We start from the raw sequence: 142,945 nt of genomic DNA on the forward strand, positions 1-142,945 counted from the left end.
TCACATTTTCATGGTTAGTAATACAGAGTAGTGGACATCAGAGAGAAAAATGTAAAATTTAAAGTCGTGCTTCTCCTCTTCACCATTCACCATTCATGCACAACTATTTTTAAGAAACCCACAAATTTGCCCAGTGGTGTGGAGAACTTCTGACCACATCCACTGGAAGCAGATCATGTCTGAGGACACTTCTGTCAATAATTCCAGGCCCCGCCTCTCGGAAGAAATTTTTGGCTTTTTAAGGTCAGGCCATTTTGTGCCAACACAATTCACATTATCTTTCCCAGTCCACAAGTAAAAACCAAGTCAATGAGGGTAGAAGACTGTTCAAAAAGTGTGGTAGCAGCAAGCAGATGATTTTCATTCTTTTACCACAACAAAAGATTTAAAAATCTGTGTAATTTAAATATATTTTGCACACATTATTAAAATCTCGATCCCTACTCAAGCCACATAATATGAAGAAATATCATCCAGAAAGATAATTCTGAGGGGGAGAATATGAATTTTTTGAGGAGGAATGCCTTTCTAATGAAGTCTACCTTTAATTAGAGCTGAGAAAAGATAAGCGGTTAAAGAACCTAGCGTGTGCATTTTAAATTATTTTCCTGAATTTAGATACTCTGTGACGTATCTAAATCTAAAGGATGTCAGAAACAAAAATCTGTGTTATTCAACAGGCTCATGCCTCGTATTTCAGCCGCTGTCACTCACCGGCTGAGGGCTCAGCTGAGTGAAGCCTGACAAATCATGCCGTGCCTTGGTTCAGGACACACACGTGTGTGGCCCTCAAATGTGGCCCCTGAAATTAGCCGGGGCCCTATCTGGTGCCCCCACAGGCTTGCAGATGACTTTAAGCATGTCACTTAACTCTGTGCCCTCAACTGCAAAATGGGGATAATTCTTAACTTTGTAAAATTGTGTAGATTAAATGAGACATACATAACACTCAGAATGGGAAGCATGTAAAAAGCATTCGGGAAAGGATAAATGTCATAGTTTTTATTGTTATTAAGTTTCAACTAGCTGCTGTAGTCAGGTGGTATATCATGTGCTGGTTTTCAGTAAGGTAGAAAATGGATGTGTTACTTCACGGAGCCTAAGAACAATCCCTAAATTTCTGGCCTATGACACTGGGCTGACTGCTGTTGATGTTGCTGTGTTCTTGTTCATTGTCACAAAAAAGTTAGGAACGCAACGGAAACATAACTCCTAGCCAGCCTATCCAAGCCCCAGGTGGATAAGCTGTGTAATCACGCATAGATCCCCATAAGATTCCCCCAGGAACACTGAAGACTGGACCAACTGTAAAGTCTCCTCCATTTACTCAACAGACATCAGTGAGTAGCAAGCAGGTGCCTGATGCTGTTTGGAGCTGGCTGTTATTCATGAACCAGTTACAGTCCCCACCTTCAAGAGGCTTATGGTGCACAGGGCAAGATACAAAATTAAATATAGATTAGGGTTCCTGGGACAAGTGTTGTGATAGAGATGCAGGAGGTTCTGTGTGAACAGATGGGGCATCTAGCACATGGAGGGGTGCAGATAGGCGAGAAAAATCTCCCAGACACGATGCCTAATGTGGGTGTTGAGGAAAAACCGTGGCATTGATCCAGGCGAGGAATATGAGAGCCAAGCTGAGAATGGACTGTGGATGGAGAGAAGGGATTTGGTTCCAAAGGAAGAAGAAGCAAAGGCTGGCTACCAACTGGATGTGAGGAATAAGGGAGAGGAGAGAGTGAAGGAAGATCCCAGGTTTCCATATGGTGGAGCCATTGACTGAGAGCGAATCATGGAGAAAAGGCAGATTTGGGGAGGAAGGGTCTTATTTGATCTCAGATACAAGAGTTTGAGATATTCAGGGAATGTGCAAATGGACATGTCCAGTCTACAGATGGTTATAAGGGTCAGAGGATGGGAGGTATGCGGGAGTGGCCATAACAGGTTATGCGGAGTGCTGAGAGCGCATCCCTGTGGCCATAGGAATGAGGGGCAATGTTTCCAAAGAAGAAATGGTCAGAAGACAGGCTAATGGGTGTCCCTCGTCACAAGCAATTCCCAGCTCTAGAAGGTACAATGTTTAATCCAAAGGAAAACAAGAATTTGAGAAATCAACCAATCTCCTGGATGAAATCCCTATGATCTACGAAGAGAGAACATGGAACAGTAGGAGAATGGGGTGAATGAAGATGTGATACCTGACTTGGAAACATGAAAGTCGGCTACAAGATATTCTGGAGTGTTCTATATGATCATTGCTATACTCTTAATCCTTTTAGGTTGGGATAATTTCCTGTAAAAAATAGACTTACAGTTTTCCATGGGAAAATAGCATTCACTCTGCAGAAAGTCATTTTATGACTAAATTGAACTCATATTCCATTCCTAAAATAAAGGATGTACAGCATTATAGTTAGTTCCTTTATTTAGCTTAAAATGTTTAGCTATTATAAAATTTCTCAAGGAGTCTTAAGAATCATCAAAATGGATTATAATAAGTTCATTTCACTCCTGCCAATTCCTTTGTTTATTCTTCTTGGCACACTATTAACCAAAATATGAACATAATGCTATGAACAAAGAAATCACTCTCGCTGACTCAATTGGCCTAATTGGAGTGGATGTTGAGGGAGAGACTAATTCATAGCTTCCAAGAGGTAGTGTGGCAAGGCCTGGACATTAAGGTGACAGGGGGAATTTTAATCCTGCCAGGCTTTCCCTCTTGCTACCTGGTTGACTTTGGCAAGGTCATACCTCCAACTGGATACCACACTAGTACTTTTCCTACTTGTTATGAAGATTCAATCAGGTAACTTATGCAATGTCCTTTGCATAGGACCTGCAAAGTAACAGTCTCAATACATTTAGCTATTACTTAATTCTTTCGGGCCAAGGTTTTTTTTTAGAGTAAGTTGGTATGTCTTGGGTTACTTTACTTCTCAAGGTCAAGTTCTTCCAACAAGCCATCACAGAATATGCTATTGTCCAGAGAATTATCCCTGCATTTAAAATGATTGATAGCAGAAGGAATGGCCCTTATTTCAGGAACCATAATTTTGCATCAATAAAAACCAGTATAAAGTTTTGGGTGTTGTTTGTTAGGTAAAATTGAGACCTGCATCTATGTTTCTCCTGACCTATAATGGCGGCAGCAACAAAAGGCATTCTTCCTCCATAATGAAGGCAACACTTTCTGACTTGTGGTTTCGTTGACTTTTCCATCAGGGTGAACATGAGACCAGCCTCATGTCAATGACTTGCTCTAACTTCATGAGCTTAGTTAAACCCAAGGGTAAACTCTGCTTCTTGGAAACTAGCACAGTAAAACTCCACTGCAAGAGGGAACATAATTTTAAATTTTGTTTCTGACAAAGGGCCACTTTTAATTTGTCAGAAAGTTACTTTTGGCCAACATCCCTTCCAGCTCTTGATCCAGCCGAGAAGAGGTCTGGGATCAAAGGCTGGTGGGCGGTTGTGCCTTGTGGGAAAGCTGCTAGTCTGCGTTGAGAGCCAGAGCCTTTCCAGCACGGGGTGAGCTCAGGAGAGCTCTTTGGGGGTGCAGGAGATTCAAGGAGAGTGTTGCATTCTGTTCTCAAGCTTGTTGGCATCAATACATCCTACAGGCCTGTGAGGGTGAAGCAGACAACCTTCCCCTCCTGCTCACTCATGAGGCCATCACTGTGACTTCTACCATTTCCAAAACTTCTGATGCACTCAGCATGTGTATTTTATAGTTGCCGGGTTTTGTTTTTTTTTTTCCCCTTGAGCTAAGAAAGGACTCCAGACCGAATCAAGGGCTATGGGGTTAGGAAGTGAAGGACCCCAAAATCTGGAATCACATCCATGGCTATTTTTTAGGCAGAAGAGTAAATACTGATGAAATATTTGTTGAATGCTGAATCACAGCACAGACACATGTCTGTATGCCTACGCAGTTACTTTAGTGATGCTTCATTCCCCTTTCTGATGAGGAACACTCCTATATTATCCCATTTTTGACAAGTTAAAGTGAGCCACACCCAATTAAACAATTTCTTAACGGCAGCAAAGAAGTCAGTTAGCGAAACTGGAATTTCAGATCCCTTCATTTTGAGCTGCACCAATACACAACCTTCCAGTACTAAAAATACCATTTATAGAATCTTGACAAAAATGCAGAAAATAGGGATGAGTGGCATATATGTTAAGTGTGGCATATATGTTAAATTGTTTCCTACATTTTTATATTAAGCAAAAAGGGCAGAGCACATTACCAGAATTCCAATTTTATGATATTAGTGCTTGCTTAGGATTATTTCTGTTTCTCAGGAAACAGCTTGAACTGCATTAACTATATGGTTGCACTCTCAAGAAATTCATTTTCCTTCTAATTCCAGCACACGTCATAGGAGATACTTCTAGTATCTGTTGTCACCTGGAATAAAATACAGAAAGAAGCACAAGCTTGTGTAAGAAGGACAAATATCAAGCCAATGCACAAGTTTAATATTGTTAATAGCTAATTGTGTACAGTAATTATATTTTATAACCCAAAATCTGGCATCTGATCTGGAAAATACATGTGGGAACAATATGGCAAATATTTAAAACCAGAACAGTCTCAGAAAATTTGGATGATCTTCTTACTGTATTACTAAATATGAGGAAAATATTTTGGGATAACTTGGAAATACATGAACATTCGATTAATGTTTTTAATTGTACCTTTTCAGTTCTTGTTCTGCATATTTGCCTACCTCTTACAAACCTAGAATAACTAAAATGACAATTCAACTTAAGAATCTTAAATATTAATATATTAAATGTTAAACCAGATAATATGCTGTTACTTTTCCCTACAACAAACTCCAAAGACCAACTATGTCTGTAAAGGCACTAGAAAATGGTACATTGAATAAAGTCCATGTGGGCAGATCAAGTAGAAAATCAAACAAGAACATCTTTCCCCTTGATTTAAAGATCTGTATTTTCTCTGAATTACAGAGCTGCTTTTATTTATTCTGAATTTTAGTAACTGCAGGAGACATCATTATTTTCTTGATTGAAAGAAAAATAAAAAGAACTCAGAGAATTACAATAGCTGGAAAAACTTACTTACTGAGTACTTACTTACTTACTGAGTCCAGTAGTGTCAATGCTGAACAAACAACCAAATCAACATATGGCCGATTGTCTCCTGGCCTCAAGGAGCCTCTAAGGAAACAGACCAATACAGGGATAATTGGAATACTATGTGGCAAGGTTTTGCTGGGGCAAGAGTTCACACCAGGAGCTAAAGAACAGCTACTTTCCCCCCGTCACAAAGCCAATGAGTGGTGGGATAACATTATCCAACACGGTGGGTACCTCATGGCACTGCCTCTTGGATAGTTTCTTGGATAAATATTGAGGATAAGTCTCAAATCACCTAGTATGCTGCTTATAGTGATCTGTTTCTGCTCAAGAAGGTTTTAAAATCCAGTCTTAAGAGTAGGTGCAAAAATGCAAAGCAGGCACTGCTTCATAGACTGCAGGTTGTAAACTTGATACACAGTCATTTCAGTGGTCAGACGAGCCCTGATTAGGAACTGACAACAACATATTTGCTCATTTACACATTCTAAGAGTTAGATAATGGCCAAGTTACTAACTTCACTGTGCTTATCTTCTTCATCTGTAAAATAGGTAATACTAGTATCTACCTCTCAGAGTTGTTGTTACGATTAAATGAGATAATTCATGTAAAGTACTTAGAATTTTGCCTGCTACATAGTTCTATTATATGTATATATTTTTAAAGATGTATTTATTCATTTAATATAGAGGGTGTGCGTGAGCATGCACAGGGAGAAAGAACAGGAGGGACAGACAGAGAAACAGACTCCCCCTGAGTGGGAAGCCCTATGCAGGGCTCAATCCCAGGACCCTGAGATTATGACCTGAGCCAAAATCAGAAGTCCACTGCTGAACCGACTGAGCTACCCAGGTTCCCCCATAGTTCTATTATATTTCAAGCCAAAATGTAAATAATGTCTGAGGTAGAGATATTAATGAAAGGGCATAGATACAGTTTAAATAATTTGGTTTGGGAGAAAGGCAAAATTTATATTCTGAAATTTTCCTTTGTTCTTTTGTTTATTATTCATGTGAGGATCATTTGGTAAAAATAGCATCCTTGTCTTTTAGAGATTATACTGAAATATTTGTGGATGAAATTATATGGTAGCTGGGGTTTATGTAAAAATAATACAGTGGGTGGGGGCTGGAGAAGGAGGGAGTACAGAAATGAAACACCATTAGCCATATGCTGATCATTACTAAAGCTGGCAGTAGGCACATGAGGCTTATTTACCTGTCTTTATTTGTGTGTATGTCTGAACTCATACAAAAAAGTTAGAAAATAATAGTAAGGTCAGGATTCATAGCTACTGTCTCTTTCTATGTATAAATTCTCTGGTAGAGATTGAACATCCAATTTTTCTTTTCAAACCAGGCAAGCATGAATTTATGTCAACCTGATGGAGAAATCAGGTTGCTACGGCAACTCTTCACCACAGTAAATTACTGTAGAGTCAGAATGGCAGCAGGTTTTCTTCAGGAAATGATCTGAGTGTCAGAGAGAGAGAAACCACCCCAAAAGCCCCTCCTAGCCATCCCACATACTCAAAGAGCCTCCATCCCCTGCTTACCATAAGGGACTGAAGGGGGTAGATGCCAACCAAGTTTGGAGCCCAGAAGATTAGGGGATGGGGAGCCTCTGGTACAGACTTCTGGAAGAAGTCACCTACATTGAAAGCTCTCTCTCTCCGTGACTGGACTTTACGTGTAGTCAGCACAGCTTGGGGGAGGGTCCCTGGTTATCAAGCAGTGAGATCTCCCTAGGAAGACAGACCCCTAGCGAACATCTGTGACTTTTCTTTTATGCCCTTTCCCAATATTTGGGAATGACAATTGGTCAAGGACAAGAAACAGAGCCCTCCTAACTTTCTGCACAGGGCACTATTTCCAGAAAGACTCGCTATGCGTTTTAGAATCAGAAGTGAAGCATGATGTGGTCAGGGATCTCTGGGCATCATTAAGTCCATGCCTCCGCCTTCGGAAAGATCTTCTCTAAACATCCCCTATGGGGTCTTGAACAGCAACATGAGAGGGGAGGGACCCGAGGCAGGAAGCATGTGGGTCCATTCCGCGATACACAGCAGGCCCTCTTGGCTCTGATCATTAGAGGGATTGGCTGCCGTCCCCACTCCTCCACCTGTTTGCCAGATCACCCTGGGCAAGTCATTCAACCTCTGTGTGTTCATTTCCTTGTTTACAAAAAAAAAAAAAAAAAAAAATGATCCCAAGGTCCTGATAAGGATGAAACAAGATAAAATCTGAGGAATGTATGGGTGATTTCTATTTGCAAGAAGGGGAAAGGTAGGGATTGCAAAGCCACTTACTTACATCATTGCTTTTCCCTGTTTTCCTCCCTCCTTCCGTCTCTTCTTTCCTCTTCCTTCTGCCCCTTTCCCTCTTTCCCTCTCTCCCTTCTTCCCTCCTTTCTTCTTTTTAAAAAATTCTACAAACCAGTCTGACATTTTTTTTTTTTTAGCATGTCCCCTGGATACAGTCTTCTCACATTTTCAGCAATTAGTTTAATTTTAAGCGTCTGCGCATGGCCGGTAAGCACCTAGTCCATGGCAGCCTAGTCCTTGGGTTTAACTGCCCATCACATTCCCTGAGAGCGCCTGTTACACCAACCCCTCGTTGCTGTCTTTCTCCTTCAACCTCCCTCCAGCCCACTGAATTCAATACTTTATTATGCTCACGACTGTGAGGTGTCTCCAAAAATTGCCTACGCTAGCTACCTGGGATTTCATCTACTCAATCAAGAACTTGCCTTTATTATGGGAGTAATGAAATGTTTATTTTGGCTGAGTCAACACAGAGAGGTTTTTTTGTTTTTTGTTTTTTTATGTTTTCCCAACACTTGGTGCTGGCTGCAAGAAGTCCCCAGCATCCCGCTTGGCATCAGGGATTCAAAACATTTTTAAAGTGACAGAACGTCTGTGCTGGTGTGTATTTTAATATATCTCGGTGGTTTAGAACAGGCTGTTTTTCATGAGGCTGCTTCTGTTCCGTTCTCTTCTGTCAGGTAGAAATGCTGACACATGTGAACAGTCCTTATTGAAAGCTTTTTTTTTTTCCTTTTCACCCTTGAAACCGGTCATTCCAATTCCTGTCTTTGGTTTTCAGAATGCCTGATGCCCGTCAGGCCATTGAATGGTATGTTAATTACAAATCGATCGAACATGTCTGCGTTTAGTTGCCACGGCGTGCTGGCTATGGGAAGTGAAGCACATTTCTCCTTGTAAGCTCCCCACCGTGTGAGGCAGACAGGGTCTGGAGTCATGAAATGCAGTACACATAGGGAGGAGCCTGCGTAAAGGAGAGGAATAAAAGTGTAGGCCAAAGTCTCAGTGAACCCAAAGGGCGATGGGGAGCCACGGTAAGCCCTAGAGCAGCGACAAAATGAAACCCGTTAAGAACCATCTGGCTTGCAGTCTCCCCTGGTTACTCTGGTAGTCTATAACAATCAGATCAGATCGTAAAGCAATCTACTTGATGGCCAAGCAGTCAAATGACAGATAATGGCCTAGATAGGGTTCAAACCCACTAAATCAAAGACGTGTCAGTATTAGACAAAGGCATTAAAACGCTGGGAACATACTCAACCCAAAGATTTAAAAATAGCAGTGGAACATCTTCCTCATTTCTAAGAAAAACATGCCAAGGATTTGTTAAGAAGAGGAATTAAAGGGCTTTGTGAAGGAGATCCGTGTCTCATAGTGATATTTGCATGATCATAAAAAACAGACGTTGACGTTCACCTGACACATTGCAAAATCCTACATGAATAAACAGGTGAAGTCTTCCCATGATAGAAGCTTGAACTCCAACCCAGAAAATACCTACATAAAAGATGCAAGACCTATCCACCAAACACACAGACTATTTATCTACTGTAAATGTCAGTCACATTCCCAGGCCCACCAGCTTAGAAATAAAAACAGTGTCCAATCAATAGTTAGCCTCTCATATTTCTCAGGACACAGTGTTCCTCGCTCTGCAAGAACTCCAGCCCTCTCCTCAGATTCCCAGATTCCTCCCAGACACTTCCAGGATTTGGGAGGAAGGGATGTATGGAGAGAGTGCAAGCTGTCTTGGCTTCCATGTCCGTTGTGCATGGTTCCTCCTCTTCTGGCCCAGCTGTCCGCAGGCTGTCATGGATGGCAGGGAGTGGGAGAAGCAGGATCTGCCTCAGTCCCTACGGGGCTAACTGAGGCTCCACGTTACGTCTGAGTGTGCCTCCACCTCCATGGCCACTGGGACTGCCTTTTTAGTTCTCTGTGTTCCATGGAAATTTTAGTGAAGGCAGCTCTTCATTTTTTCCCCTTCCCATTTATCCAGTCTAATTATTAGAAGCAAGAGCTCCGAAGTCAGACCCACTTAGGATTCAGATACTCTTCTCTCTAGCTTTGTAGCCTAGGGCAACTTACTGAGTCTCCGTTTTCCCAGCTATAAAATGGGAATGGTCATAATAGTACCTCTGTAAATGGGATGTCCTCGAGACTGAACTAATTGATTCCTGTAAAAGGCTAATCCTGGTGCCTAATCTTGGTGGGGCACTCAGTACGTGTGACATGTTTCCATCAATGTTGCTACACTTGTCACTGTTGCTGTTCTGCCTACAGTCCCCTTCATCCTGGCATTCAGCCATAAGTCGGTGGGGACAAGGCAAGAGAGCAATCTGCGTGATCCCCACTATGCTATCGTAAAAAAAAACCTGGCCCCATAAAGGAACTAACACAGTCTGGCACATAGTACCTTCTCAATAATGTGGCTTTCTTCTGTTGAAATAGTCCTTCCCTTCTTTAAGCACATGTCTGTCACTTGTACCCTGAAGGGCACACTTCTGTCCTCGGGGTTTTCTTTTTATCATTCTTAAGCTTTTTGGAAAGATTGGAAATATATATCTTAGTGTTGTTGCTGTTAACCTTTGTGTCCCCTGGAGTGCCTAGCTGGTTTCCCTTTCCACCTAGCTGGAAAACTCCTCCCAACCCAGACGCAGACCTGCTCAGCACCAGGAGAGTCCCCACCTTTCCCCTCCACCACTGTCACAGAAAGTGCATAGAGCCCTCGGGCCCCCACAGCATGGACATCAGCTGCTCCAGCCTCTCCTCCTGCCCAGATTCGGTTCTGCTCAACACAACAAGCCTTGGTTTGTCAAGAGTCTTCCCGACAGTGAAGGAGTCCTGAGATTATTTTAAGTAAACACTATACCCAACATGGGGCTCGAACTCACGATCCTGAGATCAAGGGTCACACATTCTACTGTCCAGGTGCCCCTAGACTATTTTAAATATCTCATAAAGTCCAACAAGAGTCACATCTGGGCCTGCTGCTGAAGTCCCCATGCCTGATTAAAATGCATTGAGCCATGGCAGTAGACAAGAAACACATCAGCAATGTGGGGCAGTACAGGTCCCTCCTGCTGATCAGATGCTCTGCACTTAAAAAGCAGAAAACCAATAAATGATAACTTCTTTTTTCCATGATGGCAGGTAATACAGTTCTTGGTGGTAAAATTCTGGATGCCTCTGCCCTATCAATTCCATTTTACCAATAACAAAATTTTCATGGAAATTCAACCAAAGGGTGGCAAAACAGGTTATACAAGAATGTAAGGATATTATGAGCCTTTAAAGGCCTGGTTTCCCTGAAACCTAGAAGTCTGGCTTTTTTTTTTCACTGGAGGCACCTAGCCAGCCACGCTAAGCTTCATGAGGGAAATGCACTGTTGTTTTTCAAGAGCACCATACCCGAAAACCCTTTTAATTTTTCAAGCTCCTACTAGGTAAAAGGACAGAGATAGCTGGAGGAATATCCAGCCCTTTTCCACTACCCTTCCTGCCTAGGTCCACTTCTGCCTCAGTCCTGTCCACAGGCTTCCCTGTGCTTGGCCAGTTATGGCGAATGAGTGGAAATCCCCTCGTGCTCCAGAGCCCTTTGACTATCAGGTGGGGACTAGGCTCCTCAGCCCTCCCTAAACCATAGAGTAAATCGTAGAAAAAGCTATTCTGATCATACTTTTAAGGAACTTTCCTTCTATCTTTGTATTTTTCCTGTGATGACTCTGACCACATCGCTTAGAGACTTCCGGAATCCATATCACTTTAAACCCACAGAAGAGAGGGGTCGCCTGGAGGGACTATTTCACAGTTTGGGCAAAGTGATGAGTATTTCCAGTTTGCGCTCTTCGGCCTCATTAACACTCATTCTTACAGTTTATTGTTCTCTGAATTGATCGTATTAATAAATAAAGCACGTGTAGGGAGGAATTTCTCCTAAAAAAGGAGCTCACTCATCCTTGAAAGGTTTTTTTTTTTTTTCCTTTAAGTGTCTGCTTGGGGGAAAATGCTGTGGTAGCATTAATAGGCAACAGCATTTTAATTATGAATCTAATATATTTGTATTACAAAACCTGGCATTTTCAGTGATAAGTACTATGATTACATGAAGCATTTTTAGAAATAATAAAACCTCTGCTGAATATGATCATGAACCACATTAAGATTCAATTTCAGCTCTCGTTAGTAATATCAGCTAATATGGGTGGGTTGATTATTTTAAAATGTATTAAATGTAAATTGATTTTGTATCGTCAGAAATAATATTGAGGGACATTCTGTAGTCACTGTCATGCCTCCTACCCCAGCTCCCGACCTTTATGTTTCTAATCACAAAAGATTCAGACAGCATTTTTATTTTCATTGTGTTATCTTGACCGCCTGAAAGATACTTGCCATCCATTTTTTCCCACTAACCTGGGGTTTGTCTATTTGATGTGAACCAGGGTCCAGTCTGGGGATAAACGCAAGGCCCCAAGCCCAGGGCAGAGGCTGGGGAGCCTTGTGGGTTGTGGGGGAGCCAGTGTCCCAAGCGCAGGTTCACAAGGCAGCTACTTCATTTCCAGATTTTTCTTCTCACAAGACAGAAGTAATAGCAGAGACTGTGACCTCACATCTAAGTCACAGGCATTAATTTTGTTATACAACATGAGTTAAGACTTCTTGAATATGATTTTTTTTTTTTTAAGATTTTACTTATTTGAGAGAAAGAAGAAGAGAGAAAGAGCCTGGTGGGGAGAGGGTCAGAGGGAGAAGCATCCTCCCCACTGAGCAGGGAGCCTGAAGCAGGCCTGGATCCCAGGACTCCAGGATCATGACCTGATCTGAAAGTAGTCGCTTAAGCACCTGAGCCACCCAGGTGCCCCTGAATACAACTTTATTCCACTTTTGGAATGAAGCACTGATTGCAAGTTTTCCTGGGACCTGCAGCTAGGGAGCTGGGCACCCATAACTCTTTGGTTTGTTCATGAAATCCATTTCAGAGTATGTTTCGTAAACATGCTAAAATAATCATATGCCTCCTACGTTCATCTTCTGTCCTGGATAAGTATGAAGAAAAATGAAAGACCAAAAAAAACTAGAGCAGAATGCAAGACCTTAACTGATTAGCTATGTAGTACAGAAAACACTCGTCAAGCAGGACTTAGGGGCGCACCAAGATGGGGAAGGGAAGAAGCATTTTCTGGGCAAAGAGAGCAAAGAAGTGCAAAGGCCTGGAGGCAGGATGCACTGGAGAGCAGGCTGGTCTGACAATGGTGAACGGTGTGCATGTGCAGCTGGAGGGGACGCTGGGCCTAGCTGGGAATTGTTTTAAATTTCAGGCTTTTGTCTAAGGAGGGTAGTGGGGATTATCTCCCATAAACATATTTTATACTTACGTTGTTTCGTTTTAAGAAAAAATGAAAACAGGGTGCCCAAGTGGCTCAGTGGGTTAAGCCTCTGCCTTCGGCTCAGGTCGTGATCTCAGGGTCCTGGGATCGAGTCCCGCATCGGGCTCCCTGCTTGGCGGGGAGCCTGCTTCCTCCTCTCTCTCTGCCTGACTCTCTGCCTACTTGTGATCACTATCTGTCAAATAAATAAATTAAATCTTTAAAAAAGAAAAAAAAATAAACAAACATGGGAGTGGGTGTCCATACCCAGGTATAGCTTTTTCACTTATCTGTATATCAACATATTTTCAATGTTTTTCATTAGAGCCATTTTAAAATGCAAGATGGCCATTCAACCATTCCCTTACAATTAGTTAATTTTTTTCAACATTTTTTTATTAATATAAATTGGAGTTGCGCTGAGTAACTTCGTGCACTAAGCCTTTCCTCCTATTTAAAAGTAATTCTGTGTCAGGATATGGTCCTAGATGTCACACCAGCAGTATGTGGCAATATTAATTTCCTTGCTAATGTGACAATTTATTTGATGGGTGAAAAGTCACAATCTTCTAGTTTAAGCTTACATTCCTTTGATGACTAGGGAAACTTAATATGTCTCCATGGTTTTCAACAAATATTCTTAGAGCAATAGGTAAAGTCATAAAGTAATTTACTGAGTAGATAAAGAAAACATCAGTTCAGTATCTTACTTCCCAATAAATCTGTGGAATGCACAGACCAGCAAAACAATTTTAGGCTAGACTAAAGTTCTTTTTAAAGCTATATTATTGTTTAAAAAGCAATGTGTTTTTTTAAAAGCTAAATTCTTCTTTGAAAGAAATGTATTAAGACAGGCTAATAAATTCTATCTATAGACATTCACAGACAGTGAACGCAAGTACCCATATGGCTTAGATACTAGAGGAATCTGCATATGTGGTTTAGGCATGAATCTAAGCCTAAACCAGTGTCCAGGTATCTAAGAACTTTTCTTTTCTATTAATAGAAACATTTTTTTGGATGCTGGTTGTGTCTGAAAAGATCTCATTGGAAGGGCGCTCTGTGGGAAACTCCAATGGTTTTATTTATTATTACTATTACTGTTTTACTACTATCTTTTACTATTTTAACCATTTTTAAAAATTGAGACATAACTGGCATATAAACCAATGATTTTAAAATAGTGGCTTCATCAAGCCACCCCATACAGGAAAGTTGTATTTTCCAGCCCATTAGGACAAACTCCCAAATCAGTTTATAGCTGTATTCACGACAAGCTCGGAGTGAGATATCTGGCAGAATCCACTTCAAAGCTCAAGTTCTAAGAGGGAATTTCTCCCCCTCCAGCTGCCTCCAGGATAAGACCCTGCTTTTAAAAGATTTGTTTGAAATGTATATAAAATTGGACTGGTTCTCCATGAAATAATTATTACCACAGAGCCAAAGCCAGGCCTCAGATGGCGTAGATGCCTGAGGTCTGGCGGTCCCATGGAAAGCCTGTGGGCTGAGAATGGTTCTGGTGGTGAGTAGGACCACCCTCTTCCTGGGGTTGTTTCCCACCATTAAGTGGACACACCCCAGAGGCCAGCCCCAGAGCCCCAGCCCTGAAAGCCCCAACAGACCAGGGCAGAGCTGGCCCCTGGTGGCACACCCCGGAAAGTGCCAGACCAGGTCTCTCAAGCGAGAGGCGGGGGGGCTCTTTGCTGACAGCCCTGATTGAGTCGTGGACAGGGAAAGCCTTTGGAGTCCACAAATGGCATAGCACGAAGTACCCCTCAGCCCTTAGGTGAGCCCAGGCCAAGGAGAAATGCGTGTGGAGAAATATGAGTGGGCTCTTGTCCATTGCTGCCATTCCTTTGGGGGTTGGGAACATGATGCAGGGGACACAGCCCCCACCATAAATGTGTGTGCCCTGCCATCCTAAGCCCAGTGTCTATTTAATACCTTCTGGAAGCCACTTCTTTAAAAATGGCGTTAGAAAAGGGTGTCAAGACTCCATATGGTACCCCAAACTAAAACACTGAAGAGAATGACTCTTTTACGTCTTGTCAGCATAAAGTCACTGGGAATAAGGTTTAGCCCCTTGGCCAGGGTAGTTTTTCTTATCTTGGAGCCTCTGACATGCTCTTCTGGGCCACCTCCCTGTGTGTGCATCAGATTAAAGAAGCAAGAGCGTTTTCGCCAAAACCCTTCTTGAGCAAAGCCAGTGTGACTAGACAAACACTCCTTGATTGTTATTGTCTTCGGTCTAATCAATAAGTGGGGCAAAGGATCTGAGGAAGTATGAAAGGTCACTCTAATGTATTTTATGCCTCAGGACATAGGGACTGTTCATTGAGGAGACTTGTTCTTTTCCATGCTCCTGAAACTGGACACCACTCTGCAGAGGGAAGAGTATGGAGAGCCGGGGCCGCACAAAGAAGAGGATAATTAATCAGGTCGTTACTTGGCATACGGCCATAGCTTCCTTGGCAACATGGATCCTTCAGCTGTCAGCAATCAGACTACAGGCAACTTTCAATTATCAACGCTATTGGAGGGGGCAGTGATGTGGATAATCCAAAACAGCAGATAATCCCACCAAATCATTTAATTTATCTTTTGAATGGTTTTCACATGTACACATATGCAAACACACGTGATTCTTTCCTTCCTCATTATGTTCTGCGTGGGCCAAAAATAAAATTGGTGTGCTTTCCTTGGGCATACAGCAATTGATAAGAAGGTTGACTGAAGGAAGCTAGTCCTCGGATTAAACATTTTCCGTGGATCATCCACTCATGGATAATCAAGGGTTTAATATATTGATTTCATAGACTCATAGCACTGGAAGGAACCAGGAAATCATTCAGTTTGAAACCTTTGCTTTGCAGAGGAAAAAAGTAAGTCCTGATGCATTTGCCTGAAACCCTGTGGCTAGCTAAATGCCCAGGGGTAGTCATTATTTCATTCACAAGACTTCTCCTTCCACTGACTGTCCCTTTAACCAGTTTGTTGCCCAGGAGGGAAAGTCATAGGGACTTCTCATGAACCGCATAGTATGATGCTAAGATGCTAGGCCCCAGACCAGAGGACCCAACCCTGGCAGCTCTTTAGAATTTGCCCAAAGAATACTTTAAAAACCTCAGACCAGGGTGCCTGCGTGGCTCAGTGGGTTAAGCCTGTGCCTCCAGCTCAGGTCATGATCTTAGGGTCCTGGGGTTGAGCCCCACATCGGGCTCTCTGCTCAGCAGGGAGCTGCTTCCCCATCTCTCTCTGCCTGCATCTCTGCCTACTTGTGATCTCTCTCTCTCTCTCTGCCAAATAAATAAATAAATAAAATCTAAAAAAAGAAAGAAAGAACAGCTCTGACCAATGAAAGTGGAATCTGGAATTCAGGCAAGGGGTGGGGAGGGGCGCACTTCAGGTGAAGAACAAGCATTAGAGTTTTAAAAGCTCTCCAGGTGAATCCAAAGTATAATGGAGGTTGAGGATATAATGAGGTATAATGAGGTCCACAGCCTCCTGACTCTCTCCCTTACTAGCTACATAACCTCAGAAAAATCTTCTCACCAATCTGTGCCTCCATTTTCTCCCCTATAAAATGAAATAATGAGGATGATAGTTTAATTGTTGCCTGAGTTACTGGTAGGATTAAATGGTTTACTAGATAGAAAATACCTACTACAGTTCTGTTATGGACATGAATGCTTGTATCTCCCCAAAGTTCATATGTTGAAATTCTAACCTCTGATAGGATAGTATTTGGAGGTGGGGCTTTGGGGAGATAATTAATTAGGTCATGAGGATGGAGCCCACATGCATGGGATTAGTGCCCTTACAAGAAACACCTAAGAGAACTTGTTTTCTCTCTCTGCTCTTTGTTGGGTGAAAATACAATGAGAAGTCAGCCATCTGCATACTGGAAGGGACCTCACCAGACACCAGATCTGTCAGCACCTGGATCTTGACTTGCCAGACTCCAGAACTGTGAGAAATGTTAGCTCTTAAAGCTGTCCAGGCTATGGTACTTATTCAGTTAGAGCAGCCCAAACTGACTAAATCAAGTTCATAATTAAGCACATTAAAAAAAAAATCATGTGACTATTAGCTGTTATTTTTATTGTTGTGGTGGTTACTATCCCTACTAGTATTATTTTATAAGGCCCAAAGAAAGAACATACTAAGGGTTCTGTAAACATGGAGCTAAAAGGAAACCCCTTTTACAAAGTTGACTCGGAATCTTGGGATTGAAGTTGATTTCTTTAGTCCACAAAACATCCAAGGAGGAGACTGTAAGTGCAGGGAAGAAAGAAATCTGCTTCTGAAAACAGATTTACCATTCAACTGGGTGGGAAAGAAAGAACATTGAAATGGGCTGAATTTCAGTGCTCTATGTTTCAGTTACTAGAGTTTTCATCTATATCTTTCATCTATACCTAGCAGGTCTAGAAAACTATAGGTATAGTTTTCATCTATACCTAGCATACTGATCTGCACTCTGCATGCAACAGTGTATGGCCAGAGTCAGAATTTAAAGCGTTACTGATCCTGTTGCATTACAGCATTACAGTCACAAGTCCCTTCGAGCACCTGGAATGCACCTTATATACTGATATGAATGTCAAAATGTGTGTTTGCTTCCTGAGGCCTACAGAGTCAGGGGACACTTTTGGTATCAGTTTACTTGTGGTTTTAAGAAGTTGTGTGTTATAATATCACTCTGATGTCAGGAATTCTTCAACTTCCCATGTTTTATTAGGAAACTGAAAGATGAAAAGTTATCAGTTATTTGCCTTTAGAAACTGGCCCATTTACTATTTCTTTCTTTTTATTTAACAGAGAGACAGCGAGAGAGGGAACACAAGCAGGGGGAGTGGGAGAGAGAGAAACAGGCTTCCCGCTGAGTGGAGAGCCCAATGCAGGACTCGATCCCAGGAGCCTGGGATCATGATCTGAGCTGAAGACAGACACATAACAACTGAGCCACTCAGGCGCTCCTGTTACTGTTTCTTAACAAAGTGGCAATCAGTTTTATTCTAAGGAAGTAAAACCTTAAAAGTAGTTTCAGGCTGATGAGACTCTCATGCTTTTCACTAAATGCGGCCTACAAAAATGCTAGCCAATAGGTTCCTTTCTGAACCATAAACTACTGTTCTACAGAAAAACTTTGAGACTGATCATTTCCAATAACACAGAAAAGCATCATGATATTTGCATATTATAAGTGCTACAAGATTTCGGAATTTAGTTCTCTTCTTCTGGTAAAGAAACAATGTTAGGGTTAACTCGTGCTTTTAAAGACTTTAAGAGAAGTTTCACTCTCTGCATTTTTTTGGTAAATTGTATTCATCTGTAACATACATACAGAAGAGGAGACTGATCGTTAAGTGCACAGCCTGATGAATTTCCACCAAGAATACAAACCTGTGTAATGAACAGCTTTATCAAGAAGCAGAACGTTACCAATACCACAGGGCCCCACCACGCCCAGTCCTGTCCTCGCTTAACTCCAGTCCTGATTTTTAATACAGCAGGCTAGCCTACCTTTAGAGAATGTTCTTGTATTTTATTTATTTTTTTAAAGATTTTATTTATTCATTTGACAGACAGAGATCACAAGTCGGCAGAGAGGTAAGGGAAGAAAGAGGAAGGGAAGCAGGCTCCCCACCTAGCAGAGAGCCTGATACGGGGCTCGATCCCAGGACCCTGAGAACATGACCTGAGCTGAAGGCAGAGGCTTTAACCCACTGAGCCACTCAGGTGCCCCTGTTCTTGTATTTTAATAGAAGCATCTACTTTGATACAAATGGAATCATATGGTGTGGCCTCTCTTGTGCCTCACTTCTTCGCCCACCCCGTGACGTCACGTTCATGTATCATGTTGCACACAGCTAAGGTTTCCTGTCGCTGCTGTGTAGTATCCCCTTGTATCAATTTGCCACGAGTTCTTATCCATTCTGCTGTAGATAGACGAGTTCTTATCCATTCTGCTGTAGATAGACGTTGTGACTGCTTCTAGTCTGGGACTAATAGAGCATACTGCTGTGAGGATTCTAGTACACATCCACACTTTCATGTAGGCTATACACCTAGGGGGGGAATTGCTGGGTATAGAGCTTTCTGTGTTTGGCTTTAAGTAGATGTTCCCAGGAGTGCCTGCATGGCTCAGTGGGTTAAAGCCTCTGCCTTTGGCTCAGGTCATGATCCCAAGGTCCTGGGATTGAGCCCTGCATCGGGCTCTGTTTGGCAGGGAACCTGCTTCCTCCTCTCTCTCTCTCTGCCTGCCTCTCTGCCTACTTGTGATCAATGTTTGTCAAATAAATAAAGTAAAAATCTTCAAAAAAAAAAAAAAGTAGATGTTCCCAAAGTGGTTGCACTACTTTACCCTCCTACCAGAGTATGTAAAGTATGATCATTCCAGTTGCTCCACATCCTCACCAACCCTTGATATTATACACCTTTCTCATTCTAGCCATTCTCCCACAGAACATTTTAAGAAAAGTAAAAATAAAGAATCTTATGAATGATGACACTGGGGAAGGCTAAGCCTCTCCTTGTACCTGGCCTCGTAGGCCAGGTCGGTCTGTCTGCAGGAGAAGTGCGGAAGGGACTAGCATGACATCATAGCCACCACAGTCCCCACGCATTCCTGGCTGAGCTCCTTTGGCAAGAGGAGAAAGAGGAGATTCTGGAAACAGCCCTAGTTCTCACTGAGAATGCTCCCGTAGCATCATGCACTCTAATCCCTGGGACAGTTCACAAATATTTGCTTAGCGGCTCCCACATTGGAGCCTTGTCAGGAATCCTGGACCTGCCCTCACACAGTTTACAATAAGAAACCCTGATGCCTTGGGAGGGGGTCTCTGGCAGCCAACCATGCTGGGCACAGCCAACTGGATCAGGGAGGAAGTGAAACAGGGAGGTGCTCTGTGTCTAGGCGTAGAAGAGCAGGTGCCAGAAACAGTGAGGCAAAATTTCCAATGGTTTCACCTACTCACTTTCCACCTCCTTAAAAGTGAGTTTCCTTTCTCTGAAAATTCAGACTCTCAATTAAAGTGAGTTTACTTTTTGGCTTTGTGTTTTGAATGTTAAATACTAGGTTTCTGCTGAAGATTCCCTTGGGCGTCTTGGGCCAGCCCTGCATTGCTGGGCCCCTCTGTGGCTTTCATGGTTCTCTCTACATTTCTAGGATACTGCTCCTCGGTAACTCTGAATACTTACAGACTTTTGCCACAAGAAGTCATTAAACACAAATCTACTTTCCTGACACTCCTGGCCATCCTTTCCTGGCATAACATCTCTGAGAACACAACAGAGGTTCAGAGTTCAACAGACGAGTTTTTGAAACTTGTATCTGCAAAATCATAGCTTCCTGAGCCTTAGTGTCTTCAGTTGGTTCTCAGAGGATTAAATTAGATAACTTGTGTGAAATATTTAATACTGCCTCTAGCAAACATTGAACATACACATAAGTGATAGATAATATTATTAGCTGTTATTTAACATCTCACCTGGCGTATTAGTCTGGGTTCTCCAAAAAATAGAACCAATAGAATATATAAAGAAAGAGACAGAGACAGAGATGGTGAGATGGTGGGGGGCGGGGGTTGAGATTCGTCATAACTAATTTGCTCACAAAATTATGCAGGTTGAAAAGCCCCAAGATCCACAGTCTGCAAGTGGGGCACCCAGGAAAGCCAAGGGTGTAGTTCCGGTCTGATTCCAAATCTGAAGGCAAGAAGAAAAGACCAATGTCACAGCTCAAAGACAGAGAATTCTTTCTTCCCCTGCCTTTTTGTTCTATTCAGGCCGTCAGTGGATTGGATGAGGCGCACTCATACTGGGGAAGGCCATTTGCTTTATCCAGTCTATAGATTCAAATGCTAATCTAAAACACCCTCACAGACACATCCAAAATGTTTAACCAAATATCCGGGCACCCTATGGCCTAGTCAAGTTGACACATAAAATTAACTATCATGCTTGTCAAATCATAAGGCAGTTTGAATTAGATGGGTCATTTCTTTTTTTTTTTTTTTTTTTAAGATTTTATTTATTTATATAGAGAGAGACAGCGAAAGGGGGAACACAGCAGGGGGAATGGGAGAAGGAGAGGGAGAAGCAGACTTCCTGCCAAGGAGCCTGATGTGGGGCCCAATCTCAGAACTCTGGGATCATGACCAGAGCTGAAGGCAGACGCTTAATGACTAAGCCACCCAGGGGCCCCTAGATGCCTCACTTCTGGTGAGGTTGCACTGATACTGGATGAGGTCACATCAGGGAAATACTCCTTTATGGCCAGAAAAAGTCAGGCAGACAGCTGTGGGTTGAGGGAAGGGAGTTCAATGAATGATCTGGTTGTGTTTTTATCTCTGAAAATTCAGTCTTCCAGAACCTCAGGTGTTTTGACGTAGTCTCGGTGTTCTAGAAATTTTCTTCTGTGGGTTGTTAATTTCTCTACTTGTTCTGAAGCAGGAATGAATGAATAGTGAAGCCCAAGCTGCCTCAACCTTTCTGGTTGGTTTGTCATTTTCCGAATTTAGATCACTTTTTCTCAAGCTTGAACTTGGCCTCTGGCATTATTCCTTTCCCCACTTTTTCTTCATATAGCTTTATGCCTTCAGCTGTGTTCTCAAATATTTTTCCTAAGTGGTTATTGGATAATTGTACATAGCCAAGCCCAAAAGTAGGCTTGGGAAATATGGGCAAATCACCTTAAACTCCAGGCCTCAGAAGGTTACGGCTGTACGACTCTGACACTTGAATGATTTGCTGAGATTATCTAAGAAATATTTATTAAACATCCACTTGCATCAAGAAACCATGAAGTCCCAAAGATTAATGAAATACTGTTCTTGAGAGGCTCACAATCTTGAGGTGAAAATAAATAAACAGAGTGTAGGGGAAAAGAGTATAAACCAAGGTAAGTAATATTCCCCTCCCTGCTCCACTGCTTACAAGTTCTGTGACCTTGGCCAAGTTCCTTATCTTTTCTGAGCTTTACCTTCCTCCTCTTCAAGTGGAAATAGTAAAATTCTTCTTGACTGTCAATTGGGAGGAGTAAATGAAACCATATCTGAAAAGCACTTAGCGTGTTAGCTGGCATCGTAGACTTTCAATAAAGGTTGGTTCTTAACCTCCATCCCTACTTCCAGTTATACAGCAACACTCACACACACACCTTTAAAAAAAATCTCAAGATACATTTAAAAGAAATATTTTTCATTAAACATAAATATTTTAATTAAATTTCTACATATAACATTGCTATATCAATTAAATGCACACATTCAATGGCAACCATCAGTTCCAAGGACCAACTGATTCAGTGTCCACATGTCACAGGATGAGAGTTCTGGGTTGGGGGTGGTTCAGGATAATGAGCCCCCTCATCCTCAGATTACGCTGGGCAAGACTAACAAAAGAAAATACAAGTTTTGATACATACTCTTTAAACTTTAGAAGGTATTTATCATATGGGGCACCTGGGTGGCTCAGTGGGTTAAGCCTCTGCCTTCCCCTCAGGTTATGATCCCAGGATCCTGGGATCGAGAACTGCAGCAGGCTCTCTGCTCAGCAGGGAGCCTGCTTCCTCCTCTCTCTCTAACTGCCTCTCTGCCTATTTGTGATCTCTCTCTTTGTCGAATAAATAAATAAAATCTTAAAAAAAAAAAAAGAAGAAGATATTTATCATAAAAATCATCTAGGGCAATGTTAAGTTGAAGATACAGATAATAAAAGATTCTAAGTAACCAATATTGTACAAACTGATTAAATGAAGTTTATGTTTTCTCAAAAGCACGGCTCTCAAGGGTATCACCACGCCTTGTTTAACCACAGTGATAAGCACCCTTGGAAACTCACTGTTTAAATCATGGAACTTTGGACTTTGTGGAAGTGAACAAACTTCAAAATCTACTTATTGTTAATGTTGTTGGTGACTCTGCTTAGAAAACTTTTTCCCAAATTTGCTTGGCAACTAAAAGCTGTCTGCAAATGGTAATAATACTAAAAATGCTTCAGCTTACTAGTTGGTAGATTAAGCTAGTTACCACTACAGATAGCCCTTTGAAGAAATGTGTGTGCCTACAAATTGGCTAAAAGAGTGAATGTCTAAATATAAAGTTTCTATTTTCTAACTGGTTTTACTTAATTTTTAATTTTTTAAAGATTTATTTATTTATTTGAAAGGGGTAGGGAAGGGAAAGAGGAAGAGAAGTGAGAATCATAATGAGACTCCGCTGAGCAGAGAGCCTCATGTGAGGCACAATCTTACAACCCATGAGATCAAGACCTGAGCCAAAACCAAGGGTCAGATGCTTAACCAACGGAGCCGCCCAGGTGCCCCTTATTTTTTTTTTTTAAATAAAGATGTTCCTTTGGAAAATGTTCTAGCACAGATAAATAATAAAACCACACATATGCACACACTACGTTTGAAAACTTTTCACACTGAGATGAGAAGTAATCATTTTAATTCTGTTATTAAAATAGTTATTGTACCATATGAGACACCTGCATGGCTCCGCTGGTTAAGCATCGTACTCTTGATTTCACCTCAGGTTAGGGGCTCCTCACTCCATGATCAGTGCCCCATCTGCTTGAGATTCTCTCTGCCCCTCCCCTGGCTCTCTAAATAAATAAATAAGTAAATAAGTAAGTAAGTAAATAAATAAAATACTTACTATACCATAAAATGTGAACGTGAAACATAAGGTTTTTTTTTAAAAAAAACTTTCTATTTTTTGTAAACAATGCTATAAACATTTCAAGCTTACACTAAAATATGTATATGGTGATTCTTTCTGTGCCCATTGCTCAGCCTCTGCAACCACCAACCCCAAGGCCAACCCTGCCCCATTCAAACTCCCATCCACTTCCTCCCACCTATAATATTTTGAAGCAAATTCTAGACATTATATAATCTCATCTATAAATATTTCAGTACTTATTTCTAAAGTACAGTCTACTCTGTTTCCAAATAAACACAACACTATTCTCCCATCTAAAACAATAACCAGCCCTTAAAGTCACCAAATATCTAGTCAATGATCAAATTTCCAAAGTCTCATCCATGTCATAATTTAATATTTTTAAAAATCAAGATCCAAATAAAGTCCTTGCTTCGCAGTTGGCTGATAGATCTTCTAAGTCTCTTTTAAATTCTCGGTCCTCCTCCATCCTTCTTTTACACCCTTGCAATTTATTTTTCAATAAACTATGTTGTTTGTCCTAAAGTTTCCTCTCTCAAGGTTTTTCTGACTGTATCCTTGGTGGCATTTAGCATTTTTTCTGTACTGTTTTCCGTAAATTGGTAGTCGGAAGCTTGATCCATATGTATAGTTTTTTAAGTGTTTTCTTTGGCTTTCATCCCTTTTCATTCATTCAAGTGTTCCTGAATACCTACTATGTGTCTGCCATGGAGGGCTGCTATGGAAACAAAGATGCCTCAGGAATTTAGATAAGAGTGAAGAAAATGCATGCACACAGAATTTTAATCAATGTGTTCAGTGTTTTTAAGATAACTGCTAAAGAAGCCCCAAAGAGGTAGAAATTAACTTACCAAGGGAGGCTTCTCTGAGGAGGTGACTTTCGAACTAGGTTTTGAAAGACGGTTAGGAGTTTTCCAGATAAGAACATAGGAAGATAGAGAGAGGAGAAGGGATTTGGGGCGAAATCGGAAGGGGAGGTGAACCATGAGAGACTATGGACTCTGAAAAACAATCTGAGGGTTTTGAAGGGGCAGGGGGGTGGGAGGTTGGGGTACCAGGTGGTGGGTATTATAGAGGGCACGGATTGCATGGAGCACTGGGTGTGGTGAAAAAATAATGAATACTGTTATGCCGAAAATAAATAAAAAATAAATTAAAAAAAAAAAGAACATAGGAAGAGAGGAAGAAGAAGCCATGTCTAATCTAAGAGATCAGCACAGGTTAAGGCAGAAAATTATATAAGAAAATAAGTACAGCTCAAAGATCTACCTAAGGTAGGAAAACTGATGGCACTGTTCCCAATCTACATAACATATCTTTAGCTCACTCTCCCCTATTTCTACGTCAGGAAAACCAGTTGCTAGTTCCTTCCTTCTCAGTGTCTAGAGAAGTTTGTGGCTTCTATAGAGTTGATGGTCTTGCCCAAGGGGAGCAGAAGCAGTGTATGGAGACGATTCAAGAACCACAGAGAAGGAGTAAGAGGAGATAAAAGGTCAGGGGATCTGAGCACTCGTGATGAACTCTGGCTAGAGCCCTAGCTAGCCTTGGCCTGTGGCTGCGGCCTTTGGCAGGTTCAGGGACGCATAAGATTCTACACATGTGTTCTGAGACAGCCTTTGGGAAGAAGGTCAAGTGAGTAAAGTTTATTCTTGTCATTTCCTCAGCCCCCTTAGCACTCCGTTCTCATCTCCTCTCATCTCTCATCTCCCCCTCCTTCTTCCTTCCCCCCCGCCTGCATTAATAGAAGGACAGAGTCTGATTCTGCCAATATGAGAAGATGCCTGGAGTAGAAAGAACTGGAGGCAAATGTAGGAGGTAGGGGTAAGAGAAGCAGAAATGTCCGAGGGCAGCCTTCCTGGCACAAATTTCCTGATTATCCCAGGGTGCCCTCTCTGACACGGTGTCAATCCCCATCTCAAATCCTGAGCTAACCACATAGGATCCCCTATCTCCAACCCCTGCTGGACTACCTGACACTTTATTTTTTTTCCATTATTTTCTTATCTTTCATTTTTTTTTTAATTTTTAAAGATTTTATCTACATTCAAGTTATTTAACATATAGTGTAGTATTAGTTTCAGGAGTAGAATTTAGTGATCGATCACTTACGTGTAACACCCAATGTTCATGACGAGTGCCCTCCTTAATGCCCGTCACCCATTTAGCCCATTGCCCCCACCCTCCTCCCCTCCAGCAGCCCTCAGTCTTTGTTCTCTGCAGTTAAGAGTCTCTTATGGTTTGCCTCCTTCTCTGTTTTTATCTTATTTTATTTTGACCCATTGTGATCACTTTCACCTTTGGTTATGCTGATCGTTCCCATCTCTCCCCTCTCTGACTGGCCAACTCCTACTTATCCTTTAAGGCCAGGTAAGGGGCCACGGCCCCTTGTCCTTATGGAGCCTTCCACTGTGTCCAGGCTGGAAGAACTGCTCCCATCCCAGTGCTCGCACAGCATGTGTACAGATCTTTGTTTCTCTGTCCACCACTCTTCACTGTGACTATCTGCTTAGAACCTCCATTTCTGTTCCATTTGCCTCTTTCAGTATCGGGACCACGTTCCATTCACCTGTTAGTCTCCATGCCTAGCCTAGGCACACAAAGATATTCAGTAAACATTTGCTATGTGACTAATTGAAAGTATTAACTAGAAAGGTGTGGCCTGCATCCTTTGCCTCACTCTTTTTTTTTCTCCTGGTTATCAGAGGGTATTACAGATAGTGATCTAGAAATAATGTCCTGACTTTACTATTGTGGTTTAAGGTTTAAAAGTAAGGCCCACTCTTATTTATGTCTTGACATCTAGGGAAAACTGGGATATTGTGAATGGCCTACAAGCAAGTTCTCCTCCCCACTCCGCTCCAGAGGATAAGGTGCCCTGGCCAAAGAACCCTCCCTATCAAACAGATCAGGTGCCACTCCTGTTTATCCCTGTCTACTGGGTTTCAGTTCCCTCCGAGCCCTCGAAATTCAAACTAGTCGAAAACCTCCTCCCATGGGAGCCAGGGGCACCCCACCCTCTTGAGACTACAAGTAAGTCTGTCCCCAACAGCTCCTGGTTGTTCATTCTGTTCCCCAGGGAAGACCGGCCCTGAATGTGGTGCCCTCCTCTCCCTGGCTGTCAGTATAGATGATGAACAAATTGCTGTCAAACTCATCTCTCCAGTGTCAGATGGGTGTTTGGCGTTCCCCAAAACTCTAGGGTGGTAAATCCTTCCCTCACCAATGGTATGAATAGGAGGTAATTAAAACAACCATCAGTTCCAGAAGGACAGCAGTGATAGTGGAAAGTGAGAGCCGAGTTGGCAGGGATCTCGACCTGAGTGAGAGTCCTGATCCATCCCCCTTGTGAGTTTCATGTCATGTTGGGTTTCTGAGTTCCTGAGGTAGGATTGGAGATCTGTTTGGGCTTCCCAATGCTGCTGATAAAAACTTTAGAAAATGGGCACCACATATCTGAGTAAAGGTTACAAAGGATATGAATGATAAACACTACATGTTACATAGTCCAGCTATTTCAAAACATGGCAGCCATGGAGTGGAAATGTAAGTTTTTTATAAGATTTTATATATTTATTTGAGAAAGAGGTTTAACTTTTTAAAAAAGATTTATTTACTTGAGAAAGAGACAGAGAGAGCACAAGCAGGGGAGAGGGTCACAGAGAGAGGAAAGGAGCAGGCTCCCTGCAACAGGGAGCCCAACACATGGCTGGATCCCAGGACCCCAGGATCATGACCTGAGCCAAAGGCAGATACTTAACTGACTGAGCCACCCAGGTGCTTCTGGAATTGTAATTCTTTGTGAAAGAACAGGATCCTTCTAATAAGCAGCTTTGAGACAGAAACCACAACTTCAAGACACAAAGCAGTGTCCCTTCATTTAATAAGTTATTTACCATATAGTAATTTTTAAGACATAGGTATTATAAAACATTGTTGAAAGAAATTGAAGAAGATGCAAAGAAATGGGAAGGCATTGCCTGCTCAGGGACTATGCACACACACACACATACATATACACAATGGAATATTATTTAGTCATTAAAAAAAGAATGAATTCTTGCCATTTGCAACAACATGGCTGGCACTAGAGATGGCTGGAGCTAGAAAATATAATGCTAAGCAAAATACACCAGTTAGAGAAAGACAAATATCATATGATTTCACTCATACATGAATTTAAGAAACAAAACAGAGAACAAAGGGGGAAAAAAGGGAGACAAACCAAAAAGCAGATTCTTAACTACAAAAAATAAACAGATGGTTACCAGAGGGGAGGTGAGTGGGGGGGACCGGGTAAAATAGGTGAAGGGGATTAAAAGTAAACTTATCTTGGTGAGCACAGGGTAATGTATGATGAATTACTATACTGTACACTTGAAACTAATATAACACTATATGTGAATTACACTGGAATTAAAAGAAAATAAATAAATAAAACACCTTTTTAAAAAAGATACAAGTATCAGAAAATTGGGGAGATAATAACCATCTAAAGCTAAAATGAAGAAAAACCCAAGATTCAGGGGCGCCTGGGTGGTCAGTGGGTTAAAAAGCCTCTGCTTTCGGCTCAGGTCATGATCCCAGGGTCGTGGGATTGAGGCCCGCATCGGGCTCCCTGCTCAGCAGGGAGCCTGCTTTCCTTCCTTTCTCTGCCTGCCTCTCTGCCTACTTGTGATCTCTGTCTGTCAAATAAATTAAAAAACACACACACACACACAAAAAACCCCCATGATTCAGAAATCTATCAGAGCGATGTTCTTTTGAAAAAAAATAAATAAATAAACTTGTTGTTGAATCATTCTTTTTTTTTTTTTTTTTTTTTTTTTTAGTGTTTTGGTAACTATTTTCAAAGGTGATTTTGTGGGTGCCTAGGTGGCTTAGTCGGTTGGGTCACTGCCTTTGGCTCAGGTCATGATCCCTGAGTCCGGGTTGCAGTCCCACATCGGGCTCCCAGCTCTGTGGGGACTCTGCTTCTCCCTCTGACCTTCTCCCCTCTCATGCTCTCTCTTTCTCAAGTAAATAAATAAAATCTTTAAAATAAAAAAATAAGGTGACTTTATGTTAGCAAAAAGTCCAGATTCCATCCATAGTTGAAGTCCATAGTTCTCTGCGTAATTGCCCAAGATCAGAAGGGTATTACTTAGTAACACAGGGCATTGTCAGATGAACACATCTGATAAATGTCTGGGACACTTTTTGGACAAGGTTCGAATTCATTTTTTTTTCTGGGGAAAGACAGTATACTAAACATAGAGAACTGACAGTGTCCACTTTCCAAATTTTCTAAATGCATTTTGGTGTTTCCCTATTACTATAGGTTGCAAAACTATGTATTATTATTTCAACTCTATCTTACTCTATGGAGCACTTTATGAAAGCTATCAATAATTATTACCTCAGCCTAAAAGGTGGGCTTGTTAACTTGGAAAAACCTAAGTAAATAATGTTTCAATAGTTCCATAGCTCCTTGTCCTTTCCCACCAGTAACCTCTTAGATAACCCAAAGATAGCATGGCAGACAACAGGTGCTGTGACACAGTCCAAATCCTCCCCCACACATGCAGTGTTCAGTTCTATTTATAAATATTGCTCCATCCACCTTTATTTTAGACAGCGACTTATGGAATAGTTACAGGAACTTGTCCATAGTCTCTCAAAACTAGAAACAGAGCACAGAACCCTTGCTCTTGACTTTTCATGCTGACTACTGGACCCTAGAAACTTCTAGAGTACTAAGGGATGTGACAGCTCTCGTAGTCCAGTCCTCATTTCCATATATACCCACATATAAGTGAATCTCAGGAAAACACAGGCTCAGGGCATCCTTTTCTCCAACCTTCTAAGAAGCTGTGGGAGGGGAGGAGAGACAGGAAGCCTGTGGTCAGGAGTCTGGGTTCCAGTTCTGTTTTTTTTTTACTAACTAGCAAGTTCCTCTTTCTTGACCTCACTTTCCTTTATCTGTAAAGTGAAGATACTGAACCAAATAATCTTCAAATATTCTTTCAGATCGAAGTTTCTATGTACAGTAGATTATTTCTGAGAATAATCACAACAGTCCCTCCTACTTCCTATTTCCTATTCTTTAAAAAAACTTTATCTAGTAATCATAATAAAGTGCACACATTTTGACAAATGTATACACCTATGTATACATCACCACAATCAAGGTACGGGACATATCTATCACCCCAACAGGTTCTCTCACGCCCTTTCGCTGCCAACCTCCACCCTCCAGCCCCAGGCAACCAGTGATGTGCTGCTTTCTGTCACTCTAGATTAGTTTGCCTTTTCTAGAATTTCATATACATAGAATCACACAGAATGTACTCTTTTGTGCCAGTCTTCTTTAACTCAGCATAACCACATCTGTTTTGCAATGTGATCCTGCTCCCATCAAGAGCAGGATCTATTTCTCAATCTCTTGAATCCATGCTGGCCCTATGCCTTGCTTTGACCAATAGAATATAGGCAGAATAGAGGCGCCTCCGGCTCAGGTCGTGTTCCCAGGGTCCTGGGATCGAGCCCCACATCAGGCTCTGTGCTCCACAGGGAGCCTGCTTCCTCCTCTCTCTCTCTCTCTGCCTGCTATTCTGCCTACTTGTGATTTCTGTCAAATAAATAAATAAAATAAAATAAAATAAAAAAGAATATAGGCGGAATAATGTTTGTGTGATCCCTTCTACCCCCCTGGAGGACAGCCACCATGTAAATATGTTTGAGCTAGGCTACTAAATTATGTAATACCACACGGAGAGGGAGAGGGAAGGAGAGACACGTGGAGGGGAACAAGACATGTGGATAAGGCCACCTTGGATCTCTTGCACCAGTTGAGGTACCCCAGTCAAGAATGGAGCAGAGAAGAGCCATTCTCACTGAGCCCTGCCTGAATTCCCAACCCAAAGACTTGTGAGCAAATAAAATGGTCTTTGTTTAAGTCACGGAATTTGGGGGTGGCTTGTAACTTCAGTAACTTAGTTAATTGAAACAATGAGTCATCTGCCCTGTTTTCTTTAAAGGTCAATCAGATTTCTTTCAGACCCCTGGACTATTTGCTAACTATGCAAATGTTTTACCTTAAATCGCTTGCATTTCTCTTACTCCCTTTTCTTATTTGAAATTGAGGTATAATTGACACACATTGTTTCAGACATAGATTCAAAATTGATATACTATGAAATAAAATAAAATGACCACCATAATAAGCCTAGCTAACATCCATCATCGCACACAGTTACAGAATTGTGTGTGTGATGAAAACTTCTAAAATTTCCTCTCTTAGCAAGTTTCAAATACACAATATAGTATGATTAACTATAGTTGTCATGCTGTATATTACATCCCCAGGACTTATTTATTTTAATAGCTGGAAGTTTGTACCCTTTGACCCCCTTCATCTATTTGGGCCCCCACCCCCTCAGCAACTACCACTTTGTTCTCTATGAGCTTGGGTTTTTTTCTCTTTTTGTTTTCAGATTCCATATATAGGTGAGATCTCATAATATTTGTCTTTCTCTGCATGACCTATCTCATTAAGCATAATGCCCTTGAGGTCTGTCCTTGCTGTCTTGCTACCTTTTCATATTATTCTTCCCTCAAGTTTCATAAATTGCACTACATGCTAACTAAACGATAACCCTGTTACTTACGTGGGCTTGAAAATTGTAAGGTGTTTTGGTTTTGTTGTTGTTGTTTTGAGTTTTTCTTAGATTTCACTTCTGCAGGGTTAAAAAAAAATCTCAAATTCTTTCCCTCTTCCCTTCAGATTCACTGTCTGGCATTTGATTTACAGCATGTTCTAGAGAAAAGAATGCCGAGTTTGAGAGCCAAGAGCACTCACTTAATACCTAACGAGATGTATGGTTCAGGGCAAGTTTAAAATCTTCCTGCACCTGATTTTCTCCATATAAGCTATCTCATGGGTTGGTAGAGGGAAGATAAACTGCGAAAACAGATGGGAAAGTTATTTGAAAGCAAAAGTATTTTTCATTTCCATAACTCTGACAGTCCTTCTGCAATGATATTTGTATGCCCTCCATGTGTCAAGTTCTCTGTCATAGAATTAAACGCACAAGATACATTCACCATTGCCTAGAAGACAAGATAAACACTATTTCTGTCTTAATGAGAAATGAGAGATGTGCCTGTGTGTATGGATGTGTGTGTGTGTGTGTTTTACCTTACTTTTCTTTATATAATGTTTTGTTGTGGGCCATTATGACTTGTGATGCTCAGGTAAAATCTGGTGAAGAAAATGTTCTCGTGGAAGGATGAAAGCTGAGGTTTACAGGAAGGGATGCATTAGTTCGTGGGAGACTTAAGGCTTAAGATTTTTAGAAGCCACACCCAGCAGTGGAAAAATTATGGGAGTCACACCTCTCTCCCTAAATACAATCCTAAATCAAAAATCTTATAAACCATAAAATAAAGGTAAAGAAGCCCAAGAGTTTCTGATCTGCACCATGATAGTTAACTTTGAAGCTTTGTTTAAAATAGTAAATACAATCTTTCTGATTTCTTTTTCTTTGTTTTATGGTGTCCCTGTTTGGGGAGCTATATCATGATAGCAGCAGTAGCATCACCTGTAAACTTGTTAGAAGTGAAGTGCTAATTCTTGGCCCCAACCCCTAATCTACTGAATCAGAAACTCTGGGTATAAGGACCTAACAATCTGTGTGGTTTGTTTTTGTTTTTTTTTAAGATTTTGTTTATTTATTTGACAGGCAGAGATCACAAGTAAGCAGAGAGGAGGAAGCAGGGTCCCTGCCAAGAGCCAGATGTGGGGCTCGATCTTGGGACCCTAGGATCATGACCTGAGCCGAAGACAGAGGCTTTAACCCACTGAGCCACCCAGGCACCCCAACAATCTGTATTTTAACAAGCCTTTTCAGTTGAGTCTGAAGTACTGAAATTTGAGAAACACTGCCTTAGATACTTGAGCTGCCCACTGCACTGTTTCTCAGATTGGCTTTCATCTACATTTTTTTTTAAAGATTTATTTATTTATTTATTTATTTGACAGAGATCACAAGTAGGCAGAGAGGCAGGCAGAGAGAGAGAGAGGGAAGCAGGCTCCCTGCTGAGCAGAGAGGCCGATGTGGGACTCGATCCCATGAACCCTGAGATCATGACCTGAGCTGAAGGCAGCAGCTTAATCCACTGAGCCACCTAGGCACCCTCATTCACATTTCTTGAGAGCTTTATAAAAATGCAAGTGTTGAGACTCTACCTCTACTGATTCTAATTCATTGATCAGGGGCAGGCCCCAGAAGCCAGTATTTTTTTTAATCTCCCAGGTGACTCTAACATGCTAACCAGGGTCGAGAAAAACAAGCACACTGGGGAATACAGCTGTAATTCCTAGGCTTGAGCAACCGGTGGGGAGGAAGATGAAGAAAGGGAGGACAGAGAAGAGGTCTGCTTTCTCAGTTCAGGCTGAAGAGAAAGAGCAGGAACATAGGATAGTTCAGAAGAACGTTTAAGCAAATTTGAACTATAACACATTTAAATGTGAAGGCCATAGTTAGTAGTTAAGCCATACTCCTATGTGTGAGGATTTTAGACTGAATGAAAAGAAGAAAATTTAAGGAAAATTGGTGATGAAGAGCAGAGTTAGTACAACTATGATAATACAGGCTTGAAATTCTTACCAGTATTATGTTGTGCACTAAAACCCTGTTCTTGGGGCGCCTGGGTAACATTATGCGTCTGCCTTCAGCTCAGGTCATGATCCCAGGGTCCTGGGATGGAGACCCGCATCGGGCTCCCTGCTCAACAGGAAGACTGATTCTCCCTCTCCCACTCCCCCCCTGCTTGTGTTCCCTTTCTCGCTGTTTCTCTGTCAAATAAATTAAAAAAAAAATAAAACCTTGTTCTTCATTTTATTTTCTGAGTCTCTACAACAGCGTTTAGTTTACACCCTAAAAAAAATAAAAATCTGAGAAAGGAACACCTCTGTTTTAAAAAATTTAATATTGTTATTCTCCATATTATGTTCTATTGTATGCTACTATAAGATCGGTATGGTCAGATAAAGTGTAGGTGAAGGAAACATTCTCATGGAAGGGTGAAAGCTGATTGGGGAGTAATTATCTTCACTTGTATCATAGCTAACTGGAGGAATCCAGGAAAATCACTTTTAAACTTTAAAAAATTATATCCATAAAAAGAAAATTTGAGAAATGATTTTTTTGGCCAAAAGTTAGGGTTTTAAAGGGACTTGATGTTTAAAAGATGCAGTGAAAAGATGGAAAGAAGGGATCTGGAAGTTGAACAATATAAAACAGGGAGAGATTTTTGTTGGGGTTTTGTTTTGTTTTTCTGCTATATCTACAGCATCTGGAACAATGCCTGACAATAGTCAATAAACATAGTATATTTGTTGAATGAATGAATGCTTTCCCAAGGTACCTCTGGTTTTGCATACCAGGATGCCATGATTACTGGATGACTGAGGCATTGATATAAAATCTTAAATTTATATTTTATGAAGAAACTTTCCAACCTAATAGGTATACTCTGCCAGGCATTATAAACTTTCCCACCCAAGGCATGATTGTGGTCCTTTCCTAACCAAAGTTCCAAAGAAAAGGAGGTTGAGACAGGGATAATTCCTCAAAGGAGCTAGCTATTCTGATTCTCTTCACTGTCAAACACTGCACTTTCACTTCCTTCAAAACTGAGCCTGAGAGGCTCAGCGGTTAAATACTGGACTCTTGATTTTGGCTCCGGTCATGATCTCAAGGTAATGAGGTCCAGCCTTGCACCAGCTCCCTGTCAGCACAGAGTGTTTTTTCCTCTTACCCACCTAGCAAACACCCCTCCCTCATGTGAACGCATGCACACTCTCGCTCTGAAATAAATATATTTTTTTTTAAAAAAACCTAACCCATCCTTTATTAATCATCATCCTTCGGGGCCATTTTTGAAAGGGTGTTCAGGTAGTAAAAAGGATTTAGCCAGCTAATTCTCCTGTGAAACACACTCCCCAGATGTGTACTATATATGACATAAAGACTGAAGAACAGAAAAATATTTATGGAACGTTGACAAAAAAACCTTGTGCTCGGAATGTCTGGAAGCCCCATGTCTTGCTCATCAGACTCCCAGACAGAGGTGAGCATGTGCAGAGGGTTACACAGGAATAGTAAGAAAGGACCTCATTTTCCTCACAGACTTTTGGTAGGCTCACCTCAGAAAATCAATCCCTAGAATGAAGGAAAAGCGACCTGGAAGTGCAAACTCTTTTATTTTCCTATTCTTCTTTGGAAAATGGAATGGTGGTGTGACCTTCTTTTGGCTCTTCCTTAACAATTGTTGCTCCACAATGAAAAGAGCAGGTTTGAAGAGATCGGTTTTCCTTGTGTCATGTGGCTTTCGGGTTTGTTTCTCTCCCGATGCCTTTAAATCACGTGTCATGTCTGTTTGGTAATCACTGATTTCAGTAAATATTTACAAAGCCCCAAGTACTTTGCCAGGTACCATACTAGGCTCCAGGGAACAACAGTAAACAGTAAACTCCCAGCTCCCAATAGGTTTCTATCCAGTGGGGAGAGACGCCAATAAACGCGTAAAATACACATTATCAGGTCGTTATGTGTAAATGCTCTGAAGAGAAATAAAAGAGGGAGTATGGGAGATAAGCGGGAACGAGTCGAAAATCCAAACTTTGGTGCTCTCAGAACAGACTCTGCTCCCCTCTCTAGTCATGGCGGGTTGTTGTGTGATCACACAATAGAGGCTTCTCAGCTGACCGCAAGCCCCTTTCTTACGTCCAGTTGCCCCTCACCTCCCACCAGGCACTTTCGTTGCATATTCATAAAAAAAGCCACACAATTTTGGGATCCCCAAATAACCTGAACCTTCAACAGCCCTGCCCCCACTTCCCGCCCCTCCCCCCCCCCGTTCCCTCCCGCCCCTCCCCCCATCCCCTCGCTCCTCAGCCTCAGCCCCGCAGATTCTGTCAGGGCCTGCGTCGGAGGCCCCCGGGTGGGTTCAACAAAACAAACGCGGGCTCTCCCTGTGTGTGAGCGTCGCCCACCTCCGCAGTTTTCCAATTATTTCTGCGCGAGCAAAGACTGTTCTAAGGGTCCCCAAACCACTCGGTTACATGAAAAATTTTAGAGTAGCTGAAGACTAAAATATTAAAGGAGATTAAGGCGGATGGTAGCTCTTTACGGGCGGCAGACACTAGGGCTCAAATCTGAATGAAAACGTGCGGAGGAAAATGCAGATTTTTCCTTTCTTTAATTGATATGGAAAAAATTGCCAGCGGTGCCCCGCGCGGTCCCCGCGGAAGGCGGCCCGGCGGCCATTCAGGAGAGGCCGTTTCGCAACAGCTCTTTTACTGCAGACAAAGCCTCCTTGTAAGTCCCTCCGCTGCCCCCGAATAACCACGTTCCGAGTAAGAAAAATAGCGCTGCTGCTCCCGTCAGGCAGCCAGACAATAGCGGCGGGCGGGCCGCTCCACGCCACAGGGCAAAACACCATCATCTTTGTTTCCACTGCATCCCTAAAATGAAGTCTCCAGATATTATCGCAGCGAGGAGGACGTGGGGGCGGAGAGAACGACTCCGGCCCACCGTCCTTTCTGGGGGCAGGGACGTGGCGGCCAGCCCTGGAAGTGGCGGACGCGGCGTGCCACCCGCGCGCTTCGCCCTCTCTCCTCGGCCGGAGGAGGCAGCGCGGCGGCGACGGTTGACGCCGCGCTCACGCCGACGACTCGGCACCCGCCTCTCATCTCCCAGGCCGGGAGGCCGTGGCGGGAAGTAGCGCCGTCCGCGCGCGCGGAGGGAAACGTCCGGGCGGCGCGGGGTGAAACGCCCAGGCACGCGGTCGGATCGGGAGCCCTCGCCGTGACGCGTCCGCACAAACGCGGCCGCGCGGCCCTCAGCTCAGTCCCGCCGCGGTGGCTCCGGAACTCCGCGGGGGCCCCGCTTCCGCTCCTGGAAGTGGTCCCAGGCTGGCAGCTCGGCTGGAGCACGCCGCCCCGGGGACGGCCGAAGGGGCGGTGGCTGGGACATCGGAGGGTCTCCGCGGGGCCTAAGTCCCGAGCTGTCTGGCCCAGCCTGTGCAAGGCCAGGCCCCATTTGCCCGCTGGAGCTGGACAGCAGGTGTCACCGGCCGGGCTCCGGAGCAGGCTGTGCAGAGCCGCCAGGCTGAGTGACCTTTGGGCGTAGGCCTGGGGCCCCTTCTCAAACTCCACCTGGGCTCCCTGAGCCTTGGGTCCCTCCACTGGGAAGCAGGATGGTGGTGAGGATCCCAGGTGAGATAAATGCCCCATGTTTAGCATTCAGAGTGAGTTCTCCAAAATAGGAATTAAAGGGACACAGTCTTCATGCATGGAGCCCCATGGAGGATCTGAAAAACGTTGTGCTATGGGGGAGAAGTAAACACAAAAAGGCCTTAGTCTGTATGATTCCAGGTATATGAAATTCTGCAAGAGGCAAAACTGGGGTGACGGAAGGCAGTGGGCTTGGGATGGAATGCAAAGGAGCAGAAGGCAACTCTTGGGGCGTGATGGAACAATTTCCGCATCTTGATAGGAGTGCTGGTTACAAGACAAGTTAGTTGACAAAATTTATCTCACCGTTGTCCCTGAATGGATGAATTGTGGTATATCTAAATTACATGTCAAAAAAAGGAGGGTGGGGAACAGTTAAGGTAGTTGCTAGAGGTAGTTGAGGATTAAGGAAGTGTTGGTTTACAAGATCTAGGACCTCAATGGGTGCTCTTTCTGGATTAAAGGGCTCCTCCTCCCGTAAGAATCAGTGACCACTACCACTAGGACTAGCTCAAGTCCTAGAAGGATACACTATACCGGGCCCAGTTTATGCACCTCCTTAGATTTGCTCAGTCCCACCTCACCCCTCCCCCCCCCCCCCCCCCCCCCCCCCCCCAACTTAACTTCTTGCTCAGTGCAGTGGCCTGGCCTCTGCTTCTGTGGCTTCCTCTTAGCTTCGCCTCCCCCAGGTTGAGGGTCCGGCTTCAGCGCTGCCTCCCATAACACGGTTCTGAGGTAGGAGCCTCTGGCTTCTCCCATCAGTCCCAGACTCAGGAGAAAAAGCTTGAGGTTCCACCGGCTCTTGCGTCCCAGGCAATAGCCTGGAGAGGTCCTGTCGCATGCGCAGAAGAGTGGTGCATTAGAGCCTCAGGGGGGAAATGTGAGCCAAAAAGGACAGAAAGCAAGAAGTAGCCAGCATATAAATTCTTCCCCCTTTTTCTCCGTAGGTCTCAAGATCGTTTTGTATGGTTTGGAAGCTTTCCTTTGGGATTGAGCAATCAGCTCTACTTTCTTGTGAAGTTGTTTTCAGCTCAGTGATGTACTGCCTTGTATTTGCTTCCTTTGCATTTCCCCTTACCCTTGCTGCCCTGGGATTGTACCTCCTAATAAAATCTTAGCACTTAAACTTGGCCTCAGGCTCTACTTTCTAGGTAATCCTTTAGCAGCATTTGGGCTTTAGGTCTGTGCTTTACTGAAAATTTCACAGCCATAACAACAAACAAAATTAGGGTTATTTTCGGCTCTGGCTTACTGTCTTGTTAACCCTACACTGCTACTTTAAAAGGCAACCAGTTAAGACCAATACTGAATACATAAATTTATATATACATGCCTCTGTTTAAAGTTGGTAGAGATAAAAGTTTGCTTTTCCATTTATTGGTTCCTAATGTCTCAAAGTAAATTCCTAGAGCACAGACACATGTTTTAAACATTTGGAAACTAAAAACTTAAAAAACTTGAAATGCATGTAGGTGCAAAAGAAAGATATGTGTATTTCAAATATATATATTTAAAAATGTTTTCCATCATAATCATGAAGTTACTAGATTGGGGAGGTGTCTAGTTAGTTTTTGGTTTATTCCTAAAGCCATGTTCTGTCTTCTCTAAAATTTTATGTAAAACCTCTTGAAGCAACTTTTTCTGGAATGCTTTACAAAACAATTTGTCTTTGCATTATTTTAAATATTGAAAACTTCAGTAAGTTTGTATTTTTAATGATAATAGCCACTTGCTTTGTGGCCTGTGTTTTGCAACTTTGTCAGATCTTTCTCTTCCCTCCCACCTGGCTTGCCAACCATCTGTAACTTGATCAATAGTTACTTGAGATGGGACTGGCCAGGGTCATATGTTAAAAAAAGACATTTCCACTTTCTTGACCACAAAATTCTTCCTTTCCTGATCACTTAAATACTGTTACATAGTCTACAAACACGTGGATCTGATGGTCTTTTGCTACATGTGTTGGCAAAGGTCACACTTGCAAATCTGCCTTTCTCTTGGCACAGTATTTTTTTATTACTTCTTTTTATTGCTTATAATGTGGCCTATCAGAGTGTTAAAAAATTATTTTAGAAAATATGTTCTGCCATCATCTACATCATCATAGTAAATTGATTTTTGTAAAGAAAATTTTGTCATCATGTGAACAATTTTTAATCTTTGTATTTGAAAAATCTGCATTTCTATTTGGGATTAGTTTCAATTACAAGCAAATATGGAGCCAGGCTATACACAGAAGGGATGTAAACACATTTTCACAAAACAGAAAATCATTTAAACATATCTTCAGTTACAGTATGCCATATCAGACAACATCCCATTAAGCAAATGCGAGCTACTCTAAGTCTTAGCACTTAATTCTTTTCAAATATATAAAGGCAGATGATGTTCTAGCAAATGCACAGGATTTGGTTTTATATATACAACTAGGCATTGGGCCCTTCAGAATAGGTCATAAGCTTGCTGCAATTGTATTTCCATTACTCAAACATTTTAAAAAAGTCTTTAGAAATTTGCTACAAGAGACTGAGTCACAGTTCTTTAAATGACATCATTCCATCAGAGATAGAAAAATCTTCCTCTTCTGAGATTATATTTAACTTTTAGAAATACCCAAAAGTCATTTGAAACCAGACCAACCTTAGTAACATTGTTTAGCAGGAGAAAATTCAACAAGAAACAACAAAAACAAGTAATGCTTAAATTAACTTTGAGAAAAGGAGAATTAAGGAAACATTGAAGCAGAAATCAGTGAATTAGAAAACAAACAAAAAACACAATTATTGACCAATTCCAAAAGTATTTTTTTTTATAAAAAATAGGAAGAAAGCAGGGAAATATCTGTCAAACCTATTTTTTAAAAAGAAGGTATAAATTAGAAAGGAGACATAATAGCTATGGAAAGGTGTTTTTTTTTTTTTAATTATATGAGAATACTATGTGTAGTTAGCTATATGCTGTTTTTTTTTTCTAGAAAAACATAAATCACCCACACTGAATCAAGAAATAGAAAAAAATAAGTAGATCAAAACCAGAGAAGAAATCAAAAAAGGCTCAGCCCCATGGGCAAATCTTTGCAAATTTTTATTTTAACTACATAAATACAACAATTTAACCCATTTATGAAGTAAATATAATTATGTAAAGCCTGTCAAAAATATTACAAAAAGTACACTCAAAATACAAATTCATAAGAAATTTTAATGCCAAAATTCCCCTTGAAAATATGACAAAACCAGGGACATTTGACTGGCTCCATTGATAGAGTATGTGACTCTTGATCTGGGGGTTGTGAGCTGGAGCCCCACACTGGGTGTAGAGATTACTTTAAAAAAATAATAAAATCTTGGGGCACCTGGGTGGCTCAATGGGTTAAAGCCTCTGCCTCTCAGCCTACTTGTGATCTTTGTCTGTCAAATAAATAAATAAAATCTTTAAAAATCTTTAAAAAGATAATAATAATAGTAACAAAATCTTGACAGTGCCTGGGTGGCTCAGTTGGTTAAGTGTCCAACTCTTGCTTTTAGCTCGGGTCATGATCTCAAGGTCGCGGAATTGAACCCTGTATTGGGTTCCACACTCAGCAGAGTATTTGCTTGAGGATTCTCTTTCCTTTTTGTCTGCCCCTCCCAACATGCTCTCTCTGTCTCTCTCAAATCTTTAAAAATAAATAAAATCTTTAAAAAAAAGAAAATATTAACAAATTATATTCAATGAAGCTTAGTAATTTTTAACATGATCGGGTAGATTTTGTCCTTGAAATGTCAGGTATTTTAATAATACCATAATTAAAGTAAGAAATCATACATTGGGGCCACATATGAAAACCCCTGTCATCTTAATAGGTGATAAAAAACCAACACTCCTGATAATAACAATAAATTTTAAAAACTTCCTGGCAAATACTAAACCGATAGCTAACATCATATCCTTTAATAAAGTTTTATAAAAATAATAATTCTAAGGGTAAGACTTTCAAATTGTACGGAAGAAGAGAAAGAAAATTAATTCCTCAACCTCCCATTACCACCACTCCTTATTCTCTTTTCCAGAGGTGACTTCTATTAACAGTTTCTTACATATCCTTCCAGAAATTTCCTTGCACATACAAGCATATGACCATCCCCTTTGAAAAAAAACAGAATCACATTCTACATATTGTTACGTGCTTGCTATTTTCATCGTATAAAATACCCTGGACATCTTTCCACATTAGCCTATATGTCTACCAAAATTTTACATAATGCTGAGTTAGTGAATATACCATAATTTTTCACTTACTTACTGGGAGCATTTTGTCTAGTTTTTCACAATTATATACAGTTACAGTGAGCCTTCTTGAATACCTCTGCATGTTGGTGCTGGTGTAGGATTAATGCCTAGCAATGGAATTGGTGGACCCATTTTTGGATAGATATTTGCAAATTAGCATCTAGGAAGGCTAGATTAATTTATAAGATTATATGATATACATAAGAGTATATGCAAAAACACTGATAATTATTGAGGCTAGGTGACAGGAACATGAGAGTTTATTTTACTATTCAGTCTACTTTTATGTGTGTTTTAAAATTTCAGTGCTTAATGATATGATGAGAGGCATTTTCATTAAAATCAGGTAAAAAGATGCCTGCTATCGACACTGTCCTTTAAAATTATGCTGAAATAATTCTGTAATAAGGCAAGAAACAAATAATAAGTAAAATATTGAAAAGCAGGAGAAACTTACCTTTATTTGTAGATGATAGTTTTGCCTTGAAAACTCAAGAAACTCGATTGAAAAGCTGTCATAACAACAAGTATTAAAAATCAGTAAATTTTTCAGTGATCCAGCAATAACCTATTGGTATATGTGTATTTTTTAAAGATCTATTTACATATAAATCACATTGGCAAGAACTAGAAAGGGTCTCTACAAAAACAAACAAACACAACACAAAAGCAAGAAGATTTGAATAGATTGAGAAATCTATTATGGTCCTAGAGAAACGTATCTTTTCCTTTATTTGCTACTTTAATCAAAATCCCAATAGGATTTTTTTTTTAAGATGAAAAAAAAAATTTCCATTTGGTGGAAAAAAATAGGAGTAGCCAGACTACTTAGAAAAGGAAGAGTAGTAACAGGAGATTCATTGCACCAGATGTTAATACATGCTATAAAACTGCGATAATTACAATGATTTTGAACTACTGAGAAAAGATTGACAAATAGATTAATATTTCAGAAAAGAGAGCCATGAAAGAAAATTCAACATACCAATAAATGACACATCAAGCAATGAGGAGAACATAGATTATTCAATAACTGGTACTAGCAAAACTGGCCAGTCATCTGGGAGAAAAAAAAAATCAATTAGATGCTCATTTCATGCTATGTACTGAAATATATCCCAGATAGAGTAAGGAGACAAATGCAAAAATGAAGCTGTTAATGTACTTAAAAAAAAGAAAAAGCGAATAAGTGATTTTGGATGGGAAGAAACTAACCACAAAACAATGGAATATGGGGCGCCTGGGTGGCTCAGTGGGTTGAAGCCTCTGCCTTCGGTTCTGGTCATGATCTCGGCTGGGATGGAGCCTCGAATCTGGCTCTCTGCTCAGCGGGGAGCCTGCTTCCCTTCCTCTTTCTCTGCCTGCCTCTCTGCCTACTTGTGATCTCTGTCCGTCAAATAAATAAATTTAAAAAAATTTTTTAAAAAACAATGGAAGACATCATATAGTTATATTTGCTTAAGCATTGAGAACATCTATTATATCAAAACTTACATGTAATAAGTTGAGAAGTAGAAAGATATTTGTCATAATTATCATAAAATGGCAGAGTTCGTTTTTGTACCAAGACCCTTAAAAACCTTTTCAAAAAAGAAATCCTATCAGCTTTTAGGTGATGGCAACATTCTTATACTGTGAATTATGTGTTTATGTATTACGGTTTCAGATGGAACCACTTTGGAGAAGAAAGTTCATTTGGAAGAATCATTTATCCCATTTTTAGAAAGCTAGGTTTTTGTTGCTTATATGTTTTGTTTTGTTTGTTTCCATGTCGTTTCATGTAATGATAATTGGATTACAAGTGCTTTTTGCCCACTTTCTTTTTCAAAAGCGCCCCTAGAATACTGTGCTTCCTGACTCCTCTGAAAGAGGTCCACTTGATTTATCTCTACAAACAGGCAGCAAACTGAAATATCGAGGTAAACAAATCATTCGAAACAGTCATTGGAGAAGCCAAGGCAAGTGAACAATATTAAAGAAAGAGGCAGCTGTTAAAAATACCTGCCAGTTTATATGTATCCTCGGCCAGGATTCTTTTTTTTTTTTTTAAGATATTTGTTTATTTATTTATTTGATAGAGAGAGAGATCACAAGTAGGCAGAGAGGCAGGCAGAGAGAGGGGGGAAGCAGGCTCCCTGCTGAGCAGAGAGCCCGATGGGGCCCTCGATCCCAGGACCCTGAGACCATGACCTGAGCTGAAGGCAGAGGCTTAACCCGCTGAACCACCCAGGTGCCCCTCAGCCTGGATTCTTACATCCTGCTGCAACCTTAGCTGTCACAGACCATCCCCAAGAGATATAGCCTAGCAGGTCCGTGAAGGCCCAGGAAGAGATGTCTGCATTTGTGCTAATACTTACAGGGGGCTTAAAACAAGGACTGTTCCAGGTATGTTCTGACCTCGTGATATGCATGAATTGTCTCATGTAACCACCACCAAACAACCCCAGGATTTAGGTACTTTTATAATGTCCATTTCCCACGTTAGGAAACTGAAGTCCAAAAAAGTTAAGTAGCTTGCTAATGTTCTCCCAGCTGGAAAATCGTATTTGAGCCCAAGCTCTGCAGCCACATGTAACCACGGATAAAGTCCTTAAAGTCCTTTCATCCACAGAAGTTCATTTGACCCTCACTACTTTGTGAAGTCAGGAAAAACTCTCCATAGTTTACACTAAGGCAGTGGGAAGTCAGAAATAAATGGGTTATTGGAATTAGTAATCTTTTTTTTTTTTTAAATGATCTTAGGGAAGCTGACAGCAGAACAAGGATGAGCATGTGATAAGAAATGACTGCAGGGAAAACTAGCCTTAGAAGGCTTGGATCAGAGAAAGAAGTGCCCTAAACTTTAAGTAAACAAAGTACCAGCTGCATCAATGGGAAGGGGGCTGGGAACAGGCAAGGGGAGGTTATCCTGAGCACAGCCAGCTCAGGACCCATCAGGCTTATAACGATGCTAGATGATAAATAGCGAAAGAAATCACATCCATCATGTTGAACTTGTCTACCTTCCTGAAATACTAGCTCCTACTCCATGTCACTGCTGGTCTAAGAATCCTGTTGTTAATTTATGTCTCTGTTTATGTACCTGGCCTTTGCTAGTTCAGATAACAAGGCTAGAAGTTGTGTAAACCATTCAAACAAAGCTACCATTGCACAATAGGATTTTCACCTGGTTTTTAAATACGATCATGATAATAAAGTTTAGATAAATACTTTTAGAATTTCTTTACCTATAACCAAAATGGTATTAGTTAACTTCTGAACTTGTTCATTATTTTTTATTTTGCCATGTTGCAAATACAAAGGAACTTCACAAGAAGCATGCATGTTCTGAGAAACTTTTATAAAATAATTCATGTTAAATACACTGGAACTGCATTTGAAAGTAGGAAAATAAAGAATTCTTTTGCTATATGATTCTCATCTTATCTGATTTTGTTCAAGTTTGAATTGATAGGTATCAAAAAAGATCAATATATCCTAAACTCATTTCAAAATATTCTTAAAGTCAATAGGTACCGTCGGCTACAGGGGAAATTCTTTTACCAATTCTAAAGTACAGTATTAACCTCAAGTTTTATATGATGTTATATTGGTATCATAAAATTTGTCTCAAGAGGGGCGCCTGGGTGGCTCAGTGGGTTAAGCCGCTGCCTTCGGCTCAGGTCATGATCTCAGGGTCCTGGGATCGAGTCCCGCATCGGGCTCTCCGCTCAGCAGGGAGCCTGCTTCCCTCTCTCTCTCTCTGCCTGCCTCTCCAACTACTTGTGATTTCTCTCTGTCAAATAAATAAATTAAATCTTTAAAAAAAAAATTTGTCTTAAGAACATTATCTCTTTATATTTTCATAAATAAATTTCCATCTAAATCATCTCTCAAAAGTGAGTAAATCCCATGTAATAAGTCCTTCCTAACTTCCCTTTCCTGCTCCAAACACACATTCATCTATAATTTTTGGCCAAAATATTTCAGTCAGTGACCTGTAGCAACCAAACAGGTTTCCAGTATTTCATCTCAAATAATTAAAAAAAAAAAAAATGCGGGGATTGTTCAACTAAAATATTTGGCTATGCCTCAAGGGAAAAAAATAAAAGGCTCTCTTAATCCATGGTTTTAACAACATTGTTCTGATTTTTTTTTTTTTTAAATTGCGGGTGCTGGCATGAATGAAATGTAGGATGATTCATCTCGTGAGAATTTGAACGCTGGTGGAAAACTGTGCAGAAAATCCAGGTGAGTTGAAGGAGAAAGAGATCAGGGATTTGTGAGAAAATTCAGTCAGAAACGGAAGAGAGGCTCTGTGAATGGAGGAAAACAAACATAGCCGGCTGGAACTCTAATATTTGAAGCCCACTAAAGGCCAGTGACATAGGACACCAGGATGGCAGAAAAGCCGAGGGTGAAAAGTTTCCGAGCTGGCTATTAAATAGATGTAACTTACGGACGAGTGTGCCCATGTGGGATTTTAATTACTCAGACATCTGTTTAGCGAAGTGTACTACTAAATAGGGATCAAATACAGAGATCAAATTACGTGGGGAGGAGAGTGGAGATGACATTCATGACTCAGAAAGGAGAGCTATCGGCCAGGGGAAAATCAATCCCGGCTTTACATCTCACCAACAGAGAAGCAATTATTTTAGATGTGGGGCTGGTTAGCATCCTGGGTCATGAATTTAATTAAATAACCCTCGAGTGGCAGAAAACAGAACAAACCACTGTATTTAACTGTCAGTAAGATATGCTGCAAATAAATGGTCCAAATTCCTCCTCTCTTCCTTCCCTCCTCCCACACAGATTTGGTGTAGTTTTCTCTTAAATTCACAGCTCTCTTCCCTTTCCTAATTCAGCCCGCGCTTCCTGCCAGGGCCAGTAAAAATCATCTAAGGTAATGGCTTGAGCCAGAGGCAGGATTCAACTTCCACATTTTCACAATGAGATGCTTGGGAAGACGGAGAGAAGGGAAGGGGCAGGGATCCTGTCACTGTTGCAGGTCCTTCCTCGGGCTCAATGAAAACGGCCCGTCGGAGAAATAATCCTGGAAATCAAAAGAATTCTGTGGCCCGTTTATTGGCAGTTAGTTAACACCTTGGAAAGAAACAAAGCTGAGGGAGGGAGACTGAAAACAAGGAGCTGGACCGAGAACTGTCCGAGACGCCTAGGCAGAGACAGGAGAGGAAGAGAAGACACGCAGCTTTTAGGACGAATATTTAAAATCCACCCTTCCTGGGCACTGCCCTTTGCAGGCCTTGCTGAGCTGGTCCGTCCATCCGCAGTCCACGTGCAGCCTGTAGCTGAAGAAAGGGGATTCTTTCTAGAGCCTTCACCCCAGCTCTCCACTCAGCTCTCCTGCCCGCACCCCGCCGCGTCCTTCGGTGACACCAGCATTTAAGCTGGACACTGGTTTCCCCTACAGCGCTTTTCTTCTGTTCTTCTGTTCAGAAACTAACCAGAAAGAACCTAAGTCCAAGTGTAAGTTTACTGGAAGGATGCTCAGGACCTCGGGGAGTCCAGAGAAGACCCACCAAGCCTTCCTCTGGGAGGCCACGGGTTCCTCCGAAGCCCAGCATCAGCCACTCAGCCACCAGCTCCCACTCAGTGTTTCTCTGTGTCAAACCCAAAATTCCCCGTAGAGTTTGACTCACACGCATGGAGTATGTATTCGAGCTCACACGGTTTAATAAACTCTGAGAATTATTCTGAGTATGGGTTCAGTCCTTTCCGCTCTCATCTTGAAGTCCTGAGACGAGCTACTCCAGGCCGCACTAGCCTGGGCTGAGTGGCCGTGGCCAACAGAGCCAGATGCCATCGCCCAGTGTAAACAGCGCGACAGAGCGCAGCTTGGAGAGAGCCTGTTCCCGCTCGGCCAGGCTGCTTCCCGAGTGTCCTGGCCAAAGTCCCAGCAAGGCTCGAAGGAGCTCTGCCCCGCTATGTACTGATCTACTGAGCACCAGCCAGCCGTGCTGAGTGATAGGTCGGATACAGAGATGAATGGTTCCTGACCTCATGCCTGTATCTCTCCTGCAAGCAGCAGTCTGAAGACTTCTAAGAATAAATTTCCACGTGAATACTGTTTAACTACCCCCCTACTCTATCCCCACCCCTTCCCCTGGATGAGAAACCCAAAGATTTTTGCCTGAGCTGTGAGGCAATCACATCATAAACGAGGTTACGATTTCACCCCTTATATTCAGAGCCTTTGTTAGGCTAACTCGAGAACCGAGATGACTTTACAATTAGCCACAGCCAAGGGTCACTTACTTGTAGGATGTGACTGGGGGTGGGGCAGGGGAGTGGGTATAATGTTGCGTGGGTGTGGAATTACTTTTGGAAATACAACTAATGTTTTCTTCCCCATCTGAGTAAGTTAGGAGCTTCTCATTACCAAGAGCTACTAAGGCCCAAGAGGCTAGCCAGTGTTAAATGTGCAAAGTGTCTGAAACTGTGGTTTGGGTTTAGATCTGAGAAAATTTGATGTTCTGGTTTGGTTTGATTCCAATTTAAACTAGCTGCCTAAGTGTTCTTAAATTTGGGGAGGTTGACTTAAGGTGTTAATTTTAAGAGCTAGCAAATTATTAAGGCTCATTCCGGTTGTGGGTTGAGTATTTAATTCAATTCATATTTGTGGTAAGGATAGAAAAGATCTGCCTAGGGAAGAGCTGCAGCTGGGGAATGGGTGCGTTGGCCCTTGGCCTTGAAGAGGAGCATCCATTACCATCCATCCCTTGTGCTGCTTAGATCCAACTGCTGCTTCTTTTCTTGTTTTACTCAAGTGTAGTTGACACTTTGTGTTATATTAGTTTCAGGTGTACAACCCCGTGATTCAGCACTGCTCTACCTTAGGCTGTGCTCACCACAGGTGTACTACCATCTGTCCCCATCCATGCTATTAAGTACCACTGACTATACTCCTGTGCTCTACCTTTCCTCCCTGTGACTTGTTCATTCCATAACTGGAAGCCTGGACCTTCCATTCACCTTCACCCATTTTGCCCAGACCTTCACCCTTCTACTTTTTGGCAACTATCAGTTTGTTCTCTGCATTTATGGGTCTGTTTCTGTTTTTTGTGTGTTTCTTTGTTCATTGGTTTTGTTCTTTAGATTCTCTGTATAAGTGAAATCATGTGGTATTTGTCTTTTTCTATCTTATTTCTCTTAGCGTAATACTCTCTAGGTCTATCCATGTTGTCACAATTGGCAAGATTTTATTCTTTTTTATACCTGAGTAATATTCCAGCGTGTGTGTTTATATATGTGTGTGTATATATATAATATATATTATAAATATATATTATATATTTATATATTATATAAATAATTATAAAATATAAATATATTTATATTATATTTTGCTTACAGTAAATTACATATATAATATATAAATATATTTATATTATTTATATATAATATATAATATATATTTATATATATAAATATATAATATATATATACACACACACTCCACATATTCTTTATTGATTTACATATTGATGAACATATGGTTTCCATATCTTGGCTTTTGTAAACAATGTTGCAGTAAACATAGGGGTACATATATCTTTTCAAATTAATATTTTCATTTTTGGAAGGTAACTACCCAGTAGTGGAATTATTGGATCCTATGGTATTTCTACTTTTAATTTTTTGAAGAACCTCCATACCGTCTTGCACAGTGATTGCACCAGTTTATACTTCCCACCAACCATGCACAAAAGTTATTTTTTTCTCCACATCCTCACCAACACTTGCTATTTCTTGTCCTTTTGTTTCTAGTCATTCTGACAGGTGTAAGGTGATAGCTCATTGTGGTTTTGATTTGCATTTCCCTGATGATGAGTGATGTTGAGCATCTTTTTGTGTGCCACCAACTGTTTCTCATAGTAAGTTAATCCATCTAATGACCCGGAACTCTAGGATTCTGGTTGGCCTTACTGGTGAAACTTACAAGCAGGTCCGTGGGAAAACTACAGTTGTTACAGCTGCAGTGGGTCTCAAGCTTTCAGTAGCGATACTTTATTTCCTTCCCCATGACCCATTCTAGATTTGCCTCAGCTAGCTCCCATGTCAGTCTAGGCATATTGCCTGGTAGAGTCTTGGAGACCCTCATCTCCAAGAGTTTTAAGACCTGGTCATCATTCCCATCTTAGATCATGTCTTCTGTTCTTGTCTGTTTACTGTTAAAACTAGGTGTGATAGCATCAGGAGATTCCCCTGGATCATTTGTATGCCAAACATGGTTCCCTCTCTGCATTCTGTAATGGATCTCTACCTTCTCCTGAGGATCAGGATCAATGATCTGATCAATGATCTAGTGTAGTCACTCTTTTCCTTCCTGCTGGTCTCTTGGTGTAGGGAGACTGAAGTGACTTGAGTTGCAGCTATAGTATAAAGCACAGTGGGACTCTGTGTCCACTGATGAAACATTACTCCTCTAAGAAGAAAACCTCTTGACCCTCAGAGTCTAAAGTTTTGGGGACAGGAAGTACAAACTTTCCAAATATACCACCAGGAATGCCACCTACTTTCCCCCATAGTTCCTGGACCCATATATTCTACCACTTGGGGATGCAGTACCATTTAATGGTTACTGATTTAGGTGGCATCTCAATGTCAAGATAGATAATCTCCTGGCTGGAGCCTCAACTGTGTCTTTAAGAGGCCATTCTACCAGTGTACTCCTGGGTCCAAACAGTGTTGTGTGGGATCTTGCATCAATAGATCAAACATTCTTACTTCTCAGATGGTGATGTTGGCTGGATCCTGTGGATAGGAAAGGGAAACTCTTTCTTAGATAAGATGAATACCTGCTTCTTCCAGAGTAAAAGAGGTTCCACTGGAGTCGGTTTACCTCCAGTTGGTTGGTTGATTGCTGTGAGGGATGTGCTGGAACTGGGAGGTCAGCATCCATTTCTCTGAATGACGGGATGGATATTTGGTAGCACCAGTGGCTGGATCAGGCTTGGTGAGTTGAAGCCCCATTCATGGCCACCGTGGCTACTCAAGTACTCATTGAGCCAGCACTACAGTAGCTGGTGGGAGAGTGGGTGATGTCCCTGGCTGGGTCATGAACACTGTTTAGTGCCTTTCTGATAATGGCACTTTGATATGCATGAACTTGGGACACAGTATTCTTCACACTTTGTGTCCACACCTTATCCATGATATTCCAGTATTTCTCCTTCCAAGACAAAATTGCCATTGCCACCCATTTACCACTGTCCATGAGCCCGTGTATATTCTTACCTTGAACTATTCTTGTTTCCACACAAAGCAGACCACGAGGTGCATTGCCAGAAACTTGCCCTCACTACTCTCTTGCCGGGTCCCCCAAGTAGGCTATAGCCTCTCTCTTTGGCTTTCACTCTTGTGCTGAGCCAACCCATCTGTAAGCAAATGTTGGCCTTTCTCCCCTTGGGTCAGTTAGCGATAAGAAACATCCCCATGTAGCTCACAGTTGTGAGCTATTTGTGAACCCATAGTTGTGAATGCCAGTAGAGTAGTGGTAGAAGACACGGAGATCTGGGCCACCACCCGGAACAACTGACTTTGCCCTCTGGCCCTCCTGCCCATGCCTGGTCCTGGATTTTATACTCCTATTTTATGACGGATTGCTGCTGGGCCCACCCAAATTATGACCTGCTGGGTCTGATAGAACCTAGCCTATGATTACCTCTGGTTGCAAAGTTACTTGATATTCCATGGTCAGTTGCTCTGTCTCAATCAGGGCCATCAGTCTATAAGAACTTCTTTTCAAATGGTGTAAAGTTCTTTATATAGATGGCATGACCTCGCTCCCAATTCCCAGAAGCCTACGCTGTGGTTCCCCTATTGGGATTAGCAGTAACTCTGCACAGAATCTTTTCCCACCACAGATCCCTCTAATATCACAAGGCCTGCTGAGTGGTCTGGCAGGGCTTCTTGCCCTGGGGCCTAGCCCTGCTGCAATGTCCTGTCACCCAGTAAAAGGTTGTGGGCAGTATTGTGACGTGTGTGGGAAAAAGCCACTGAATACACTTAGTGAGTCCTTCCAGTCTCCCTCCTCATTGTGACCAGCCTGTCCTTCAGTCAGTTGGTTCCAGATCTGAGAACTGACTCAGGTCTGGAAACTGGGCAAGTGATGGTGACTAAGCTGTCTTTAGCCTACTGACCATCCATTTTTCATTTATTTTTATTTTATAACATGATACCCTTACTACCTCCAGAAACACTGAGTTCCTTTAAATGTCTTCATGGCTGTCTGAGGATTGGATCCCTGGTTGCCACTCCAGTTTTGCAGCTCATTGCAATAATCACACATACCTTGCTTCTGATAGCGAAGTATTCCCCCGGCCTCTATTCCTTCAAGACCCCATTATCCCCATTAAGGAGCTCAGTTTTATAACGTTGTCGCCAACGTTCCTATGTCAACCCTGGCATAGGAAGAGCATTACCACTGAGATTCTCGATGGTTGTTATCCCCTTAAGAGTGCATTTCTTACCATCTTGGTAAATGATGTGTTCTCTTAGAACAGAGTCTGCTGAGGGATGAGGGTTGCAGCCCTATCTAGGGATTACGCAGCAGCACATCTATCCTCCTAGTCATCTGATATCTTCTTCCTGTTGTCAATGGCAGTTGCACCATTTCCACTTCACTTATGGGAAGTCACTTATTATGGAAAGTCGCTTCCTCCAAGCTTCCAAGAGCCATCCCAGCACTTAGGTCCTTGCCAAGGAGATAAACCCTGTATCTTGGGAGTGTGTTCCCATTATCAATAAACCTTTCCTTACTGAAGTCAATCTTCATGACTATACTGCTAGGTATGAAAATGAGCCAAGTTTTTGCCTTTCGTGTACAAAGATGCCCCACAATGATCCCTTTAATGAAGGCTATTTGACTAGAAGAGAGAGTCATATATCATATATCCCAGCCCAGGTTCTGGGATGAAGAAAAGTGAACAGAGCCCCAGCAGAGCTGCTTTCGAGAGATCCACCATCTTACAGTAACGATGTCATATTCTGGAACCAATTTTTAAAATCAAGGTTAAAATGCAATATAGATTATTCCAGAACATATTTTGACTTTGCATATATACAACCCCTATTTGGTCTTTTGGTTTTTATAAGTACCAGAATAATGGCTTAATTAGTAGCTCTGCTAACTTAAATTGCAGATTTTACTGTAGAACATACTTTTCTGTGTGGGAAGTAGGAAGCAAGAGAAGTAGTAAGCTCAAATGTTTCCAGGTTTTGTAACAAAATAGAGAGGAAATATCCATAGAGATTGACTTTGACTTCTTGATTTCTTTTAAATAAATTGCTTCATACAATAGCACTGTTTATCTGGAATTCTCTTCCAAACCCCATCTACAAAAGTGAAAAGAAGAGTAGCAAGTGTGACCTACTGAGCACTTATGTGCACAGTTGTGCAGGTTGTGTACTGCACAAGGGCACCTGCACATTTAAGGGATGTGGTTCACATCATAGAAATCATGGATTTGCATATTTACTAAGAGAATTTTCCAGCAGATGGCAGTAAAGTGTCTTAGTCCAAAAATTAGAATATTACAACAATTTCTGCTAGATGAAAGTGAAGTGTCTTGAGGACAGTGCATCTTTTTCTAATTACACAAAGATACCATATAGTTAGTGCTGTCACTTCTTACTACATGCCAAGTCCTGTGCTCATTCACCCTGTTTAATCCTCAGGATCCTATGGGTACTACTGGTAACTTGCTGAAGGCCGCTGAGTCAGGGTAGAGCAGTTTTGAGATTCTAAAATGAGTCTCTAACTCTAGAGCTTGTGCTCTTCTGCACTAAATGATGGTCTGTCAAAGGCACCTAAGTGGCTCAGTCGGTTAAGCATCTGCCTTTGGCTCAGGTCACAATCCTGGGGTCTTCCCATGTTGGGCTTCCTGCTCAGCAGAGAGCCTGCTTCTCCTGCTCCTCTCCCTCTGTCTGTTGCTTCCCCTGCTTATGCTCTCTCTCTGTCAAATAAATTAAATAAATAAATGTCAGAAAAGTAAGGTATAGGGACATGAAGAGACATGGCCAACAGAGAGCTGCACAGCCCTGAGGCTCAGCCCAGCCGCCCACCAGTGCTACCGCAGGCTCAGCACGGTGCGGGGTGCCTCTGGGACAGAAGAGCACAGGGCACACTTCAGCCAAGAAAAAGGTCATACTTGAGTTCATGAAGAGAAAATAATGGGAGAATGATGACATTCTCTTTGGGATTTTAATTACATTTGTGTGATTTAAATTATACGTGCTACAGAAATTCGAAAAGCAGAGAAGTCAATATAGTTTACGGTAGTTCTCAAAGGACTGGACTTCTTTATGTCCAAAAATACTTTGAGTAAATACCATCGATAATGTGTACATTTTATACTTTAATATAAATTTTAGCAGGAGTGCATTACCACCAATTCTGTATACATGGGAAAAATTATAAGTTTTAATATATGAATATGTACACCAACCCACCTTGCAAAATGATATATTTTCAGTGTAATATTCTTGATCCCGTGTTGTAAAACTGGTAAGCCATAAATAGCACTCAATTTAAAATCTCTGTAGCATTTAGGGGTGCCTGAATGGCTCAGTCAGTTAAATGTCCAAGTCTTGATTTCAGCTGAGGTTATGATCTTAGGGTCATGAGATCAAGCCTCACGTTGCACTCCGTTTAAGATTATCGGTCTCTCTCTCCAAAGTTATAGCTTCAAGTATGAAAAGAAAAGACTTTAAACTTCATGGTCTGTTTCATAGAATCACTTATGAAATTATGAAATAAAATGTCTGCTAAAAATATAAAAGATAAAAATCTCTTATCACAAATACTAATCAATCATTAATAAAGGGAGCTCATTTATAAATATTTTACATTGACCCTTAATTTACCACTGAGGAGACCTTTCCCCTATTAGACCCAATGAATAAAAAAAGTGAAAAACCTTCATTTTCTGTGAAACAAGGTATTATATCTTTTGCTTTTTATTTTAAAATAGCATGGATAACATGAATACACTTTCCTTTTTCTTTTTTTAAGATTTATTTATTTGATAGAGAGAGAGATCACAAGTAGGCAGAGAGAGAGAGGGAAGCAGGCTCCCCGCTGAGCAGAGAGCCCCATGCGGGGCTCGATCCCAGAACCCCATGCGGGGCTCGATCCCAGAACCCCAGGATCATGACCTGAGCCGACGGTAGAGGCTTTAACCCACGGAGCCACCCAGGCGCCCCATGAATACACTTTCCTCAAAAAGTTTTTTTTAGCAATAAAGGCTCAGGGAGGTATCTAGGATAATGTCAGCTTGTTAATGACAATTATTTTCTGGGTTATGAGATTTGGAGTGATGTTTTTGCTTCTTTATTCTTTCCTATATTGCCTAAGTTTTTAAAAAGACTACTTACTCAAATACAATGAAACTTACCATTCTTTAAAGCAGTATCACTGAATACTATCTAATTTTATGCCCTAGGAAGTCCTCTTAAAAACAAAAAATAAGTGGGGCACCTCACCAAGTGGTGCAGTTGATTAAGCATCACCTCATTTTGGCTCAGGTCGTTATCTGGGGCATGGTGAGATTGAGCCCTGTGTGGGTCTCTGTGCTCGGTGTGGAGACTGCTTAAAAAATTGCTTCTCCATCTCCCTCTGCCTTTCCCTTCCCACTCTTGCTCTTTCTCTCTCTCTTTCAAATAAGTCTTTAAAAAAAAAAAACAACCCTAAATATTCATAATTCTAGAAAGATAATTGCATAAACAAATCATATTTTAGAAGTTCAAAGTCCCTTAATGGACTAGTAAATAGAATAGTTATAGTTATGACTGTCATTTAATCCTTTTAATCCCTGAAACAGAATAGCCACGTCAATATTCTCTAGACAGTGAATTTGTGGCAAAATAAGCTACAGTATACACCAGCCTCAACATTCACTAGCAACTAACTTAATCAAAGAGTTGGCAATTTGAAAACAGACAAATCATTCTTTCAAGGTCAGCTCTTGATAACTCGGAATGGGGATGGCCTCACCCAGGAGTTTAAGGTCAGGGTTTATGAGCAGGACCTCAAATAAAGATTAGAAATGAGCAAATCTTTTATCCTTTAAGGGGGTAGTTTGAGAGGAAAAGATTAGAAACAGGTCAAAAGCAACTAAAATTAAAAACTTGAACAGTGAGTCTTGGAACACTACATCAAAAACTAATGATGTATTGTACAGTAACTAACAAAACACAATAAAAAATGCAAAAAAAAAAACCACCCCAAAAACAACAACAACAAAAAAACTTGAAAAGAAAAACAGGACAACCTCCTTCCTGTAAATATGAAAATGTCATTTGCTTTTATAAGAAATATGCCTGTTTTGTGTTCAGCGTCTCATGCCTATTTTACTCCTTGGGTCTGGACAAATGTGTTTATATTAGAAAACTCCATGAGGGCAGACAATGTAGCTTTTCTTTATCATAATCATCTGGTATCAACTCCACTTACCTAAAAGGATGTGGCCTGGTGTGCCCAATTGCCGGCTGAAATGTGTGATCTGTTATTGACTGTCAGGATTTCCCTTAGATCATGGACCAATTTGCACAGAATGGTGCAGTTTACAAAACTGTTACCTGTATCATTGGAGGTTAATTCATAAGCATCTTATGAGTAAGCTGAACAAGTATTATCACCTCTTACTATGTAATAGACTAGAACCTAGATTTTAAACACCACTGATATGCACCTGTTTTCATAACAAGTGAACTGTATGAATAATAAGTTTCAACCAATAATAAGATTCAAACATCCTATTCCTGATCTGAAGTCCTAAAAATAAAGTGCTGTTATTATAAGCTAAATGAGATATCCTAATGATAGTTGAATTTTATATCAACTGCAGGGGGAGAGAGAGAAGTGAGACAGGGTTGGTCTGCCTGGAGAATAAGAATCATCAAAAACTCAAACCAGGAGTGATATCAAAAGAGAACACCATCAATGAGAGACACTGTTTTGTTCTAGCACAGTAGAAAATTTTTTTAGTTTTTTTTTAAAAAGTCTCACAGTAGACTTTTCTAAAAATAAAGCAAGCTTTATTTTGCTTTAAGTATTTTAAATTAAGAAACATTTCATAGCATATATTTTCCAAATTTCATGATAAAATTATAGCACTCATCTAAACACTATTAAACATTTTATTTGTCAATTTAATACTATTTGATAGGTATGAAATGATGTATGAAGTGAAAAACTTCAACTACATCAACATACAATGATAAGAAATCGTAATTAGGAAAGTCACCATTCCCAAAAGAGCTGGCCAGGTTTCATTCCAGATAGACTAGTTTTTGTCATCACCAGCATGGCCATAGAAGAAAAACTGCACTAAGGAAGAAACATGAAAACTATCTTTATTTTCTCATATTGTTAAAAGATTTGGAAGAGAAGTTGGGCTGGCGTGAAGAGAATGGAAAGCTACACAACTGAGAATAAAAGTTATTTTCTTATGCAATACATCCAAGAAATTACTGCAAAGAAATAAAGTAGGGTCCAGAAGGTATTAAAAAGTCATATTGCAAGTAATCCTAGGCTGATATAAGGCAAAAAGAAATGGGACGATCTTGGGTATGATGAAGTTTAATTTAAAAAGATGCAACGAAGTTAGGCACTGTTAGGAAACAATGACAGAGATGAATCCAGAAAATACCAAAAATAGATGGGTAGGTTCTTTTTGGGGGTAGGGGGGAAAGAATCCAAGAAGGAAACCTGAAAGCTGGCCGGGTTGGGAGCACTGTGGCCTAGGGGCTCTCTGGTTATCAGTCACCTCCTCTCTAGGCCTCCAGGGAAGATCACTGTAAGGAATGTCCTTGTAAATCAAAAGACACACACACATACACACAGACACATCAACTAACCATGTAATCCCCAAGGTCAGAAGTACACCACAAGAAAAAAATGCAAAGAAGATTCGAATGTTGTTTTTATTTAAAATTTTACTGAAACTCCCTCTCACCCCCTTTCAGCTCTCTAAGTGAAAATGCATGCAAAGTCTAAGTCTGGCTGTATTCTTTTTAAATTATTTCTTAAATCCCTGAAAATGTGGCTTTTGAAACTTGGGGAAGTGAAGCAAAGACAAGGAATACTAAGGACCCATTTCATTTGCCTGCCCCTTGTTTATTCATGAGCAGGGCTAGACTCGGAAACCTTTCAATGAAATGGGAAGCATGTCTGTAGTGGAATAATGCTTAATATTGATTTCCTCTCTCTTCAGCCCCATGAAAGATAAAGAACAGTTTCAGGGAGGTGAGAAAAGAGCTTAGAAAATTTGGCATGACAAGGAGAGCTTCCTAAGTTACTAGGAGAACCCGGCAGGTTATCCGTAGATTCTGGTGTTTGGATAATGCATTGATGTAAAGAGCATCAGAATCTCTTCAGGTGCCCTGGACTTCTGTCATTAGTTTCCTCTTTTGGCTATTTCCCTTCTATGTCCTGCTGAGGAATTTGCAAGGCCAGTTTTCCTTGTCTATGTCTAGGAGGAACTGGTCAAAATAACTGAAAGTTTCATCTATATGTAGTTGGAGGTGTGAGTGTTTGGGGGCTGTAGAGAGGGGTTTAATAGAACAATAACAAATGCCTTAACACCCTTTAGTGTCTTCTAAAAATTTACCCTGCGAGCAAATCCTAAGCAAATGACCAGTAGTTTTTCATCTATTCAGGCCACTAATTTCTTAAAGTATTACATAAATTTAGAAAATATTATCCAAAGGTATTTCACACTGAATAAATCTAGAATGTACTGAGTTCAAATATTTAGAAAGAGCTTTAACAACTGCCATTCATAAATACTCCATTGTGAATCAGAGAATAAAGATGGAACTTCGCTTAGTTAGTAAGAGGTTGATAGCTGTCCACTCTCTGCAGAAGTGTATCTGAATATCCAGGGGAATAATACCTGAAAGAGAAAATTTTTCTGTTAGATACTTGTGAAAAGATTCAACATGGTAGGCACAAAAGATTCAATACACAGTATTATTTAGATAAATTTATCTAAATTAATTCTATCAGTGAAACCTCAAATACACTCAGAATAGTTATGCTCCAGTAATGCTCTCTGCATAGGGTTAGAGACTCTCGAGGAAAAGAATGCCAACAAACGAGACTGTGCTAGATAAAGAGCAAAACACTGAAGGGCTATTAATGCAGTGGCACAGAAGAGGTCTTTTCAAAGCAAGATACTTGGATCCAGTGACAGTATTTTATTACAGAGACTTTTTATTATGTCATATGACTGATGTTGTTTTAGTGATCATAGCTTATAGGCTTTTTAAATAAATTAGACATTACTAATCAATGACTGCATTCTGAATGCCTTATAGGTTATTCTCACTATATATCTCAATCAGATCAGGTCATCAATAAAAACAAAAATTTCTGGGAGTATAATTCACATTAAAGAACTATTTAATAAATGGTTACAAATATCCCATCATACAAACTTAGGAAATTAGTCATTTGCATTGATTTGGGGCATCTGTAGTACTAAAATGTATTATTTATAAATTGAATATTTTATAAAATAGATAGTATAAAAGTATTAAATATATTGATTAATGCACTGTGGAATGCTTCATACTTATGGGAAGAATTTATATGCACATAAAAGTATGTCAAATAAAATTTGGCAGGCATTCTAGAATAAACAAAAAAATCTAAGTATAATTTAAAATTTTCCAAAACACTCAAAACAATTAAACTTCCTAAGGTGTTCTTTCCAGATAAAATCTAATGATTTGCTTTGTCCTTGTTAATAATCTTTACTTATTCTCAGATTTTGACTTAAAAACTCACAATTTATATTACACTAATTTTTCCTACTATTTGTCAAGTGGAGGTGAACAAAACAGAACAGTATTTTCTCAATAGTGTATTTATAGGCAGGCATAGTTAAAAAGACACATGCATACATACATAAAACCTACCCTAAAAAAGTTTCTCCTCTAAGGGCATCCTACCCTTGAAAAAACTGTCCTTCAAGAGTGGGTCTCTTTGAAGTACTCTTCCATTGAGGACGTCACAACTGTTTCTCTTAGTCACAAATTTTAAAACAGGCCTCACCCGACTAGGCCTGATAAATGTGGCAGATATGAGATAGATATTTTTATATAAATGGTAAGAAGTAGATTTAGAAAAATAAAAACTTAAAAAATTGTGCTGTTTCATGTGGTAGCCACATGTGATTATCGAGCATTAGAAATATGGCTAGTGTGACTAAAGAACTGAATTTTGTATTTAATTGTAGATATTCAGGGGCACCTGGGTGGCTCAGTGGGTTAAAGCCTCTGCCTTCAGCTCAGGTCATGATCCCAGAGTCCTGGGATCGAGCCCCACATCGGGCTCTCTGCTCAGCAGGGAGCCTGCTTCCTCCTCTCTCTGACTGCCTCTCTGCCTACTTGTAATCTCTGTCTGTCAAATAAATAAATAAATAAATAAACTGATATTCAATTCAGTTATTTTCGGTGAAACTTTTTAAAAGAGAGAGCGCACATGCAAGTGTGCATGTGTGAGTGGGGGGAGGGGCAGAGGAAGAGGGAGAAAGAGAATTTTAAGCAGGCCCACACCCAGCCCACGTGGGACTCAGTCTGACAACCCTGAGATTGTAACCTGAGCCAAAAATCAAGAGTCAGGCACTTAACCCACTGAGCCACACAGGTGCCCCTAGATGAAACTTTCAGGTATCTTTGGAACAACTTAAAAATCTACCTTTTCAACTGTAAAATTTATATAGTCCAAATACAGGTAAGTATTTCTAATAAAATTTAGCATCTGAATTGAAAGGAACTGGAAGTGATAAAATAACCTATTAGACAAATATGGATAAATATGGCCTTTAATTCTGAATGTTTTACTGGCATTTTTTAAGATTCAGTTGTTTAAATCATTCTATCTTTTCTTGGTAAATTTGCTTTTATTTATTTTGGGTTTAGTGGTATAGTTTTTCTTTAGACTTATAAGGACTGAGGCTTAGGTTTAATGCTCTGCAAATCAACCTTATTAAAAAAACTACATTTTGAAAAGAACTTCCTATTACTTTATTATGAGGCACCTGCATAACACAAACATTATTTTTTCTTCAAATATAGTAACTTTCTTTTTGCCACTCAGCATCTCTTTCCTATTTGCAATACTCCTGTTTATATAAATGTGAGCATAAGGCTGAAAAATAATATGCACGTAACTATGAAAATCAGAATCTACAGGCCCTTTCTAAATTATGGTCACATTAAAAATTGCTAATTTAACTTGCACTCTGTATGCAGGCACACTTTGGTAAAGTGTGTATTGGATTAGTATAGATATGTCTCAAACAATATTCCAGCTTGATTTGGAGAGGTGTGTGTCCATCTGAACATTATTAAATTTGTGGGGGAAAAGAGATCACAGGAGAAATAAATGTATACATTGGTCTTATGGAGTATTTCAAGGCCGCACTTTGACACAGTGGATATAAAATCTAGATTTAAAGACAGAAAAACTACATTATAATTTTGAACTACTCAAAGTCCATTTTTCCCACCTTACTATTTCCTCTGGGTAACAGTTGTTAATACTGTTGATGTATTCTTGAAGGAGAGATCCAGGCTCTGCTTTTATCTCTTGAACCTTTTTAAGTCCACCACTTGTTACAAAAAGTCGTCGAGCTTTGCTGTCATGTGGTAGTACCTTGAAAAGTCAAGCACACAAAAATGTCAGCTTTTCTTTTCTAAGTGGGATTATAGTTGGTGAAAACAAATAATCTACCTGAGGAAGTGTAAAGTGTAAAGAATTTATGTACACTCTATCTATAACAAAATGAGCCTAAATTTGCTGATGATTAGAAGTAAAATGTAGTCTCTTTAGAAATGTATTAGCTTTTTATGTTGTGGAAATGGAATAAAGGCCTTGAACATGAGCAAAGGTAATGGGGATCCACTCATATATGTAAAAGCAAAGCAGTGTCCCTCATTTGCTTACACCCATTCAGGGTCTCTCTACCCACAAAATTAAAAGCAACATTCTTCAGCAGGCACAGACAGAGAGCCTTTTGTGACTCAGGTCCTAAGAACCTCTCCAGCTTCCTTCCCTACCAATCGCTATCCTAAATTTCATTTCAGTAAGCTCAGCAGGTGCATGTTGGGCCATTTCTTGCCTTTGCCTATGCTATTTCCTCTTCCCAGAATGCCCTTCCCCTCCATGCTTCTCCCCACATTTGTTTGGCTCTTACTCATCTTTTAAGATTCAGCTCAGGCATCCTCTCCTTTAAGAAACTTTCTCTGGGACATTCCTACCTACCCTCATATCCCTGGATGAGGTAGATAACTTTTCTTCTCTTACAGCGTTCTGTTGAACCACTGTCAGTGCACCTGCTGCATAATATTTTAACTGTCAGCTTCTATGTCTGTCACACATAAATGTCATTGGAGACAGAAATTATACATTCATTCATTCCTCTAGTGCCTGGTGCCTAACAGATGCTCAATAAATGTTTAACAAATGAAAGAACATACTAAGCAGGGAAAGGAAATTGAGGAGATGTTAAAAAGGCAAGAAAAATCAGAAAAGTAAGGAATCCAAATATCCAAGAGAAGATTTTTAAAAAATATTTTATTTATTTATTTGACAGAGCAAGAGAGCACAAGCAGGGGGAGGAGCAGAGAGAGAGGGGAAGCAGGCTTCCCGCTGAGCAGGGAGCCCAGTGTGGGACTTGATCCCAGGACCCTGGGATCATGACCTGAGCTGAAGGCAGATGCTTAATCATCTAAGCCACCCAGGCACTCTCCAAGAGAAGATTTTAAGAAGCAACCAATGAGAACTTTAAAAAGTCACTAAATTTGACAGTGGATGTTCTTGTGTTGAGGGGAAACAGCCAGTGGAGATGAAGAAATAAATTATGCAAGACAGCAATCACTGACCAGATGAGAAAGGTCCTGGAGAGGGGGTGGTTTTGCATTATGGGAATCCCTGCTCCCTTCTTTGGTCATTGCTACTATGCTCTCTGACAGAAACACCCTTTCTTTCCCCGTCCATTCTTTCTCTTTCTTCAAAGACCAGCTTTATTTCCTTGCAGTTCCTCCGTTGAAGGCCTCTCTGAATACTTCAGATTGCATTGATTTATTCCTTTTTAAATTAAAAAAAAAAGTTTATCATGAAATCTAGCACATTGAAGTGCTTTCTAATTGCTTTGTCTGGTCTTCCAGCTAGATTATAAAAGTTCTTCGAAGAAGATCTTTTTTTTATTTTTTTTGGTCTATCCCCCAGTGTTTAACAGAGTGTTGGGTACATGTAGGCATTTAGCAAATACTTAAAATTGCAAAAGGATCTTGCTAAGAGAATGATAATACACATCAACTGGACAATAAAAGATGACACTAGTGGGGCGCCTAGGTGGCTCAGTTAAGTGTCTGACTCTTGATTTCAGCTCAGGTCATGATCTCAGGGTTGTGAGACAGAGCCTTGCATGGGACTCTGTATTCTCAGCATGGAGCCTGGTTAAGATTCTCTCTCTCCCTCTGCACTTCCCCACCCCCCTGAGCTCACACACACACTTGCATTCTCGTTCTTAAAAATAAAAAGATACTAGAATATATTTCTAAAAAGTGAAATAAGCCTACAGATACATATTTTCTAAATACTTTGTTTGGCCTGGAGAGTTTTCATTACCCCTTATCTCTGACCCCAGCCACACTAAACTAATGTCTTTTTACCTACTGCCTTGCTTTCTCATCTCCTTCTAGTGCTCTGGTATCCTTAAATTAAAAAAACACAAAATTCTGCCTGAAGCAAAACAAAGGCACATTTGTTAGAGTCTATCATCTGTGGTACTATATTTTATCTCGGCTGTCTAACATCCACAAATCCCTCTGGTTTACTCTAGTGATTTATTTTGAACTCAGTTCAGGTTAGTATTTTCACAGTGAGTTCAATAAACTAGAATACCTCACTCAGTAGTATAAAAGATCAGACCATAAAATAAAGCTTTCAGAAATAAGGTCAGCTACTTATTTTCAAGAGCTGATGACTTGTAGATGAACCCCTCAACAATTCCCTCCCTCTCCCTTTTAGTTGACCAAACTGGCTGCTCGATTTCTTATCTAGTACCCAAAGAGGGAAAAAAGGTTTGATTATTTTCCTAGAAGGGGAGGACAGAACCCAAGTGTTGATACCCAGAACTATATCCCAAGGCAGCCTCAGCCATGTAAAACCTTCTGCTATCCGGTGACTATGGTGCTTGGGAGCCAGCCAAGCTGCTGAAGATCATGGAAGACAGATAACTGAAGGCTATTAGCAGATAGTAATATCTTTCAGATGAGTACCTGAAAATGGACCTAATAACTGCAGGGCCTAGTTTAAAAGTTGTAACAATATGTAATTTTTGCTCATTGTTTATAGAAATATAGTATACAAATAGTAACACCTCCGGGGCGCCTGGGTGGCTCAGTGGGTTAAAGCCTCTGCCTTCGGCTCAGGTCATGATCCAGCCCCGCATGGGGCTCTCTGCTCTGCGGGGAGCCTTCTAACTCCTCTCTCTCTCTCTGCCTGCCTCTCTGCCTACTTGTGATCTCTGTCTGTAAAATAAATAAATAAAATCTTTAAAAAAAAATAGTAACACCTCCTTTATATAGCATTATACCTAACTATTCACATGAATTTACCCCCTACTCATTTTTATTAATTTTTTTTAAAGAATTTATTTGACAGAGAGAGATTACAAGTAGGCAGAGAGGCAGGCAGAGAGAGAGAGGAGGAAGCAGGCTCCCTGCTGAGCAGAGAGCCCGATGCGGGACTCGATCCCAGGACCCTGAGATCATGACCTGAGCCGAAGGCAGCGGCTTAACCCACTAAGCCACCCAGGCGCCCCCATTTTTATTAATTTTTAAGAAATTAACCTTAACCACGTTTATGTTTTATTTCTTAAAAACAACATTTTAGGTTTTTCAGTGGAGAGAGGGGATTTGAATGCTTAATACATGCCTGGGATTAAGCTAAACCCTTTACAAATAATATCCCATTTAATCTTTACAGTGACCTTATAAAATAGGAATTCTTATTACCTCCATTTTATTGGTAGGCATACTAAGGTTTGCAGACATCAAGACTTTGCTAAAGATACTACAGGTCGAAGGGATGCCTGGGTGGCTCAGTATGTTGATCATCTGCCTTCGGCTTAGGTCATGATTATTCCAGTGTCTTCGGATTGAGTCCTGCATTGGGCCCCTTGCTCAGTAGGGAGCCTGCTTCTCCCTCTGCCTGCCTCTCCCCCTCCTTGAGCTCGCTCACTCTCTGACAAATAAAGAAAATATTAAAAAAAAAAAAAAAGGCACCTGGGTGGCTCAGAGGTTAAAGCCTCTGTCTTTGGCTGGGGTCATGATCCCAGGGTCCTGGGATCGAGCCTCTCATCGGGCTCTCTGCTCAACAGGGAGCCTGCTTCCTCCTCTCTCTCTGCCTATTTGTGATCTCTGTCTGTCAAATAAATAAAATCTCTTAAAAAAAAATATTACAGTTGATAAATGGGAAATCCAGGCACCTTAATTCCAGAGCCAGAGCTCATAACCATAACCATTATGGGATACTACTACTTCCAAAGACCCCATTTTCTTAAATCAAATCTCCTGATCACTATGTAACCAGTTCTTTATAGCTTAGGGTTGCCACCCTGGCCATTAATGGCTGTGGGGATACAGTCATTCTTTCTCAGCCTTTGCTATCAACAGTCGATCCTGCTGGCTAAGCCCATATCCAGCAGCTTGACCTTTCTACCTTACTACTTTTACTCTGCAATGATCTAAGAAATTTGATGGCTATATTTGTTAAAAAACTGTTCATAAAATAAGTCAGTAAACTCCAAATGACTGAAAGCATCTCCAGTAAAGTGCATGGACTCTGTCATAAATGATTCAGTGGACTTTTTTATTTTCCTTCATAAGATCTTTGCACTGTGCCCAGGTAAGTGAGATTAACAGACACCAGGATAATTACTAAATTACTTATGAATATAAATTATCTGCATTATGAGGTGTTTATAGATTCATATACTATCTACTACCCAAGAACACTGGAAAAGACAGTATGGAAGCTGTAATGAAAATGTGAGGAAGAAGGAAGTGTGAATCATTTAAATGTGAATTTTATTAACTCATGTTAATTTTATTAACCTCTGTTACCCTTCCTGTCACTACAGTCAGTGAGAGTTAAGAAGTAAATGCCTTCTTTCAGAAGACATTGACCCAACAGAAAAAAGTTAACAAGTCATTTAAATTTTCTTTCCCCACTTCTAGAAAAGAGAGCATTTCTTACCTTACTGAACTGTCCAACCACGTGCTTCAGGATATTGGGAGGGGCGTCATACAGAAATGGCTCGAGGGCTGGTAAATAGGTGCATTTTTGTAGGATATTCTTTATGGCTTTTTTACTCTGTTGAAATACAAAGCAAAATATAGACCAAAGAAGCAATCAAGCTTGACCAAAATCCATGCCTCATATTCCTAGAATGTGAAAATGAAATGAATTTCCAGGTCTAACCTGCAGTTGTTTCATTGTTTAAAAACAGTTGTAGAAAAACTTCTATCTGGCATTGGTTTTATCATAGAATACCCTGCCAGTTGTCTTCATGTGAAATTTTAGAATATACAGTGTATTACTGCTATCTTAAAATTACCCATGAGTAAAGTAAAATTAAAAAGCATAAAGCTATAGACTGAAAATTAATATATATTATATTTTATTAGTATAAATTATATAAACTGTGAGATAACCAACATGTCCTACTCCTTCCAATCAACAAATAGAAACTAGTTTGTTGTAGAAAGTCATTATCAAACATTGTGTATTCTCCAAAAGGTTTCATGGCTTACAGGTATATAATCAGGAAGATCCTACTATGTTCATTATTTGGTGAACATGTGCAGATATGCTCCTATAGCTCATGGGAGAAACTGCCCCATTCACAGGTAAAGCAACAGGAAGTGTGTCACCCGCAAGCAACACCACAGGCACCTCCCCACTCTCCCCCGCACTCTGTATTTCACAGTGCCTCCGGCTGTGACAGAAGAAGGATCCTGATGTGACTGCAACCAGCTCTCGGGCCATAGCTCACTGTGCCTCAGCGTCCTGGTCTTCAAGCCTGTCCTCTTCACTTTGGAAGGCTCACAGCTGGGTTTGTCTACAGCTGTTTTCCAATGGAATTCCATACCTGCTTGTATGTGGTTTTGTGTGTGTGTGTTTTGTGTGTGGTTTTGCTTGTATGATGAATGTTTAGCAGTGCTTTTGAAATGTCAAAGAGCATTTTGGTGTTTTGTTTCCAAGAGCATTTTGATTTTCACATCATGAATTTTACAATTGGCAAATGGATTCAGGAAAAACTTTGATCACATTTGTGCTATGAGGAAAGGCTCTTTAATTTCACGGTTTCCCAGAGACTCAGGCTTATCTCTTGGCACATTTGTCCTCAAATATTGTTTCACAAACTAAATGAAATAAAATAAGGAATGTAAGAAATGCAGCTCAATTTTCTTCCACAAGTAGTAAACCTACATTGAAATTAAACTACCAATCCCCAGCATACCTAGTTATATCTTTGTGAGTCATCTTCGGGTCACGGTGACCTTAGCAGGTCTGCAAATTTAACTTAACTGTTATTGGTGATAAGGTCTACTAATTGTATCACACAGATCACATCACCATGCCACGGTGATGTACTGTCAAGTTATTAATTAAGAACTCCAGAAAAGAGTCTAATGATCCTACAAATTACTGAGTTTTACTATCCTTTGTCAAGAAATATACTTGATTTATGGGGCACCTGGGTGACTCAGAGGGTTAAGCCTCTGCCTTTGGCTCAGGTCATGATCTCAGGGTCCTGGGATTGAGCCTCACATCGGGCTCTCTCCTCTGCAGGGAGCCTGCTTCCCCCTCTCTCTCTGCCTGTCTCTCTGTCTACTTGTGATCACTGTTTGTCAAATAAATAAAATCTTTTTTTTAAAAAAAGAAATATACGTGATTTATGACTACATTGACTTCTAGATAGGAATGTATTTCATGATTAATAATCAGCTATATTTCCCAACATGAAAGAAATATTAGTATATTAGTTAAGATTTTATTTACTGGTCAATTTCTGGGCTTCAGATTTTTTTTTAAAGATTTTATTTATTTATTTGACAGACAGAGATCACAAGTAAGCAGAGAGGCAGGCAGAGAGAGAGGGGGAAGTAGGCTCCCTGCTGAGCAGAGAACCTGATGGGGGCCTGGATCCTAGGACCCTGGGTTCAAGACCTGAGCCCAAGGCAGAGGCTAACCCACTGAGCCACCCAGGTGCCCCATGGGCTTAAGATTTTTTTAACAACCTTATTGAGATATAATCTACATACCATAAATTCATTCATTTTAAGTACACAATTCAATGGCTTTTTAGTAAACTCACAAAGTTGTGCAACTATCACCACAACCTAATTTTAGCACATCTTCATCATTCCAACAAAGAACATCATTCGATCTGTAGTCACACCCCCACCAGCCCTGGGCAACTGCCAACCTACTTTCTGTCTCTATATATGGACAATTCATGTAGATGGAATCATACAGTAAGGGAACTTTTAAGTCTGACTTCTTTCACTAAGTATAATGTTTTGGGGGTTCATCCATGTTATAGCATGTATCAGTGCCTCATTCCTTTCATTGTCAAATAGTATTCCATTATACAGATATTATCACATTTTGTTTATCCATTACCAGTTGATAAACATTTAGGTTGTTTCCACTTACGGTGATTTTGAATAATTCTGCTATGGAGATTCATATACAAGTCTTTGTGTAGATATTTTTAGATGTTTTCATTTCTCTTGGGAAGATACTTAGGAGTGAAGTTGTTGGGTGATGATGGTAAATTTATGTTTACTATTTTGAGAAATTGCCAAACTGTTTTTCAATGGGACTGCAACATTTTACATTTCGACCAGTAATGTAAGAAGGTTCAAAATTCTCCATATGGTTATCAACACTTGTTATTATCTGTCTTATTAACTATAACCATTCTTGTGGGCATGATGCAGGTTTTGATTCACATCTCTCTAGTAACTAATGATGTTGAATATTTTTTCTTATACTGATGGATCATTTGTTGATGAAATGTTTATTCAAATGGTTTGCCCATTGTTTAATTGGGTTATTTGTCTTCATATTATTGAGTTATAGGAGCTCTTCATATATTTTTTAATATAAACCTTTCTTGAATATATTATTTGCAAATAATTCAAGTCTGTGGCATGTCTTTTGGTTTTCTTTTTTTTTTTTTTAAAGATTTTATTTATTTATTTGACAGACAGAGATCACAAGTAGGCAGAGAGGCAGGCAGAGAGAGAGACAGAGAGGGAAGCAGGCTTCCTGCGGAGCAGGGAGCCCGATGCGGGGCTCGATCCCAGGACCCTGAGTTCATGACCCGAGCCAAAGGCAGCAGCCTAAACCACTGAGCCACCCAGGTGCCCCTCTTTTGGTTTTCTTAATGAAGTCTTCTAAAGCATATCAGCTTTTAATTTTGATGAAACCCAACTTATGAATGTTTTCATTTACCACTTGAGCTTTAGGTTCATTTCTAAGAAATAAATGCCTAATCCAAGGTTTCAAGGACTTGTTCATTTTCTCCTAAGAGTTTTGTTCACTTAACCCTTATATTTAGATCTATCATCCATTTTTAGCTACTTCTGGTATATGGTATAATGTTCCAAATTAGTATTTTTGTTTGAGAATGTTCTAATTGTCCCAATTCCATTTGCTGAAAACACTATCCTTTTCGCATTAAATTGCCTGGGAACTTTTGTGAAAAATCAGAAAAGGGTCTATTTCAGACTTTCAAAATTCAGTTACATTGATATTGAGATATATATATATATATATGTCTTTATGTAAGCAAGTTCCACTCTATCTTGATAGCTATAGCTTTGTAGTAAGTTTTAAAATTGGGCAGTATAAGTTCCTTTACAAGATTGTTTTCACTAGTCTGGGTCCTTGCCATTTCCATATGAATTTTGGGATCAGCCTCTCCAGTTTGCGGGGAGGGAAGCCAGTTGGGATTATGACAGAGATTGTATTGAATAAATAGATCAATTTGGGAAGTATTGCCATCTTAACAATATTGAATCTTCCAGTCCATGAACATGCAGTGTCCTTCCATTATTCAGACCTTCTTTAACATTTTTTAGCAATGTTTTATAGTTTTCAGTGTATAAGCCTATATTTCTTATTAAATTTATTCTTAAGTATTTGTTGATGCTATTGTGAATGAAACTATTGTCTTAATTTCATATTTGTTTTTTTAAGTTTACTTATTTATAATCTCTACACCCAACATAAGAGTTGGAATTCACGACCCTGAGACTAAAAGTTGCATGTTCTACTGACTAAACCAGCCTGGCACCACACATGTTTGAATTGTTCATTACCAGCATATGAAAATATGACAGATTTTTTATATTGATCATATATCTGGTAATCCTGAACTCTCGGTAATTCTGGTAATTTTGTACATGTGTGTCTGTATTCCTTAGGATTTTCTATACATAAGATCATGTCATATGTTGGGTTTAAAATTTATTAGCCTTTAGAAAATGTGCCTTATGTTTGGTTATTTAAGGCACTGAGCAAAATAAAACAGTTCTTACAATTTCATAGAGAATTTATATGGGGTAAACACACCCTTTTATTCTCCTATTTCAGTAAATCAAGTAATATATTACTTTGAAATAATATGAATTTTTATGAATTTTTCTAATTGTCATAGCATTTAGTAGTTAGTCTTTAACCTTAGATATGTATAAATAAATGATGATGTCAGAGAAGGAGTTACGAGCTGTCTATTCAGGGCAACGTGGGTTTAGCCTGGTTTTCCTATAAAGTATCATAGCATGTAAGCTCTACATTCATTCATTTTCTGTCATTTCTGAAAAGTGACTCTTTCCACTTTGATAAAAGAGATTGTAAAAATCACGTTAAGTAACTAGCAACACTATTTTTTTAATCTCTTGACACACATAAGAATAGAAATTAACAAACTAAAAGTGTTAATATGATGCAAATATATGGTATGATTTCAATTGTTTTTTACAGAAAATGAAAGAAATAACAAAACTTATCCATTGTTGCTTGCCTTAATGGATGATCTTTAATGAAAACTGCCCACAATGAATGTTTCTTATTGAAAAGTTAATTTTGTTCTGAAAGCATTCTGGCCCAAAGAGTTACACTTATTAAAAGGAAAGGGAGGTGCAGCACCAGGGTGGCTCAGTTGGTTAAGGATCTATTGATTTTGGCTCAAGTCATGATCTCAGGGTGGTAAGATCAAGGTCTGGATGGGGCTCTTTGCTGGGCATGGAGCCTGCTTAAGATTATCTCTCTCAGGGCACCTGGGTGGCTCAGACGTTAAGCATCTGCCTTTGACTCAGGTCATGATCCCAGCATCCTGGGATTGAGTTCCCCATAGGGCTCCCTGCTCAGCAGGAAGTCTGCCTCTCCCTCTGCCACTTCCCCCTGCTTGTATTCTCTCTCTCTGTCAAATAAATAAATAAAAACTTAAAAAAAAAAAAAAAAGATGATCCTTCTCTTCCTTTCAAAGACCCCCCCAAAAAATTTAAAATTAAAAATAAAAGGAAGGGTGAACATCAGAATAAATCTTCACGACTTTGGGTTAGGCAAAGTCTTTTTAGATAAAGCTCCAAAAGTACAAGCAACAAAAGAAAAAATAAATAAATTGCAACTTTTACAATTTTAAAGATTTTTGCTACGTATAATACGATCAATAAAGTGATAATAACCCATTGAATGGAAGAAAATGATCTTAAGTTATACATCTGATGAAGATTTGTATTCAAAATATATAAAGAACACTTACAACTCAATAATAAAAACAGAATAGCCCAAATTAAAAATGGACAAAGGGTCTGATTAGACATTTCTCCAAAGGAGATATACAAATGGCCAATAAGCACATGAAAAGATTTTTCAACATCATTAACCATCAAGGAAATGCAAATCAAAATCACAGTGAAATGCCAATTCACACCCACTAGCCTGGCTACAATTTTTTATAAAAAGGCAATAACAAGTCTCGACAAGAATATGGAAAAATTGGAACCCTCATACATTGCTAGAGGGAATATAAATGGTACAGTCACATTGGAAAACAGTTTGGTGGTTGCTCAAAATATTAAAAAGAGTTATTGTTTGACCTAGCCATCCTACTCCTAGGTTTGTACATCCACATAAATCCACACAAAAACCTGTACAAATATGTTCACAGCAGCATTATTTCATAATCAAAAGAGTAGAAACAGTCCAAATGTCCATCAACTAGTCTATGGGTAAACAAAATGTAGTATAGTGATACAATGGAATATTATTTGGCAATAAAAAGGAACAAAATACTGAAATACGCTACAATATGGGTGAGCCTTGAAACTTACACTAAGTGAAAAGAAGCCAGCCACAAAAGAGCACTTATAATGTATGATTCCGTTTAAATGAAATGTCCAGAAGAGGCAAATCCCCAAAGACAGAAAGTAAATTAATGGCCGCCTGGGGCTAAGCAGGGAAGGTATGGAGTGACTGCTGGGGGGGAGGGGCGATGAAAAGGTTCTAAAATTAGATTGTGGCAAGGGTTGCATCTGTGAATATACTAAAACCATTGAATTATACACTTTAAGGGGGTGAACAGTATGGCATATGAACTACATTTCAATAAAGCTGTTAAAAAATGAAGGGAAGCAACCATGATGACAAGAACACAATTATTAAATCAAATAATCTTAGAAATACTTTCATAACTAAGGTAATAGAATGAACTTACTCAAATGCCAAACTAAGATAGACCATTTCAATATGATGCCTCTAAATCAAAATAAATGAAAATGCAATTGTGTGAAAATATTCAAATATATGTAGGTGAGCTTATTAGATAAAAGATGGATTTTTTTCCCCATTTTCAATAAGGTGCAGGCAGATATAAAGCTATGTGAAAACATGCAAGCAATTCCAAGGGACTGCTCATTGGTTCTCCTGGATCAGAACCAATTAGAGAATGCTTACAGAAGCTGACATGCCTTTGGGACAAAATGAACTTCAACATGGCCTTTAATTTGAAAGCTGCCACAGAATGACAAATGAGAAATACCATTAGACAGTTCCTAAAGCTCTTGGATACATTTTTCCCTACTGAGATAATGTCAAATCAAACAGACTTGGACTTTCACTCTAAAGCCTTTAAAACAACAAGCGTTAGAATCCAAGAAAACTTGGGGAAGCAAAAATAATAATCAAGTCCCTACAATAAGAAAATATTTGGATGGACTTAAAGCCTTGGAAGGATTGCTGACAGGATAATGATTAATAAAGATCCCACTTTTTAATTTACTACCCACTATATTTCCTGGAAGTAAATATTTTATCAAATATAGGCAGACGGAACCTTAACTTTTATTAGTAAACCTGAATGTTTTAGTAAAACTACTTTTGTTAAACTTAAACACAATAAAAATGATCTTACTTCAAAAGGTGAAGTTTTCAAACTTATTTTACTCTATGATATTTATATGACAAAACAAAATAATTCATTAAAAACCAAGTTACATAAACTTAGTAGTATATAAAAAGCATTTAGTGCTACCTAAGACACCATTTGCAAGAGTTTCTCGAACTGTAATTATTAGGGGTGCCTGGGTGTCTCAGTGGGTTAAAGCCTCTGCCTTTGGCTCAGGTCATGATCCCATGGTCCTGGGATCGAGCCCCGCATCTGGCTCTCTGCTCCACAGGGAGCCTGCTTCCTTGCTTCCTCCTCTCTCTCTCTCTGCCTACTTGTGATCTCTCTCTGTCAAATAAATAAATAAAATTTTAAAAAAACTGTAATTACTATTACTATTGATTCCACTATTAATTATTCATGCTATAGCTGATATATTCCTTTATTTTCTAAAACTTCAAGGAAAATAGAAGTTGTTACACACAGGAATCTGAAAGTGATAGAGACTATTAATAATTTACCTCCTGATAATCTAGAAGTTGAATATGATTACTATTCTATTTTGTGCACAGCTTATACCTGCAGAGACCCTGCAGAGGAGACCACAGTCATTGGACCACCAGAGAAAGGAGGGAGGAGGAACGAAGGGGGGGGAATGAAGAGGGAAGTGGGAGGTTGAAAAGGCAAGCATGATAAATGGGTTAAAGAAATATGAAGCGAAAGTGAACTACATAAATAAGTTAAAATTATATGTATGTAAATCAGTTTTACTTGGACAACTCAAAACTGGAAATGTAACTGTGGTTTCTCACCAGAAAGCCAAAGAATCACAGAATTGTTAAACAGGGAAAAGCCTTAACATATTGTCAACTTATTCTCTACCAAACTTTGCAAAGGAATACACTGAACACTGTGGAGAAATGCAAGGGAAGCCTCAAATCTATTAAGTCATTGATCTAGAAAGTCTTACAAAAATTGAAAAAATGCTAATGTTAGAAATTCCCTCAATGAAGCTATAGAAAAATAACCTGTAAACATAACCAAATAAACATAAATTCATTTCTATAAAATTTATAAATCCATTAGATGACTCACTATAAAACTTTCAGAGTTCCTCAGCTATATAGTTCAAATAAACTTCCTGCCTTACTATACCATCTAAAATTGCTTCAGCAGGGCACCTGGGTGGCTCAGTGGGTTAAGCCTCTGCCTTTGGCTCAGGTCATGACCTCAGGGTCCTGGGATTGAGTCCTGCATCGGTCTCTCTGCTTGGCAGGAAGCCTGCTTTCTCCTCTCTCTCTGCCTGCCTCTCTGCCTACTTGTGATCTCTCTCTGTCAAATAAACAAATAAAATCTTAAAAAAAAAAAAAAAAAGAAAACCAAAAAATAAAATAAAATAAAAACACTGCTTCAGCAAATGTGCTTTCTTATTTGCTAATTTATTGTTTTAACTAAATTTAAATGTCATTTAACTTACTCTTGTTAATTTCATTTTGAATTATTATTATCTTTTCTGTCCTCTTTTCTCAGTCCAAGTCAATTCTAAAAACTACTTTCAAAGAAAGGTACATGTTTTCTTAAGGGAGTTATGCTGGGAAACATTTTTTTCTTTCTTTGAAATTCTAAAATTATTTAAAAACCTATCCTAATTAAATTTATGTTTTGTGAATCATTCTCGTAGCCATTAATATTTTTTTAAGAAACCTTCCTTCTTAAAAAAAACACATGATTTTAAAATTTTTAACTTAGTGAATTTATGGACATTTTTCTTTTAAGGAACAAACATAAAACATACAATTAAATGATCAAACAGACTAAGGAGAGGTAGATCATAGCTTCAGGAATTCCCTCTGACCATTATGCCTTTCAAAAGCACCTTAAATTCCTCTGGACGCAGTTTTTAAATGTTAATTGGACTAAAGTTCTAATTCACCTCCAAACTCCTGCTATTCAATTCCTATTCCATAAGGAAAGTCAATATGAATATAGAATGAAAAACCAGACATTCATTTTACAAACCACTATGCACCTACAGAGAACTTTCTTTAAAATATGTCACTGTTAGATATAAGGATAACCCATTTTCAAAGAAAAGCTACCTCAGTTCTTCTGATATATCTGTATGTATGTATGTATGTATGTAAGTATGTATTTATTTATTTGACAGAGATCACAAGTAGGAGAGATGCAGGCAAAGAGAGAGAGGAGGAAGCAGGCTCCCTGCCAAACAGGAAGCAGAGAGCCCGATGCGGGACTCGATCCCAGGACCCCGGGATCAATACCTGATCTGAAAGCAGAGGTTTTAACCCACTGAGCTACCCAAGAGCCCCTATATTTATATTTCTTGACTAAAAAAATCAATATTACCCATAATGATAATGAAAACATTTAAGATTACGTATTTTTAAGAATGAGTAAAATCTAACAAATCTTAGTACAACTGTTAAAAATTCACCACTTACTTTTACTTGAAGATCCTCGGAACTTTCTGTTGACATATACAATGAAAGCAGAACCGGCAAGGTGTTTGTGACTGCAACAGCCCGGGCATGCTCTGGAGTGTGTCTCCCAATCTGTCCTAAGGCCCAAGCCGCAGCAGCCTTAATATGATCTTCTGGTTCTTCTGACAAGCAGACTGACAACTGGGGCACACCCTGCAGCGTTGATCAAAAGAGCAAGTGTTATGAATCTAGAGCAGGATTAAAGAGTCTTCCATGTCTCTCAAACATTAGAAGAAATCATTTTGGCCTTGATCCCTTTTTTCCTAAACGGTTCAATAAATGAGCACATCACAGGGGCTGTCATTTTTCAAGTCAATAAAATGACTAGAACTAATTTACCTTAATTGTCTGTAACAATCCAACTAAACTATCTCTGCTAGCATTTACTCCCCAAATAGAGAGGCATTTAACCAAATAACAGATGCCCCAGACTAGTATATTACAGGCAAAACTAGATTCCACTGTGACAAAATAAAATTGTTTAGGATTTTAAACCTTTTATTGTCCTTTGTTTAAAAAGTTAATTTAGAATCCTTTTTAAAAAAATGCCCTTTACCAAGTATAATAGATCTGAGAACAAAATAACTACTATCCAAAATCAAATGAATGAGCAAGAACCCTATTTAAGTAACTTTTAGATGAAATAGATTCACTAAAACCTTTCCTGAAATAGTAAATAATTTTCACTTATTTTGGCCAACTTTTAAATGATAGTTTTGCCCATTTTAACATGATTAAAATATCAAAATAGCAATGATTACTTTTGTTACCCAGATATCATGTACTTATATGCTGCACAGGCTTCAATTTTATCTCAATAATAAAAACAGAATTAACTAAAGGGTCTCAAATACACGACATTTTATATTCCCAAGGAAGACTCAAATAACCAAATCAAATTATTATTCCAGATTCTATATAGGCATAATTTTGTAATGAATTTGAGACTATAATAATTATCACCTTAAATTTAGTATCACAAAAGCCAGTATCAAAAGGTCAGGCTACCATAGCAAAAACCAAATGATTATGTATATTTTCTCTTTGTCCACCTTAAAATTCAGTTTTCAGTAAGACTAACTGCCTAAAGAAACTGGCCATATCTCTTCATCAGCTTCTTTCTTATAACTGAAAATGTGTGTCTGACAAAACAAAAAAGGTCAGATCTGTTTCCAGAATAAGGCAACTTTCCAGAAACCCCATACTTCCGGGATATATCAAGAATGAAGGCAAGAGGAAGACAAGGCACTTTTATCCCCACCCTCCAAATTCTGACCTATGGGTCTCCATTGTTATGACTATCAAATGAGATAAGGAACATGAATGTGCTTTGAGAATTATAAAGTGTTGTGTAAATGGAAGCTGTGGTTACTGGTCCTTACGGGGCTGCACAGGACAAGGAAAAGAATCATGCAGCCCTGGAGGTGTGCCTCAAACCACCCCAATCTTCACTAACTGAAAGGCAAACTAGGTGGGAGAGGCCAGTGGCAACCCTAGACCAAAGGAGGGGAGCACCTCCTGGTTAGTTGAGGGAAGAAATACAGGAAGCAAAAGTAATTGCTTCTTTGATCCTTCTTCCTATGTGTAAGCTTTCTATGCACAAAAGAACTGCAAATCAAAAATCCCAATAATATCCCCATGGCGACCCTTCAGAAAGCACTACTGCTCTAGTCACTATCATAGTCTTTGGTAATAGAAGAACAAAAGGAAAAGCACAGGATAAAAAGGTAGTGAAGCAAAGAATTATCAAGGAATTGGTAGAAAATAAAGATCTGAGGTTCCTTTTTATTCTGAGGATTAGCAAGGGATGAAAAAAGAAAAAAACAAAAAAAACTCTGCTTAACACACAGCAGGTTTTCTATGCTGATAAGAAACCCACACCCTAGAGGGTTGCCAGAGACACTGTAAGCATACAGCCTTTGAAGCATTCTTTGGGAGATCAATATTTATTCATTCAACAAATATTTTTTGAGCACCTACTATGTGCCAAGGCTACACTCCATGATGGGTTAATACCGAGTTGAGATAAGGCCAAATCCCTAGAGCAAGGAAACAAAAACATTACTATCTGATGTGTGCTCTGAATTTCCTCCACCTAAGAAGAGAAATCAGTTCATGAAAGCTGAGGGAGAGAAGGTAGATAAAGAAAGGATGTGCTAGGCTTGTCATCTCTTACCCAAATGACAGGAAAGGGGATAATGTATAGACCTCAGAGAACAATGAAAATGAGTACCAGGCATGTCATTTATAACAGTTGTATTTTTTTTTAAAGATCTATTTATTTATTTTAGAGAGAACGCATGCACAAGCAGGGGCAGAGGAGGGGCAGAGGGTGAGGGAGAGCGTCACCCAGCAGACTGACTACCCACTGAGCATAGAGCCTGATGTGGGGCTCAATCCCAGGACCCCAAGATCATGACCTGAGCTGAAACCAAGAGTCAGACACTCAACCAATTGCACCACCCAGGTGCCTCTATAACAGTTGTTTTGAATCAAAGTGTGCTTTATATGTCTATAAATATGTAGTCAATCCTTTGAGATAGATACGTAATATTTAAGTACAGATAATACTAAACCTCAGAAGTGTTGATAGTTTGTCAATATTAAACACTGGCTAAAACGTTAAACTTCTGCAAAGTAAACCTTACTTCAAGCATTGCTTTGGGAAACTTATTAACAAACCTTGAAAAAAAAAAAAGCTGAAAATTTCTTGAGATAATTCTTTCACTCTGGTCAGTTCAATCTTACACTCTGTGGAAGGGCATTCGTGTGTGGTTCTGTCTTAGTACATCTCACTGCAATAATCAGAGGAAATGAAACAAGCACAGACCTTGGAAATGATCACCGCCATTGCCAGGTTCTCAGAATGAGCTGCTACATAACCAAGCATCATGATGCCAGGCAGTCTTATGTTCCCTTTGCAGGACCCAATACAATCAATCACGGCAGCCACTCCCCCCGCGTTAACGATCAACTGCGAAAGCTAGGAGGGGAGGAGAATCAGAGCATTGTGACGATGAAGCACGAGATTACCTTTAAATCTCACTTGAACCTTGCCCATTTTTTTTTTAAATTTAGGACCTAAAAAACCATCTGGTGAAATCTGAAATATCATTTAGTGAGACTGTTGTATTCATTAAGGAATAGATAAGTAGAATAATCCTGCTACTTCAAATGTGCAGACATACTCATTGCGAGGAGCCACTCTGGGGTTCAGTTTTTCATGCATCAATAGCACGACTTTTATCCTTATTGCAATAGATGTCAAAATTCCTCACTTAGACATCAAGTCTAGGGCGAGTTCATAACCAGTTAACACTGAAGCCCCCAATCACAGTGTGTGAGTATGAAGCACATTAATCACTGAGTGCTAAAAGACAGTGTCAGACTTGAACCATTCTAGCCTAATTATCTCCCCTTTGCTAGCAATGACTACTAGCTGATTGCACTTCAATCTTGAAAAATCTCAACCAAATGAAGACGCTAGGTGACATCAAGAATGAATTTTGTGAAATGAAATTGATTAGTCAAAATATACACAGAAAAAGATGCGACTTCAGAATCCACCCAGATTTGCTTCGTTTCTTCTCCTTGAGCATCTGAGAGCTCAAGCACTTAGCAGAGGGGTTATACTAGGCTGTGAGCCTGGTGGTCTCTTCAGACCTGGAGGCATGCTGTCTCTCACTACTCCCAGCTGACCCAGAATGACAAGGATGACAGAAGTCCATGCCACCCACTGTCTAGGAATCGAAAGCAGGAAATTATTAGAAACTGAGATTTTAGGCTGAAATTCTATTGATATAACCCAGTGGTTCACAACTAGGGGCCCTTTTGTCCCCTGGGAAACATCTGGCCCATATATGGAGACATGTTTATCAGGATGGGGTCAGGGGTGCTACTGGAGTCCAGTGGGCAGAGGCCAGGGATGCTGCTGACCATCCACCCTGTCCTGTAGAGGACAGCCCCCCCCCCCACGACAAACAGTTACCTAGTCTAAAACGTCCACAGTGCTGAGGATGAGAAGCCCTGAGCTAACCAGATTCTGTGGCACAGCACTGGAGCCCTGCAAACAAGTTGATGTTTTGCTTAAAAACTAAAACTAGCTAAATATTACTGTATTTTTAAAAACTTAATTTTTTTTTTAACTTACCTCAGGTGTATGTTTTGCAATCTCTCTAATTAAAGTAGAAGCATTTTTCTTCACGTATTCATCTTTGTCCTTCAGGCAGGTAAGTACAACTGGGAAAATCTCCGCTTCCACAACCATTTCTGCCAGATCCACAGAATGCTTTGCAATCTGACTAAGAGCTGAAAGGACCTGACGCTGTTAAGCAAAAACCAAAATAAAAATACATGATATAGAGCTCGCTGCAGAGTTCTGATTCAAACAGCTTTATACACACTCAAATCCCTTTATAAGAAGGAAAAAAACAATTACTTTTCTGACAGAACTTTAGGAGTCTTGAGACTGTCAATTCCTAGTCTTATACCGAGACACTTAAAAATGATACTAGAACTTAAATTCCCTAATTCCCAAATTAAATGCCTTCATTCTTTTGTGAACTCTTTAAATCTCTTATCTATGCAGATCATCAAAGAATATGACCTTTGGATGATAGTATTTCTTAATGAATACTTACTTAATGATACATATAGTACAAAAAGGATCAAGCAGAAGTAGCATCTTATTTTTGGCATCATGCTGATAACATTTCAAAGAACTTACCATTATTTAGTTAACGTTAACAATTTTAGAATCTTATACAATGTAACTACTAGAATGGGAAAGTACAATTAACTATTAGCTGAGAATCAAAAAATTTTAGGGAGCTATTAAAAAAAGGCTAAGATAAATACGGCAATTTTCATGGGATCTTAAAATATAACAGTGGCAGACTAGAAGACCTTTAGGTCTTCCAACCCTGAGATTCAGTCATTACATAATTCCTTATTTTCATGATTAATGTTAATACCAGTGTTACTTCTAGTTTTCAGCATTGCACATATTTTAACCAGATAGGTTCACTGTCTGAATTTTACAGCATAAGGCTTACATATTAAAAGATCAAATACATAACATACCCATATCTGCTTTCAATGATAAATTTTCTAATTATTTTTAAATGCATAATATTAATCTACACACATTTCTATTTTCTGAGGTAATCAGAAGCCTGATTTGTTTGTTTTTTAACTTTATTTTTAAGTACCTTTAATTTAGAATCAGGGTTCAGGATCATCTGGGCTAAGTGAGCAATAGCTCCTGCGTCCACTACCGTCTGCGCTAACTCCGGAGAATGCTTTGAAATATCACTGAGGGCTGAAGCAGCAATCCTTTTCAAAGCAATTTCTGGCTCCTGGATACAGAGTACTAAAAGAGGAACAGCTCCCGCATCCACCACAGCTTGTGACAGTTCTGTGGGTCCAAGAAAAGTAATTAAGTGAGTATGGGTGACTGACCCTTGTGCAAGCCATTTTTCACCCTGACAGATACAGCAAAGAAAAAAGGGGAGGGTGTACTTCACTGTCTCGACATCTGCATTTCAAATCAGCCTTCCTGGTTTCATAAACCATGTGGACCAATCCTGAGCTGAAAAGAATACAGGTCAATAGACGGACCTCCATTTACATGAACACATTTGAGGTAGATTAGGCTGAAATGGCTTGTTATTCTTTTTTTTTTTTTTTAAGAGAGTAAGCAGATGTCAGCTGTTTAAGCTCTGACAATTCTGCACTTCTCAATAGGCAAGCATTTTATGCATGGTTTACAATAACAGAGAAAATTAAAGTACCAAAAATTTACCAACCACACTAATTAGGCAGTATTTTGTGCTATTTACATGAGTAAACATTAACATGAATCTTGTGCCAATAATGTCAATTTTTAAATTCTTTTCATCTTATAGTACTTTTAAAAGATTTTTTTAACTTACTCAGGATTAAAAGGTGAATTTTCACTGTACATATAAAATGAGATCTACAACTGAACAACATATTTTGTATGCAAATGTTAATGTAAAGATAAAGGAATAAATTTATCTTAACCATTCCATGTCAGAAATAAAATCTTTTGAATATACATGTTTATTTGTTCACATGTCCAAGACAAACAGCTATAAAAATAACACATTTTAAATTACAGAGAATTGGAAACAAGCGGGCAGACCCATAAAATATATACGCAAAAAAATGTCTTTTGAGAAGCATAAAACACCATACCTAGTTACAGATTCTCCCCTCGTTGTATTCATGGCCTCTTACTAAATCACATATACCCATTTCTAGAATCTCTTCCTTTCAAATTATGTTCTCATTTTCCCAGATTTGTAGTGCCTTGGCAATTTATGTCTTCATAGCCAAGCTATCTATTTAGCATATCACTTAAAGTCTTCAATTAAAAAAAAAAATAGGGGCACCTGGGTGGCTCAGTGGGTTAAAGCCTCTGCCTTTGGCTCAGGTCATGATCCCAGGGTCCTGGGATCAAGCCCCGCATCAGGCTCTCTGCTCAGCAGGGAGCCTGCTTCCTCCTATCCCTCTGCCTGCTTCTCTGCCTACTTGTGATCTCTATCTGTCAAATAAATAAATAAAATCTTTAAAAAAATAAAAATAAAAAAATACAGTGTTCAATTTTTCAAAAGATTAGTGATATCACATATTCTAAGAGGGAATAATGTTAGAAAATACAGGTTATAGAGTCTGATATTTGTTTTCCTTTAATTATTATAATTATCTTAGAAGTTCTAGTATCATGTGAATGGTTCACTCATCCTTTTATTAAACATGTATCAATGAAAGGTTATTAGGCGCCAGACTCATTCAACTCTAGTGCAGGTGACACACTTCTACAAATTAACGCTACAATGATTAGCAACTGTATTTCAATTTAAAAAATCTAATGTGAAATATGAAATACATTGGGAAGTTAATATGTATCTGAAGAACAAGAGGCAGATAAAAGGACGATGGTTTGGAAAAAAAAAAAGACAACAGCAACAGACTGGAATCTCAACCTCTCAATATAACAGATTCCTCAGAAGCTTCTCTTGGATTCTGCTGCAATTGCCTTAAGATCAATAAGACAGCAGGTGAAACAGGTGATTACTGTATCTCTCCTACCACCCCCACCCAAGGGAAATGGAAAGAAAGCATAAAGTGCGGTATTTTATGTAATTTATAGATACAATTTTCATATTTTATGTTAATTAGTAAGATAATATAATAGTAACTTAATTCAGCTCAGTCCAAATTATACATGTGTTGTATGATAATATCAACTTTATGTGTACATATTTAAGGGGACCTAGAACATAAACACAGACAGTCCAGACATAGGATGGTTTGGCTTAATATTTTTCAACTTTATGATGGTGCAAAAGCAATATACATTCAGCAGAAACTTGGATCTTTTCCCAGGCTAGTGATACATACACCACACAATATTCTCTGATGATGCTGGGCAGCGGCCCCAAGCCTTAGCTCCGCCAACCACATGATCACGAGGCTAAACAACCAATACACTTACAATTATGCTGCACCCACACAGCCATTCTGTTTTTCACTTTCGGTGCAGTATTCAATAAATTACTTGACATATTCAGCACTTTACTATAAACTGGGCTCTATGTTAGATGACTTTGCCCAACTGCAGGCTAATGGAAGTGTTTTGAGCACGTTTCAGGTAGGCTAGGCTAAGCTACACTGTCAGTAGGTAGGTGTAGCAAATGCATTTTCAACTTGAGATATTGTCAGTTTACAATGGATTTACCGGGATATAATCCTATTGAAACTGAGTGAGATCTCTGATGAGCTGCATTTATTTTGAGAGAGTATAAAGATTAGTTCATCTATATATGTTTACTCATTTTCATTTATATTTTCTAAGAGGTAAGAGTACAGTACAGTAAACTACAACTGTTTAAAAGAACTTTTTTTTTTTTTAGAGATTTTATTTATTTGTTTGACAGAGATCACAATTAGGCAGAGAAGCTGGCAGAGAGAGAGAAGGAAGCAGGCTCCCTGCTGAGCAGATATCACATACAGGGCTGGATGTGGGGCTCCATCCCAGGACCCTGAGATCATGACCTGAGCCGAAGGCAAAGGCTTTAACCCACTGAGCCACCCAGGCACCCCTAAGTACTATTAATAGGAGGGCCTGGGTGGCTCAGGTCATGATCCCAGAGTCCTGGGATGGAGCCCCATATCAGGCTCCCTGCTCAACAGGGAACCTACTTCTCCCTCTGTCGCTCCCCTTGCTTGTGCTCTCTGTGTCAAAATATTTTTTAAAAATAAAATTACTGTTACCCCTGGGGATAAAAATATATGTTTATCAAAAATAAAAAATTAAAAAAAAATAAAATAAAATTACTGTTAATAAAAACTTAGGTTCTTTTTTTAAAAAAATCTATTTGTAATTCCCATGCATTTTATCCTTTCCTTGAATAACTGTTAGAATGCTGTATCCTCCTTTTCCTGAACTCTATAATGTCAATAAGAAAGCAAACTCTGTTCTTCTGACTTGTTACCGTATCCCAGCCTCAGCTGTTTTCTATTCTCTCCAGAGAAGTGATGGTAAATGAGGGGAAGGCTAGGGATGGCTGGAGAAAGACTTACTGTGAAGGTAATGAAGCTTCCAAGAACATGGGTTGGACTTACCAATTCTGTACTTAAGATTTCATATACATCACATCTCCAGATTTATATGGTCCTATTAAAAACTAGGATCAGAAACACACTGCTTGGGGTGCTTGGGTGGCTCAGTGGCTTAAGCCTCTGCCTTCAGCTCAGGTCTTGATCTCAGGGTCCTGGGATCGAGCCCCCCATCGGGCTCTCTGCTCAGCAGGGAGCCTGCTTCCCCCTCTCTCTCTGCCTGCCTCTCTGCCTACTTGTGATCTCTGTCTGTGTGTCAAATAAATAAATTAAATCTTAAAAAAAAAAAGAAAGAAACACAGTGTTCTTTATAAATGATGGCATTCTATTACCTTGATACACATCCAAGGTATAAAGCAGTGTATGTACAGGTAAGGATACAGGAGGTGTACAGAATGCACACCATACTACATTACACTTACTACAGACTATTTCCTCCTGCCTCTGTTGCTCCTCTTTTTCCTATGGCATATCTTTCTCCCCTTCCCTATGGTTGCTTCCTCTGGCATTTCTGTGCCAGTCACTGTTGGTATCTACCCAGTAGCCTTTGTCAGCCAAGGCATGAGTAGAAGTCAACTAGAAGCATCTGTTGGTTTTTTCTTTGTCGTCCATAGATACAGAAAGAAACTCTGACTCTTTGCTGACATGGTCAAGTGTATGAATGACATCTGGAACTCCTACATCCATCTTGCAATGATAATGGAAGAAATCACCAATATTCTGAGGATGGCTGAGTACAAAAATGAAAAACATCTGGGTCCTCCATGACACTGTTCAGCTGCATAACCAACCTTGGAACTGCCCTGACTCTGAGCTTATGTGTCATGTAAAATTTAAAATGTCCTTATTTTTAAGCTATTAGTATCTGATATTCTGTAACTTACAGTCAAAAATATCCTGGTATAATCCTGTCCTCTCTCATGTTCAGTCTATTTACATATTTTCCTCTCTTCCTTTGGTCACTGGGTGTTCAAAAGTGCTTACTATGTCCTAGAAACCTGGCTAGATCTTGGGGAAGCAGAATAGAGTAAAATTATTTTGTTGTAGCAGAGCTGGCTTGGGGTGAAGGTACACCAAGGAAAAGCGAGGAGTCAAGGCTGTGGAGTGCAAGGGAAAAGCATACGCAGGGCAGTGTTTCCCGTATTACCTGCTTCTCCCCTTTCCGTGTCCTACATTTCTCTATTTGGGAAAATGTAACGGTAACCAAAGCACATGCAAATTCGGGTACATTTAAAAATGACTTCCCGTAACAGAAATCTCATGGAGTTCATTTCTAACTGTAATTTGAAAATGAGTTTTGGTTGTTCCATTAATTTTGATACTTATGAAATCCAAGACTGATACAGATTGAGATGCTCATTACAGGTTTTGACCAAAGAAAAGCAGTGAGTCAAGAAATTTATCTTAGTGCCTGAAAATAGCTTCATTTTAAATTTTAAATAAATCTTCAAAAATTAGTTTTTACAAAACAAATCTCTTATGCAATAACATTTGACATAATCATTACTGTTAGATAACAAGATTAGTAGTTATACAAAGAAAAATGCAGAGAAAGAAGGTTATATATTATAACAACATGCTAAGAATTTATAGTGGATTGATGGTACTATTGCTGATGTACTTTTCTTCTCAATTTGGCAAATTTTCTTTGATGCGATTACAAATTTTTAAAAAAGAAATGTGAGCATGTCTTTTGTCCGTACATACAGCTACTGCTGTGCTAACTATACTAGTATTATATTATAAAGGAAAAATAAATATAAACATTTTAGCTTATTTTTTATGATGGAGGGAATTTTCTTATTTTAAAAAATGATGAGGGGGCACCTGGGTGGCTCAGTGGGTTAAGGCCTCTGCCTTCAGCTCAGATCATGATCCCAGGGTCATGGGATCGAGCCCCACATCAGGCTCCCTGCCTAAGCAGGGAGCCTGCTTCCCCCTCTCTCTCTACCTGCCTCTCTGCCTACTTGTGATCTCTCTCTGTCAAATAAATAAATAAAATCTTCCAAAAAAAATGATGGGAATGTATGTCTCCTTTAAGCATTCTGAAAATTTAAAATCTTTTGAAAATTATTAATATATAATAGAAATATTATCCATTTACTTTTTCACACTTGCCCTCTTGCCTTAATGTATGCCCTTATTACATTTAAGTTAAAATATTATATTTTAAAAATGTGAAGCATTATTCATTTGTAATCATTTTTTAGACTGCAAATTGTCAGAGGGACTACAACTATCCAATAGCACTTTCTTTTTCATAAATAATAATGAAGGTCATTTACGGCAGACATGTAGACAACTAACTATACAGTTCTCAGACTTGCTGGTCAGCTGTTTTCAGTAAGGGAATAGCTGGTCCTGTTGGGCCTCATGAATACTCACTGTTGAGTGAAGGAAGGAAAACAGCGTCCTCCATGGGACTGTGACAAGAATGGTCACCTGTCACTTCTCTCTGCCTCTCTCGGGTTTTCCATGATCCTTTCTACGAGCATTATGTGCATAAAGTTCTTTGAATATTCTTAATATGAAAATTTGGGTGAGAACTCATTGCTTCTCACACAGTTGCCTTTTCTTAAGAATTTTATTCTGTGCTGTTCTTGGGACCTGGGTTTGTGTTTTTGTTTTTTTTTCCTAACAAAATAAAGGCTGAACTTGTAGTACTCCCTCACTAAGAGGTGTGAAGGATTACAACTTCAATGGATCAAAACCTTTAATACAGAAAAATTAAAAATGCTCGAGACACTTTAATTTTAAAACAAAAAGACATGGCATAAAGGGAGGACTTCTAAAAACAACACACTCATAAAATTAGTACTATCTAGAATTGGTTGAATGGAATACTAGAAATGACTTTATGTTGACTGGAAGAGGACAGAAATGTCCATCAGTGTATAATAGGCATGGCTGTAACAGGTAAAACAGGGAAGTCAGGGAACAGGGATTTTGCTTTTATAGTGCTCACAGCAGCTTGCACCCCTCCTCTTAATTGCTGTGGCGGGTTGTTTGTTTCAAGCTGGAATGGTAAACTCAAATCTCCACGGGGCCCAGGCAAGTAATTCAAATAAGTGAAGTCAGAGAGTGTAAGAAAAACAATGAGGAGAGGGGCAGTAGAAAACTGGAGAAGTACATGCACCAACTAAAAGCAGCAGCAACGACTTAGCTTGAGCCTGGTGTTGCCATGTAGGAACATAGGCCGGCTGCTGTCAGATTTTATCATGTTTTGAGAAGCCAGAAATCTGATTTTTAATGTGAAACCACCTGGTTTTTTAAATGTCGGCAACTTTTTTTTTTTTTTTTTGGAACACCATGAGACAATACAGTGCAGGCCAAATAAAACACATCCCACATCCATCCGTGGGCCAGCTACAGCTTCCAACCAGCACTTCACAACCCTGGGCTTAAAATTTATACCTTGTAAAATGACCTGTGGGAGGCTCTGGATGTGGAATCTACCTTTGATTCTTGAAGTCATGTTTTGGAGTCATAAAAGAACCACTGTAAATAAAATAAATTAAAATAAAATATAGGGGCACCTGGTTGGCTCAGTGGGTTAAGCCTCTGCCTTCAGCTCAGGTCATGATCTCAGGGTCCTGGGATCGAGCCCCGCATCTGGCTCTCTGCTCAGCAGGGATCCTGCTTCCACCTCTCTCTCTGTCTGCCTCTCTGCCTAGTTGTGATCTATCTGTCAAATAAATAAATAAAATCTAAAAATAAATAAATTAAAGGAAAATAAAATATAAAAATTTCAGCAGCAAATTTCAAGAAACTGATGAAAACCTAAAAGTATTGGCCTGCAAAAAAAGAATCTAAATATATATTATGATACTTAGCTAATTTTTCTGCTCATAATGGAGATGTAGGAGCAAACTTACAAAGTTTGCAAAGTTAAGTGATCTATCCAGAGAATTCATAAAAAGGACTCAAAATGAAGAGGCTCTTCAAAAATAAAAAAGGAAAAAAATACTATGAATTTAACACAGAAATCAATAGGTAAATCGAGCACCTCAGGAACTCTAATTTCTTCTAACTTTATTGCTTTTTAAATTATTTTTTCACACACCATTTTTAATCAGTCTCCAAGCCCTATGACAAGTTATACTAAAAACTAAAAGAACATCATGAATCATCACTTCTCTGTTTTAGCCATTTAAAGATAGGAGGTTTTTGCATCTGGTTGTAAAATATATCATCACTTCAAAACCTTTTTGAGTAAAGCAGGTAAAAGATACCTTTAAAACTTGGCTACACACTAAAGATGTTAATCTTATGTTATAAAAGTTACTCCATTCAATCAGACTTTTCATGATTTGGTAAAATTATAGTAAAAGTCAAATATGGTGTTGCAATTGCTAAACCTAGTTACTATACTGACTGTACTCCAGTATGAGTTTGGGAATGTCACTTTCAAAGTGGAAGGAATCCGTCCTGTTTTTAGTCTAACCCAGTAAACCTACTGCTTAGTTATCTATTGCTGTATAACAAATCACACCAACTTAGCGGCTTCAAACAGGAAACATTTACTATGTTGGGTTTCTGTAGGTCAGGAATCTGGGAGCAGCTCAGCTGGGTGGTTTAGGCTGGGGCCTTGCACTAGGCTGCAGTTGAAATGGAATGTCCATTAGGGCAGTTATCCAGGTCTCCATTGGGTCTAGAGGATCTGCTTCTAAGCACACTGACAGGAATGTTGGAAGAAGCCTTCATCAGATCCTCCCCATTTCTGGAGCCCTCCCCCATAGGTTCCTTATGATGAGGCCTCCCCCAAAGTGAGGGACAGGCATCCAAAAGACAGAACCCAAGACAAAGCCTGCAGGCTTTCATAATCTAACCTCAGAAGTCACATACCATCCCTTCTGCTATATCTCACTGAGAAAATGTAGGAGGAGGCTACACGAGGATGTGACTAGGAGGAGGTGGGCATCATTGGAGGTTGGGAGGCCATCACAGAGGCTGGCTTTATTCTTCACCAACACACCTGAGGCAACATCCCTCTGTAGGTAACAAGTCCTCTATAATTTTTTTTAAAGATTTTATTTATTTGACACAGAGAGAGAGAGATCACAAGTAGGCAGAGAGGCAGGCAGAGAGAGAGAAGCAGGCTCCCCGCCAAGCAGAGAGCCTGATGCGGGGCTCGATCCCAGGACCCTGAGATCATGACCTGAGCCGAAGGCAGAGGCTTAACCCACTGAGCCACCCAGGCGCCCCAACAAGTCTTCTATAATTCTGAGCTGAGAGACAGACCTCTCCAGTTGCAGGGTGGGAAGAGAATTTGCATAGTATAATGAAAAAGTCTACTATATTATTTTTATTTATTTCCCCCACTCCACAGATGTCATTTTTCCTGCTCTCGTTACTTCCACACTACATCCCTCCAGTCCTCAGAGCTATCGGTCTAACTTGTACATGTGGGTTCAGAGTTTGAGAGATGAAGGGTTAACATCCATATGTATGCTTTGAAGGTTAAATAATTCTGGCTCCTTTAAAAAGTCAAGGGAGTCAAGGAAGCCATTGATCTGGAGTTAATGGTGCCCTAGTAAGAAATTACAATCAGCTGGGACGGACGGCGCACTTACAGGGCTCAAGTATAAAAAGCAGCTTCAAAATATGGTTAAGGAGAAGTAGTGGAGACAAGAGAAAGAGAAATGTGGGAAATGAGAGACTTGGGGATGGCCTTGGAAGTTAATAGGTAACATAAGATCTAGAGCAATTTTTAAAACACCCAAATTTTGGCACTTTTTTTTTGTTTTCAATTTATAATGACTTCACAGCTAAGACTAAGCTGAATAGAAGGAGGCAAAAACTACGAAGAGGGTCCGTGGCACTCCACCCACGAAGAGACTGATGATTAACTACTGGGAATCAGATCTTTTACAAAATTTGCTTTTTGTACCTAGAAATGTTTTCATTTTGTTTTCCAGTTGCTAGATGAGCATATAATACTGCAGCCACGGCTGCAGCTTCACTCTGCCTACAGTTTGGCACGCTGCTTCAAAAAGAGTAAACTGAAGCGGAAAGGGTGCCTTGTATGATTGCGACATCCCTGGCACACTTTCTTTGCTCCAGCCCAGTTTTAAGTCCCTGCCTTCGAGCTGCTCAGGCAAGGGCAGCAGGAGAGGGCTGGACAGTCAAGGGTGGCTGGGGCTCTGCTGAACTTTCTGCAGGAACACCACAAGAGGAAACAAAAGGGAGATAAATGAAACACCAGATGATTAGAAAGTTTGTCAGGTTCTTTTATAAAAGTGACCCCTGGTCCAAGATTCTTGGTGTGACTCCCTCTGAGTGGTTCCTAGAAGCTTCCTGCAGGCTTCCACTGCCCACATTTATTCCTGAGGATGAATTCAGCTCAACATTTTAATAATTGCATAATATCCCACTGAGTAAATATATGCCATAATTTACTAAACCATTCCCCTGCTTTAGAACATTTAATTGTTTTGTTTGATTATGGTTTGGGCCATTATGAAGTACAGTGTAGTGAACCTCTTTGTGCATTAAGATTATGTATTAGTTATCTATTGCTGTGTAACAAATGACCCAACTCAGCAGCTTCAAACTTGGGGAGCTCCAGTTTCTTACTGGTTGTTGGAACCTCGGCTCCTTACCACATGGGCCTTTCCCTAGGTTGTCTAACTATCCTCGTGTCATAGCAGCTGGCTTTCCCCAGAACAAGTAATGAGAGACAGCAAAGGGAGAACAACCCTGGGACAGATACCTCAGTCTTTTTTATCTGGTCACCTATCCTCAGAAGTAACCTGCCATCACTGCTGCCATATTCTACAGGCCACATAGACCAATCCTGGTATGATGTTGGAGGGGCCCATACAAGGGTGTGAATATGAGGACACAAGGAACTCTGTGGGGCATCTTGGAGGCTGACTACCACTGGGTAAGCTAGAACTCCACTGGTTACACAAACACACATTCATGTTTGTATCTACTTATGATAGCGGCTCAGAGCTACAATTCTAAGAGGGAGAGTGTTGACATTTTTTGAAGTTCTTGCTATTTTTAGGTTAAACCATGTGAAACTGCTATTTTTGTTAAATCAAAGCCAATTGAATATAGGTGACTGCATGTAGGTAAACTAATGTACACCAACCTAATATGGACTGCAGAATTGGTTATTTTATAAGTAGATGTCTCTACCATCATGTCTCATCATGTGTGAGTCTGGCAGTCTGGTCACTTTACATATAAAGTGCATGTTAGTCCTTACATATAGTAAGAGATTGCTCAAAGTTGAATCACCATTTACTTCTCCCCAAATAGTATTTTTAGTTCCAAATTCCTAACTTACTGCATACTACAGTTCAGTTATAATGATTAATAAACATGAATATTATGAATGACTTTTTAAGACCATAGCATTACCACTATATCGCCTTTTAACAAATAAACACAAAGTGGGCACCTGGGTGGCTCAGTGGGTTAAAGCCTCTGCCTTCAGCTCAGGTCATGATCACAGGGTCCTGGGATCGAACCCCGCATCCAGCTCTCTGCTGGGCAGGGAGCCTGCTTCCCTTCCTCTCACTCTGCCTCTCTCTCTCTGCCTACTTGTGATCTCTCTCTCTCTGTCAAATAAATAAATAAAATCTTTAAAAAATAAATAAACACAAAGCACTGGCATGCTAATTCTAATAGCTACAATTAAAAAGCAAAAATAGGAGAAATAAATTTTAATAAATACATTATTTAACACAATATATTCAAAATATCATTTCAATATGCAATCAATATTCAAAAAATTTAATGAGATATTTCACATTCTTTTTTTCATATCAATTCTTGGAAATCTAGTGTGTGTTTTGCACTTATGGTACATCTCAGTTTGGCTGCTAAATCTTCACTGGAAATACTCAATCCGTATTTAGATTTCAAAAAGTCTATAGCTAAGAAAGTAGATTTACACTTAGGTTGCTTTGATCATACCTAAAAAATCTCCAGTAATTGCACTAGTTTATCAATTTTTAAATTTATATTAGAAGTAGATAACAACTTAGTTCCTCAGATCCCCTCGTCCCCATTCAAGTATGTGACAGTAACATGTGACTACATGTTAAAATCAAAGGAGATACAAATAAATGGCTAGTAATAGAATTATTGCACAGGTAGTTAAATAACTTCAGTTAATACCTTTTCGAGGTCAGAGGTCCTTTCTTGAGCAAAATGCTTTGATGCAATTAACTTACACTACATTTTTAGAGCAAGTTGGTTCATTCATCTACAGTCACAGATGAGAGCAAAGTAGGCCAAAAGTTAACTGCAAAATCAGCCAGATAACATGGTAATTAAGCAATAACTATTTTCCCTGTTGACAATGGATTTTAAGATTTATGATAAGATAATAAGATGATGAACATGGCTTACTTCAAAGTACAATCCTTTTTTTTTTTTTTTTTAGGTGGCAGGGAGGGGCAGAGAGAGGGAGTCTCAAGCGGACTCCCTGCTGAGCATAGAGTGTGACATGGGGCTCGACCTCATCACCCCTCACAACCTGAGCAGAAACCAAGAAACCAAGAGGGGAAGTCTCAATGGACTGCACCACCAAGGCACCCTCAAGGATTCTTATGCCAACAAAGTCCCAAGCTTTTAAGAAGGAAGTTCTCTTGTCCATGGATGTTTGTGAAATGCTTAATTCCAGTACTTTTGAATTTCAGTCAAATACGCTATGACTAATGCAGTTCTAGAAATTCAAATGTAAATAAAGAGTTCCCCCCTCCAATATCTAAAAGGTGTTTTAGAAGGTTTTATACACTAGTGATTGGAAAAAATAAACCAAATTCAAACCCCCAAAATGTGTTATGATCCACTGTTTAAACTTGATTTATTTCTGAACTAGTGGGATAAAAACACCCTTCTCTGGATCTACTCAGCACACCATTTCACGACATTTCTTGTGCAGATACTTGCACCAGACAAAAAAACGAAGCCTCAGGCTAGAAGAATATTAGGTGGCATCAGGTAGACAAAGTATTTTAGTGGGTAGAGGGCTTTCCTTTTTCCTATAACTGCACTATCAATGTCACTTCTTTTTATTTCTATGCCCAAAGTCTGTCCAGCGGTTACCTGGAAGTAACTAGGTTCTTAAGAATAATATAAAGATTTCCCTTCCCGCGATGGTACAAAAAGCTTCACTCGTAATTCATTTTTCACTTGGTTCAACTTAGAATCACCCAGTATACTATATATGTACTCTTAAGACAGCATAGTATTTCTGTCTGATGTGCCCAGCTGTGCAGATAACTTTTATGCTCCTCTCTATCAATTTTTCTATCTTAGACTGTAAAATCCTAGAGATAAGATATTCGTCAAATTATTTTACTTTGAAGACACGGTAACACACACATAAGTGCCTCAGATACTTTTTGATGATTATAATGATGATGATGATGGCAATAAAGAAATTGTTCACTGGCCTCATATATAAAACTTATAGTCTCAGTGATTTGAGAATTTGAGATTACAAGATTATATGGTATTGTTCTATATTCTGAATTCTAAAAGAACATGCACAAAAATAACCTCAGATTTTATCAACCAAGAATTTATAACTTTAAAAATCACAATAAATAAAAATACAGAAGAACTGACAACGTATTTTTTCTTCTACTAGTGCACAAACACCCTAAAAATGACTAACAAATGAGGTAACTATGAGTAGTTATAATTACACTGAGTAGTTATGTAGTTAAATGAGTAGTATAATAATGATTAGTTAAATGAGTAGTTATAATTACACTGTTACTTTGTTTCACACACTTGGTCTCCATGCTGAAAGAACATAGATGAACCATTTATTTTCACTTCACCTTTATATAAGATTTATTTGTGAAAATCAATGTTAGGATCAAAAGAGGTATAATATGTAATACATATAATCCCATATACCTCATTTGTTTCTATGCTTATGTGTTCCTCAACCCCTCCAAGATGAAAGAAGTTGTAAAAACAAAAAGTCAGTAAAAAAAAAAAAAAATCAACATTATTATCTACAGGCATCAGTAAAAACAGTTGTCTGCAGGGCTTTTAAAATAATTTTTCATTACCAGGCTGTAGTCCCCTTCACCCCTTCATTCCCACAACACAAGGTCCCTTGTTATCTCAGATATTTGTCATGAATATGTGGATTTTTCAAAAGTTAATTACTGCTTCTTAAGCCTGTTCCACATGATTTAGCCTATTGGTATTTATAGCTGGGTGACATGAGAAGAATATTCGCAAAAATTCTGAATTTTAAAATGTTCTTTTCTTTTTATCATGTCATCATTCTATACAAGACATAAAAGAACCAGGCTGGCCAGCTCAATCTGGATTCTTTCTTTATATTATCTGTTTAGCAAACAGAATATAATCTACTAAATGTTTCTGTAGTGTCCAAACCAGCCAATTCCTGTCAGCACTGCTCATCTTGGCACTCTCATCTCCTGACTGCCATTGAGCTGGGATGGAAATCTCTCATTTGATTTAGTCCTGTGGACATCAATCAAGTCTATAGGAGAAAGGATAGTCACACATGTGGAAACCAGCCATCAGGGATTAAAAACAGAGGTATCTGGCAAGACTTTCAGATACAACAAGGAGCTTAAAATGAAGAATGATGGGCTCTCATACACTTTACTTTCTCACACTATAAAAAGAAGAATCTCTGAAAGATTTTGAGTAATTGCCAAGCAGTTACACTATAAATCGTTGCCTGGCCAGAATATATATTTCCCCTCTCTACTTCAGCTCCCTCATCTATATAATATGACAATTATATTAATGATTAAAATGTTTTAGAACACCTAACCAAATGTACTGCATTCCTCTTTGCCAGGCTTGAGAACAAAGTTTACTCTGAGACAGCAAAAGTTTCTAAGAGATGACATATCCAGCCAAAGCTCCCACAAGAATTACACTTAAAACTTATTTTTGAGCCCTAATGTGGAAAATTATTCCTACAAAAGCCTTGTACAGCTCCTCCTTCCTAATCCCTCCAGCCAGGCTATTGCTCTCACCTTAGTCCCAAGTCCTACTCTCACTGTGGCCACACCCCCGCTACAAGGTCATTGGAGAGGCTGCTGTACTCCACAAAGTGTGGAACCAAGAGAAAGGCTGCCAGTGGGGAGCAGGGCCTGGAGAGGGCGAAGTGCCTCTTTGGGCTCCTCCACATGGAAACGCTGCACCTGCAGAGACCCATGATTCCTTCTTCCTCGCCCCTCACAATTCCGGTCCACACAGGCTCTGTGCCTCATCCCTTGTATCTCCAAAAGCAAGAATAATCCTCAGAAACAATGAGAGAGGGTGACATTGATGAGGTAAATATGTTAACAGAATAATGCTGTGGAGTGGGAGAACCCAGCAAGAAGGAAGAAGAACCAGTAGGAGAAGTCACTTCAGCTTTTATTTAAAAAGCCAGAGAAAATATGAAGAAATAGCTTATTTACCTTCAAAGTAAGAGAAGAGGTACCTACATCAAGAATATTCAGTGACTGGTGATTTAACCATAGAAATTTAATGACACAATTTATATGGAGTTTAAAAAGAAAAGAAACCCCACACCATTTTGGGTTGTTAATCCCTAGTTCCCTTTGATCATATAAAATGCTTTAAAATCTACACATAGAAGTAACTTTCAGAAATTGAGTTGTTCAAATAAAAACAAGACAGATGGTGCCTATTGATTTTTCTCTTCTACTAACTGCACACTTACTTTATTTTTGTTTCCTAGACACAAAACCTTTTCCTTCTATTGCCCTTAAAGGTATACTTTATTTCTTTTGCATTTCCATTTAAGGGTTATATTTCTTGAACTGCCTAATAAAACATTCTTTTAATACTGAATGAATGTCCTCCCATTAATCTAACATATTGTATCTTTAGGAAATCATTGAAAAAGAAATCAGGTTATTTAGAGGTAAACCCTTTATTCTCACTGATTCAGGATGTGAACGATGATTTCTTTTATTGCCTACTGGGCATCAATTCCCTTTCCTTCAGAGAAATCTATGCAGTAATCTCTTCTGGGAGCTTCTGGGTCCCAGATCCCTAACTACTGTGAAATATTGAAATTACAGTGGGAATCCCATGTGAGAGCCAGATTATAGCAAGAAATTGGAATGAAATCCTTAACACGGATCCTATTTATGAACTATAATCATTTAGCCTCAGACTCAACAAAAGGGAGATATAGAAAGGTTATCTATAGGCACCTGCCTGAGAGTATATCTGTACAGCAGTCCCTCAAAGTTCCTTTGCAGCACCTTTTGAAATACTCATGTTATAATCTGTTTGCAATAAAGTCCTCTGAACAAAAGGAACAATAACAACAACAAAAACCCAAAACTAAATATGATAACCAGCTTCCTGTGATACCAGCTCCTGATTTAAAACACTGCCTTAGAGACGTCTGGGTGGATCAGTTGGTTAAGCATCCAACTCCTGATTTGGGCTCAGGTCATAATCTTGGGGTCGTGGAAGCAAGCCCCCTGTTGGCTCCACGTTCAGTGGGGAGTCTGCTTGAGATTCTCTCTCTCTCTCTGCCCCTTCCTCCCCCATTCTCTCTCTCTCAAACAAATAAATGAATCTCAAAAAGGAAAAACTGCCTTAGTTTCCTCTATAAACATATATTAAACAATAGTCCTAAGGTGATCCTATTTGGAAAACCAAAATCCAGATATTAAGAAAATCATTTTAATATACTAATTCAGAATCATTCTAAGCATGACAATAGTTTTCTTTCTCCACTTATTTTTGTACCATTTTCTTTCATATGCTACTGGTAGTTATAACCAAAATGAGATAATATATCAGAAGCATACTGCACAGAGCCAGGCACACAGTAAGTACTCCATAAGTGGTAGCTATTGTCTTACATATACACACATACATTGAAAAATCTGGAAAGCAAAGAAAATATATCCTTAATTCTATCACCCTGTTAACACAAACATGTATTTCTTTGTAATTGATGTTCACACGAATTTTACATTATTATATTGCAATATATAATTTTATCTCTTTTTTTACATTACAATCATGTTTCTGTATTACCATGTAGGATTCATAATTATCTTTTTAATTTGCCAAGTGAAATTCCATTAAGTAAAAACCACCATAATTTAACCGCTAAAGTCCTGCCAAATATTTGAGGGTTTTTGATATTACAAATAATACTATAATAACATTTGCATGAATATAAGTTTCTCATTCTGTGGGATTCTTCCCCTAGAATGAATTCCCAAACTAGGCTTTTTAGAGTAACCACGAACTCTTTCATGACTTAGATTAGTTATGCCAAACTGCCTTCCACAACTTTGAACAATTGTAATGCCTCCACCAATAGCCATAAACATCACGTCTTCTCTAACCTTCAGTATTAATACTAAATTTTATATTTATTGAATATTTACCATATACCAAGTACTGGTCTAAGTGCTCTGCATATATTGTCTCATTGAACTCACAACAGATTTCTGAAACATCCACTTTTAGGTACCATCTTTTGCAGATGAGGAAGTTAATGTTCAGGAAGTTTAAAAGCCAGGTCCAAGGTTATACAGAAACTAAGTGGTATAACTTGGACTCAAACTCAGATCCTGTCTAATGCCACAGTGCTCTTAATCATTTGGCTATATTTCAGCTTTACTCTTTTTTCACTTTTAATAAAAATAAAGATATTTTTATTAAAAAATAATAAGTGGGGAAAGACATCTTCACTGATGTTTTATATGCAGTTGATTACTAGCGAAGTTGATCATTTTTACATAGGTTTGTTTTAAAATTGTATTTTCTTGTTGTATTATTTGTTCATATTATTTAGCAACTTCTGTAAAGTGGTGGGGGCAATTTTGTTCCCTCTATATTCTTTACCAATCAGGTGTGTCAGCATGAACTTCACTCAAGAGGTCCATGTCCTTCTTGATGACTTCATTGAGCTGTCAGTTTATAAGAGGAAGTACTCCTCTTTCTCCTCCCTTTTACCCAATATGGGCTCAATACAAATATATTCTATAAGGTTATCATGTCCATATTTCTTCATTATTATTCATTATTCGTTATTCATTCATGTGCTAAGTCTCCTGCCTGGTTTAGAACACCCGTATCATGAAAACCGATTTACCAACGTCTTTGAGAATTCATCAATATCTCACTCTCCTTACTCCCCACTACTTGTCTCTTTCTATCTTCAAATTTCTCTTCTAATAACTAGGATAAGGACTAAAATGGGTAGGTTTTTTTTTTCTTTTCAAATTTTTATTTGAATTTTTAGTTAACATAGAGTGTAATATTGGTTTCAGGAGTAGAATTTAGTGATTCATCACTTACATGTAACACCCAGTGCTAATCACAAGTGCCTTCCTTAATACCTACTGTCCATTTAGCCCATCACCCACCCACCTCCCCTCCAGCAACCCTCAGTTGTTCTCTATAGTTTAGAGATGCTTATGGTTTGCTTCCTTCTCTCTTTTTCTTCCCTTCCCCTATGTTTATGTTTTGTTTCTTAAATTCCACATATGAGTGAAATCATATGGTATTTGTCTTTCTCTGACTGACTTATTTTGCTTAGCATAATACTCTCTAGCTCCATCCACATCACTGCAAATGGCAAAATTTCTTTTTTTTTTTAAGATTTTATTTATTTATTTGACAGACAGAGATTACAAGTGGGCAGAGAGGCAGGCAGAGAGAGAGGAGGAAGCAGGCTCCCTGCTGAGCAGGAGCCTGATGCGATGCGGGGCTCGATCCCAGGGACCTGGGATCATGACCTGAGCTGAAGGCAGAGGCTTAACCCACTGAGCCACCCAGGTGCCACCCCCCTTTTTTTTTAAGAGCAAATGGCAAAATTTCATTCTTCATTTCTTTTGATGGCCAAGTAACATTCCATTATATATGTACACATAAGATATATATGTATATATATTAGTAGATTTGCATTATATTTTACTTATTTATAGATTTTATTTAAATTCAAGTTAGTTAACATATAGTGTATTATTAGTTTCAGGGGTAGAATTTAGTGGTTCATCACTTGTATATAACCCCTAGCGCTCATTACATGAAGTGCCCTCCTTAATGCCCACTACCCAATTACCCCCCTTTGTTCACCCATCTCCCTCCAGCAATATACCAAATCTTCTTTATCCATTCACCAGTTGATGGATATTTGGGTTCTTTCCATAATTTGACTATTGTTAATCATGCTGCTATAAACACCAGGGTACGTGTGCCCCTTCAAATCAGTATTTTTGTATCCCATGGGTAAATACTTAGTAGTGCAATTGCTAGATCATAGGGTAGTTCTATTTTTAACTTCTTTAGGAAACTCCATACTGTTTTCCAGAGTGACTGAACTAGTGTGCATTCCTACCAACACTGTTGGAGAAAGAGGGTTCCCCTTTCTCCACATCTTCATCAACATCTGTTGTTTCCTGTGTTGTTAATTTTAGTGTTCTGACAGGTGTGGGGTGGTATCTCATCGTGGTTTTGATTGGTATTTTCCTGATGATGAGTGTTGGTGAGCATCCTTTCACGTGTCTGTTAGCCATCTGGATGTCTTCTTCGGAAAAATGTCTATTCGTGTCTTCTGCCCACTTATTAACTGGATAATTTGGTTTTTGGGGTGTAAAGTTTGATAAGTTCTTTATAGATTTTGGATATTAACCCTTAATCAGATATGTCATTTGCATATATCTTCTTCCAAGACTGAAATGTGTAGGTTTTTGTAAATTTGTGATCCAAATAACTTGGCCATCATTCAAAACTTATCTCCCATAATGTATGGAAACATCATTAAAACTGTATCCATAGTTCACTAAGCAAAACCAGATTTACCTAATAAATCTAAATTTTAATAATCCTGTTTTCAGATATGCTCCATTACCTGCATTATGTCTTGCAATATATCCAAGTGCCCAAGCTGCAGCCTCCTTGACTCCAGGGTCAAAATCTTCCAAGCATATCACCAGCGTATCCAGTGCTCCACAATCAACTATCGCCTGAGCTAGTTGAGGAGAATGTTTACCAACTGCTCGTAACACAAAGGCAGCTGCTTTCTTGTAAAAACGCTACAGTGATAAAATAGATAAAACTCAAAGTGAGTTAGGCACTTATAAAACAAAAAGTTAAAATAGACCAAGACCAACATAAAAATGACATTAATATAAATAAAGCTCAACAGCTTTTAAATCCAAAGGATGAAAAACACCCTGCAAAATCATTTTTTGATGTTTCCCCACTGCTTTTGTTCAGTAACTAAACTGAAATAATATAAGTCTTAAATGACATTTCAAATGTTTTATTATGAAACATTCATTTGGAAATTACATGAAATGAATTAAAACATTGTATTTCCTACCAATTCATAAAATAATGAAATTTTCTGTATCTGTATCACACTGAGAAGTATTTGTTTGACCCATGGGAACTCTTAGATTGTTAGCATGTGCAACAGAACTTTCCACTGACAAATTCATTTCCTTTACTTGCCCTCAGTCTCTAAGCATGTAGGCCTTTCATGACCTCAACTAATCTTTTGGTGTCCCAAGTTATCCTGAAATAACAACCATGTTTCAAAATGCACTACCAATTGTTGAATAAACATAAAGGCGAAACACCCGTGATACCTTTTAAAAACCTTTCCTGGTAAATAAACTAACCAAACAAGGAGACGTGTTATTTATCCCCTCTAGGAAATGCTTTTTTAAAACAATAAATACAAATGACTTACTGTTAGGTGAATGTTAAGTAATGTTTCACACTTATAAAATTTTCATACAAAATTTCATCATATTGAGAAATAATAAAACTGAAACACAAGATTAACATGTTTTTCTTCATATAACTAAAAAAATTAAATGTATTAGGAAGTATTTGACTATAACACTCACTATTGTTTCAAGATTAGTCTAATGACACAGTAACAGTCTCTGTCCTTTATTAGTAGAACCCAGATAACTCCCTATTATAGATTCCAAGCTTCTGTTTCTTTACAGTGACTACTAAGAATGACTGGGTGACTATGGCATCTGTTTTGAAAGTACATTATTTACTCTGGCTAAAAGATTAAGATACAACAAAGATTATAGGAGCAAGAAAAAATACATCAAGTATATTTTAATGTATTATATCTCAAAAATTGGTATATGTTAATGATATAAGAAATATTGTATGTCAATAATGATGTTTTGATTTATTTCTTTAGTTTCATAAATGTTAACATATACAGATATTAAAATATTTGTTATAAAGGTTACTTTTATGTCAGTAACCAAATATCTACTAACTTACTATAAAACTGAGAGTTTTAAAGTAGCTTTGCATTATTTTCTTACAATCATGGAAAAATACTGGTGATACATTTCCTGTCATCACCTTAAGCTAAGGTGACTGTTTATATGGCAGAATTTTCAAATTCACAATTTACTGGGCATCAATAGTCACTAACTACAGTGCCTATAATTCACACTGTCTGATCTCATTTCCCCTTTTTCCTACTTTCCATTTCTCCAAATTCCTCTCTTCTCTCCCATTCCTCACCAAAAGAATTATCTTAAAAAAAAAAAAAAAAAGCCACGCCAGGGACTTTGTACCTCATAAAGAAGAGATTAAATCCTGTGAGGAATGAGTTAAAGGACTAATAGATGAAGGAAACAGAAGCCTGGGAATACTGACTCACATTCTCACTTTCTCCTCACTTCTGCCCTAGTACTTTTTTGTCTCTTTACAACTAATGGACACTGATTCACATTTAGATCTACTGAGCACCTTCTTGGTCGGATACCAAAACACAGACCCTGCCCTGAAAAGAAGGAGCTAAGAGTCCAGGAAGAACAAAGTCTAACAGTATTTGATAACAAAAGGAACACCTGCAAGAAAAATAAAATTTCTGAGGCTCCTCAGAGAGATAAGACAGACAGTAAAGGACTCTCCAATGTATAAAAATAGGACAAAATTTTTAACAATTGGGATTTTTTTTAAATTCTGGTAAAATATATGTAACATTTACTACTTTAACCATTTTAAAGTATACAACTCAATGGCATTTAGCACATTCATGGTGTTGTGCAAACATCACCATCCAATTCCAGAATATTATTAGCCCAACAAGAAACCTCACACACGTTAAAGAGTCACCCTTCTTTCTCCTCTCCCCCCAGCCCCTGGCAATCACTAATCCGCTTCTGTCTCTATGGATCTGCATGTTCTATATATTTCCTATAAGTGGACTCATACAACATGCAGCCTTCGTATCTGGCTTCTTTCTCTTAGTGTAACATTTTCAAGGTTTAATCCATGTTGTAGCACGTGTCAGCACTTCATTCCTTTTTACTACTGATAATATTCCAAGATATGGATGTCCAACATTTTGTTTATCCAGTCATTCTTTTGTTATAGTGAATAATGCTGCTATAAACATTTGTGTACAAGTTTTGTTTAAACACCTGTTTTCAATTTTGGGGGGAAATCTAAGTAGGAGTCGCATTGCTGGGTCATGTGGTAGTTATATTTCACTTGACTGCCAGACTGTTTTCTACAGCAGCTGCGCCATTTTACACTCCTATCAGCAGTGTACGAGGGCTCCAATTTCTCCAAATCTTCACTAACACTCATTATTTTTTTCTTTTCTTTCTTTTTTTTTTTTATCATGGCCATTCTAATAGGTAAAGTAATATCTTCCTGTGGTTCTGATTTGCATTTCCTAATGACTTATGCCATTGAACATCTTTTCATCTTCATTGGCCATTGTGTATCTTCTTTGTATGTGTATAAATGTCTCTTCAAGTCTTCTGCCCATTTTTAAGTTGGATAATTTGTCATTTGGTTACACAAGTAGGAATTTAATCTTAAAAATATGTCAAGAAATATATATCCTTAGGTTATCATAAACTAACAGAATGGAATAAACAGACCCTATCTATAGGAATGTCCTTAACTATTGCTAGGTGGTGCTGTACAGAAATATAGAGTAGAACTGGACAGGAAGGGGAAAAATTAGGGCACTCTTAGATGACCCTTAAAAGGACTGCCATGCTTACATACTTGGTATAAAATGCTTTATCAAACCTTCTATTACATGTATTCTCCTTCCTTTTGTATGCTTCCCTCCCTCCCTCCTTGCTTCCAAACTGTCTCTTACAGTTTCCACTAACCAGATTTCACCTGCATATATGGATTGCTGAAAACAACTTTTTATTTGCCTAGGGCTCCATACAGCTCTCTAAGACTGATCCTACAGGTTTAAGACTCTCATAAACAGAAATACTGCTTTATACATAATCCCACTAAAAATTGTATAATCTGTTTTCTTACATTAATAGTAATGGAAAAAAGCTGCCCATCACTCCCAAGATAAAGTACCCTAAAGGTATTATTATGTGCAGCTCAAAGACTTAAAGCTTGTATTAACATCCTGAAATTCTAAAGCTTATAAGCTTGTAACTGTACCCAAACTAGCAGATTTTTAAAAATCTAAAAAAATATATAATTAATTTTTTCAAAAATCTTACATTCTGTTCTGCCAATGAATAAACAAGCTGTGGAAGAATGTCACCCTTCACCACTGCTTCTGCTAGGTCATCGTTATAATTAGCCAGTCTCCCAAGAGCCAATGCAGCAGTCTGTTGAATTGTTGGGACCACATCCAGAAGAAGAGGCCGCAGCAAAGACATTACACCTGAGTGTAGTTATGAAAGAACAGAAATCAGCAAAATTTAAATGGAAAAGCAAATATACAATTCAGCATATATGCAGATAAGAAAATTGTAGGGAAAAATCAGTAAAGACAAAAAAAAATTATCCACTAAAAACTAGAGGTATATTCAGAATCATCTAACTGGCCAAGACAAAAAATAATACAACCTGTGATTATCAAAGCAAGAACATAGCATGACAAGAAACGCTTTGGAGTTAGGTTAGTTTAAATCCCTGATTTGGCAAATAGTCACTATGTGACCTGATAGGGCAGTCATGAGGAATGCAGAGAAAGACTGTAGAACACACAGTTTAATGCATACCTAGCATATGGAAAGGGGTAGAAGGAAATTGGGTATAGTTTCCCCCAACCTTTGCAAACCCTATCTTTCAGGGCTCAGTTTGGGTCCTTTCATCTCTACAGAGTCTTCCGTTTATTTTGTTCATTTTTTCCCCCTCTGATTCCAACTGTTGGATCTTTTCTGTGATTTCAACAGTCTAAGTTCTCACATTCATGAAGGGAAGCAAATTTAGATTGCTGATATTATTCCAAAGAAACAAAATCTTTGGGGCACCTGGGTGACTCATCTGCCTTCGCTCAGGTCATAATCCCGGAGGCCTGAGACTGAGCCCTACATCGATCTCCCTGCTGAGTGGGAAGCCTGCCTCTCCCTCTCCCCCTGCTTGTGTTCCCTCTCTCACCATGTCTCTCTCTGTCAAATAAATAAATAAAATCTTAAAAAAAAATTCTTTGAGGGGCGCCTGGGTGGCTCAGTGGGTTAAGCCGCTGCCTTCGGCTCAGGTCATGAACTCGGAGTCCTGGGATCGAGCCCCACATCGGGCTCTCTGCTCAGCAGGGAGCCTGCTTCCTCCTCTCTCTCTGCCTGCCTCTCTGCCTGCTTGTGATCTCTCTCAAATAAATAAATAAATAAAAATCTTTATAAAAAAAAATTCTTTGAGATTAGTATTTTATATTACTAGCTCGTATAATATTCACTCTAGGGTTGAATACATAGTAGGTCTATCATCCTCATAGCAACAAGAGTAAAAGTTAGCTTATATTTATCGAGACTTATTATACATGTGTCTTGTTTTAAGGACTTATTTTCCATATTAATTCACTGAACTGTCATAAAAAAACTATGAAGTTGGCCCTATTATTATGTATATTTTACAGATGAGGAAATGGAGGCCGAGAAAGGTTAAGAAATCATCACAGAACTAATTAAAAAATGGAGCACGGTTAGAAATTCAGATATTCTTCATTAATAATTATAAATAATACATACTGAAAGTTGAGGAGGTGGGGAAAGAGAGATAAAAAAAATACATTTTAGTCATCTAGCTATTCCAACTCTTACAGTACCTTTGTCTTACTATCAAATATCCAAAATAGTCAACTGCTATTTGGGCTTTAATGATGCTGTTTTAGTCTAAGGTTACAAGGAAGGTAATGACAGAGTTAGAACTGGAACAAAACATCCCTTGACTTTCTAAACTTTACTTAATTTGCAGGCGGCTATTCAACTAGATGTTATTACATCTTTCCTTTAAAAACATACCACAGTGATCTAGAAAAGCAAATATTATCAATATGCTTTTATAATGTTATATGCAGAAACATTTGAAATAGAATAAAAGGAAAACATTTATAATAACACTTAGGATTAGACCAAATTAAGATAAATAGTACTACCAATAACATAAGCAGAGAATAATGATGCTTATCATAGATACATGTAATGATGTGACCCATGGCTTTTCACAGTTTCCAATTTCATTTAGTGATCGTGTTTATGGCTAGGGTAGCTTGATGAGATCATCTTACATAAGACCACAGTTGCAAGTCTGAATCCTACTCAGGCTGGTTAACTTTGCAGGCACACGGCACTTCTACTCATGGCTAGGTCATAGCTCATGTTCAGCAAATCAACAAGTCTATACTCATAAGTGTTGCTAATATTACTATCTACGCTTTTTATAGTGATAATTTCTGAATTACCTCACAACAAAAAGTTTAAAATGCAGAATAGGTATTAGAATAACTAGCAAATGTTAACATGGGCTCTTTCTAGAAGGCTGGATTTAAAATAATTTGTTGATTTCTTCTTTGTAGTTGCTTTATTACTTGATTTCTTTTTTTAGTTTTTTTAATTGTGGTACACATAACAAAAAAATACCATTTTAAACATTTTTTAATGTACAACTTAGTATAATCGGCACCACTATCTAGAAACTGGACTGTTTTCCACAGAAGCTACACCATTTTACATTCTTACCAACAAAGTACCAAGGTTCAAATTTCTCCACATCCTTACCAACACTCATTATTTTTTGTCTTTTGTTTTTGAAATATGGCCACCCTAATGGTATGAAGTGGTATCTCATCTTGGATTTGATTTTCATTTACCTAGCACTTATGTCAATGAATGTCTTTTTATGTGCTTATATTGGCCATTTGTACATGTTCTTTGTTGAAATGTCTATTCAAGTCCTCTGCTCATTTTATTTAAATTTTTATTTATTTTTTAATTTCTTTTCAGTGTTCCAGAATTCATTGTTTATGCACCACACTCCTCTGCTCATTTATAAATTGGGTTGATTTTGGTTGTTGCTGAATATAACAATTTTTATAAAAAAACATGAATGATTTTAAGTGAAAATAAGTCAATCTAAAAAATAAGAGCTAAATTTGTTAACATATACTTGAATTTCATAATAAATACATTAACAAGGTCAAAAAATATAAAGTATAATAAGTATGCTTCAAATAGTTTAAAACAATTACAATTATGGTTCATGTTATTTTTCCCTGTATTTCCTTTATTCCCCCTCATTTGATATATATGTGTGTGTGTGTGTGTGTGTGTGTGTGTGTATGATGGCAGTGGCTTATTGTCTTTTGAAATATAATTGGAAAATCAGTCTATACTGGGTAATACATCCTGGACATTTTGAATTAAATCTCAAAAACTTTGAACTTCTATGCTAAGAAGTTGAAGAATGAATTCATCTATCTGGGCCTATAATGTTTACTTTAATTATAAGTGTTTGTTATTAGTTATAGTATTTAGCTAATATACCATAAGTCTCCCAAGTTTGGAAAATTTCAACTTGCAGTTTTAGCAGTAAAATATTTTACCACCTTACAGGTATTTCACCTGTCCATACATTCAAAGGAATATTTTGCTTTACATATTTTCTTCTCCATTTTTTCACTACATCTCGCCCCGGAAAAATAAGATCAGTAAAACGACACACAATTCCTTTCCTTTTATCCCTGTATTTAATATCAAAATTAGGCTTCTATGCAGATGCCTCTGTTCTATCATTCTTTTCCTACATTCCTTAGTTTAGACAGTAGCATAGTAAGACTGTTCAAAAATTCAAAAAAAGTAAAAGCTAAAGTTCCAGTTTAAAATATCTTTGTTTGGGGGGCGCCTGGGTAGCTCAGTGGGTTAAAGCCTCTGCCTTCGAATCAGGTCATGATCTCAGGGTCCTGGGATGGAGCCCCCCATCAGGTTCTCTGCTCAGTGGGGAGCCTGCTTCCTCTTCTCTTTCTCTCCACGTGACTCTCTGCTTATTGTGATCTCTCTCTCTCAAATAAATAAATAAAATCTTTAAAAATAATAATAATAAAATATCTTTGTTTGGGAGAACCTGGGTGGCTCAGTCAGTTAAGCCTCTAACTCTTGATTTTGGCTCATGTGTGATCTCAGGATTGTGAGATCCAGTCCCCTGTCAGGCTCTGTGCTCAACAGGGAGTCTGCTTCTTCCCCCCCTCTCTCTGACCCTTCCCCTGCTCAAGCTCTCTCTCTCTCTCTCTCTCTCTAAAATAAACAAATAGGGACACCTGGGTGGCTCAGTCTGTTAAGCATCTGCCTTCAGCTCAAGTCATGGTCTCAGGGTCCTGGATCAAGTTCCATTTCAGGCTCCTTGCTCAGCGGGGAGCCTGCTTCTCCCTCTCCCTCTGTCACTCCCCCTGCTTGTGCTCTCTCTCTCTCTCACAATAAAAGAAATAAATAATAAATAAAATAAAATAAGTAAATCTTTAAAAAATATATATCTTTGTTTGAATAGGTCATCTTTATTAGAGAAAATATTGCCCAAATGTCTTGCCCTTGAATTGCCTCTTAGTGCTTCATACGTATCAGTCCCCAAGGACATGTTTTTATCTCTTACACAGATTAAGCATTGGAGACCTTGTTATTCTAATTACAAGTCTATCCTAAAAATAAGAGATAATGATACAAGAGGAATGAAGGAAGGAAGGAAGGTAATACTGAGGGAGCATGGAAGGGAGAAGGCAGAGAAGAAGCATATATAACATAAAAAATATTTTTTCCTTACCTGCTGGTCCATTAGGAATCCATAGTGATTGATCCTTGGTGAATGAATGCATGAAAATTTAGAGTCCATGAATTACAGCACTTTGAATAGTGGCTACTACAATATCTGATAAGCAAGGTCTCTAGTGACAGCTAGTGACCTCAGTGATGTCTCTATTGAAGAAGCCACCAGGTACAAATATTAAAAATAATAATTTACATATCATACTCTCATATCTATATAACAATTGTTTCTTCTGTAAAAACTGATCAAATGGTGTGAAAGTGTTTCTGAAACTTCAATAAATCTCTCTCCCTCAACTTTATAGCTCTGAGTTTTTTTTCTACTTTCTTGGTTCAGTGCCAATATTGGACACATTGCTTGTAATATCTACATTTCAATCCAGTTACAAAAACAACAACAAAACAAACTTGCTGACCCTGTCCCAGACATTCATTTGAAAAATAGATCATTGTTTATCAACTGGCAAGCAATAGCATTACACACCTGAGCAAAGGCAGTTCCTTCCCTCAAGAAACTAATAATCTAGTGGAAGAGATTATAAAAAAGCCTCAAAATAATCACAACTCTTTAATTTCTTTTAACACACCATAGGCCTGATTACTTTTATTGTGCACACCAATTATAGACATAAATCAGGAAGGAAATATCAAACATTTCCAAGAGCAAAAAACTCCCATTCTCATATTACATGTCTGTAGTTTATATACATATTACCTCAATCTGCTGTGCTTTATAAAGATAGTTAACATCCCAACTTTGTTTCTTTAAAAACAGGTACCTGCAAACTGGGCCTTTGGATCCACATAAGTCTTCGTAAAGATTTCTGCTTACTGTGGGTACCTCTTCACCTTGCTTTTTAATCTTTAAAATTTTTGTTTTATTGTGGCAAAATATACATAACAAAATTGGTCATCTTCACCATTTTTAAGTGTACAATTAGGTATGCATTAAGTACAATTGATCAAATATTCATGACTATCAATTCCAGAACTTTTCATTGTCCCCTAATAAATACTCTATAACTTCCTTTCCCCCTTTCTACCATGTATTTTAGAATTACTATGGAATGAATAATTATTCATTGTTCAAGAAATATCTGTTAAGAATATACAAGGTACAGGGGTGCCTGGGTGGCTCAGTGGGTTGGAGCCTCTGCCTTCGGCTCAGGTTGTGATCCCAGGGTGCTTGGATCAAGCCCCGCATCAGGCTCTTTGCTCAGGAGGGAACCTGCTTCCTCCTCTCTCTCATCTGCCTCTCTGCCTGCTTGTGATCTCTGTCTGTCAAATAAATAAATAAAATCTTAAAAAAAAAATACAAGGTATTGAAAACCCAATTATCCTTGACCTCAAGGAACTTATAAAGTGGTCAAGAGAAATGAATAAATGTAACACATGATCCATGCAACTAAAGGGAAGTAGCGGGTGCTTTGCAAATATACAGTGGAGCATCCAACCTAGGCCTTGACAGACACAAGGAAGGCACCCAAGGTGAAAGGGACATCTAAGTGGAGATCTGAAGGTTCTCAGGCAGATCACAGATCGTCTGCTCAAATGACTGGAGGGAATGTAGAAGAGAAGGACTGGAGAGTTTTCCAACCAGAAGGAACTGTATTAATGAAGCTCAGAATCAAGAGAGTTTGATACATTGACAAAACTGAGAATGCAGTATGACCATAGTACAAGAGGGGAGCAGAGTCAGGAAAGAATGCTAGGAGATTAACAGAGACAAAAGTACTGAAGAGCCCAGTTAACTATCTTAAGGATTTTGAGATTAATCTGAACATTAACGTCAGTGTTTTTGTACTTTGTAAAGAAGGATCACTGATTACCCTAGGAAGAAAGGGTGAAAAGAGACAACCTAGGAAGTAGGAAGACCACTTAGGAAGCTATTGTACAAATGTAGGCCAGATGTGAGAATAGGCTGGAGAATACTAACAGCAAAGGGAAAGAAAAAAGTGAAAGGTCTAGATATTTACAAGACAAACTGATTACTGTAAAGAAGAGGGAGGAATAAGTGATACTTCCAAGTTTCTGGCTTGGACAAAAGATGCATGATTATTGCAGACTGTTGAAGAAGCCATGATAAATTCACACCAGCCTGAAATGCAAAGTGGGAGGGAGCCTGATGAGGGGCTTGATCCCAGGATTCTGGGATCATGACCTGAGCCGAAAGCAGACCCTTAACTGACCAAGACACCAAAGCACCTCCCACAGTAGGTATTTCTTAACTGATCTAACATACATTTACATGGCATTTATCATGTACCAGGGACTTCCCTAAGAAATTTAAAATATTAACCAATCAATCTTCATTACAATCCTAGGAAATAGATAATATTTTATAACTCTAGCATCTATGCCCTCCTGTTTCTCTTCCCCAATATCAATCACAGTCCATTTGCCAATGAAAAATAGCCTGTATGTGCCAGGTTTCAAATGCATAATAAAGGGTATAATCTGTTGAATTCACTTAATTCTACCATTAATATTACTGTAGTTCTCTTCCATGATTACTGCATTAAACCAAAATTTTATTCATTCTTCCAGTGCAATTATCTGACTCTTGGCTAGGTCATAGCCACCACTGTCTATATGTGAGATTTCAACTAAGTACGCAGATCACAAACATTATGGCATGCTCAATTCACATGATACTTTATTTTATTTTAGATTTTTATTTATTTATTTGACAGAGATCACAAGTAGGCAGAGAAGCAGGCAGAGAGAGAGAGGAGGAAGCACGCTTGCTGCCAAGCACAGAGCCCGATATGGGGCTCGATCCCAGGACCCTGAGATCATGACCTGAGCCGAAGGCAGAGGCTTAACCCACTGAGCCACTCAGGTGCCCCCACATGATACTTTAGATAAAATGATTGGAACTTACATGTTTATAATAACATGAAGAAATATAAGATGGACCTTTAAAATAGTTTTCAAAGGAACATGTAAATTCCACATGTCCAAACATTTCTTTCCAAGCCAAGATCACTCTCGTGAGCTCCAGAGCCCTACATAGACAAATCGCTCACTTTAGTCACTGGCACGTAGATATCCCAGACACTTCAACTTCAACACTATTAGGGAATGAAGTCACTATTTTCCTCCGCTTTTTGTATCTCTTCTCCATTAATGAATGGCAACCAGAAGACTGTGAGGCCCCTGAACTCCCCTCACCTCACCTGCCCCACCCATTCTACTAAGTCACAAATCCTACACATCTGTTAAATGGCATGACTGCTATAACAAATATGGGCACAGGGTCTTCCCGATCTGGTTTTAATTCCCTCCAATCAATTCTCCACACTGCTGTGAAAGTCATCTCTCAGAAACACAAAATGGATCCCTTCATTTCTCTGATAAGAGCTTTTCAATGGCTTTCTATCAATTCCAGGATCAATCCAACTTTGGATGAGGTCCTTCAGAAGTAAACCTGTTTTCCTCTCCAGCCATTGCCTGGCCCCTCTGTAGCCCTATTATCCCAAGAGGCTCCTGCCTTATCTAAACATTCAACTTGTCTATCAAGCACCACCTTTCCTCTTGCCTCTGTGCCTTTGCACATAATGTTCCATAATGTTCCCTCCACCTGAATACAGTTTTCTTCATCTAGCTAACTCCTACAAAATTCAGCCAGATAATATATCCTTCAGGAAGTCTCCAATGAAAGTACCCCTCCAAAGCTTGAGTTAGGCACCCTTCATGTGTGCTCCATATGTCTATGCAATAGACACTTATCAAACAGTATTTACATATCGCTCCTTCAGCAAATAAGCTCCTTAAGGAAGCTTAAGAAGTCTATGCCTTCTATTTTTGCACGATCAGCATCTAAGTATCCATCTGGCCCTTGGACCCTCAATAAATGTTGAATGATAAATGAACAAATTGTGAAATTTGATGTGCAATTTTCTCTTTTTAGGCAAATTTTAGTTAAAATAAAAACAAAATGAGCTTCTGTTTGGGGTGACTTTTTAAAAGTTCTGGAGTTAGTGGTGCTGGCTGCGTAACATTAGGAATGTAATTAATACCACTGAATTACACACTTAAAAACAACTAAAATGGGGGCGCCTGGGTGGCTCAGTGGGTTAAGCCTCTGCCTTCGGCTCAGGTCATGGCTCCGGGGTCTTGAGGAGCCACCCTGTGTCAGGATCTCTGCTCAGGGGAGAGCCTGCTTCCCTTCCTCTCTCTCTCTGCCTGCCTCTCTGCCTACTCGTGATCTCTGTCTGTCAAATAAATAAAATCTTAAAAAAAAAAAAAAACGGCTAAAACGGCAAATGTTGTTAAATTTTATCACAATTTTAAGAAATTAACAATGCATTACGGTGCCTGGCTGGCTCAGTGAAAACAGCCTGTCGCTCTTGATCTCAGGTGCATGAGTTCAAGCTCCATGGTGGGTGTAGAGATTCTTAAATTAAAAAAAAAAAAAAAAAGAGTACTAAAAAAATTAACAGTGTACCAAAAACCACTGAATTTTGCACTTAAATGTGTGAATTGTATGGTAGGTGAATTATATCTCAATAAGGTGATTTTTTAGAAACTTTTTAAAAATAAAAAATAACAAAATAACAATGGTTAATATAGGTTCATGTTTCTTTTTTTGGTATATGGGTCATTTAAACTGACCCTTTACCTGGTAGTACCCCAAATAGATACAATTGTATCTTAATTGGAAGTCTTCTAGAGAACTAAAAATATTAAATTAGTCCTGTCTTCTTTTGTCAATGTGACTTCTCTTTGATGATTTATACCTATAATGCCCACCTGCCTGCAGAAAATTGGAATGTTCATGAATGGGGTAAGTAGAGAATAAATATAGCAATTATAAAAGGATTATCTGCTCCAAGAGTTTTCATGGTTAGTATTTAAAATGGTCACTTTTGGAAGGTAATCAAATTCTTTCTTCACATAAAATATTTTATTCATACTCTACTTACTCTAAAAATTTTAGAGATAATTTTCTCTAAAAGATATATACACAAAGATATAACCATCTAGTAGGAGCTCCTGGGCGGCTCAGTCTGTCCAGGGTCTGCCTTCAGTTCAGGTCATGATCCCAAGGTCCTGGGGTTGAGCCCCTCATCAGGCTCCCTGCTCATCTGCTTCTCCCTCTCCCACTCCCCTTGCTTGTGTTCCCTCTCTTTCTCTCTGTCAAATAAATAAATAAAATCTAAAAAAAAAAAAAAAGAGCCATATAGTAGAGGGATGGGAACTAATAATTTTATCAAAAATACGGGTTAAGAATAGCTGCTGCAATTCTGAACTCTAAACATATCACTGAGTTTCTTGGAAGCAAAAGTAAAAAGGGAACCACTTCGTGAAATAAAGTAGGGACAAATTTTTTCATGAAATTTCATAAGTAGGCCTAGCCTGACACATAATAATTAATAAAAATTGGTCGGCTAAAAGAGAGTATCTTTATATAAAAAACATTTTGTTAACATCAAAATGGGCAACGATGATAGATTTAAAGAAGCTATAGGGAAATTTATGTATTTTTTAATAAGCCCTCAAAAAAGGGCATATTATTAGATTAATTCTACAAAGACAATTCTATAGAAAACTAATGTAAGCTAGTCTATATATATCTTACTAGTGATTCTAATGACACAGGAATAGAATATACAGAAAAGTGGATAAAAATAATTTTCTTTGAAGACAGATGCACACATACATACACCACAAATATCACTTCTTTTTACCTAGACTTATAACAAAACTTGAATAAAAAATAACTTATTTTTAAAACATTTTATTTATTTATTCAACAGAGAGAGATCACAAGTAGGCAGAGAGGCAGGCAGAGAGAGAGAGGGGGAAGCAGGATCCCCACCAAGGAGAGAACCCGATGCGGGACTTGATCCCAGGACCCTGGGATCATGACCTGAGCTGAAGGCAGAGGCTTTAACCCTCTGAGCCACCCAGGTGCCCCTTGAATAAAAAATAACTTTAAAATTGAGCCACCCTCATGACAAAAAGAATGGAGTATATGGCAAAACCAGTATGTCACTTTGAAAAGGAGGGAAGTCTGACATATTCAGAGGGGCCATCCCACCCACTACAAGGCAAGACCAAATTTTTTCTCAAGGGTGGTGCTGGACTTCCTGCTAGGGCCAGTACATCTACTCAAAAGAAATCCCAAAGTTCAGACCTCAATGAACATGGAGTAAAAGTCATTCACACAAAGCATGATTAAGTAAAAAACAAAGGGACATACATAAAATCAACCAACAAATATCCAGTGCCTCCCCCATGCTCTAAAAAAAAAAAAAAAAAAAAAAAAGCAGTCACAGGGCAGCTAACTACCTTGTGCTCTGAGGAAGCCTCCCCTGCACTCTCCCTGATCTCAGCAGGGACTCAGTCCAACAACTCTCTGAAGTATTATCTGAGTTTGAGACTTCCAGTGGATTATACACTTTTCCCTGGATCCTTTTAAAGAGCTCTTGGCTTGATAAGGCTTCCTCAGAAGTCAAAGGAAGCTGAAGGTCCTCTAGAGTTCTGAGTCCAGTGTACGCCCTAAATACAACTCCCACTCCCTCAAACCTCCAGATAGTTATCAATTAAAGTTAGTTCTCTGCATCTGGCCTCCACTCAAGCTCCCATAATGGTCTTCAAGGGCACCTCAAAAGCCAATTACACACAATTATGAGATAGCCTTTGGTACCCAAAAGCCTAAAGAGATGACTTGTTTTAATAGGTTAACATTATGATTCATTAGGAACTCCTAGAACCATCTAGAAATAGCTAACTAATACCTACAAGGTGACAGAGAAAGAGTGCAATGTCAGACAGCAATTAAACATCTAGTCCCAGTCTGGCCAGGACTAACTCTGTGATGAGGGCAACTATCTAGCCTTTCTTGGGCTTAAGAAGATACTTATTCGGGCACCTGGGTGGCTCAGTGGATTAAAGCCTCTGCTCAGGTCATGATCCCAGGGTCCTTGGATGGAGCCCTGCATCAGGTTCTTTGCTCAGCAGGGAGCCTGCTTCCTCCTCTCTCTCTAACTGTTTCTCTGCCTACTTGTGATCTCTGTCTGTCAAATAAATAAATAAAATCTTAAAAAAAGAAAGAAAGAAAGAAGATACCTATTCTATCTATCTGAGCTGTTATAAGAATCTAATTTTTTAAGAGATGTGAAAACACTTAGAAAAGTAATTATTTCTGGGGCACCTGTTGGCTCAGTTGGTAAAGCATGTGACTCTTGATCTTGGGGCTATTAGTTCCCAGCCCCATGTTGGGGATAGAGATTACTTAAAAAAAATTAAATCTTAAAAAATAATAATTACTCCTTCTTTCATTCTATTTAAATATGTTGAATATCTACTCTATACTAAGAATTATGCTAGGAATGGGATTTACAGTTTGTGGAGTAAACAGAAACTAAATCATGACAACTGTAATGCGTATCATGAAAGAGAAATATTAGGAGCAAGGAAAGCATAAATCAAGAGACTTAACTTACTGAGAGGGCTCAAGGAAGATTTCCCTGAGGAATCAACATCTAAACAGAGCCATGAAGAATGAGTAGAAATTAATTAGACAAAGAAGTACAAAAAAAAGGTTCTAGTCAGAGGAGCAAAAGCCATGAAAAAAACACTGAAACATGAAGAGGAGTTAGGAAGTAAATTTAAATAACTTTTCAAAAACTTTAAATTGTCACATTAAAATATAACCCACACAAACTTGCCATTTCTAAGTCCCACTCTTATAGGCTCATCCATAGCTTAGATTTTCCCTTTTTAATCATCATGTTTTTCCCTAAGAAAACAAGAACATCCTAGCCCTGGCTATATTATAAATGTCCATGCAGGAACAACGATTGGGAACACAGAATAAAATTCTGAATGATCTTGTTTTTAGGACATATTATTAGGTGCATACAAGTTCAGAATTTTTATAGTTCCCTCAAATGTTTTCCGCTGAAGCATATGTAAAACAAACAAAATATAAAACCCACTATCCCTATCTTTTAAAAAAAGATCAGTACTTTAATTATCATGCATCCACAAGTCCAAGATTCCTTTTATATTCATGAAATTTAAATAGCATATTTGGTTAAGTTTTTTTGAAGTTGCTCTACTAATTATCTTTTCAGTTTCAATATCCCTTGGAACAGTGGGGTTTTGTGAGAGAATCATGGTACTTGTATCTACCAGGCTATGTTTTAAATATATTATAAATGCTTACCACAGACTTCTCCTTCTCAGCAAACTGAGGTGCTAAATCATTAATCTGAACACATTCACCCTGCCCCAGACACATGTAACTTAAGATAATTTTGTCAGTGTATATTGTTTTCTTGAATTGTAAACTCATTAAATAGCCTAAATTTGCAAATTGGCTTCATAGAGATGCATATTTAAAGGGTTATGCAGTTTTCTCTATCCCTACTATTCTAGTGCTTAGCCATCTTTTTTGTTCTGCTATAGGATTTATGTTAAATATTACAAAGTGTTAATTTAAATTTTACCCTAATTTTTTTTACACAAACAGCTGCTTCAGAAAGTTCATTTTATATAGCTAAACAGTTTAAAAACAAATTTCTTGGACTTTTTATATTAGCTTATTATAAAAGATTTTCTAAACAACCTAGGAGAGCCTGATTGTCCAATATGCCACAAAACATATTACTTACATTTTATAACTAAACAATCACCTCTATTTGCTGAAATTCTACAATGCTAGAAGTAATAATGTATTATCTCTACTATTTACAATGCGTTATATGTATTACTGATTATTAAAAGAGGGAACATATCAAAATTTATTTTTAAATAGCTGCAAGATGTAATGGTTCAAGAGTACAGGGTTGGAGGGTGCATAAAGAGATTTTATAACAAACACTAAACTTTTTAATTCCTGTACATATTTGATTTAGAAGGAGTAAAACCTCAGAAAGAAAAAAATAACTCTAGGTTATAGACACATTTTACACTGTTCTTTCTAGTAACAATTCTGGCTAGAAATCAAACTTCTTTTGTCCAAATACTCTGATGATGATATCATGCAATGCTTTGTTTGCTTTAGTAATTACTTTGGGCATATGTAATAAAGCAAATATTCTTATTAGCACATCAAAAATATAATGGACAAGATCAGAGGTTTAAAATGAAATAAAACTCCATTGGTAATTTTCACCTTTGAGGTTCCTCTCACAGTGAATGACTTAAAAAATTCTTAACAAGTGAATTACTGATTTATCATGATGCCTATATGGAAAATGTTTTCCCCCTGATCTCAGATCCATGATACTTATTTATTTAAGCAGTTTATTAGGGAGATAAATGAGAAAACAAAACAAAACCTTCCCAGGGATGTAGAGAGTATGTCAAAGTCAGAAATAAAATGCATTAGTATTTTATGTTATCAAAATGAAGTCATCTGACTGAAAAAAAAAAAAACTTGATCATAACATATGTGATGCATACATATTATGGCTCATTCAAAAGTATTTTTAAATCCATGTTGGTTTTGTCTTTTTTTTAGGAACAAACCATTTCAATAGTTTATAGGCTATTAAGTTTTCATAACAAAGCTGAAGGATTATTCTAATCAAAAGAATACACTGGAATATTCATTAGCTATATCTATTTAAAATTATTAAAGGCGTGCTTAAATCAAATCTAGATAACATGAAATATGTTGAAATAAGTTCCTCAAGAAAAGAAAAATCTTAGCATTCTGTCAACATTGGTCAAGTACAGATAACTTCAAAACATTGTTATATTACTATTGTATTCAATTCCTTCATAAACCAGACCATAAGTGGAAATAGGTGGCTATTTAAGATGTCACATGTAGGTCCACATACTTTGGTGATCATTTAGCCTAATGGTTTGGATTGATTAAATTCCACACTACATTCTACATTGTACACTTACAGGAAGAGATAACCTGTTACCATTATACTAAAACGTGATATCCTGTATCTTAAGTATTACTTATACCCCCATACTACAGTATCAAATTTTTTTTAAATGTCAGTCATTTCCCTTTTTTTTTTTTTAAAAGATTTTATTTATTTGAGAGAGAAAGAGAACAAGTAGGGGAGGGGGCAGAAGGAGAGGGAGAGGCAGACTCCCCACTGAACAGGGAGCTCGATGCAGGGCTTGATCCCAGGACCCTGGGATCATGACCTGAGCCAAAAGCACTGAGAAACTGAGCCACCAAGGCGCCCCTCATTTTCCCCTTTAAAAAAATGTTTTAGGGATGACTGGGTGGCTCAGTCAGTTAAGTGGTTGCCTTCAGCTCAGGTCATGATCCTAGGGTCCTGGGATGGAGTCAGGCATAGGGCTCAGTGGACAGCCTGCTTCTCCCTCTGCCTGCTCTGCCTGCTGTTCCCCCTGCTTGTGCACACTCTCTGGCTCTCCTTTTCTCTCTGTTAAATAAATAAATAAAATCTTTTAAAAAGTTTTAGTTTAGCTGTTTACCTATAGTTCAGAAATTAAATATTTGTAAATAATAAGTGTTCATTCACAAAAGCCGTTGATGAGTAGGACTGAGTGGGGGGAAGAACTAAAAGTTAAGTGAATTTTAAAAATGTAATATGCTCTAATAAATTTATATTTTCTTTAATAAACTTATACATATGAAACCTTGTGTCCAGCATTGTTCTGGGTAGTTTGGGGAGTATATATCCATGCACGTAAGCACATACATACATGCAGAAGAAAGGTAATTAATCCACATGAAACAACTGCAGAACAAAAGATGATCAACTTATAATTTCCAAAAGGAGAATAAATTAGTGGCTGTCCAGGGTTAGGGACAAGAGGAAGGTAGGTGTGGTTATAAAAGGACAATAAAAGTGATCCTTGCAGTAATGAAAGTGTTGTGTATCTTAAGTATAGTGATGGTAGATACACACAGGATAAAAATGTATAGAACTAAACATACACACACACAAGTAAGTACAAGCAGAACTGGGGAAACCTGAATAAAATGGATGGATTTTTATCAGTGTCAATATCCTGGTTGTGATATCATGCCACAGTTTTGAGGTACAGAGAAATCTCTGTATTATGTCTAACAACACATGTAAATCTATAATTATCTCAAAATAAGTTTTAAAACACGATTATCAAATACACTTTTTATAAATATACTCCCCTCCAAGAGAAACATACAAAGAATAAACACCAAAATCCCTCTCAGCAACACAAAAAATTTTCATTTAGGTGCAGTAGTAATTCTCCTCAAAGAAACCAGAGCAAACATTATTTCTAAACATTCTTGCCCTGTCAATGTGTCCTTAAATTTCTTTTAATTCCGTGTTAATTTAAATGAGTTTTAAAGATTATAAACTCCAAGTTGAACACTTCTTATGACACAGTAGTGATGAAATGCTGCCTTACTTTGAGTTCAGATGGCTGTGGAATCGTCTTAATCCCCCATTATCTTCTCCATCTGTTTATGTTAATTGATAAGAAGCAAATCACACACTCTCTCTTCCTCTTTCTAGAGTATGCTTGATTTCGGACTGAGGAGGGGGAATGACAGCACCATAAGAACTTCTAAAGGCTAGCACTTCACCTACTTTGAATGTCTTAGAAATTATTCAAGCAAATCTTTGCCCTTTCACTAATGCAAGGCGAGAAATAATGTGTCAACCGCTCTGGAATTCCTTTGGTGTGAGGAAGTCGAAGGTGATCAAAGGCAGGGTGACAAGCAAGGGCACCGGGATAAAATGGGTCTGATTAAGGTAGATTCCCATTCACGTAAAATGACTTCCAGGCAATTCTTCTGGCCTTAACTTTCAACTTGACACTTGCCTGGTTGCGGTAAAGATGTTAATAGGGATGTCGGGCCCCTCTCACCCCAATCTGGAAGCTTCACCCTCTTGGCCTCACACCCAAAAAGACCCGCTAAAAAGGATGATTGCTTCCGCGGTCTCCGCGGCGGATGGGAAGAACTTAGGGACGCGGTCCTGCCGACGCCACCCTGCCCCTCTCCAGAAGCTCAGTCGGCTGGGGAGCGGGGCGACAGCGAGCCGGGGGAAGGCCGGGCTGTGGGGAAGGAGGTAAGGGGCGAGACGGCTGCGCACCCCGGGTGGCCAGGAGCCCGAGGTGCAGGACGAGGCGGGGCAGGGCCGGGGGTGCGGAGCGACGGGCCAAGCGGCTCGAGGGGCCCTGAGCGACGCGGAATCGGTGCGGACTCACCCGCGTTCTGCAGCGTCTCGATGTTTTGGGGTCTGGTTGCCAGCTCCGCCACCATCTGCACGAACTGCGTCCGGGCTTTCTGGTACTGCTCGAACACTGCGGACCAGACAGACACACGGAGGAGCAGGCGACCCGGTGCCCCCGCGGCTCCCGCCGCCCGCCCGTCGGGGCGCCGCCCGCCCCGGGCCTCACCTTGCAACACCTGCCTCTGACTCATGGCGCCGGCAGCTCTCCGCCCGCGACCAGCTGGGCGCCGACGCGGCCCGTCCGCTCCCGGCCTGCGAGAACGCCGAGGGGGCGACCGCGGCGACGACTCGGCCTCCGACGGCAGCCGTTTCTCTCTGTGTACCCGCGTCTCCCGGGCAACCGACCGGAACCGGAACGCGGCCGTCTCGCGGCAACGGCCGGTCCCGGGCGTGACGTCACGGCCGCGGCACCCGGCGTCGGGCGAAGGCGGCCAGCCCCGGGGGATCTCCGCTCGCAGGGGCTCCCGGGGCGCGCCACGGTCGCCGGCGCCCTCGGTCCTGCCGGGCGTCCGGGGCGTCCCCCGGGAGCCTAGGGCCCTTTGCAAACCGAGCCCGCCCCCGCGAGGTCTCCGGGCGGCGCCGTGGACTCGGTCCCGGCGAGGGGGAGCTCCTCCTCACCCCCGGAGAGACCCGTTAAAGCGCGACGTCAGTGGAGTCGTCCTGGCTTAGACGGTCAAAAGACATCTCCCAGAGCACATGGTGTGATCTGATAGTATGCGCTGTCAATGTCCTCAACGCCGAATGGGTTTTCCCCTTTAATCCAGCTGTCATGGACCGGACAATTCTGGTTTCAGGATTCTTGGAGGGTGAAGACAACTATACTCCTAACTTAGGCATATTGCTTTAAAAGGATTTAATAAGCACTCCTAGAGAATCAATGAGAAAAGTAGACGGGGAACAATATGGTAAATGTCCTGTCTTCTGTGACTTTGTTCTACCTAACCACCAACTTTGCTTGTTTCCTCACTTCTGTGATTATTAAACATTTGTCCTTGTCATTTAAACTTAAGCTTCATGTTGTTGCTAAATGACATTTCCAAAAGAAAGGGAAGGAGAATCTTTACCTGGGAAGTTTTGATTCACATTATCTTAACCAGACTTCCTTGTAAGTTTAAATTTTTACCCAGAATCTTTTAGCAGAAATTAAGTACTTAGTCTATCACCAGTTTCTAGCTTGCCTGAAAACTGTACAAATGTTTCAATGACAGGTGTCAACTTAAAGTGTTTCTCCATGAGAACGTCCAATTCCACCAGGTGTCAAGGGAATAGATAGCCACAGCTGCTGCTGAGTAGTGCCAAGACAGGAAAGAAACCTCTTGATATCTCTTCTTCAGTAGAAAGGATTATGCAAACTTAGCGGGTTCTCATATTTGGAGTGAGTCCTATATAATAATCTTTAAGCTCTCACTCTGACTTGAGCTCTCTGATGAAATCCTGATATTTGGTGGAGCCCCAGATAGTTGGGGAATGGACCAGCAATAAAATAGGGGAGTAAGTGTGTTCAGTCAAGTCCCTGCTACCCCTCAGAACAGGTGCATGTCTTCTGCTCCGCAGTACAGAAGCCAGTAATACTCACAATTCCTTTCCCTAACTCCAAAGTTTCACACAATGATCTCCACATTTCTCTAAGGAAACAGGTCTTTTAAAATTAAAGTTATTGTATGTTCCCATTTAGAGATGTGGGGGTAAACAGATTGAGCAAATAATTAAAGTGGCAAATAAAACCTTCATTGTAATTTTGTTTTCAGTTCCTTGTTGAATAATTTTTTAAAAATCCCCTTAAAACTAAGAGGTTCCATATTTGGTTTCAGTCCTTGAACAACTCACACTCCTAAGTTACCCAAGCTGTCATTTTTAGTAATTGCTTTACTATGATTTTCTACTTTAAAAGTGTTGAGATAGGAGATTGATAGTGGAAAGGATGTCTAAACCTATAAACATATTACTTATACAGGTCTACTTATGGAATGCTGCAAAGTTTAAAAACCTAAGTTCAAATGGTATATAAACTATTTTTAACAATAGATTCTGAATATCTATCACTAACAATGTCTGTGGGTTAAATTGTATTCCTGATAAAGCATAATATAGGATTCCTACTTTATATCTGAAATTGGACACATTAAAGAAGCTAGATTTTGCTCTTTATTCTAGATTTTTGGGGAAAAAGTCTTTAAAATTAAATAGAAAAATGCAGCAGAATGATTATAATACATATAATGAATTATCTTTATCAGCAATTCAAATACAAAAAATGGCAGATTACTTTTACTGACAAGAAAGCCAATCTATATTTTCTGACCCACTTTTCAATTTAGTAACTTCAAAGTAAAATACCATTCTGTTTTACAAAGTTAATTGAATGCCCCATGATCACATATACAACTGTAACAACTGTTTAAAGGGATATTTCAGCGTTCTTTTTAAAGTGCTATTTAAGATTACTATTCTTAAAGTACCAGCTAACTTTAAATACAGATATACAATGTACTTGACCTATTAAAATATACATTTGATTGAGGATGAAACACATTATCTGAACAAATTGCAAAAGTGTTTCTATAAAAGATTTGTTTGGATGACTTTGGCTCCTTTTGTAGAAAGCTAGCCACGTGTAACTTTAAAATCACTTTTGCATTTAATTTTTTTACTTATGAAAATTAGACTTTAAAAAGGCAACATTCATAAAGCCAGTTTAAATATCCTGTTCTACTTCTCTAAAATCTGGTTTGGGAATTCAGAAAAATCTCATTATCATGGGAATATATTTTACATATGCCTAAAAGAAATTTTGCTAATTTTACCATACATGTATTTTTTTTCTTCAGCTTCTAGCTGAATAACTTAAAAGTTAAGGCTTTGCATGTGCTGATTAGATAGTAACATACACATTTTAAAAATTGTTGAGGTGAATCAAGTCTATATATATTCCTCTATCAAGCCAAACACATATTAAGTATCAAAGTATGCCAGACACTTGGCTAATAACAGAATGTGCCTGTCTTCTAGCACATGAAATCCAGTGGGAGAAAGACTTGTAAACAAAGTTCTAATTCATTCAACAAGTGTATACCACCACCTGCCCGTGTTTTAAGAGCTATAATTGCTCTAAACCATGTAAGTGCATTGGAAGCAAAGACAAGGGATATAGGGTAACCAACATGAAGGAAATGAGAATATCTACATCACTTGAATAATAAAAGGATTCTTGTTTTTGAGAAAAATTAGCTGGGTTTTATCTAGATATGAAATCTCCTTTCCTCCTCCCCCAAATAATTAAAATATAGTATTAGCATTTAAATAGGCATTCATTTGGCAATTAAATGTAATTATTATTTAAGTTATAGAATACAATAATCACTTTGCAAAAAAACAAATCTAAAATTATTGTAACAGCTCCATATTTCATACTAGAATTAAAAGTAAAAACACTACATACCCCATAACCAAATTAGTGGACTCAAAACATTATCTATAATGATGGGAGCAAACATATGACTCTTAAATGTTGCTTTGGCACTCTTTTGGGGAGAAACATCAGGATTTTGCATTTAGTTCTCAGCAGACCATTCGTTTGTGCTATCAGGTCTGTCAGCTGCAGAAGATACTCCAAAAGTCCTATCCAGGAAGGGAAGATTAACATTTCTATGCTTGGATTGTATTTGTCTTATGTCCTATTCTTCGTTTTTTCAAGTTCTTTTAAATAATTTCTTTGCATTTTAAACTTTAAAGTGCTTAAGGTTTAGTGTTAAGGTCGATAAGATGTTAAGATGACGGTGATGGAACTGGCCCAAAGTTCTAAGGATACACCTGTACATGTTTTTTTTTCCAGTAATTCAATGGATGCAAAGATTGAACTCATCTTTTCCACTCTCAAAGTAAACCATGCTTAGGGGGATTGCATGCACAAATAATTTCGCTTCCAAAGGTACCCTATAGCACAAAGTGATTGATACTAAAAATGGATGCTATTAATGTAGAATTCTGAAATAGGCACTGGGACATGCATTAAAAAAGAACAAATTATTGGTGTGTGTACCTGTGTGTGTGCGTGATGTGAATACTTTTTTAAGGAAGTGAGTTTTCCTTAAAAATTGTACCCAAACCCCGCATCACCAGATAGAAAACTCTAAGCCCCCTGGCATAGATGTCTATCAGCCACTCCCTCTCAACATGCGCCCCTCCCCCATCTCTAAAATCTTGGTGTTGTTGCACTTGTCTCAGAAAAGGTAGATACAGTTCTAAACCACCTTTTTATTAGAACGGGCTACAGTAGACAAAAATGTAAAGTGTCACGTAGGAAACGACCCCAGGACCCCACCCCGCCTGCATGCGGTCCAGGACCTGGGAGGACTCGGCCCCTGCACCCCTCAAGTGCGGGTCCAGCCACAGCTGCGCCGCTGCTCCGCCAGCCAGGAGCTGAAGGTTTTTGGCTGGCACCGCATAACTGGACACAGGCGGGTGGACGCCGGGTTCCCGGCTCGACGGCGCTGGTCCCGGCAGGCAACTGTATTCAGCGTTGATGGGGTGTGAGGGTCCTAGGGGGAAAGAAGAATGCAGTACTCCGGGACCTTCTCGGCTTTTCCTTTAGTCCCAATTTCTCTAACTCCAAAGAGCCCCTCTGCTCGGTTTCTAACGAGGGAGGGGGAGCCGGGAACCGATTGGGGCTGGGGTCGGGCCGTATTTTGGCTCAGAAGCCCTCGAGGGCCCCGCCGTCAATCGCTGAGATAGGCGGAAAAGGGGACGCGGGGAATCAGGCTCCGGGGTGCAGGCAGGAGGAAGAGGCGGGGGCGTCCCGCCCGAGGGCGCGAGTGCGGAAGCGCGGCGCAGGCTCGGCGCGGCTGCTTCCCTACCGCGGGGCCTCCCGGGGCCCGCTGCGCGCTCCGCGGCTGCGAAGCCCAGGGGTGCGAGCGACGTGGGGGCGGGGTGGGAGGAGTCCCACTCTGTGTGCATCCTCACAGCTCCGCGGGCCGGGGTATCTTGAGGGAAGGGGCCGCGGGTCCAGTAGAACCCGCGTCTGCGGGGGGGCAGGTTGCAGGAAAAAGAAGGCCTCTATCCTTTCGTTTTGCTTCCCAGGGCCAGGCTTCCAGCAAGAACCGCACCGCCACACAGGCTCTCACGGAGAGGTCCCGGCCGAACCTCCGTGCGGTGCGGCTGACCCATGGGCCCAGGAATGGTGTGGCCAACTCTCGGGGGCCTGCCGGGAGCGGGCGGAGACCTGAACCCCGGAGCCGAGGCCCCGCAGCGCTGGCGCAGCCGGAAAAACTCGCCGTGGCCGCTCCGGTCGGCCCTGCTTCTCCCTGACTTTCTCCTACCGGGAGTTCTAAAGGGAGGTCCCCCCGCCCCCGTTGCGGGGAGCAAGGACGTTCGGACTCTTTTTGCCACGGGTGGGGTGTGGGAACCCTGCACCACCTTACTTCAGCCAGCTCCGTAGAGCCCGTGGTGCAGGCCAAATCCCAGAGGCCGGTGGAAGAGCCAAAAGCTTATTTGGGGGGGAAAAAAGCCATACCTCACTGCGCATGTGCGAGCCTCATTTTTTTTAAATTTTTGACGTCATTTTGTTATATCAAGTCCGGAGCCAAAACTTCTTGCTCATTGATTACTCTGAAGAATAACTAACTGTATGCTCTGACCCCTCAAAAATACTGCAAACGTAATGAGAGAAAAAGTTCAAGGTTTCTGCTTTTACAAAAATGGCATAGGCTGTTTATCCACTCTGCCTGTCGGTTTCCCCTACAGAGATTATCAGAGCTGAGAGTGAGCTCCGCTAAAACATAGACTAGGTTGTAAGACGCGGTGGCACAGCATCTCATTCTTTAAGAAGAGATAATTGCACTAAAATTTGCATTCTCGTTAGCCGGAGTAAGCTATAAAATACAACTCCTGTCATCTTATTTCTTGAACTTCCAGAGAAAAACCTGAATATTGCTAAGGCTGGGTTATTTTAATTTGCCTTTTACTCAGACGTTACCCCATATTTATTTTTAAGTGAAGAATAAAGGTTTCATATGGATAACATGGAAGATTAATGACCACCTATATGAAGAAAATACCCATTAGCAAGATAGAAAATGAATTATAAAGAAATGCTTTTTATTCTAGAAGTGAATAGAGCCTATGGTGAAAGAATATGTGATTGCTTATCATTTTATAAATCAAGAGTAAAGTTCTTGAAAGTTTACAAATAAACTTAGAAGTATACAAATAATGCCAGAATGTTTATGGCCAAATCCCAAATAGAAACAAACTTACTAGCAAACTTTTGGCTTAAAGAGTGTCTTGCAATACTATGGACACCAAATGGGGACAGTGAAGATAGAGACTATTAACAGCACAGTTAGATTAAAAAACATTGATTTTACAAAGTGATGCTTATGCATGATGCTTTAAATGTAAGGCAAGAACTTAGAGTGATACCAAGAAACTGGAATCAGTTATTTTTGTGGGAAAGGATATCCCCAGAACCCACTGCAGACCATGGTAATATAGTAGACTGCATTGCACTAGAGTCTCTCCTTCAGTTTAGAGAACCTATATGAATTGGGTATATTAAAGTCCATGAAATACATTTTTAAGTCTATTTTAAAGAATGCTTATATTATTCTGTTGTAAACTTACTTTATTGTAATTAATTTCCTTAGGGGTGTTCTCCAGAGTGATAAGAATTTTAATAGGTGAATGAGTAGAATGAGCATTTGGTAAAAGTGAGTGGGGTCCTTTGCATCTCATAACCTTTTTCTCCAGAGGAAAAAATGTCACGAGGCATATTTAGAAAGCAGCTGGTAAACACATTTTCCCAAGCTTACTCTGACCAAGTTCTTCAGTTACATTAGAAAACAAACTGTAATGAATCATGTTCAATGCAAAAACACGGTCCTGAGTTAATTACATCATACCTAAGAGTCATTTGAAGATGTGTGTTGGTTTAAGTTTACCATCAGATATAATTAAGACATATTAACTACTTTCAGTATGTTTTAAAGCTGATTTAAATTAAAAAGGATATTTCAAGATGCACTGATTGCCTTGATAGATTTGCAACATCCCATACTAGCCCCTTAAGTATTCCTGTTGAATTATGAAGAAAGTTAATGTCATGCTTGTGCCATGTGAAACTATGAAAGCCACTTTAAAATCTCATCTTGCATATGGCTATTTAACCAATTCTCAGACACTTAAGTGAGAAAATACCAAAGTTACTAGTTCTTATATACAATTTATTATTTTCCTTAGAATTCTGGAAACATTTGTCAGATAATTTTAGTACAACCTACCACATTTGAAATAAATTAGGTAAAAATATGCATGAATGAGAATATATGATTAATGGCACTAGCTTGGAAAAATGTTAAGCTTTTCACCGAGTTCATTACAGGTATCCAAGCTTTATAGTAGTTATTAGTAATTTTTTTTTTTTTAAATAAGGGTTGTCGAACTTCTGGAATCCTCTGGAAATTTAAATATTTGTTGAATTGTGTTAAAAGGACTCTGGAGCACACAAAGATTTATAAGACAGGTGCTTGTCCTCTAGGCGCTTTAAACTTAGAAATTTCAGCATATCTGTGATTTACATGAAATTTTAATCCTTGAAGAACACTCAGCTAACTTAATGACTATTCAAAGAAGGGACAGTTATCAAGAGTGAAGAAATTTTGGCAATGCACGTATTTCCCAAGTTACCCTACTAGCTAAATAAAATACTGTGCTGGATACCTGGATACTTTGAAGATTTTTCTTCAATAAAAACCTGTTTAAAATACTAAAGTTTCTGCTTAAAAAAATTAAATCAGTGTCCTAGAACCACAGATATTAGGAAAGGCAGAAAGATTCTTGAGGATTAAGGTCAATCTTTTTTTTTTTTTTAAATACATCACACCACTCTGTCTACACTGCCAAGAGCTGATGTGGTTCATCAAATGAAATGGAGAGGGAAATGCTCCATCCACTTTTGCATAACAAGTAATTGGACGTGATGTTGGAACAAACGCTAAATACTCGTGGTAGACAAAATAGACCGAAGATTGTAGCGTTTTCCTGTGGTTCTAACCCAGAGTAAATCCACTGTTACCAAGAGCAGATAGAACCGTAAGCTCTTCTTTGTGTCCATGTTACTAGAAAAGGAGAGGGCGTCTTGCCTTGACTTCTTTCTTTACCACCATCCTTATTTCTGACGTCAAGAAAAGCTTTCTACTAGACTGGTCATTGACAAAGCATTTCAGCTCAAGTTGGAGACCAGGGCACCTGGGGCAGGGACTAAGCAAAGCGCCCCTATCTCGGGGGCTCAGGTGCCTGTGCAGCGAGGCGCGCGCTGCAGCGTGCTCAAGGAGCCGCCCCTATTGTCTGCCGTGGGGGCAGGGCCAAGCCAGGGGAGCGGGCTTTTGCTCCGAGCTGAGGGTCCCGGAGGATGAGGACCCCGAGCGGGGGCGAGGGATGTCAACGAGGGCAACCCCCAGAGTTTCAAAAGCTCGACCCCGAGGTGTACGAGGATGCAGCGGTACCAGCGGCTGCGGCGGCGGCCCTGGCTGCGGATCGCCGTCGTGTGGTTGCTACTGGCAACCGAGCCTCTGCCTAGCGCGCAGCCCTGCAGCCCCTGGAAGGAAGGTGGCTAAGGGGAAGCCGCTGCGGCGCCGCCGCCACGCCGGCTCGGCAGCCCAGAAGGCTCTCCTCGCTCCCGCCCGCGCCCTGCGGTCCCTTCGGGCTTTGACCGCAGCTGTGAGGCGCGGAGGGCAGAAGGGCTCATCGGTTGGGGGTGTCGCTGCCTCGGAAGCGTCAAATTACTGGCGCCCTCTGTGAATGCAACATGGCAGCCCAGGCTCGAAGACTGGGGTTTCTTCAGTCCGCCGGGGAGTGTTGGGGGCGGCGCGGACTCTGCCGAGCGGCCACTGGCTGCTTTCCAGGCCGGAGTCAGCCCTGCTAGCGCCCCCGACCCCGAGCCCGGCGGAGCAAAGGGCTGCTGCGCGCGCGGACTCGCCTCGCCTTCACCCCTTGGCCCTTTGTTCTCCTCTCGGGAGGCGCCTCACGCTTGGGGGGCTTTTAATGGAAACCCTCGAAGACCCGGCAGCCCTGAGGGACCCCAGGCCTCCTGGCACTGTACGGATTTGTCTAGCTTTCCCGGCCCCCGAAAGGCTCCGGGGAGAGCTGGAAGCTCGAGCGAGGGATCCTAACCCGGCATTCCCAGAGGAGCCGCCTCTCGTCGGGTGGCTTCCTTCCGTCTGGGCCCGGGCTCCTCACGCCCGAGAGGTGTGAGGCGGGAGACCAGGGCCGCGATGCCCGCCCGCGAGAAGACAACGCCGTCACGACCGCGGGAAAAGGAGAGTCTCCGCACTGGGGAGAGGAAAGCCGCGGGCTCGCAATCGCCCCCGTCTCGGAACAAACCGGGAGGAAAACACCCCTTTAGGTGTGCGCTGGGCTCCTGTCACGCTTCGCTCCGGCCTTTGGGCACGGGCGGAGGCCGCCGTCGCCCCGAGGAAACACTCCCCGCCCCCGGTCGAGGGGCGAGCGGAGCGGCCCACCGGGAGAGGGGGAGGGGCGTCCAGTGCCCCCCGAGGGGGAAGGTTAGGGGAAATTTTGAATTTTTAAAAAGCGCGGTTTAAAAATGACCCTGCCACGTTTACAAGCCAGTTGTGACGTTCAGCACAACGTGCTACTGAAATACCAAAATCCGCCACCAAATGGCGGCTCCTGCAGTCTGCCGCGCTGATAAAGAGGACTCGCTCGGCGTCGCCCATTTTAGGCCGCTTTCACTTCTCTGCCGTTACCCCGACTACCCTTCGCAGGTTGTTCCTTTCTCTCCCGGCTTTTGGGTAGCCAGTGGGAGGCCCGGGTCAGAGAAGCCTTTATAGCCTGGGGGTCCGGCCCGCGCAGGCTCTGTCGGAAACCCGCTGCGTCCCGGCGTCTTTCAGAGACGACGTCCCAGCCGCGGACCGCCAGCCGCTGTCCCCGCCGAGGGCGCGAGGGCGCCAAACCTCCCAGGTCTGCCTGGTCCTGAGACCTATTTAGGCGTCGCCTTTGGGTCTTCAAGGTGCGGTCCTTTGCCCAGATCTTGAGGTTCCTGCCGCGAAGCCACCCCATCCTGGACACTGTCACCCGGCTAAGACCCAGGGGACTGGAACCATTGGCCTTCCCCGTCGCCGCCTTCGAAGCGCGGCCCTCAGGAACCTTCAAGATGGCAGCTTTACGTTTTGTTATTTAGTTGGCAGTCTGTCCAGTAAAAACTCAAACTGCAAGGGCACCTTGTTGCTGAAGGAGAAAGGGCATAGGGTTTGAAGCGGGAGTTGGGGGGGGGGGGGGCAAAGCAAGGACGCGCGTCTGCGGACTTCGCGGGCGACGCTCTGGCCTCCCCCTCCCCGGACGCGGGTCCGGTCCTATCCGCGCTGAGCTCGAGGCCCGGGGGCGGTCGCCGAGCCCCGCTGCCCGGCCGACCTGCCGATGTCTCGCCCAGTGGGCAAGCCTTCGGCAGGAAGGTGGCCACCTTGTGAGGCCTCGCGCACCCCACTGTCGCCGCCCCTTGCCACAGGTTCCGACTTTGGAGAAACGACTTCTTTTCGCCGCTTCCCAAGCCGGTGGGGCCTGAGAATCTTGCTTTCAAATTTGGCGGGATCCAAATCCGCCGAACCCAGAGCGGCGCGAGGCGAGAGGCGCACGCGCAAAATGGCCTCCCGGCGCCCCGCGGCCTCGGCTCGCTCGTAGGGCCTGGCTGAGCCCCCGCGGCGCCGTGGCAACCGAGGTCTGGGCTGTAGCTCTTTACACTCCTCCGAGAGCGGCTAGTTGAAAAATAAGGACAGGGAGAATGGCGGTTTCCTCCTTAACGTGCCCTTTTGGTACAGGCTTCCTGACCGAGAAGACAGCGCGGCCAGGAAAGGGAGCTCATTTTCTCCAGGCGGTCGTCCCGTGCCCTTTCCGCGGGGCACCAGAATATAAGAAGACTTTCCTTTCTTTCCTCTTTTTTTTTTTTTTTCTTTTAAGCCGCTGCCCATCTCACCCCAGTCATCCTCGCTCCCCGCTTTTTCTTCCAAGCCTCGCAGTGCTCTCCTGTCTTCGGCTTTGTTTGGGCGTCTTCCACTTTGGGGGGCATTTAGACCAAACACTGTAGTTTCTGGACAGATTTCTCAATCTCCAGTAACGTCTTTATCCATCTCGGTAACGTTCCCATTCGTTCTCAATATTCTCAATATTCCACGCGCTTCCCAAACATCCTAGTCCGCAGCCTTCCAGAGTCTCTTCTCTCAGTTTGAGCTCTAGCTGACTTAGGGGGCAGAACTGTGAGCACCAAATCGGCACCGAACTTGAAAGCATGTTCTCTGTGAAGTTGGATTTTAGGATGGCCCAGCAATCAAGAGCAAGAAGTAATATTTTTACTGAAATGTAGGTGACTCTGGGGGAATGACACCTGCTATTTTGGGGAGTTCTTTCTGATAAGTCTCTGGAAGGTATATTTTAAGAGTCCAGAAGAATGGGGGTAATTTAACTCATTGGAAGTTTTACTGAGTCCTTACTGTTTATTTGGAGGGTTAAATGAAATTTCGGGATGAGTTTTCCACATGCGGTTGAACTTCTTCAGAAAACTCACAAGGATCCTAGAACAGCTTTTGCAGTGATAAATGACTTGATGTCGTCGACTTGATGAAGACAAGGTTGACAGTGAAGTCTTCATGTGAGAACTCTAGAAATTGCACACTAAGAAAAAGAAACTGGTGCAAATAAAGGAAATCCGTTTCAAGAACCAAAAGAAGAAAAAAACGTTAAATTAACTGCGGAAACAGGAAACACTCTACTGTGTAAACATTTTCGGAGACTTTCATAATCAAAACTGGACAATCTTGAGATTTGCAAGCAGATCCACAGGCTCAAGGTATTCGCAGGGTTATTTCCCAAATCTGACTTACTAGGAGATTCTAACATGTAATACTTTCTCTTTCTTGTAAAGACCTATCTGAATTCTGTGGTCCCAATTTAATACAAGGTTTTATTTGGGATGAGTCAGGATTTTTTTAGAGCGATCTTAGAAATAACCACCTGTTGTGCTATTCATTTTATACTTGAAGAAACATTCTCAAGTGAAATGACGCTATCTAACCCAAAAGCCTTATGCAGGAGCTGCCTTCTGTGCTCTTTGCATATCAGAGGTCTTTAAAATATATACTATTGTTAAATAGGATCTTCTTAAATGTAATTTCCTCAAGACCTTAGCTTTGGATAAAATGCAAGGAAGACCGCGTGAGGGAAACAACCACGTATTTCAGAATATGATGTAGCCTCCATTTCATACAAGCACTAGACTAAATCAGAATTCCCAACTATCATTCCATAGGCAATGAGGGAAAATAAAAAAGATGTATTTACTAAATATTTAAAATATAAAAGAAATGGAAAAAAAAAATAACCAAAACCCAGTTCCATCACCCCAAGATTCTAAGACTAGGTCCCAAGTGGATTTTTTGTAAAATTAAGATCCCATCCCCTCAAAAGATGACCATAAGCTATTTTTTTTAAAAACCGAACATCTTCATTTCTTCTTGGCCGGTGTAAAGTAGCATTTCACATGGGTTCCTATTGAGATTTCACAATAAAACTTGATCTTGATAGGCCTATACCATGTGTCTGCTGAAACACAAATATCGGGGAAAGAATAAGAGGGAAAGATGTAGGAAAGCCCTTCAAGCTTACTCTGCAAGTTGCATTGTACCTCCAGAAATCCTAACATCTGCATGGATGAAAATGGAAACGAAGCAGTATGGTTGGTAGGTTAAGTCAACTGAAGGGCAGCTTCTTTTTTTCCCACTCAGTGCAATTAGCGGCCGGCAATTTTAAAAGCAAAAAAGTACTTGTAAAGAGGTATGCATGTGTAAAGCAAGATAGATCGCTATTTACACAACAGTAACCAGCCCCTTTTTTGCATTTAAGCTAAAATCTGTGAAATCAATTTAGGCATTTTCTGTGGAATATTTTGGTAGCACTAACTTTGTGATATAGAATCCTAGAATACTTTTCAGAAGCAAAAGCCAAATTTAAAGCCTACTTTTCACGTACCCTGCTTTTACTGCTAAGAGTTACAAAAATTAACAGCTTTGATATGGGTTATTACAAGATTGAAACTTTTTAAAGTGGTAGTTTAGCAAAAGTTTTAGATCTTAATTGTCAAAACTGTGAAAGTTGGTTATGGGAGAATGCAAAACATTATAATCTTTCTTCTGTTTTATTAAAAGACAAAGACATTTTAGATGAAATATCCTTTAACGCTTAAGAAATTTTCAAATGGAGTAGGGGAAAAAAGTCCTTTCGAACAAAATAAATTTATGTTTTCAAGTATGGTAAAAGTGTTAAGTGAGTCATAAATGTAACATCTGATTTTTAATAAGCAATTTCAAAAATAAGTCCATCATTAAAAGGTTGAGATACTAAGTCTTTTAGTTCCATGTTGATCTCACAGCTTGGTTTTGTGTAAGTCAAGTGACAGGTCCACTAGCATTTGAAGTTTTTAGGCTTTGAAAAATATTTTTTCATTCTTTATATACATGATCATCCAAAGTAAAACTATCATTTGAAACTTCCACTAGCTTTTCTTTCTTAGATAACATCATGAAAAACTTTAGAAGCCTACAAAAATGAGTTAAATTCACCAAAATTGGCAAACATGGGTAACTTTTACTTCAAAGATTGTAGAGTAAATAAACAGATACATCTTTCAATTGGGCTATCAAGCAATTATACAACAAAGCATGGACTTCTTAGCAACATCACTATTTAAGACAGCAATGGATTCTCTTTAGTTTTACCTGTTGTAATCCACAGTAGGGTTTCCAAAACTTCTGCACATTGTGCTTTTCGTATCAAATTTTTATTAAAGTCTTAGCTATTTTCTAAATGAATATCCTTTTTATTGGATTTTCCCAATTACAAATGAAATTTAATTTTACATCTATAATTAGAAACAACACTTACAATGGTACTGTACAAATTTAGGTCAAAATAAAAATATATGTATTTTGTGGTTTCATAAAACTTCATTTACTGTATCTTTAAAGAAAGCAGAAATAACAGCAATATATGTAAAAGTAATGATTTAATGACTATAAGCAAGACAAAGCAATAGAATTGTGCTTCTTTTGCAGACTGGGGACAATGAAATGTTTAGCTACAATTTTCCCATACAAACATGAAACGATATTCATATAGAATAAACACCCTCACAAATAACTGATGGGTGATGAACATACACCAAGTTCGACCAAAGCAAAACACAAACTGAAAATGGCTGTGGTTATTCATATTTTAAATTGAACATGTTCACTCTATTTAAAAATTAATACCTTGGAGAAGCTAAAAATAAATTGCTTCTATTTCAAGATATTAGAGAGAGGGCATATGTCATTGTTTATAACTGTTAAAGCAACTCCTTAAATTTGAAGTGACTGCTAAACCATATGTTAAAATAATTTTAGATAAAATGCCTTCTTCCAGAAATTTGCTGGTTTACTTAAAAATCTGTTTTAGAATTACAGTGATCAATATGCATTTTAAAAACACATTCATTCCATCAAAGGCAATAGGAAATGAAGACACTGTTCCCAAAGTCTTTAGTTAAAAATTTTTCTTTACTGCAACAATTTTAAAAGTAAACATGTATTACTAGAGAAAATCAGTATTATGATTTGCCAATTGCTTCCAATGGAATAGAATTTAGAATTAGAAATCCACATTAAAAATGTTCTATGCTGATAAGGCTTAAACATAGGGTATCTGCAAAGGTCGAACCAGTTGGGAGAATTTAACAACCATTTCTGAATGCATGAAACACAATATTTTCTTTATAGTATTTATAAATATATCATACAATACTGTTTCCTGTTATGTCATATACCAATATGGCATTGTACAACAAGCATAATGCCATCTGATTCTTACAAAAGCGAATCATTTAAACAAGTCAGTAAAATAAACGGTAGTACCCGCTTTTAGGCATACAGATTGTAAAACTGAAGTTTACTTTCCTTTGATCGGTTTTGTGTAACAACAGAGAAGTAAAAATCAAACAGGAATCAAAATGGCTAAATATGCAAGAAGTCGTTATTCACAGTGACATGGCTACATAGAATGCATTATTCTATGCATATTCTTTCCGTTTGTTGAATTTCAAGATAAAAAGCACTTGTTTTCTACAGGTTCACAAAACAGCATAATAACAAGAACAATCAAGGAGAATGTAATGTAGGCGTTAGTTGAGATTAACAAACTATGGCCCAATGTTTATATCCACTGCAGAATTTTTCAAATCTGAACAATGGTTACAAAAACCATTTCACATCTTGCCTAACACACAGAAAAACATCTTGCCTGCCTTCTCAGAAACCAATTCTCTTCAGAGGAACAATCTTTTCCATTAACGTCCATATGAGTATCACATCTAGTCCATCTTTTATAGCCAAATTTAAAGTCACTACAAAAGAAAGCAAATTGGACGACAGTCACATGTATTAGCATCTCTAAAGCTGTAATGGCATGAAGATATCTATATAAATCGGGGATTTAAAATTTTTTTTTCCTTAAGAAGTCTTGGGTATCAACCAGATGAAGTTGCTGACGACCCATTTACTGACGATTTTCGAGGTCTATTGGCAAAGGAAGATTGGTGGTTACCGCTGGGGCTGCTGCTGGTTCCATTCATAGTGCTGGAGATGTGAGGGAACTGAGGATGAGGAGACTGAACGGGAGTGCTGGGGCTAGGCAGACAGGAAGAGGTGGAGGGGGCACCTCCTGCGGGGCTGTTGGCCTTGTCACTCCCAGAGTCACTTTCCAGTTCTCCAGCATTTGTCAGTCCATCTCTCTGGTGACTCATCTTCATTCTTTTACAAGTAGGTCGAACTCTGTATTTCAAAGGAAGTGGACCATTCTACAATGTGAAAAGGGGGGAAAAAAGATCAGTCCTCTTTAAATACAGTTTTACCACAATAATCTCAGAGTATTAGTTATGCTACCTACCCTTCTCCAGGTATAAATGTAAGCAATATCCATTAGTGTATAGTAATCCTTTAAAGGTTCTTCTTCATACATGACATCAATCTATTGGAAAATAGTATTTCAATTATTAAGTACCATGAAGAACACAGATAGAGACTTTTTCTGTCATCTAAATGCAATCCAAAAATGCTTTAACAAACATTCTCTTCAAACAGCTGGACAAGGAAAGAATCCCTCTCGACATTCAAATGAGGAAAAATATTTCCTGAAATTACTACGGAATTTGTTTTTATAGCATAAAACAAAATTTATACCAAACACTGTAATAGATAATTCCAATTAAGTTCTAAATCTAAAATAAAAAATCTGTTTGGGGGTTCAGAATCCAAAAAGGAAAAAGTCATTGAATTAAAAAAAAAAATCCACATTAAATGCACAAAAACTATAAAGAAGATACCTGGAAAGTGTTAGGTATGTCCATTTTACTTCTGAGAAACTTTCTAAGGTGCATCACAGTCATTGCTGCTGGGCAACGTAAATATCTTTTATCATTCACCTAAGAAGACATTTAGAAAGTTATTTTTAAAAATTTCTAACTTTCGGGTAAGAAAAAAAATCTCAGTTAAGTTGCCTCAATATGATACAAAGTATGAATACCAAAGCTGAGACTGATTAAATTCTCAACTTGGAGTTTACTACTTAAATATAAAGTAAGGAGATTTCTCATATAATAAGAAAACTTTAAATACATCAAAACATTAATTACTTAAAGTATTTTATAAGCATAACAATCATATATAGAGCAAATTCTATCTAATTATTATCATCAAATACAATCATTTTTCTGTTTGACAGCATGATCTAGCCTAAGAATATCCTAAAGGGCAACATACACCTTCATAAAATCTAGAATCCAAACAATGTTTCCTCTGTATGTTTTTGCAACATGGGACATACCTCCTCCTTAGCTTTCTCCTTGTCTTTGTTTACTTTCCGATCCAATCTAAGAAACACAATTTTATTAGTGGAACAATGCATCTATGAACAGATTAGCATAAAACACATTTCCAACACAATTTACCTGTTCTGGTCAAAGAATTCAATGGATAAGCTTATTATCTCATCATCAGTTATAATTCTCTTATCTTCATCTGCAACTTCTCCTCTATCTTCATTAGAGCCATTGGCAGCTATAAAGACAATTTTGAAATTCCATTTTAAAATTAAACATTTGGTTAAAATATTACATATTTAGGAAAATGGAAATGGTACTTTTAAAAAGTTAAATTCAATTTTTATTTATTATATAATAAATTCTCCCGCCAAATAAAATGTCTTTTCCCTCTCTAAAGAGTTTACCATCTGCTGAAGGATGGGCTGCATAAAAATCCCTTCTTCTCTTCATTTCATCTAAAGAGGGGGGGAAAAAAGACTTCAACATTTGTCACAGCAGGTAAATCTGATGAATACTTTGTAAAAATTCATTTGTAAGCATGCTACTCACTTTTGAAAAGCCCTGGAACTAATTTGTATACAATATCTTGGAGAGTTTTATCTGACCTGAAAAAGAATTAGAAATTATTAATTATAATTTCAAAATTTTTAAATGCTCATAAATTATTATAGATTCTTTTTCTTTATAGTATAGTATTTTATGTGATTGTGAGAGTCTTCATCAGTAAGATAACAATTATGAGAATAAAAATTCTTCATGTAGTAGTAACCTTTTAAATCAGTGGAAAAATACTTTTACATTCATTAAGAAATTCTTCACATTTCACTGAATCAAGAGAAGCGTGTCTTTCAAATTACTAAATTAGCTAATATGAAAGAGAACAGAAGAGAAGAAAATGGAAGCACTTTAAACACACTCATCCCTGCCTGTCATAAACTCAATAAAGCAATGCAGAAATGGAGAACTAATTCAGGTTTAAAACAATGTTTTTAAAAAACACTTAAAATCCCCCTTGATAATACCAAACTTTGCTTAAAATTAGTCCTCATTAAAATGGCAAGAAATGAAGAGCAACCTTCATGAACAAAACACACACATTAGGTGGAGATTCAATGGTAAATTTTGTGTGACAAAATAAAACAGGGTAACTTTCACTAAATTATGCAATTCCAATAACAATTAGAGACAATAATTTTAAAACTTTTCTTACCTTATATTCAGTAGTGGTCTGGTTTTGTGAACTTGGACATCACAGATAGGACAATATTTGCTGGTCTCCAAGTAACGCACAATACATGTTTTACAGACTAGAAGTAGAAAAACAAAAATCTTGTAAGTTTAGAAATTAGATGTTAAGCATTGAAATTAGTATCAAAAATGGAGAACTAGGGGTAGCAAAATGCTAAATGTCAAAAGATATTTCCAATGACCTAAACTAACTCAATTAACATCCTGAGAATATTTACACATTGCATAGTACACGTTTAAAATGTTCATTAACAGAAATTCACCAAACCCAAGAGTAGAAAATGACTCCATCACTTTGTAACAACATTCTCAAGGACTGTGGGAATTGTTAACAGTTTTCAAACATCAAAACGAAATAAATATACATGACACACAAAAAAGGGTCTAGAACTTTGCACTTACAGGAATGTAGACATTCTATTATGGTCGTGGCATCAATGAAGTACCCTCCACAGAGCACACACATGAGGTGGGGATTTAGCTCCGTGATCTTGATTCTGGTTGTTCGATGCATTTCTGCTTGATAAAATGCCCTGCAAGACACAGAAATATTGGCCATAATCCACAGAAAGAGAAACGAGATTATCTCCCAATTTCTAGTAACCGAAGGCTCTGAAATGCTGAGAAGTTCATAAAACTCGTACAGCTGGACTGTCCCAGCGTTTTCTACAGAAGGAATTAACTAATGAGACCTCAATCAATTATATTGAAATGACGAAAAAGGATTCAAGTAAAGTAACTTGTGGTCCCTCAGTTCACTCCAGGACGGAGAAGAAAAGGTCTGGGGTGGGGGCTGGGAGCTGAGAGTATTCGGGTCTCTTTCTTCCATTTGTCCTCTAGCCTAGCAGCCCCAAGGCTGCTGCAGACGCCACACATTTCCCGCAGATATTTACCAACCGCCAGGGCTTGTCCCAGGTCTCCCAATTTATTGTAAAACTTCCTTATGGATCTTCAATCGAAAATCCGGGAGATTGACTTGGCTTCCCAGGGGTTCTTGTTGTTTTAGGCGGTTCCAAAAACCAGAACCTGGCACGTTTTCACGCGATACAAAGGGAAAACAAATTCTGCCCTATCTGCATCCCTGGCATTTCCGGAGCTGGGTGCTGGGGCCGCAGAGGCACCTCCAGCCGGCCTCGGGCTGGGGCCTGAGCGCGCGGACGCCCGGGGGCCGGGATGCGAGGGGCGGATCCGGCGGCGCCCCGGGCTCCGTCTCGCTCCGGATTCGGAACTCGCCCCTGTCGGGGTTTCCATAGCAACTTACACTTACACTTGGCATCCGGCCACCGCTGCAACTCCGCGCGAAGCCGGGCCGAGCCCGGAGCTTCGGCGGGCGTGCGGGTCCGCGGGGCGGAGGCGGCGGCGGGCGCGGGGGAGGGGCCGGCGCGGCGTGGGGGCGGGGCCGGCGCGGGGGTGGGGTGGGGTGCGGGCTGCGCGGCTCGGGGGTGGGGCAGCCCCACGAGGCCCGCGGCGCTGGGGAGCGGGATACCAGTCGCCGCAACCGGGCGGGCAGCCTGGGGGGCCCCCTGAGTGTGCGAGTGGTAAAGGAAAATGCAAACCGCACTCCCGGCCATTCCGGACACTCTTGGGGGCCTCTTTCCAAGTCGACTCGGTGCGAAGAGCTTCTTTCAGATCTTGAGTCGGTCTCCCCTGTTAGCAATCACTAGGTCAAAAATTTCACGAAGGGACCTTTTGAGAATTGCCAACTGTGCACTTAGCCCAAAACCGTCAGAGCTCAGATTGCAGAGATGTTTATTGAACTGAACCTCTTTAAACTTTTCTTCTCTAATATGAAGTTCTCCTTCAGATTAGATGAGCGATACAAAGTTTTGCTAAGGCTAAAAAGTGAAATCTCTTTTACAAGAAGACAAGGAGGGGGCAAAGCCGTGTTTTATTTGAACTATGCTGGAGGCAAGACAAACTACTTTAATCGGTACGGGAGTGACAATAAGTAAAGAACCATGTGACCAGTCCATTCCCAACGCTAAATCAACACCTTGTCAACCCAGAGCAATGATAGGAGAGAAAAACAAATGTCATTTTCTCAACCTAGCCTCCATACAAATCCCCACACGATGGAATAATATCCCCAATAGATAGCATATATTATAGGAAAGTCACGGTGGGAGGCTGTCAGCAACAATACACCAGCGGACAATCAGAGAAGTCAATTATTTCGTGTAGTACTCTGGAAAAATATATTTCTCACCCTCCACTTCATTCATTTCAGAACCTAAAATAGGACAAAGCTTCTAGACCTGTCTGAAGTACATTCTTAAAACCGCTTTCAACAGAAATCTAAGAACCTGAGAAACTTAGGAGATGCAACTGAGGTCTTAATTCTTAGGGAATTTTAATGCAGAAGGAAATACCAATAAACATACCTCAATAGCTGAAATTAATGGCTTTAGAGTACTAAAAAAACGGTAAAAACAAAACAAAGTCTCTTTTATGAGAGTGACCATAGTGGCGACTGGCAACTTCAACCAGAAAACTTCACCTGTGTTTCCTCAGTTATCTTTTGATTACTTTTTTTTACAAGACTATTGTCCACATATTGTTAAAATAAATCTAAGTGGGTTGCAGAGAAGTTGTGGATGGAGCACTGTCCCTAAACAGTAGCAATATTTACATCCATTGTGGTTGACTAAAGACAAACCTTATTCTTAAAGAAAACTCTCCTTGTGAAACCACAGGTCCTTTCCTAGAAAGATAGCAAGGTGATACTTACATCTCCTTGTGAAAGCATCTCCCACTAATGCTACTGAACATGAAGTTTAAAAAGGGACTTTAATAAAAATAGTTGCCTTTATTTCTCCACTGTACAGAAAACACCAAATACAAATACTAATACACAGGTCAAACCTCAGTGGAGGATAATCTACTGGTTGGCTTTTAACATTTAAGGCACAGGTACCTGACCAAAACCTTTCAAATTCATCTTGTCTTAATTCACACAAGTCGTCTCTCTCAGTTCTGAGGAATCTGGCCACAGTACTATTACCATCTATAAAGCTAGTAAATATCACTTTGTTACTTACATAAAAATCAGTTCTTTATCTTTCTATACCACTTGAAAGTCCTGGCAATCTAAGGATGACTTCCAAGACATCTGACATGCTTGGTAGATTTAAGAAACAATCTACTGCACCTTAGAAATGAAAGTCTTCCACGTTCCAACACAGAAACTGCCAGGCAGGCAAGTAAAAATGCACCAAACATACCACAGTAAAAATACTCAATAGTTAAAATTTGCCACTGTAACATACTCGGTTGGGACCGTCAGTTTAGTTGAGAGGCCTAACACCAGTAGTGTCAAAATGAAGCAAAACAGAAGCAAGTTCTTATGTTAACAATCAGCTTGACTATTGCAATCTAAGAAATGCAAATGAACTCCATAACCCCGGTTGGGGTTCACAGCCCAGTAGAAGTATGGGTAAAGTTTGGACTAACTTGACTCCAAGAGAATTTTGCTTAGTTGGGTACTTAAACCACAGCTCAGAACTTGGTGGTAGAGTATTAATTAATTTATCAAGTACAATTAAATGCTTTTTTTTTTTTTTTTACAAAAGCATATGTGTGTATACATATGCCTATGTAGTGACTTTTATATGGCTTTAAAGATACTGTTACTAAGCATATAATTTGCACAGGTAGGTTATTTCAAACACCTTTGCACTCTGGGGCAAATGTACAGGAATGAACTCAAATATTAAAAAGTTTGTAAATTTGCTCATAAAATCAATCTCTAAGGGATTCTGATCAGTCTACTTAAAATAAAATTCAAATATTAACACAGACACATAAGTTAGTATATATACTGTCAACAGTTCGCATCCTTAACTTTCAAGTCTTTATTAAAGCTTAAGTTTTCAGAACTTGAGGGTTGCGCTTCCTATAAAACATACTTTGAACTACTCATAACATTCTAGGTACCACCAACCTACACTTGGATTTGGATAAACATGCCCAGAATTTTGCCTACTTTAAGAGAAGGGGTTAAATACATGCTTCTCTTTCAAATGTTGGACCGTGACCACTAAGCCCACTAAATCCTTTTATTGCAATTGAGAATGATCAAAGTCTCTCTACTTGTTTACTTCCAATCATTAACTGTAAATTTCTGGGAAAAAGATCATGCTATATCGCTGTCAAACCCAAAAGACTGTGTAAACATATGTAGTCAACTTTTTGGTCCTCCTTTTCCAAAGCATCTTTTTACCAACACGACCTTTAGCAAAACCTATAAAACGTAGTGGACTTAAGTCAAGGTTCTAAGTGCATCCCATAGTAAAGGTTGAGAGAAAAACTGCAGTCACCAAGGAGAAAAAAAAAAAAAAAAACAGAAAAAAAGAAGGGGGGGGGGAAAGGAAACCTCTTGCAAGACTAACGTCCAGTCACCATCATCACTCCAAAAAAAGCTCCAAATTTGAAATGCCCACTTCCCAGTGCGCTCGTCCCAAGTAATGTTTAGAGAACTTATCTAAGACTCCCAACAAATAACACCTTGAAAACTTTACCATTTTAAACACAAATGCAGGAGACCTTGGAAACAACTGGGAACCGCCATCTTACAAGCCATCCAATTTCACACAAGTGTCCCTCCAACTTAAGTTAATAACATTTTTGTTTGAGCTCTTTCCAGTTTAACATCCACCTTGGCAGGATCGCTGCCCCCCACGTAACCCGTCCCTATAAAATGAGGGCATTCTCTGGATGTTTAAACCCCTCAAAAGCCCTTTCTTTGGGAGAAGAGGGAAGCCACTTGACCCGAGCAGCTCCGGATTTCAGGAACCCGTCCCCGTTTCATCAAAATCTACCTCTCAACAAAGGGCGCCGTGGCGGGGAGAGCCGCAGAGACTGGAAATAGAAGTGTTCTTCTCGGGGGCCATGTGCGTCGCGAGGGTG

General features: G+C 39.5%; 2 protein-coding genes across 7 annotated transcripts in view; both read right to left on the bottom strand.

Moving 5' to 3' along the window:
* Positions 1–56,958: 56,958 nt before the first annotated feature.
* On the bottom strand, positions 56,959–120,210 carry SPAG6 (sperm associated antigen 6). 3 transcript variants are annotated; one of them, XM_059404185.1, is made up of 11 exons: positions 120,047–120,210; positions 119,855–119,950; positions 103,169–103,335; positions 99,544–99,727; positions 80,246–80,451; positions 79,186–79,359; positions 77,866–78,018; positions 74,997–75,188; positions 65,328–65,444; positions 60,571–60,716; positions 56,959–57,948 (listed from the first exon to the last, which is right to left on the bottom strand). In XM_059404185.1, the coding sequence occupies exons 1-11, from the start codon at positions 120,069–120,071 to the stop codon at positions 57,879–57,881; spliced, it is 1,530 nt and encodes a 509-aa protein (XP_059260168.1). In that variant the 5' UTR covers positions 120,072–120,210; the 3' UTR covers positions 56,959–57,878. The 3 variants fall into 3 exon arrangements, with proteins under 3 accessions (XP_059260168.1, XP_059260169.1, XP_059260170.1); XM_059404186.1 differs by lacking the exon at positions 77,866–78,018; XM_059404187.1 differs by lacking the exon at positions 60,571–60,716.
* Positions 120,211–133,504: 13,294 nt separating this feature from the next.
* BMI1 (BMI1 proto-oncogene, polycomb ring finger) overlaps positions 133,505–142,945 on the bottom strand; it is a 10,070-nt gene continuing 629 nt past the window's right edge. Inside the window, exons 1-10 of one of the 4 annotated variants that reach the window (XM_059404189.1) lie at positions 142,858–142,939; positions 138,443–138,573; positions 138,003–138,099; positions 137,342–137,397; positions 137,197–137,247; positions 136,919–137,027; positions 136,795–136,840; positions 136,295–136,393; positions 135,859–135,939; positions 133,505–135,769 (exon numbers count right to left, since the gene is read on the bottom strand). In XM_059404189.1, coding sequence (XP_059260172.1) covers positions 135,440–135,769; positions 135,859–135,939; positions 136,295–136,393; positions 136,795–136,840; positions 136,919–137,027; positions 137,197–137,247; positions 137,342–137,397; positions 138,003–138,099; positions 138,443–138,554 — 981 coding nt within the window. In that variant the 5' untranslated portion in view covers positions 138,555–138,573; positions 142,858–142,939 and the 3' untranslated portion in view covers positions 133,505–135,439. Of the gene's footprint in view, positions 135,770–135,858; positions 135,940–136,294; positions 136,394–136,794; positions 136,841–136,918; positions 137,028–137,196; positions 137,248–137,341; positions 137,398–138,002; positions 138,100–138,442; positions 138,574–138,933; positions 139,031–139,307; positions 139,378–142,857; positions 142,940–142,945 lie in introns of those variants that run through there. The other 3 variants (XM_059404192.1, XM_059404190.1, XM_059404188.1) reach the window with 3 other exon arrangements.

Source organism: Mustela nigripes, chromosome 6 (assembly GCF_022355385.1).
Source record: "Mustela nigripes isolate SB6536 chromosome 6, MUSNIG.SB6536, whole genome shotgun sequence".
NCBI classification, from domain to species: Eukaryota; Metazoa; Chordata; class Mammalia; order Carnivora; family Mustelidae; genus Mustela; species Mustela nigripes.

What these genes read in the sequence shown, in the direction of transcription:
- SPAG6 (XM_059404185.1), bottom strand. Translation starts at nt 120,071, where the DNA reads ATGAGTCAGAGGCAGGTGTTGCAAG. An exon ending in CCGAGGATCTTCAAGTAAAA is followed by an intron (nt 65,445 to 74,996) that starts GTAAGTGGTGAA and finishes GTATTTCAACAG; the next exon opens with AGTAAAAAAGCCATAAAGAA. An exon ending in TGGTTGGACAGTTCAGTAAG is followed by an intron (nt 60,717 to 65,327) that starts GTAAGAAATGCT and finishes TGACTTTTCAAG; the next exon opens with GTACTACCACATGACAGCAA.